At 50.9% G+C, this 119,263-nt stretch overlaps 5 protein-coding genes across 13 annotated transcripts; 2 read left to right on the top strand and 3 right to left on the bottom strand.

Annotated features, from left to right (window-relative positions):
* Positions 1 to 2,547: 2,547 nt before the first annotated feature.
* Positions 2,548 to 7,280, bottom strand: Fam219b (family with sequence similarity 219 member B). 3 transcript variants are annotated; one of them, XM_042668872.1, is made up of 5 exons: positions 7,124 to 7,280; positions 6,636 to 6,723; positions 5,579 to 5,656; positions 5,152 to 5,197; positions 2,548 to 3,959 (listed from the first exon to the last, which is right to left on the bottom strand). In XM_042668872.1, the coding sequence occupies exons 1-5, from the start codon at positions 7,278 to 7,280 to the stop codon at positions 3,804 to 3,806; spliced, it is 525 nt and encodes a 174-aa protein (XP_042524806.1). In that variant the 3' UTR covers positions 2,548 to 3,803. The 3 variants fall into 3 exon arrangements, with proteins under 3 accessions (XP_042524806.1, XP_042524805.1, XP_042524807.1); XM_042668871.1 differs by having other exon boundaries at positions 2,548 to 3,962; XM_042668873.1 differs by lacking the exons at positions 2,548 to 3,959; positions 5,152 to 5,197 and adding an exon at positions 5,214 to 5,326.
* A 3,229-nt stretch (positions 7,281 to 10,509) lies between these two features.
* On the bottom strand, positions 10,510 to 25,053 carry LOC122098449 (cytochrome c oxidase subunit 5A, mitochondrial). Of its 3 annotated transcripts, XM_042668877.1 has the most exons (6): positions 24,873 to 25,053; positions 18,984 to 19,100; positions 15,790 to 15,911; positions 12,692 to 12,815; positions 11,255 to 11,260; positions 10,510 to 10,670 (listed from the first exon to the last, which is right to left on the bottom strand). In XM_042668877.1, the coding sequence occupies exons 1-4, from the start codon at positions 24,970 to 24,972 to the stop codon at positions 12,702 to 12,704; spliced, it is 453 nt and encodes a 150-aa protein (XP_042524811.1). In that variant the 5' UTR covers positions 24,973 to 25,053; the 3' UTR covers positions 10,510 to 10,670; positions 11,255 to 11,260; positions 12,692 to 12,701. The 3 variants fall into 3 exon arrangements, with proteins under 3 accessions (XP_042524811.1, XP_042524810.1, XP_042524809.1); XM_042668876.1 differs by lacking the exon at positions 11,255 to 11,260 and having other exon boundaries at positions 10,510 to 10,672; XM_042668875.1 differs by lacking the exon at positions 11,255 to 11,260 and having other exon boundaries at positions 10,510 to 10,676; positions 24,873 to 25,050.
* A 5,096-nt stretch (positions 25,054 to 30,149) lies between these two features.
* Positions 30,150 to 31,491, bottom strand: Rpp25 (ribonuclease P and MRP subunit p25). The gene has a single exon (XM_042668870.1). The coding sequence runs from the start codon at positions 31,300 to 31,302 to the stop codon at positions 30,691 to 30,693; it is 612 nt and encodes a 203-aa protein (XP_042524804.1). The 5' UTR covers positions 31,303 to 31,491; the 3' UTR covers positions 30,150 to 30,690.
* A 17,467-nt stretch (positions 31,492 to 48,958) lies between these two features.
* Scamp5 (secretory carrier membrane protein 5) lies at positions 48,959 to 66,149 on the top strand. 2 transcript variants are annotated; one of them, XM_042668868.1, is made up of 7 exons: positions 48,959 to 48,980; positions 57,268 to 57,320; positions 58,043 to 58,171; positions 60,852 to 61,008; positions 62,247 to 62,348; positions 64,947 to 65,064; positions 65,556 to 66,149. In XM_042668868.1, exons 2-7 carry the CDS (start codon positions 57,314 to 57,316, stop codon positions 65,748 to 65,750), a joined length of 708 nt encoding a protein of 235 aa, XP_042524802.1. In that variant the 5' UTR covers positions 48,959 to 48,980; positions 57,268 to 57,313; the 3' UTR covers positions 65,751 to 66,149. The 2 variants fall into 2 exon arrangements, with proteins under 2 accessions (XP_042524802.1, XP_042524803.1); XM_042668869.1 differs by lacking the exons at positions 48,959 to 48,980; positions 57,268 to 57,320 and adding an exon at positions 57,739 to 57,829.
* Positions 66,150 to 69,261: 3,112 nt separating this feature from the next.
* On the top strand, positions 69,262 to 101,806 carry Ppcdc (phosphopantothenoylcysteine decarboxylase). 4 transcript variants are annotated; one of them, XM_042668848.1, is made up of 7 exons: positions 71,023 to 71,153; positions 72,816 to 73,006; positions 80,749 to 80,844; positions 81,648 to 81,776; positions 84,733 to 84,901; positions 87,286 to 87,364; positions 101,795 to 101,806. In XM_042668848.1, the coding sequence occupies exons 2-6, from the start codon at positions 72,821 to 72,823 to the stop codon at positions 87,354 to 87,356; spliced, it is 651 nt and encodes a 216-aa protein (XP_042524782.1). In that variant the 5' UTR covers positions 71,023 to 71,153; positions 72,816 to 72,820; the 3' UTR covers positions 87,357 to 87,364; positions 101,795 to 101,806. The 4 variants fall into 4 exon arrangements, with proteins under 4 accessions (XP_042524780.1, XP_042524781.1, XP_042524782.1 ...); XM_042668846.1 differs by lacking the exons at positions 71,023 to 71,153; positions 101,795 to 101,806 and adding an exon at positions 69,262 to 69,310 and having other exon boundaries at positions 87,286 to 87,677; XM_042668847.1 differs by lacking the exons at positions 71,023 to 71,153; positions 101,795 to 101,806 and adding an exon at positions 69,530 to 69,548 and having other exon boundaries at positions 87,286 to 87,677.
* The last annotated feature ends 17,457 nt before the right edge of the window (positions 101,807 to 119,263 follow it).

A 119,263-nucleotide genomic window follows, 5' to 3' on the forward strand; every position in this document is an offset into this window, starting at 1 on the left:
ACCACTAAGCCACCTTCGCAGCCTAGCTTCTCAACTTCTTAGGGTTGTTTTGGAGTTTGAACTCAGGGCCCTGCTAGGCAAGGCTCTGTCACTTGAACCATGCCTCCAGCTCCTTTTTAGATTATTTTTCACAAAGGGCCTCAATGTTGACCACACACATAGCATGCTGCATAGTTGTGGTTACATGTGTACCTCCCAATGGGGTTCCACTAACATTGTTGCCTGGGCCGGCCTCAAACACATCTCCTCAATTTCCATGTACTGAGGAGGGGATTATGGGTGTAAGCTGCTGAACCCAGATGCTTTGGTTTGTTTTAAACAGGGTGTGGCCAGGGGCTTGAGTTTGTAATCTTAGCTATTCAGGAGGCCAGGATCTGGAGGATTGTGGCGTGAGATCAATGCAGGAAGCCCATGAGACTCCAAGTCCAGAATAGCCAGCAAAAAGCCAGGTTGGAGGTGCGGCTCAAATGGTAGAGCACCTCGGTGGAGGGGGTAGGTGGTGTCAGGCTGTGTGGCTCTGGCTAGCCTGGAACTCATGCCTCAGTAGGGGTTAGCACCTCGGCCAGCAGGCAAGTTCTGGCTCTGCTTACACACTGAGGCTACCCCACCAATTGGCCCGCAAAGCTGAAACATTTTTGGCAGGGCTGGGATCAAACCCGGGACCTGGTGCTTTCGAGGTGTGTGCTCATGGAGCTGCACCTCCAGCCCTAGCCCAGTGGATTTCATGTGGCCCAGAGAACTGACAGGTCTCTTCCCCAATGTAGCGCCGTGAGCCCAAGCTAGCGCCTCTTCCAAGCTGGCAAGGAGTAGAGGCCCAGTGCCTCTCCTAAGCTGGTTGGGAATACTGAGGCCCAGCACCTCTCCGAAGGAGGCAGGGAGTCCTGAGGGCCAGCACCTCTCCCAAGGAGGTAGGGAGTACTGAGGGCCAAAGCCTCTTCCAAGCTGGCAGGAAGTACTGAGGCTCAGCCCCTCCTCCAAGGAGGCAGGGAATACTGAAGCCTAGCACCTCTCCCAAGCTGGCAGGGAGAAGACCGCAGGTCCCCTTCATGCCTGTGCAGTGATGGTCAGAAATGCTGTCACTCCACAGTAAGCAGAGACAGGTCCACTGGTTTCCTCCAGTGGGCTATGGCTCAGAGAAATTATCTCAGGGGCTGGCATGGGAAGGCTGGGACAGGAGGACCCCAAGTTCCATGCCAGCTTGGGCTACACAGACCCTGTCTCCAGAACAAACCAAAAAGACAAAAAGGCTGGGCTGGGCTGGGAAGGTGGCTCAGTGGTAGAGTGCTTGCCTTGCATGCCTGAGGCCGTGAGTTCGATTCCTCAGCACCACATAAGCAAAAAGAAAAAAGCCGGAAGTGGTGCTGTGGCTCAAGTGGTAGAGCGCTAGCCTTGAGCTGAAGAGCTGAGGGACAGTGCCCAGGCCCAGAGTTCAGGCCCCACGACCGGACCCCAAAAAAAAAAAAAAAAAAGCTAGGCTTCTGCTCACACCGAAGTTTCATCAGGAAACCACCTTCAAAATGGTTTGCAGCTGGTATGGTGGCACCACTGCAAGCTAGAACAGACTGAGGCAGGAGGGTTGTAAGTTCAAGATCAGCCTGGGCTATACAAACATGGTCCTGAAAGAACATGCAAAATTGGGTTTTGAGCTTCAAACTTAGTAAAAAGTTTGAAGGGGCAGCCCACTATAAAGAAAGTTGATTTGTAAGAACCCATTTCACTGGGCACTGGTGGCTCACGCCTGTAATCCTAGCTACTACTCGGGACGCTGAGATCTGAGGATCACGGTTCAAAGCAAGCCCAGGCAGGAAAAGTCCATGAGACTCATCTGCAATAAACAACCAGAAAACCGGAAGGCACTGTGGCTCAAGTGGAGGGCACTAGCCTTATGCTGAAGAGCTGAGGGACAGCGCCCAGACCCTGAGTTCAAGACACGACTACCAAAAAAACCTAACTCATTTCACTCATGGCCTATAATGAGACAAACCCCTAAAACCAGCCTTGCACCAGTGGCTCACAATCCTAGCTATTTGGGAGGCTGAGATCAGAGGATGGTGGTTTGAAGCCAGCCTGGGCAGGAGGACTCACCTCCAATTAGCCACCAAAAAGCTGGAAGTAGAGGTTTGGCTCAACAGGTAGCATGTTAGCCTTGAGCAAAAGAAGCTCAAGGGATCACGGTTCAAAGCCAGCCCAGGCAGGAAAGTCCATAAGACTTATAAAACCACTAGAAAACCGGAAGTGGCCCCTGTGGCTCAAGCGGTAGAGCGCTCGCCTTGAGCTGAAGAGCGCAGGGACAGTGCCCAGGCCGAGTTCAAACCGCACGACCGACACCCCCCCGCCCAAAAAAAAAAAAAAAAAAAAAAAAGCTTAAGCACAGTGCCAAGGCTCTGAGTTCAGATCCCACAACCAGAAAAGGAAAAGGCCCAGGGGGAAGCGCAGAGGGGGAGGGACACCGGGGAGGCCTGGCCACAGACACAGAGCACGCTCCGCTGTCCTCACCTCAGGACACCCAGGCCTTTCTTAAACCTGCTTCAACAGACACAGCACAGCTGGAATGACTGCATTTATTTTTACAAAGGTCAAGTGCAAGACCTCTGGAAAGCATCCAGACCCAGGTGGGCGCTCCACCATCACCTTCTCAGAATTAAGGCAGGTTGGCTCTTGGCACCCTTTATGGGTTGTATTTGGGTCTGTGGTAAACACCCAGCCATCTCCACCTTGCTTGGTCCTGCAGCCTCCCCCATGGGTCACTGGCTCTGAGGCCCCCAGATGGCCATGTTTCTCTGTGCATTACAGCAATGGCCACAATGAGGATGTGGTTTGAGGGTTCTCCTGCCACTTTCTCCAGTAGCCCAGGTCCCTCACGGAAATGTGGCTTCCCACCGAGTGCCCACCCCAGCTGTCCTCTTCAGGCCTGGCTCTGCACACAGGGCCTGAGCACAGCACTTCCGCATGCCAAGCAAGTGCTCTGGCAGAGGCACACTTCCAGCTTCTGAGGCAGAGGGAGCTGGGCAGAGGAAAAAGCCCAGGATGGCCCTTGCCCATGCTTCTGAGCTGGCAGACTGACCTCAGACAGGGCCTGGGAGTTCTCAGGGCTTTCCTCCCTGTCCCGTGGCCAAAGCCACACCGTCACACCCTCTCATCCACTGCTACTCAAGTTGGACAAGGCCAACCAGGAAGGCACTGACTGGCCTTGCGCTGCCCCCTGCTGGTAGCTATGAGAACAGCAGCAGTAACTTTTAACCTTTGAAGAAACATCCCAGGCAAGGAAATACAAATAAATACACAAGTATGAGACATTTTACCCTACCCGGGAAGGGCTGGCCAGTCACAAGCCCCACCCAGATGGCTAGAACAGCAGAACACACCCCAGGTCACAGCCCAGCTGCACACAAGACCAGCTTCAAGACTTCCTGCCCTAGCACTGTGCATCCCTACAAGTGAAGCTGCTAGTCCACCTGACAGCTAGAACGAGGAGCACGCGTGGACTCAGTCATTAGACTCCAGCTGCAAGCTGGAGTGCTGTTTTCTACTCTGATACGATGCTGCCTGGTGCAGATTGGGTGCAGTTCTTCCCCTTCCCTTAAACACCCTACTATCAAGCTCCAGTCAAGATGTCTGCAGGGTTCTGAGCCACCTCTGCCAGCTGCCATCACAGACAGCGCCCTGACTCCAACGAACCGCACAATTCCACCTAACTCCTGAATCATGGCGGGGGCAGCAGCCTGCAAGTCCCCGATTGGACCAGAGGTCGGTGCCTCCAGCAGTTGCGGGCTGACAGCAGGGCCTGTGCTGGGAGGCTGTGCCTACTGAAGAGTGCAGGACGAGTCCCCAAGACAGCAGGAGCAGGAGCATGAGGACGCCATGGGCTTGGGAGGGATGAGGTCAAGGGCCTCATCGTCTGGGATCTCATCCAGGTGGTAGCCATCTTCTAGCAGCTGCCGGCTCACATCCTGGTTCACCTGCTAAGAGGTGGAGTCAGGGAACTATGAGCAAAGATGCAAAGAGGAGAGCACAGTGCAAAAGGCAGGCGGGGCTTCCACACCAGTGCTTCCTGGCCACACCCTGCCCCCGAGACCCAATCCCGTGACTAGAGGAGCAGGCGACATCTGTGTCATGGTGCAGCAGGGTAGATGGGCACCCTTTAGGCTTGGCCAGTACTGTCCAGGCTTATTGGACTCCACCCCTGGGGGAGCTGATCTCATGAGAAGTCCTGAGACATTGGATACAAATGTCAAATTTTTGACTGTTTCTAAGTTATTCCGTGGCCCCTTCCCACTGGGAAGCAAGGCTGAATACAGGCGTGACAGCAGGGCGGGATGGAGGGAGTGGTCCAGGAGGATGGGTCTGGGTGGGAGGGGGTAGTCTTGTCTGCACTTGTCAGATCAGCCACCCTCAGGCCCGCCACCCTCCCACCGGCAGAACTCTGGGGCTCGGGGAAGTGGGGCAGTCAACAGGCTTTCACCATTCAACTGTGTAGATGAAATATGCAAAGCTGGGGAAAGTTTTCTGGGCGAACTCCTTTTTCCTAGGTTTTGTGTGTGCTGGTCCTAGGGCCTTGAACTCAGGACCTATGCAATGACCCTTACCTTTTTCACTCCAGGCTGGCGCTCTACCAATTGAGCCATAGCTCTATTTCCGGCTTTTTGGTGGATAGCTGGAGAAGAGAGTCTCTCAGATTGTCTGTTCTGGCTGGCTTCTAACCATACTCCCCAGATCTCAGCCTCCTCAGTAGCTATGATTACAGGCTTGAGCTACCAGTGCCCAGTAATCCTTCTGTTTATGCTTCTTGTATGGCTGGGATGGCCAGAGTGCACCACCACACCCAGCTTCTTCTATTGAGCAGGGGTCCTATGAACTGTTTTGCCCAGGCTGACATGGAACCACAATCCTGATTTCAGTCCTCTGAACAGGATTACAGATGTGTGCCACCAGCATTTATCTAGCTAAAACTTAAAGATGATTGAGGTCATTTACAGCCCTGGATTTTCCTAAGATACCTATACCTCTGCTAGAGGAAGAGGGTAGAATGGAAAGTCGGAGAGCAGCCCAGAAGTCCGATAAAGTGCCCTGCATACAACAGACACCGAACACCACTGCCAGTGGTGGAGGTGCAGCCTGCAGCCTGGCCCTGCGCAGACGCTCTGGACTTGCCTCTGCAGAGGAGTAGCCGGAGGATCTGGATCCCAGCTCCCCGTCGCTGGAAGAGGAACATGGTCAGTTGCAGGAGGCCTGCTGGGCACAGTGGCTGACAGAGAGCAGAGCATGCAGCAGGGTCTGCAGGACTTGTGAAGCAAAGACCACACACCACAGGATGCAAGCCCAGCACCTGCGGGGAGTACAAACGGCTCCCTCAACTGGCTCCAGCAGGACTAGGATCACTACACTAACAGCGCAGATACTAGAGGTCAGGACAATCTCCCAATCACCAATGAATCTTATAACCCAGCCATGCCAGGGAAAGAACAGCCCTGAAATGCACACGGAGGGCTTGCAGGAGTCAGGAAACAAGCAGAGGCACTAAGCGTTGCGGTGTTTCCCAGCCACTCCCCCAAGGGGTACTTGCAGAAGGAGCACTCACCTGTCAGAGTCGAGGGACACCAGGTTCTCATCTGGACTCTGGCTAAGAGGAGTGTAGCCCTTGTTAAACTTCACTGACCTGAGGGGAGAGGGGATGAGACACCAGGAAGTTCAGAGAAAGCCAGAGGTCTCACCCTTGTTGAGGGAGAGCTGCCATCCTCTGGACTTGCCTTCTACTTGGTTGCTCAGCTCTCATGACTGTAGCTCCAAATACCTTTCCCCCTTTCATAAACCAAGGAAAGCAACCACCCTGCTCCCTTATTTAAATGGAGGATTAGAAAAAAACAACAATGTTTGGAGTAGTGGCTCACGCCCATAATCCTAACTACTCAGGAGGCTGAGATCTAAGGATCATAGTTCAAAGCCAGCTCGGGCAGAAAAGTCCTTGAGATTCATCTCCAATAAACCACCAGAAAACCGGAAGTGGCACTGTGGCTCCAAGTGTAGAGTGCTTGCTCTGAGCTGAAAAGTTCAGGGACAGCGCTCAAGCCGAGTTCAAGCTCCATGACTGACAAAAAAAAAAAAAGCACAGAGCCAGGGGTGGGTGGCTCATGCCTGTAATCCCAGCTACTCTGAAGGCAGAAATCAGAGGCTCTGCCAACCTGGGCAGAAAAGTCGATGAGACTCTTATCTGCAATTAATCAGCAAAAAGCCGGACGTGGGGGTCTGGTTCAAGTGGTAGACCCTCCAGCCTTGAACGGAAACTCTAAGGAACACTGCACAGGCCCCGAGTTCAAGCCCCAGTACAGGCACACAAAAACAAAACCCACAAAAGATTTAAAAACCACCACCACCACCACCCACCCAGCATGGCCGTCCCCGCAGACCCCTCCACCCCAACCCCGAGATCCTGGGATGGATCCTATCGGCTGACACAAATCCCTATTCTCATGCCCTTCGCTCCACACTGTCAAGGCCTTAGAGGGAGGAAGGAGGTGGTCCCTCCTCCCATGTTTGGCCGGGTCGCCGGCTGGGCATCACTAGCTCGGCCTCCCCCCAGGTGGAGACCCGGGCCCGCCTGGGGAAGCCGCCGGCGAGGAGGCGGCGCCCGCGGAGACCTTTTCCCTGAAGAGTCGGGGCGGCTCGGCAAGGCCCCCAGCATGCCTTTCCTCCGCAGAACGGCTTTGGCCAGGTCCCGGTGCTTCTCTGCAAGCCAAAGGGCCCGGGTCAGCCGGCCTGCCCCGCGCGGGCGTCCCCGGGCGCAGGCGGGAAGGGAGATCTCCCCTGCGGGGACCGCGCCGGGGGGCCCCGAGCCCGCCTCGGCCCCGGCCCGGCCCGGCCCCGGTCCTCCCGTCCGTCCTGCCCCGGCCCCGGCCCCGGCCCCGGCCCGGCCCGGCCCCGGTCCTCCCGTCCGTCCTGCCCCGGCTCCGGCCCCGGCCCCGGCCCGGCCCGGCCCCGGTCCTCCCGTCCGTCCTGCCCCGGCCCCGGCCCCGGCCCCGGCCCGGCCCGGCCCCGGTCCTCCCGTCCGTCCTGCCCCGGCTCCGGCCCCGGCCCCGGTCCTCCCGTCCGTCCTGCCCCGCACCCGGCCCCCTCCGGCCCCACTCACGCAGCTTGGCCTGAAGGGACGGCGCGCGCGTCACCATGTAGGGCCCCCGCTTCTCCACGGCCCCTGGGGCGCGCTCCGCCGGCCGCGGGGCCCCTCCGGGCCGCGGCCCCGGGGTGGAACCCCGCACGGCGTGCCCGCAGAGCTCCGCGGTCGCCATGGCCAGGCCCCGCCCCGCAGCCCCGCCTCGCGACGGCCGCGCCGCCGCCGCCGCCGGCTTCCCCTCAGCGTGCAGGCGGTGCGCAGGCGCAGACGCGGGCCGCCGTGCCTGCCCGCGCCTTCCGGCCCGCCGGCCGCGGGGGGTCGGCACAAAGGTTCCGGCCCGCCCCGCCTTTTTCAGTGGTTTTAACTGCACCTTGGGAAATCCGGTGGGGCGGAGGCTGGCTGGAGCTCCCAGGTCAGCCGCCACGCTCGGGGCGCGGACGCAGGAGGCCCTGGGTTGGCCTGAGGCGTGGCTAAGGCTGACCCTCAGCCAAGCCCGTTTCTTAAAATGGAACGTTGGAGCGGGGAGGGCTGCGCGGGGCCAGGGCGCTAGGCGGGCCGGGCCGGGCCGGGCCGGGCGCAGCACCGCCCGGGAAAGGCGGGGCCCGTCAGTACCTGTTCCCCAGCTTCAAGTGAACTGGGGCGAGGCGCACCCTTGAGTGTGTGTGTGGCAGGGCAGGGGCCGTGTCGAGGCTCTTGACTTCCCCAGCCCCTCAGGGATGTTTCTGCTCGTTTGTGGCTGGCTGGAAATAAGCTCCAGATGGTTGCTGGAACTGCTGAATCTCAGGAGACTAGTTCCGAGGCTAATAAATTGGCCTCCGAAGGGTAGGTCAATACTGCAGCCTCCAAGCCCCTAGAGCCAACCAAGTAAAAGTGCTGATTACAACTAGGTCCTAAGCAGATAGGAGAGAAGTTTTTGAAAAATCAGTAATATAAAACTTCATTATAGCCGGGCGCTGGTGGCTCACGCCTGTAATCCTAGCTACTCAGGAGGCTGAGATCTGAGGATCGCGGTTCAAAGCCAGCCCGGGCAGGAAAGACCCTGAGACTCCTATCTCCAATAATCCACCAGAAAACCAGAAGTGGCACTGTAGCTCAAGTGGTAGAGTGCTTGCCTTGAGCTGAGGGACAGCGCCCAGGCCCAGAGTTCAAGCCCCACAACCGACCAAAAAAAAAAAAAAAAAACTTCATCATTTTGGTGGATCTCAGCACTGCACTGTTTCAAACCTTCAGAAACATCAATTTTATGATTGTTTAATCTGTGTGACCTGTGAAATGAGACTTAAAACTTGGTCAAAACCAAATTCAGTTAAGGGATAAACGAAATTTGCACTAAGGTCCCCGTGTAGTTTTGTTTTTTCCCCTGATTTTGCTGCCTTTCCTAGCTTGGAGGCTGAGAGAGGAGGTTCATCTGAGCTGAGTAGTTTTGATGTCTAAATGGGCCAAGAAAGTTCAGCATAATTATCACCAGATTACAATTTATTAATTTAGTTAAACTATTCTGTAAATCTTTCCGTCTTAAAAGTTTTATGGGTCTAAGTTAACTAAAAATGAAGATAAAAATGACATTTTCTTTCCTTTTTTTGCCAGTCCTGGGGTTTGAACTCAGGGCCTGGACACTGTCCCTGATGAGCTTCTTTTTGATCAAGGATAGCACATTACCACTTGAGCCACAGCACCACTTCTGGCTTTTTCTGTCTATTTGGTAACTGAGGAATCAAACCCAGGGCTTCATGCATGCTAGGCCAGCACTGTACCACCGAGCCACCTTCCCAACCCCAATAGCATACATTTCTTTTAGCTTGGCCTCTCAATTGGCCTTTTCACTTATGGCTGGAACTCTACGTGAGCCACAGCTCTGCTTAAGCTTTTTGCTGGTTAATTGCTAAAGGTAGCAGTCTCAGACTTAGCCAGCACGCTTATGCATGTAATTCTTCCTACTCAGGAGGCTGAGATCTGAGGATCTTGATTCAAAACCAGTCCAGATAAGAAAATCCATGACATTCATCTACAATGAACCACATGACAACTGGAAATGGAGCTGTGGCACAAAGTGGTAGAGCTCTAGCTTGGAGCAAAAGAGCTAAGGGACACAAGCAAGGCCCTGAATTCAAGCCTGACAACCGTAAAAAAGGAAAAGAAAAGAAAAGCTGGATAGTGGTGGTGCATGCCTGTAATCCTAGCTTGGGAGGCTGAGATCTGAGGGTCATGGTTTGAAGCCAGCCTAGGCAGGATAAGTCCTTGAGACTCTTATCTCCAATTAACCACCAGAAAACCAGAAGCAGAGCTGTGGCTCCAGTGATAGAGCACTAAGCTTAAGAGAAAAAGCTAAGGGACAGTGCCTAAATCCTGAGTTCAAGCCCAAGTAATGGCAGGCACATAATAAAAAAGCAGGGCTAGGGCTCGGAAGGTGGCTCAGTGGTAGAGCGCTTGCCTTGCATGCATGAGGCCCTGGGTTCGATTCCTCAGCACCACATAAGCAGGAAAAAAAAAGCCAGAAGTGGCGCTGTGGCTTAAGTGGTAGAGTGCTAGCCTTGAGCTGAAGAGCTGAGGGACAGAGCCCAGGTCCAGAGTTCAGGCCCCACAACCGGACCCCTCCCCCCCAAAAACAAAACAAAACAAAAGAGCAGGACTGGGAATATGGCTTAGTGACAGAGTGTTTGCCCAGCATGCATGAAGCCCTGGGTTCAATTCCTTAGTACCACATACACAGAAAAGGCCAGAAGTGGTGCTGTGGCTCAAGTGGTAGAGTGCTAGCAAAAGAAGCTCAGGGACAGTGCCTAGGCCCCAAGTTCAAGCCCCAGGAATGGCCAAGAAAAAAAAAAAAAAAAGCTGGCAGGGAAGGAACACAACACAGGTATGACAGGCGCTGACTACCACATTGAGCATTCTCCAGACTATTTCAGTGACCACTTGTCTTTCTTTTTTTTTGGGGGGAAGTGGGGGTGGTGAGAGGGAGAATAATATTAAATTCAAGACCTTATGCTTGTTAGACCTGTGCTCTACCACTTGAGCCACATCCCAACACAAAAGAGCATCATTTTTCTCTCCAATACTGACTGGGACTTAAATGCACGACTTCCCGTTTACTGAACAGGTGCTCTACTACTGGAACCATTTCTCAGTGACCACTTTGAAACTTATTTTGCCTGCTTAGGGAATTATATAATCTGTTCCTAACACAGGTGCTTGATGGCCCTGCCACTTAAAGCAATAGGAATGCTGAAGTGACATTTTAGCCGTCAGCTAGTTTATCAGGCAGAGCACTAACTATGCTGGGGCAGCAGCCTTCACATCCGAAGCTCTTCAGCGTTGCAGCCAGTGTGTTATAGGAAGACAACGAAACCGAAAGCAATGCCCCAGCACACTGCATCTTCTACTTCTCAATGCAGACAGCCGACAGCTTGTTTCAGTTCAAACTCATTTTCCTTTTATTAAAGTCCAAGTTACCATTACATGGTTTGATACTCAATAAAGGAAAATTTGTTCAAATAAGGTAATATGTCATCATCAGCATTTCCAGGTGACTGTTGATAATCAAGTAGCAGTTCCAATAAGTCTGTGGGAAGCCCATCTGTAAAACACAAAGAATCATTAAAGAAAGGATTAATAACAGGTAGCAATCCTATTTAAGAAATAAGCCAGGTGCCAGTGGCTCACCTGTAATCCTAGCTACTCAGGAGGTTGAGATCTGAGGATCATGGTTCAAAGCCAGCCCCAGCAGTAATGTCCACGAGACGCTGATAACCAGTTAATCACCAGAAATGGAGCTGTGTCTCTAAGTGGTAGAGTACTAGCTTTCAGTGAAAAAGCTCAGGGACAGTGGCCAAGCTCATGACCAGCACACACAAAAAAAGGTGTTTGGTAAAAAGTGTTTAAAAAAGTAAGCAGGAACCAGTGGTACACACCTGTAATCCTAGATATTCAGGATTGAGGCTGAAATCTGAGGATTGTCGTTCAAAGCCAGCCATGGCAGGAAAGTCAGGAGACTCTTAGCTCCAATTAACAAGCAAAAAGCCAAAAGTGGAGCTGTGGCTCATGTAACAGGCCACCAGCTTTGAGGAAAAAAGCCAAGTGAGAGCAAGAGAGCGTGAGGTGCAGCACAAAAAATTAATCCTAGCTACTCAGGAGGATTTGAGGACTAAATTTGAGGACTGTGGTTCAAACCCAGCCTGGGCAGGAAGTCTGTGATACTCATCTCTTATTAATCATGGAAAAGGCTGGAAGTGGCACTGTGGCTCAAGTGTAAAGCACTAGCCTTAAGTAAAAGGGAGCTAAGAGATAGTACCGAAGCCCAGAGTTCAAGCCCTAGGACTGGCAAAAAAAAAAAAAAAAAAAGAGCTGAGGGACAGCATCCAAAGCCCTGAATTCAAGCCCCGCAACTGACAAAACTAAAAAAATTTTAAAAAATATAAAAATAAAAGCTTTTAAAGTTGTTTTATTTGCATTATTTCTGATGGAAGGAACAGAACTCGGGGCCTCGTATACTGGAGATAATCTCAGATTTCTCTGCCCAGGCTGACTTTGAACAATATTTTTCAGATCTCAGCTTTTTTTCTTTCTTTTTCTTTGTTTGCAGTCCTGGGACTTGAACTCAGGACCTGGGCACTGCCCCTGAGCTTCTTTTGTTCAAGGTTAGCACTCTACCACTTGAGCCACAGTGCCACTTTTGACCTTTCCTGTTTATGTGGTACTAAGGAATCAAACCCAGGGATTCATGAATGCTAGGCAAGCATTCTCTACCACTAAGCCACACTCCCAGCAACCTTAGCTTTTCTGAAGAGCTAAAATTATGGATGTGAGCCAGTAGCACCTAGCCTAGTTTTTGGTTTTTTGTCAGTTGTGGGGTTTGAACTCTGGGCCTGGGCACTGTCCCTCAGCATTTCAGCTCAAGGCAAGCACTTGAGGCACAGCACCACTTCCGTTTTTCTAGTGGGTTACTGGAGATAAATCTCCTGCCCGGGCTGGCTTTGAACAGTGGTCCTCAGATCTCAGCCTCCTGAGTAGCTAGGATTACAGGCGTAAGCCACCGCCATCTGGTGGTTTTTTGTTTTGAGAAAGAATTGCTCTGTACCCTATCTAGTATCTAGACAATCCTGTGGTTGTATTGGTTTGTCTTTCCATAGAGAACAAGTTAACCACAAAGCTTTATCACTGAATGATGGGTATGGACCTATTATTTAGTTCTAATAAAACACACAGTGATATCAGACAAACTCTACTAAAAATAAGGGCACACAGAGGCTTCTAATGTAACTATGTAGAGTACTGTTTTCTTGGGGGAAAAAACAATCAACCCACAAATGAACTATGGCAAAATGACCTCATTTGGAAATGCAAATGCGGATACACGAACACACTGTGCTGTCTGTCATCTATGCTACTTTATGCCTGAAGGAGTTCACATGGACACTTTTCAGTTATGGTATCCTCATGGCATCTTTACATCATGGAAAGAGGTATAAATGCTAACAGCTAGAAACCATCATCTCACTTGTCACTGGGCCACCACCTCTGGCCAGACCAGCCTCTCTGGGTGCTGAGCATCAACCTCCAATCTCCTCTTGCAGGAAGTGGCACGCTCTTTACCTGTGGAGGTTTACACCTTGTCAAGGCCCAGTTCTTCAGGCGTGGAGATTCCCAGTTCATCTAAAGTTGGTCTAAGTTCCTGGATAACATAGGGGTAGATTTCCTTATGAGGTCCTGCTTTGTCCTGTTGACAAAGAGAATAGTCACAGTTAACTTTCTTGAAAACTGTCTCTGTTAACAAAAGGAATTTGAAAAAGCTTTTAATCATTTATAGAAGCTAGTAGCAGACTCAACACAGGTTCTGTGCTCGTAGTTTTAAAGATAATTTGAGCAGTGAAGTTAATGAGACCCTGTCTCAAAAACTCATATAAACATCTGGGCACCAGTGGCTCACGCCTATAATCCTAGCTACTCAGGAGACTGAGATCTGAGGATCACGGTTCAAAGGCAGCCCAGGGAAGGAAAGGCAGTGAGACTCTTATCTCCAATTCACCACCAGAAAATCGGAAGTGGCACAGTGGCTCAGGTGGTAGAGTGCTCGCCTTGAGCTGAAGAATGAAGGGACAGTGCCCAGGCCCAGTATTCAAGCCCCAAAACTGACCAAAAAGAAAACCCCAAACCAAAAAACAAATAGAACAACGAGTCGGGGTTCATGGCCCATGGGTGAGAACACTTGCCTAGTATGCTCTAGGCTTTGAGTTCAACCTCCAATACTACAAAAAATAAAAATAAATGAAAATAACAAAGACAGGTGGGAAGGTGGCTCTATGGTAGAGCGCTTGTCTTACATGCATGAGGCCCTGGACTCCATTTCTCAGCACCACATAAGCAAAAAAAGCTGGAAGTGGCACTGTAGCTCAAGTGGTAGAGTACTTGCCTTGAGCTGAAGAGCTGAGGGACAGCGCCCAGGTCCAGAGTTCAGGCCCCATGACCAACAAAAAAAATAAAAAAATAAATGACAAATCTGGAATGACTGGAAAAGAAGATGGTGATGACAGAATTTTGTAAAGATAATTAAATATGCCTAGCAGGCAACAAGAAAGATTAAATTAACACAGGGAAAGTTTTTTAATTTGCTTCCAATTTGAGACCCTAACTGAATTAACTACCAGTGCTGAATGGACTGATCGCCTACAGAGCCATTTAATTATCTTACTCGTTATAACGAATGTCACTTCCATTTCAAAAAAAAAAAAAAAATGTCACTTCTCCCTTGAACTTCTCTGTTACAGACAGAGAACATGAATGTCCAGGGCAGGAGACTTCTCACAAATACTCAGTTTAACACTCATTTCTACAGTACTGAGTTGGATATTATCTGTTCTGAAACCACTAACATTCATTTCATATCACAAAGACCAACAAGATAAAAACCCTTTGCAGGGCTGGGAAGGTGGCTCAGTGGCAGAGGGCTTGCCTTGCATGCATGAGGCCCTGGGTTCGATTCCTCAGCACCACATAAGCAGAAAAAAAAAAGCCAGAAGTGGCGCTGTGGCTCAAGTGGTAGAGTGCTAGCCTTGAACTGAAGAGCTGAGGGAAAGCGCCCAGGCCCAGAGTTCAGGCCCACGAATGGACCCCCCCCCCAAAAAAAAAGAAAAAAAAAAACCCTTTGCAGTTAAGCTTTCTCACGTCCGTTATCTCCTTCAGATAAATTCTCAAATAGAATTGCAAACAACTGAATAAAAAGATATCTTGTACATTTTTTTCTTTTTTTTTGTTGGTTGTGGGGCTTGAACTCTGGGCCTGAGCGCTGTCCCTCAGATCTTCAGCTCAAGGCTAGCACTCTACCGCCTGAGCTACAGCGCCACTTCCGGTTTTCTGGCGGTTCACTGGAGATAAGAGTTTCAAGGACTTTCTTGCCCAGGCTGGCTTTGAACCACGATCCTCAGATCTCAGCCCCCTGAGTAGCTAGCATTACAGGCGTGAGCCTCCAGTGCCCAGCTTTGTGCATTTTTTTAAAAGTCAATACTGGAGCTTGAACACCCAAACCTCTACCACTTGAGCTATGCCTCCTTTTCCAGCTTTTTGCTGGAGGTAAGAGTCATGAGGGCGGTGGCTCACACCTGTAATCCTAGCTAGTCAGGAGGTTGAGACTGAGGATTGAGGTTCAAAGCCAGCCCAGGCAGGAAAGTCCGTGAGACTCTTATCTCCAATAAACCAGTAGAAAACCGGAAGTGGCACTGTGGCTCAAGTGGCAGAGCGCTCGACTTGAGCTGAAGAGTGCAGGGACAGTGCCTAAGTCCAGAGTTCAAGCTGGGGGGGGGGGGGGGGGGGGAGTCATGAGGATTTGTCTGGGCAGGCTCTGAAATAGGCTCATGTGATTTCAGCTTCTTTCAGCTTCTTGATTAGTTTGAATTATATACTCAAGCACATCTTTTTTGTGTGTATACCAGTTCTTTTTGGTTTTTTTTGGGTCAGGTCATAGGGCCTGAACTCTGGGCCCGGGCACTGTCCCTCAGCTCTTCAGCTCAAGGCTAGCACTCTACCATGCTCTACCACTTGAGCCACAGCACCACTTCCGGCTTTTTTCTTTTTGCTTATGTGGTGCTGAGGAATCGAACCCAGGGCCTCAGGCATGCAAGGCAAGCACTCTACCACTGAGCCACCTTCCCAGCCCCGTGTATACCAGTTCTGAGACTTGAACACAGGTACACAGGTGCTGTCTCTGAGCTTTTGCTTTACCACTTGAGCCATAACTCCACTTTCAGCCTTTTGGTGGTTAAAAATGAATCTCATGGACTTTCCTGCCTGGGCTGGTTTTGAACTGTGATCCTCAGATCTCCGTCCCGAGCAGTTTGTACAATTAATGTTCATTATTTTAAACCCCAAATTTTAGCAGGGCGCTAGTGGCTCATGAGGCTGAGATCTGAGGATCACAGTTCAAAGCCAGCCCAGACAGGAAAAGCTGTGAGACTCTTATTTCCAATTAACTACCAGAAAACTGGAAGTGGTAGAGTGCTTGCCTTGAGCTGAAGAGCTGAGGGTCAGCACAAAGGCCCAGAGTTCAAGCCCCACGACCACCTCCCCCAACAACAACAACAACAACAAACCCAAATTTTAGATTATTTTAACAAATTCAAATATACAACACACTGATACCTTATCAACAGGGTTCCCAGTTCTAGAACAACCTTTCCATTCACTGTCATTTCACTGACCTTAACCACCTCTAGGATGCGAACAGCACTAGCAAAATCATTTAACCGTCTGCATGCCCGCAAAGCAGCATCAATGATTTTGGGTTCTGGAACCAGATCATAGCCAACAAGTGTGTTCATCCCTGTCAATTTAAAAGAAGACAAGCAACTTTATCTGTTTGAGCCTCTATTTTCTATGAAACCCATGAGAAACTAGTGTTAACACATTCTAGATGGTTAAGATCATAGGGGATCTTCCACAGTATATTAGTTGAATTATATAATAAATAACTCAACACAGGGGAAAACATACAACAGCAGGACCCCTTAGCTGCACTGGACATTGATCAAAATGAACTAAGCAACTCAATGGCAGCGATGGGAGGGAGGGAATGAGCAGGAAAGAGGGAACGGCTGACACAAAGCGAAAGGATAGAAACGTCCATATCACCCGATGTGGAAGAAATAACTGCATCGTCAAAGCTCACAGAATTCATAAACTTTATAGACCATGATAAAAAAACAACTTGCCCCAGGAAGGTTAGAATGTGTTTGTGACTTTAAATATCACTATCTCATAATACTGTGAATTTTGTGAAATTTATGTAATCACTTAATTACAATTAAAAAAAAATAATAGTAAGCTGGGTACTGGTGGCTCATGCCTATAATCCCAGCTACTCAGGAGGCTGAGATCTGAGAGTTGCAGTCCAAAGCCAGCCCATGCAGGAAAGACTGAGACTTATCTCCAACTAACCAAAAGGCTGAAAGTGAAGCTGTGGCTCAAATGGTAGAGCACTAGCCTTGAGTACAAAAGCTCAGGGATAGGCCCTGAGTTTAAGCCTCAAGACTGGAACCAAAAAGCAAACAAAAAAACCCCAGCTAATAATAAAATTGATGATTGAATTTTCGGATTCAAAAATAAATAAATAAATAAATAAATAGCTCACAGGCTAAAGGAAAAACTCTTCATCAACTAAAGTTCTATTTTATTTTGTTTTTCAGTTGGTGATGGGGTCTGAACTCTGGGTCTGGGCGCTGTCCTTCAGCTCTTCAGCTCAAGGCTAGTGCTCTACCACTTGAGCCACAGCACTACTTCCCGCTTTTTCTGCTTATATGGTGCTGAGGAATCAAAGCCAGGGCCTCATGCGTGTGAGGCAAGCACTCTACCACTGAACCACCTTCCCAGACCAATTAAAGTTCTATTTTCATAATAATATCTTTTCAAATAAGAAAATAAGCTGAGCGCTGGTAGCCCACGCCTGTAATCCTAGCTACTCAGGAGGCTGAGATCTGAGGATCGAGATTCAAAGCCAGCGGGGCAGAAAAGTCCACGAGACTCTGATCTCTAATAAACCACTAGAAAATCGGAAGTGGCGCTGTAGCTCAAGAGGAAGAACACTCGCCTTGAGCTGAAGAGCGCAGGGACAGTGCCCAGGCCCAGAGTTCAAGCACCATGACTGACAAAAACAAAAAGAAAAGAAAAAAAAAGCATTTTACCTCTTCAACTCTTAACATGTACATATTTTGAATGCTTTAAAATAGATCCCCTGGGAAAGCAATTGAAAGCAGAGAAATGCTTAAGGAGAGAGAGCTAATGAAGCCCAAATGAGTGTATTAAGAAGACATTATAGAGAAATGCTAGTGGGTAGACTCATAAACATTCAACCATAAAATGATTGGGCATGATTACTTTCGTGTCTGCACAAAATGACATATCCACTAGACTCTCTTAATGGGAATGCAGAATTGCTGTTATTTCATTACTTCTTCTAAAGATTATTCATTAACAAGTTCCCTGGCTACAGCACAATGAAGTCATTACATTCCAGCAGAGAAGCCTTAAAGCACTTAGGTTTATTGCTGTCATTATTGTAAGATATTTAAACAAAGGATACAAGTGAACATAGTCATGTGTAAGCCATACAACCACATATGGAATTTTTGGTTTGAGATAATAATTAATGCCACTTGTTCATGTTAAAAGAAACATGCGAGTCCAGAACAAAGCAACTCATGATTAAGAATAAAAATTAAAACCCTCAGCCCATTACCCAGACTGGAAGAGAATCAAATGACAGCTTGTATAAAGTATGTGAAAGGAATAAAACTCTCACCTCTCTCTACTCAGCTAGCCCTATTTCTATTGCAATGGTTTTCTTTTTTTTTTTAGATTGAATCACCTTCTGACTTTATTTTTCTTTTTTTTTTGGATTGAAATTTATTTTATTTTTTTTATTGTGAACATACTGTACAGAGGGGTTACAATTACATGGGCAAGATAATAAGTACATTTCTTATCAAGCATTGCAGCCTCCTCCTTTGTTTACCCTTCACATCCCTTCCCGGTCTCCCCCCTGCAATGGTTTTCAATTAGGATTTTCTCACCCAAGGAACACTGAGCAACTATTTCTACAACTATAGTTTTTGTGTGTGCATGTATATGTGTGCATTTATGTGTGTATCTAGTGGCCGAGGATACTGCTTAAGTACTCTACAGTGCAAAGGACACCCTCCTCCTCCAATGACAAAGAACTGTCTGGCTCAAAATGTTAAGTAGTTTAAAAATCCTGGTTTAAAACCCCAGGCCTAGCTGGGTGCTGGTGGCTCACGCCTATAATCCTAGCTACCCAGGAGGCTGAAATCTAAGGATCCCAGTTCAAAGCCAGCCTGGGCAGGAAAGTCCAGGAAAGTCCGTGAAACTCTTATCTCCAATAAACCACCAGAAAACCAGAAGTGGCACTGTGGCTCAAGTGGTAGAGCTCTAGCCTTGAGCTGAAGAGCTGAGGGACAGAACTCAGGCCGAGTTCAAGCCCCAGGACCGACAAAAAACAAACAAACAAAAAAACCCCAGGCTTGGGGTTGGGAAGGTGGCTCAGTGGTAGAGTGCTTGCCTTACATGCATAAGGCCCTGGATTCCTCAGCACCACATAACTAGAAAAAGCCAGAAGTGGGTGCTGTGGCTCAAGTGGTAGTGCGCTAGCCTTGAGCTGAAGAGCTGAGGGACAGCGCTCAGGCCCAGAGTTCAGGCCCCATGACCAACAAAAAAATAAAAAATAAAAAAAAATTCCAGGCTTAAAAATTCTACTCTACGGAAACACTTTAGAAACTTGTTTACACTATGTATGTTTTCAAAATAACTGCTTTCAACCAAGTAGTGAATTCAGTTCATTCTTACATACCAGAACAGACAAGTGTGCCCATGTTCCACTTACCTTTACGCAGTTCCCAGGCATCTATGTCTGGCTTGTTGAAGTATGTCACCCAGCGAGCATCGAACTCCTCATCTGTCTCATGTGACCCATGGGAATAGCAGCGAGCTGACTGGATAGCTACAAGGAAAGTGAATAATGATTTCAATGCGTGAAACAGTCCTTGGGGGCTGGTGGAGTGGCTCAAGTGCTAAGAACACCTATGAAGGAGCCCAAGGCTGGCTTCAAACCTCAGCAACGAGAAGAAAAGTAATAAGGCCAGCCCTTGACATATATTGCCTAGTGTATTTAGTTATTTTTTTTGACACAAGGTTTGTGTAGCACAAGCTGGCCCCAAATGTACAATCCTCCAGCCATAACCAGTAGAGTACTGACTGGGATTACAGCAGCTCTGTTTTCTTTTCTTTTTTTTTTTGGTCAGTTGTGGGGCTTGAACTCAGGGCCCTTTTACTCAAGGCTAGCACTCTACCAATGTGAAACAGCCCCACTTTTGGTTTTTGAGTGGTTCATTGGAGATGAGTCTCACAGGAACTTCTCTGCCTGGCCTGGCTTCAAACTGAGATTCTCAGATCTTAGCCTCCAGAATAGTTAGGATTACAGGCATGAGCCAAGAGTGCCTGGCACACTCGCACGCATGCGCGCACGCACACACACACACACACACCCCTACCTTACCAAAAACCTCTCAATAAATACTATAGTTCTAAGGACACACAGAAAGCTAAATGCTAAGAGGATCTTCTGTATCTCTAATGTAAGAGTGGGCAGGAGGAAGAATAGAGGAAAAGCAGAGAAGAGGAGCCAATTCAGGAGATGGATGTCACTATTAGATTGTAATCCTCACCTAAATTGTTGTTTGAGCTTACAGCAAAATATCTGCCTCAATTTTCCCAGAGATATAACTTATCTTCACAACAGAGGCCAAGAATGAAGTAAAATGTGTGCAGAAACATGCTGAAGTGGCTCACACTTGTAATCTGCTCAGGAGGCTGAGATCTGAGGATCAAGGTTGGAAACCATCTTGGGCAGGAAAGTCGATGAAACTCTCATCCCCAAACCACTGAGAAAAAGCTATAAGTAGCACTGTGGCTCAAGTGGTAGAGAGCTAGCCTTGAGCAAAAGAAGCTCAGGGATAGTGCTGAGGCCCTGAGTTCAAGCCCCAGGACTAGCCAAAATTTAAAAAAGGGAGGAGGGAGGCATGTTTCCACTTCAATATACCCAAATAATTGAGACTATGTAGACATTTAATGAGCTTACAAGACTAATACATTGATGTATCAGAAAACATAGGTTGTCATAACCCTCTACTTCACTGATAATCTGTTGCCAGGCTGTTAGCTCCACGCCTGTAATCCTAGCTACTCAGGAGGCTAAGATCTGAGGATCACAGTTCAAAGCCAGTCCAGGCAGGAAAGTACATGAGACTCTTTAGTCTCCAATGAATCACCTGTGGCTCAAGTGAGCTGAAGAGCTCAAGGTTAGTCCCCAGGCCCAGAGTTCAAGCCCCAGAACCGACCAAAAAAAAAAAAAAGCTTCATCTCCAATCTTTATCCTAGCCCTAGTAAGTTTACCCTCTTCTACTCAGTTTGCTCACTGCTGGGCCCATACGGGATTTCATGCATTGGGAATACACATACATCTCTTCCATGAATAAAATTATATTCCTAAACCAGGCAACAGTGACACACCTATAAACCTAGCTACTCAGGAGGCTGAGATCTAAGGATCACTTTGAAGCCAGCCAGGGCAAAAAAGTCCATGAGACTCTTTTTTTTGGTAGGTTGTGGGACCTGAACTCTGGGCCTGGGCACTGTCTCTCAGCTCTTCAGCTCAGGGCTAGTGCTCTACCACTTGAGCCACAGCACCACTTCTGGTTTTCTGAGTGGTTTATTGGAAATAAGAGTCTCACAGACTTTTCCTGCCCAGGCTTTGAATCGTGTTCCCCAGATCTCAGCCTCCGGAGTAACTAGGATTACAGGCATGAGCCACTGGCGCCCAGCTTCCATGAGACTCTTATCGCCACTAAATTACAAAAAAAAGCCAAAAGTAGAATTGTTGCTCAAGTGGTAGAGCACTAACCTTGAGCAAAAGAAGCTCAAAGACACTGTCAAGGCCTTTTAGTTCAAACCCCAGGACTGGCAAACACACACAAAAAAGTCCTTAACTGCAGTGCTACAGCAGATGTATTCTTAATCCTTTTCTCCCATATACTTAAAGTTTTTATTAGTACACATTAACACTATAAGGGATAGATAATTCCACATGTGTACTGTGTACTTCATACAAATTCATGCCCTCATCATTGTTTTTTAGAGGAAATGATACAGGCATCTCCACCACCACCTAGTAGTTACACTCAAAAGGCAAATTATGGTGAATTCCTTTGCTTTGATACAACCTGAAGATACCAGAGGAGAAAAAGAGAGAGGTTGATAAGCTGGCTGTGTTGCTCAGAGGGAGAGACGCCCTACCCTCTCCCAGGTGAGGCTGCCGGCCTGGACTTCACAGGTTCTAAAGGCCCGACTAGAGAACTTAACCATTAGTTTGCATAATCTATCAACTCAGCATGTAACTGGGAAACTATTATATCATTATGTTTCAAACTGGAGACTTAACTTTTTTATTGCTACTTTAGACTCCTCTCTAAATCCTCTAGATACATTCACTTGACCTTATCCTCATTCAAGAAATGAAATTTGGGCTGGGAATGTGGCTTACTGGTAGGGTGCTTGTCTAAGCATGCATGAAACTCTGGGTTCGATTCCTCAGTACCACATAAAAAGAGAAGAGAAAAGGTTGGAAAGTGAGGCTGTGGCTCAATGGTAGAGCACTAGCCTTGAGCACGAAGAGTCTCCGGGACAGCACCCAACCCCTAAGTTCAAGCCCCACAACAGAGAGGAAAAAAAAAAGAAAAAGAAATTCATGCTGAATGCCAAGTGGCTCACACCTATACTCCTAACTACTCATGAGGCTGAGATTTGAGGACCTCTGTTAAAGTCCATGAGACTCTTCTGATTAACCACCAGAAAACTGAAAGTGGAGCCTGTGGCTCAAGATGATGAGTGCCATCCTTGAGAGAAAAAGCTCAGGGACAGTGCGCAGACCCCAGGCCGAGTTCAAGCTCCTGGACAAAAAAAAAGAAAAGAAATAAAATTCATTTTCATGTTTGTTTTTTGAGACAGGGTCTAAGTAACAGCCTCCCTAGTGCTGAGATGATATATATGCAGGCTACCACGCCTAGCTTTTCTGGCTTTTGTGGTGCTGAGAACCAAACCCAGGGCCTCCAAGAAAACAAAGCACTCATACTAGAGACACACGCCCAGCCTTTGGTTCTCTACTCTGTTTTTGAGATAGGGTTGCGGCTTACTTTCCCTATCTTGGCTGCCTCCACCTCGCCTCGCAATAGCTGGTATTACAGATGCGTAGCACCATATTGGCTCTCTTCTCTGACTTTCAATAGAGTAAAACCTCTAGTCTCATACTGGTCCTTATGAGGCACAAATCTCCACTAGTGTTATCCAAAAATGAATGGGCTAGGGACATGGTTCAGTGGTACAGTGCTTGCCTATAGGGCCCTAAATTCCATCCATAGCATTGAAAAATCCAAAACTGAAATGCATAGTAATACAGCAAATACATGCAGTTTAGACCCCACGCTACATAGAGGATGGAATATGTTATGTAGCCTTGAAGCTATGTGCAAGTAGGCTTTGTTATGTTCTGGCCACAAAATCCCCTAACCCTTAGGGGGCACTAATCAGACTCAATTTCATCCTTTACCAAGGCACAGTTGTATTAAGTACTTCTGCTAGACAAGATGATAAGAGTTACACTATCTCATTTAGCTTCACAACTACCCCAAATTACTTTGACTTTACACAAAAGGCAGCTGAGACTTAAGGTAAAGTAACATGCCAAGAATCACACATATAAAAAGCAGCTGACATTGCTTATGACCAACACTGCCTCCTAGTGGCAATTACATGGGACAAACATCTAAAATAAAGCCATTAGTTTAATGGCTTGGGAGGGTGAACAGAATAACTGAGAGATAAATCAACAAGGAAATAATTTACTTAGTGTATGGTTTGCCAAAAATTTCTGCCATTTCCCAAACCTGCTTTAAAAATGTAGAAGAGGGGCTGGGAAGGTGGCTCAGTGGTAGAGCGCTTGCCTTGCATGCATGAGCTCCTGGGTTCGATTCCTCAGCACCACATAAGCAAAAAGAAAAAAAAGCCAGAAGTGGAGCTGTGGCTCAAGTGGTAGAGTGCTAGCCTTGAGCTAAAGAGCTAAGGGACAGCGCTCAGGCCCAGAGTTCAAGGCCCATAACCGACAAAAAAAAAAAATCCAAAATGTCATCTGAAAAAAAGTTTAAGTATTTGCTACTTTTGCAATAAGGAAAAAAAAATGACTCCACAAAATCCGAACAGCAGAGTCAAGGCTAACAACCAAAGCTAAGAAACAGAAAACATTTCCACTGCTAATTGAAGAGCTAGTTCTCAAGGTGGGCCTCATTTTCTTCTAAAACAAGAATTTCTATGGTGTCTAAGCTTACTCCAGCCCTATTGTTCTAGGACGCTTAAGCCCAAACTGAATGAGGTGAAAAGTATCCTTTAGGTTCAAAGAGTCAAACAGATAATGTCAGTTTTTCAATGTGTGAGTTAATGTTTCAATGGGCCTAAATGTAGGCCTTAAAACCTACGTTTCATATTTTACACCATAATCATGGACTAGCATTCAAGGGCAACTCCTGTTAACTAAAAAGCAAGGTGCTAGGTAGGTGCCTGTGGCTCAAGACTGTAATCCTAGCTACAGAGGAGGTTGAGATCTGAGATCGTGGTTCTAAGGCAGCGTGGGCAGGACAAGTTCGGAGACTCTAATCTCCAATTAACCCCGGAAAGGACGAAAGTGGAGGTGTGGCTCAAGTGGTAAAGCTGGTAAAGCACTACCCTTGAGGCGAGGAAAAAACAAAGCGACAGCGCCCGGACTGAGTTAAAGTCTAAGACCAGAAAAAGGGAAGGCGGGGGAAGGAGGAAGCTGCAAGCTCAAGTGGTAGAGCAGCAGCAGCGAGGGGGGGGGGGGGGGGAATCTACCAACGCCCAGAAGCTGAGTTCACACAGAAAGAAAAAAGGAAAGAAGGAAGAAAGGAAGAGTACAGCACTAACGGGTTCCTAGGCGAGACCCTCTCTCCTGGCGTCAGACAAATAAAATATATGGCTGGGACGTAAATAAACCGTGGCTGCGATGTAGGTAGTTTGGTGGCAAGGCTTTGCAGGTGCAGCGTCCTGGGTACCAGGCCCAGTACCAGAAGAAACATCAACGACTTCGTGTGGGACACGCAATCTCCCAGCACACATGCAGGGAGGCAGCGACAGAGGAGCCAGGGTTCGCACTCCGGCGACCCAGTGTCCTCCTCCGAGCTGGGGGGGGCGACGACCTTCGGAGCGAAGGAAACCCGGCAAGCCGCCCGGGTTCCGAGCGCCCAGAGGTCGGAACGCGGCACAACCGTCCCCCGGCGCCCGCATCCGGCCGCTCACCGGACGTCGGGGTCTCGGGGCGGGGAGGGCGCGCCGCGCCCCGGGCTCAATGTCACCTTCGCCGGGCGCCGCGGGCCAGCCGGCGGCGGGGTCGGCCCAGGTCACGGCCGGGGCCCCCGGGGACGCCAAGGGGGCCGCCGCACCCCGCTTCCTGCGCCCCCCTCCCCGGCAGAGACCCGCCGCGGGGGCCGGCCGGGCCGCGGGCCGACCCCCGGGAAGCAGCCGGGGCGGCCGCGGGGGCCGGGCGCGCGGGGCCCGGCCTAGGCCGCGGGGGGAGCCCGCCCTCGAGTGGCGGCGGGGGCCCAGGTCACCGCAAGGACACGCGGACGCGGGCGGCGGCAGCCGTTGGGCTTACCGGCGGCGGGGCTGAGGGCCGGGGCTGAGTGCTGCAGGCCTCGGGGACCCGCCCGGACGGCGGCGGCGACGATGCAACGGCGGAGAGCGGCGCCCAGCATCGCGGCGATGGCGGCGCGGCGGCGGAGGCTGCGGAGAAGCCGGTGCGAGCTCGCGGGCCGCTCCGGATCCGGCGCGCGGGGGGCCGGACTCACGCACGGACGTCAGGGGCGGAGCCTCCGGAAGGACGAAACACGCGCTTGTGGGCGGAGCCTGGGGGAAGGACGCGCCCGACGCCGGTGGGCGGAGCCTCCGGGAGGACGCACCTTGCGCCCCTGGGCGGACGAAGGCGGCGCGCGGAGGACAAACTTAGTTAGCTCCGCGTACGGTTTTTTTTCTCCCGCTAGTCCCGCGACCTGGAGGGTCGGAGTGAGTGGAGGGTGGGAGGAAAGCGAGGGACGGACAATAGACAGTATCAAGGTTCGAGTCCCGTAGTGGAGCAGACCTTCCCACTTCTTTATGGGAAGGATGACAATAACAAGGACAGAACTATAATAGCAAGTACTGTGAGCCAGGCGCCCCAGGCGCACCCTGGTCATCCAGCGGCTCTGGAGGCTGAGATCTCAGAATCCCGTGCGTAAAGTCCATGAGTCTTACTTCTCTTTTGTCTTTTTCTTTATTTGGTGGCAGTCCTGAGGCTTGAACTCGGGGCCTGGGCACTGTCCCAGAGCTGCTTTTTGCGCAAAGCTAGCGCCTTACCACTTGAGCCACAGCCCCGCTTCTGGCTTTTTGCTGGCTCACTGGAGAGAGGAGTCTCACAGACTTTCCTGCCTGCGCTGGCTTTACACCTCGATCCTCAGATCTCAGCCTCCTGAGTAGCTGGGATTACAGGCGTGAGCCACCAGCATCGGACTATGAGCCCATTTCTTTTTGGACCGGACCGTGTCTCCCCTTCCTTGACTCTCTCCCAGTTTTTCCCTCCTGTCTCCACCCACAAGCTGTATAGTTCATTTTCAACATAGTATCTAGAGAGTTCCACTACTACAGTTGTTCATGCTTTGTCCTTCCATTTCTGTATAACTAAGGTATATTATATTTTAAAATAAAAGCGGAAGCTAGGCACTAGTGGCTCAGTCCTAGCTACTCAGCAGGCCAAGATCTGAGGATCATGGTTCCAAACCAGTCCAGGCAGAAAAAAAAAGTATGTAAGAGGCTGGGAAGGTGGCTCAGTGGTAGAGTGCTTGCCTTGCATGCATGAGGCCCTGGGTTCGATTCCTCAGCACCACATAAGCAAAAAGAAAAAAGCCGGAAGTGGTGCTGTGGCTCAAGTGGTAGAGCACTAGCCTTGAGCTGAAGAGCTGAGGGACAGTGCTCAGGCCCAGAGTTCAGGCCCCACGACCAGATCCAAAAAAAAAGTCTGTAAGACTCTAATCTCCAATTAAGTGGCAAAAAGCTCCCATGGCTCAAGTAGGTAGAGCATCAGCTTTGAGCAAAAAAAAGCCAAGGGAGAGTAAAGTTCCTTAGTTTGAGCCCTAAAACCAACACAAAGAATAAAAGAAAAGAAAAAGCTAAGGGACAGAGTCCAAGTTCTGAGTTCAAACCCCAGAATGAACAAAGGAGAAAGAAACACTGGAGTCCTCTGGCTGGGTATAAACACCCAATCACCATGGTAAGCCTGGCATCTTCACAGGGCAGGAGACTCCAAGAGTGCAGATGAATGAGATTGCAGTGAGGACAGACAACTTTGGACATTGTCTCTGGGGCTGGACAGTTGCAGACTTTCATGTGGCATCAGAAGGTCTTTCTTTTCTTTTTTTTTTTTTTTGGGGGGGGGGTCCGGTTGTGGGGCCTGAACTCTGGGCCTGGGCGCTGTCCTTCAGCTCTTCAGCTCAAGGCTAGCGCTCTACCACTGGAGCCACAGCACCACTTCCAGCTTTTTTCTTATGTGGTGCTGAGGAATCGAACCCAGGGCCTCATGCATGCAAAGCAAGCGCTCTACCTCTAAGCCACCTTCCCAACCCCGGTCTTTCTTTTCTTTTTCCTTTTTTTTTTTTGTCTAATACTGAGAGTTGGACTCAATACCTGATACGTTCACTCATCGGCTAGTGCTCTACCAATTGAGTCACCTCCAATCCCACCAGCATCATCATAGTTGAGAAATGTGGTTCTGTGAGTCCATTCAGGAACTCTCCAATGGCTTCTCATGTGTCAGGAGCTGGGCAGGGAGTAGGGCAGGCTGGCAAGATTCATTCAGTTATGGGCTTAAGCTTCAGCAGGTGCCCATAAGGCTTGCCAAAGGATTATACTGGTGAGGGCACAATTTCACACGAGTATATGTTAGAATCCTGAGGCGAATTTTTCTTTCTTTCTTCTCTACCTCTTCCTTCAGCCATCTAGGAGTCTACACCATCTGTGTGCTCTTATAGACAGGATGATGACAAAAACTGCCCACCTAAGCTGGGCTCTGGCTGCTCAAACCTGTAATCCTAGCTGCTCAGGAGGCTGAGATCTGAGAATCACAGTTCCAAGCCAGCCTGGGCAGGAAAGCTCATGAGACTTTGTCTCTACTGAACTATCAAAAAAGCCAAAAGTGTGCCAGGTGCTGGTGGCTCACGCTTGTAATCCTAGTTACTCAGGAGGCTGAGATCTGAGGATCATGGTTCAAAGCCAGCCCAGGCAGGAAAGTCCATGAGACTCTTATCTCCAATAAACCACTCAGAAAACTGGAAGTGGCCCAGTGGCTCAAGTGGTAGAGCGCTAGCCTTGAGCTGAAGAACTGAGGGACAGCGTTCGAGCCCAGAGTTCAAGCCCCATGACTGACAAAAAAAAAAAAAAGTCAAAAGTGGAGCTGTGGCTCAATTGGTCAAGTGCTAGCACTGAGGGGAGGGGAGGAAACTCAGAGACAACACTCAGACTCTGAGTTCAAATCCCAGGACTGGGATCAAAAAGAAAAAAAAAAAAGCAACAACATAAACTACTCAATTAATGGGGTTGGAAGGTGAAGGGCCAGGGTTGAGAGGACAATGTGTATGTCACTCCACAAAGGACTCATCTCCCTCCACAACTGGGCAGTGTATGCAGTTGATTGGAAGTTGGAATGATTGCCATGGCAGATTCATGGCTAACTGAGGACAGGCAGCTTCTGAAGCTTTTGTGTGTGTGTGTCGGTCTTGGGGCCTGAACTCTGGGCCTGGGCGCTGTCCCTCAGCTCTTCAGCTCCAGGCAAGTGCTCTACCACTTGAGCCGCAGCACCACTTCCAGTTTTCTGGTGGTTCATTAGAGATAAGAGTCTCTGGGACTTTCCTGCCCAAGCTGGCTTTGAACCTTGATCCTCAGATCTCAGCCTCCTAAGTAGCTAGGATTACAAGCGTGAGTCACTGGCGCTGGGCTTCTGAAGCTTTTACTGTGCTGAATCTGGAAGCCTCCCCTTTCCTCCTCTACAAACCCCTAATTCACTGGTCCTCACACAGGCGGTCTCCTGGAATGCCAGAAGACCTAATGCTGTAAGAGAAGCCCTATGGTTCCAGGCTGCCTGGCTTTGCTAGCTTTCTAGTCTGCCCCATTTCCATCCCCATGATTACAGTGTGTGTGTGTGTGTGTGTGTGTGTGTGTGTTGCAACTGAGCTTGAACTAGGGCCTCATGCTCTTGGTTGCCTTTTTCAATCAAGGCACTCTACCACTTGAGCCACACCTTCACTTGCAGCTTGTTGGTGGTTAATCAGAAATAAGACCCTCATGTACTTTTCCTGACCAAGCTAGCTTCAAACTTAGATCCTCAGATTTCAGCCTCCTAAATGGACTAGAATTACAGGCATGAACCACTTGTGCCTGGCCTTTTCCATGCTTCTTGGGTTGTCTATGAGAGGGTCAGCCAAGAACAGCTAAACCTATTGACTCTCCTTAGGGACTCATCAAGAAGAGCAAATCAAGCTAGAGAAGGCTAATGGCAGTAATCCCAGCACGGAGGCTGAGGCAAGAGGAGCTAGAGTTCAAGGGCAGATCAGGCTGCACTACCTCTTGTCTCAAAAAAAAAGAAAGAAAGAAAGAAAGGAAGGAAGGAAAGAAAGACACACAAGAGCCCCTGGCTCAGGCCTATAATCTTGGCTACTCAGGAGGTTGAGATCTGAGAATCACAGTTGGATGCCAGCCCAGGCAGAAAGTCTGTGAGACTCATCTCCAATTATCCACCAAAAAGCCAGATGTTGAGTTTGTGGCTCAACTGGTAGAACACTAGCCTTGAACACAAAAGCTCAGGAACTGCATCTAGGCCCTGAGTTCAAGCACCAGGGATGATACAAGGGGGAAAAAAACAACAACAAAGGAAATCAGAAGAGGCAATCAGGGAGTCTGGACAAGGCTCAAAGTACAAGCAGAGATTTTTTTTTGGGGGGGGGAATGTCCACCCTCCCTGGAGACCTCCCCACAATTACAGAAACCTACCTCTTGTCATTAGCACAGGATTTCTTTTAGGGGGTCTGCCAGCAAAATAACTCACACAGGCTTTGTTTCCCATCTCTCCCTTTTCAGGGGTTCTGCTGAGTTGCAGTGGGGGGAGTCTGCTCCTGAGACCATGGGGTTACACTCACCCCTCCCACTCTTTGCACACAGTGACACCCCCCCCCCCACCTCAGCCTACTTAAGAGCTGGGCGAGGAGACAGGCAGGGCTCCAAGGCTGTTATCTCTCAGCACAGCTGTTCGGTAGCTGGAAGCGGCAGCTTATCAGGGAGCCTGCAGTGATTCAGAGCCCAAGTCCCAGCTTCTGTGCTGAATAGTAATTTCTGGCCATGAATCTGTGCTCAGCCTCTCTCCTCCCCCCTCTTCCCAAGGGTGTGCTGTCCTTTTGCAGAGAAAGGGCAGTCAAGGGGAGATCCTGCTTGGGGCACTTCGTGCCAGGCTTCTGGGCAAGGCTGTGGATGGCAAAGAAGACTGCAAGCTTAGGAACCTTCGTGCCCTTCACGGTGACCCTCACAAGAGCTCCACCATGTTCTTCTCCCTCCCCTACCCCCAAAGGAGGAGCTGCCCCTTTCCCCCTCTGTAGGGACATAAAAGGGGGAGGGGGCACAGATTCCCTTCCAGCCATACAGTTGCTGATTCCCAGAGCCCAACCAAGCAGGGCAGGAGAGCCGGGGCTTGGGCAGTGTGTCCCCTTGCAACCATTTTGAAGTTCTGCTTAACCCTGAAGATGCCAAGGCTAAGATGGAGACAGAAGGGGGAGGGGGAGTAGGCAGGTGAGTAGGAAAAGACCTGGGGACAGAGCTATTATTGTATTTGTTTTATTGGGAGCAAAACTCCTCCAGCTGTAGGGCTCAAGGGGGGAAAGCTTGGGAAATTCTGTCCAGGCTTCTCGCTCTGGGCCAAGCCACCAGGTTGTTACAGGGGGGCGAGGGACACTATGATGACACAGACTAGGACTCCCCCACATCTCAGACTCCCCTATAGTTCCTTAGCTTGTGCCCTCCAGTCAATTGTGGGGCTGATTCCAAGGGCTCTCCCTAGCTACCAGAGTCCCCGCTCCCCACTCATCCATACTGAGGGGCCTGTCCCACCGCCCACCCCTGCCTTCCTGAAGCATGTCCCAGTTAGTTACAGCCCCAGAAAAAAAGTGAAGTTTTTGCCTCTTCGGCCAACGCATCCCTCGAAGCTACTCCGGGTTCTCCTCCTGCCACTCCTGGGCCCCCTCTCTTGTGGCCTTGCGGGGGAGAGGGGGTCCATGTCACCAGTCTGAGAAGTTTGTGTCCAGGCTGTGGGCACCCGGGGGGAACCCAGATACAGAAGACTGAAGGTGTTGGGGGGAAAAGATCCAGTGGCTCTAAGTGGCCCAGGACAGGGAGTTGTCACCTCAGGCAGTCCGGCCCGCGCCCCCCTCCCCGGGTCCAGGATGAGACCGCTTCGCGGCGCCTTCTCCAGCCGCGGGGTCGCCCAGGCTCCTTTTAGACGTGGGCGCGGTGGACGCCGCAGAAGGACCGGGATCGGGGTTCGGGGGCTGGTAGCCGGGTTGTCGCGGGTCCAGCGCGTCCTTGGAAAGTAGGATGGCGAGGCTGGGCACGTTCTTCAGCACGCTGAGGCTGGCGGCGGGCTCTCCGGGAGCGGGGGCCGGGGCCGGGGAGGGCGCGGGCCCGGGCGGGAGGCTCTGCCACACCTCGCGCACGCTCCGGTAGCGCAGCCGCGTGACCTGGTGTAAGCCGGCCTGGCGGCGCTTGAGGATCTCGGCGCACGTGACGGTCTTGGTGGTCGCCCGGCCGCAGCCGCTGAAGACGATGGCGCGCGTGGCCGGCTGCGCCATGCTGGCGGTGGCGAAGGCCAGCAGGTTGCGGATCTTGCTCCCCTCTTTGACCCGCATGTGCACGGCGCCCGGCGCCAGATCGGCGAAGGGCCCCGGGGCTGCGCCGCCCCCCTCCGCCCCGCTCCCCGCCGGCGCCTCCTCCGAGCGCACCTTACGGAAGTTCTCCATGCGCCCTGGTCGTCGCGACCGCTGGCTCGACCATGGGGACGCCTCAACCCCACCGGGGCTGCATGGCCGCGGCGGTGTTGGGAGGGGCGCCCGGAAAGGGGACCAAGGATGCAGGAAAAGCGTGGACGCTGGCGGGACCCCGCGATCGCCGGCTTCCCACGCCTCTCGCTCCGGTGGGCGCAGCTCTAACCCGCGCGCGCTCCGAGCCTTGTGCTCCGCGCCTTTGGCCGAGGCCACGCCCGGAGCGCGAGGCCACGCCCATTTCTATAAACCACGCCCCAACTCGGCCTCCCTGGAACCTAAGAGGCTACGCCCCCGCTCTCCAAGCCCCGCCCCTCCTCGACCGTCAAACACCATAAGAAGCCACGCCCCTTGTCCGGCCACGCCCCGTCCCGCCTCTGGGGTCAGGTCCGCGTCCTTAGTTGCCCGGCGCCGGGGTGGCTCAGTCCGCGGCGCGCGGTAGCAGCGCCCTGGGGTAACTTGGGAGGCGAAGTCTCCCCGGTAATCGACATCAAGTCCCTTCCGAATCCTCCTCGACCTCCCTAAAGGAACGACCTGAATTAAAACGGCTCTCCGTACCCCAGGTTCCGAGCCCTGCCCGGTTCATTCCCTGGTCCCCCGCTCCCCGGCTTCCCGGCGGCTTACGGGGGACCTCGGCCCGGGACCCTCGGGGACCCTTCCCTCCAGCCCCAAGGGCCGCCCTGCGATCGGCGGGATGACTTCCCCGAGGGCGGGGGGCGGAGCCGAGGTTCGGGTCCGGACTGGCCCGCCGGGGTGTGGGGTGCGCCCCGCACTGCTCCCCGAGTGGGTGGGACCCCTGGTCGGCCTGGGCCTCTCAGGCCCTTTGAGTTCCTCTATTTTTTTTTTTGTCGGTCGTGGGGCTTGAACTCTGGGCCTGGGCGCCGTCCCTCAGCTCCTCAGCTCAAGGCGGGCGCTCTACCACTTGAGCCACCGCGCCACTTCCGGTTTTTGGGGTATGGGAGATAAGAGTCTCATGGGCTTTCCTGCTCAGGCTGGCTTTGAACCGTGGCCCTCAGATCTCAGCCTCCAACGCCCCGCCGAGGCTCAAAGTGGTGAAGCGCTGGCCTGGAGCAAAAGAGCTCAAGCCCCACTACCGACCAGCCCTCCCACCCCCAAAGCTAGAAGTAGACGTGTGGCCCAAGGGAGTGCGCGAGGCCTTGAGCTCAGACCCCAGAAACGGCCCAAAAGAAACGGGGTGTGGGGTGGGGGATGGACTCGGAGCCGCCCGGGACCCCCTCCCCTGCTCCCCGACAGAACCGAGGAGGGAGCAGGGCAGATCTGATCGGGCGGGCGCTGGTAACTACCAGGCGTGGTGAGGGTCGCACCCAGGGTGGGGCTTGTGTAGGTGACCCCGAAAGATGCGGGGGCGCTAAGTGCCTGGGGTCGCGCGCCTTCCTTCCCGCTCGCCATTATTGTCTTCCCGCCAGTGACAGCTGTCCGCCCCTGCGGTCGGGGCGCGCCCTTCTCCACACCCTCCCCGCCCCCCGGGGTGCTGGAGCCCCGGGCCCTCCTCCCCCCCCCCTCCGATCTCCTGCGCATGCACCGAGCCCTGGGGTGCTGGGGGGTGCTGTCACCCTCGCGCCCCAGGTCCTGCGGGCTCGCGGAGCCGCGGCCTGGGAAGAGGAAAGGACGCGCTGCGCGCGGCGGTGCGCGCGGGCTGCGGACGCGGGACGGGGAAAGGAGGCCGTCTATCCGATCACAGAAAGTAATGCTCATGGAAATGAACTCCAGGAAACGCGAACGAGAGGGTTGTCCCGAGCTGGGAACGTGGCTCAGTGGTAGAGGGCTCGCCTAGCCTGCAAGGAGCCCCGGGTTCGATTCCTCAGTACCACCTACACAGAAAAAGCTGGCCGTGGAGCTGTGGCTCAAGCTGTGGCACGCACACGCACACACACACGCACACGCATGCACGCCGGGGTCGGTCTGCCATTTGGAGACAGAGGCCTGGAGCGGCGGTTTCCCCGGAGTGGAGCCGGGGCCCCGGCTGGCCGCCCAGGGCCCAGCGGCGGACGACCCTCCTCTCCTCCCCCCGTGCGCCCCCGCTCCTGACTCGGGGAGAGATCGGCGAGGAGCCCCCCGCCCCCCCTTACCGCAGCACTTAAAATGGAAATGCGCGTCCTGATTAGCCGCGGGGTCGCTAATTACCGCCGAAGCCATTCATTAGGCTGTCAGCGCGGGCGCTGCGGGGTGCGCAGCCTCGGCGGGGTGGGGGGGACTGGGGGGGGACAGGGGAAGGGAAGGGGGGGAGGCCGCAGAGACGAGTGAGCTGGGGAGGCCAGAAAGAGCCCAGAGTACCTGGGACAAGGGAGAAATTCACCAGGCTGGGAAGGGAGGGTGGAGAGGAAAGGATGGCGGGAAAGCGGGGTGGGGACCCCCGCCAAAACGCGGGAGCCTTGGGGAAGGAGACAAACGCCTAAGGATGGAGAAAGCGGGTCATCCCAGCTACGCCGGAGGCTGAGGTGTGAGGATCAAGGTTTGAGGCCAGACAGGAAAGTCCGTGAGTACAGGTATGGCTCAAGTGGTGGAGCGTCAGCCTGGAGTGAAACCTTAGGGACAGCAGCGAGGTCATGAGTTCAAGCCACAGGACCGGCAAAAAGAAAAGGAAAAGGAAAGAAAAAAAAAGGAACAAAAGGACATTATTCTGAAAGATTAAGGTGACAGTCAAAGACTGTTCCCCCCCCCCCCCTTTGTATGTTTAAGTGTAAATGTATTTTGTCAGCTTGATCTCTGGTCCTGGTGCTATCCCTGAACTTTGTTGCTTTAGGCTAGGGCTCTACCATTTGAGCCACAGCTCCATTTCTGGCTTTTTTAGTGGTTAACTGGAGTTGACAGTCCCCCAGATTTTCCTGCCTGGACTGGCTTCAAACCTTAATCTTCAGATCTCAGGCTCTTGAGTAGCTAGGATTACAGATGTGAGCCACCAGTACCTGGCTCTGTAAGTTTTTTTTTTTTTTTTTAATAACCTGTAAGAAGTCAGTACACTGGTTTCTGTCACATCTCAGCCACACCTATTTTTTGTTGCTCTTCTTGCAAAAGAAAGAACTACTAAGATGCTAGTGGCTCATGCCTGCAATCCTAGCTATTCAGGAGGCAGACAAATCCAAGAAATTCTCGTCTGCAGTTAAGCAGCAAAAAGCCAGAAGTGGAGACATGGTTCAAGTGGTACAGTGCCAGCCAGAGAAGAAGAAGAGTAAGAATAAGAATAAGAAGATGAAGAAGAAGAAGAAGAAGAAGAAGAAGAAGAAGAAGAAGAAGAAGAAGAAGGAGAAGGAGAAGGAGAAGGAGAAGGAGAAAAGGAAGAAGAGGAGGAGGAGGAGCACAAAGCAAGAGCAATGAGCCATTCAGTTCAAGCCTTAGTACCAGCACCAAAAACAAAGAGTTTGGATAAATGAGATATAGACCCTGGAGTTAAGGCCTCATTAGCTTCTTCCTGCCCCTTTGTGACCTTGCAAGATTTTCTTCCTCTCTGGGCCCGGGCTTCGCTTGTCATCTGCAAAAGGGGGCCCAGTGTAGTAAACTGCTACAAAGAATGGCTGGAGAAAGGCGACACTCTTTGAGCATTGGGTACCAAGGCTGTTGGCTGTTTATCATTTTTCACAAGTATTCATGCTTAATATAAATTTTAAAAATTGTACAAGGGAGATGAAGAGAGCTGGGGGTAAAGGAGCAAAAATAGAGAAAGACTTGGAAAAAAGCACTACTTTCCATATAGATATATATATATAATATTATTTTTTGCTGGCCCTGGGGCTTGAACTCAGGGCCTGGGTGCTGTCCCTCTTTGTGCTCAAGGCTAGCACTGTACCATTTGAGCCACAGTGCCACTTCCAGCTTTTTCTGAGTAGTTTATTGGAATTGAGTCTCTCAGACTTTTCTGCCTGGTTGGCTTCAAACTGTGATCCTCAGATCTCAGCCTCCTGAGATTATAGACACTGTAGGCATTATAGGATTGTAAACCTGAGCCTCTGGCACCTGGCTGATGCTCTACCACTTGAGCCTTTTTGGGAGTTAATTGGAGATAAGCATCTTAATGGACTTTCCAGCCTGACCTGGCTTCAAACTTCCATCCTCAGATCTCAACCTCCTAAGTAGCTAGGATTACAGGTGTGAGCCACTGCTGGGGGGCCTGGCTTACTTTCCCTAATGTGTTTCAAACTCATAGTGGCCAATGAAATTCTTCTCACTGTGGGTGGAGGGGCGTGGCCTGGCCTGCCAGAATCCTTGCCTCTGGGGTTCTTTCTGTGGCTCACTCATCTTGGTGGCCAAATCTCTCAGCGCAGACTGGAGGGGAGGGGGTCCCCCATGCTGAGCTCAGCCTCCTCTTCCTCCTCTGTTCCCAATTGCAGGAAAGTAAGAAGGGAGACTCCTTGTGAGTCACCTGCCCCCCCCCTTCTCCCCTTCCCCCAGTTCTGGCTGGGTTTATTCAGACTGTTGATCAGAGGTTTCTGGTTCCTTCACTGCTCAACCCATGACAGAGCAGCTGGCTCCCCGCCCCAACTCCTCCCCCACAGTGAGCGATGATGAGAGAGTGTGCAGGCAGGCCAGCGGCTCCGTGCCTTTGGCAGCCCAGCCCCCTCTGAATTTGCCCACCCTCATTTCCACATCATTTCTGCTTCATTTTATCTGTTGGAAGAGAGCCCAGCTCACATTCAGAGCAGAGAAATTAGCTTCCAGTTTTTTTGTTTTAAAGACAACGTCTCCCACAGAAGTGGAGGGATAAAGGGTGAACAGATGCAGCAGTGGTACTAGACACTATGTGGAAAATTATACAAGTTGTGGGTGGGGATGAGAGGGAAAAGTGAAGGGAGAGACATTGTCCAAAAAGAATGCAGTCATTACTTATGTAACTGTAATCCCTCTGTATATCACTGTTATAATAACAATAAAAAAATTAAAGCCAGGCACTGGTAGCTCACACCTGTAATCCTAGCTACCCAAGAGGCTGAGATCTGAGGATCATGGTTCAAAGCCAGCCCAGGCAGGAAAGTCTCCATGAGACTCTTTTTTTTTTTTTTTTTGGTCGGTCGTGGGGCTTGAATTCTGGGCCTGGGCGCTGTCCCTCAACTCTTCAGCTCAAGGCGAGCGCTCTACCACTTGAGCTACAGCGCCACTTCCAGTTTTGTGGTGGTTTATTGGAGATAGGAGTCTCACGGTCTCTCCTGCCCGGGCTGGCTTTGAACCGCGATCCTCAGATCTCAGCCTCCTGTAGCTAGGATTACAGGCGTGAGCCACCAGTGCCCTGCTTCCATGAGACTCTTATCTTTAACTAACCATTCAAAAAACCAGAAGTAGCACTATGGCTGAAAGTGGCAGAGTTTAAGCCTTGAGCAAAACAGCTCAGGGACAGCAGGCCCCAAATTCAAGCCCCACAACCGACAAAAAAAAAAAAAATTAAATAAAAAAAATAACAAGGTCTCTGGCTGGGTGCTGGTGGCTCACGACTATAATCCTAGCTACTCAGAAGGCTGAACTCTAAGGATCACGGTTTGAGACCGGCTGGGGTAGACACATCTGTGAGACTTATCTCCAATTAACCAGCAAAAAAGCTGGACATGGAGCTGTGCCACCCCTGAGTGAAAAAGCTAAGGGACAGTACTCAAGCCCTGAGTTCAAGTCCTGGTACACACGCACACACATACACACAGATGTAGAGAGGATACTTGGCCGTCAAATGTGAGGCCCTGAGTTCAAACCCTAGCATTGCCAAAAGACCAAACTCAGAATAACCAGAAGAGCCACTCAGTTGTGCAAAGTTCATGTCTCCTGAGAGACTTATCAAAAGCCAGCTATTATCCCTGAAGTCCCTTGTTACTGTTGAAATCCTGTTACTTGGTTAATTATTTTATTGGTTGTGCTTGGGTTTGAACTCAGGGCCTTGTGCTAACTGGACCTGCTTGCTTAGCTGGCAGTCTACCATATATTTAGTGGAGGGGAGAGATTTAAATCCCAACTCTGACCCTGGCAAACTCTGCCCTTGGTCAAGGTAAGTATGAACTTCTCTGTGCCTCAGTTTCCTTCTCTGCAAAATGGAAATGAAAGCCATGTGCCAATGACTCGAACCTGAACTCCTAGCTACTCAGGAAGCTGAGATCTGAGGATTGAAGTTCAAAGCTAGCCCCAGCAGGAAACGCTATGAGATTCTTACCTCCAACTAACCAGCAAAAAGATAGAAATGGACTGGGAATGTGGCTTAGTGGTAGAGTGTTGGCCTAGCGTACATGAAGCCCTGGGTTTGATTCTCAGTACCACATACACAGAAAAAAACAGAAGTGTTAGAGTGCTTTGAGCAAAAGATGCTCAGGGACAGTGCCCAGGTCCTGAGTTCAAGCCCAGGACTGGAAATAAAATATATATATGTATACACACACACACACACGAAGCTGTGGTTCCAGTGATCAATGCTAGCTAAAGGGTAGCCCTCCGGCCCTGGGTTCAAGCCCTAATACTGGCACCAAAATAAAATAAAATGGAAATGATGGCAGCAGAACTTACTACTTGGAGTTGTGTCTTGCTGTCCTTCACGGCACCTACAGGACATCGTCACCCCAATTTTCACAGATAGACTGGACCCTGGCCCGGTTCACTCAGCTACAGAGCAGTAAAGCTTAGAAGCCAGCCTGGAGGGAAAGGCAGAGTGGATGTTAGCTTCCAGCTTCCGGAGCAGCCAAGGCCGCCTGCCCACCCGGCCCCAGCTGCTTGTGTTGACAGGCAAGAATTCAGGCCCAGTGGTTTTATTGTGATTGTGTGTGATTGAACATTTTCTGCTTCATTTCAGTGGAGGAGTGGCTGAATCAGCTTGTCTGAAAGCTCTCTACATAGAGCCTGCAGCCTTCACTTCACATGATGCAGACTCAGCTCTTTGAGAAACACAGTCATTTTGTTGCTGTTCCCAACACTTTGGATCTGGAGTACTAGAAATGCCACTGGAGATGGGACCCTCTTTCCTGGGTCACCTCTCTTCCTGCCCATTTCCCCTTCCCCCTCTCTCCACATTGATAAGAATAAGCCAGGCACTGGTAGCCTATACCTGTACTATCATCCTAGCAACCCAGGAGGCTGAGATTTGAGGATGGTAGTGTGAAGTTAGCCTGGGGAGGAATGTCTATGCAAATCTTATTACCAATTAGCCAGCAAAAAGCTGGAAATAGAGCTATGGCTCAAGTGGTAGAGCACTAGCATTGAATGAAAAGGCTCAGGGACAGTGACCAGGCCCTGAGTTCAAGCCGCACAACAGAAAATAAAAAAGAGCTGTTTCTGTTGTCACCATTGTGTGTGTGTGTGTGTGTGTTCATGCACACGTGCAGGCATGCCACTACTGGGGCTTGAACTCAAGCCCTGAGTGCTGTCCCTGAACTCTTTTGGTCAAGGCTAATAATGATTTACCACTTTAAGTCACAGCACCATTTCCAGTTTTCTGGTGGTTAATTGGAGATAAGAGTCTCACAAACTTTCCTGCCCAGGCTGGCTTTGAACTGCGATTCTCAGATCTCAGCCTCCTGAGCAGCTGGGATGACAGGTGTGTCTGGCCACCTCCTCCTCTTCCTCCTCCTCCTCCTTCTTCTTTTGGGGGGGTCTGGTCGTGGGGCCTGAACTCTGGGCCTGGGCACTGTCCCTCAGCTCTTCAGCTCAAGGCTAGCACTCTACCACTTGAGCCACAGTGCCACTTCCGGCTTTTTTCTTTTTTGCTTATGTGGTGAGGAATCGAACCCAGGGCCTCATGCATGCAAGGCAAGTGCTCTACCACTGAGCCACCTTCCCAGCCCCCATGGCCTTTTTTTTGTTGTTGTTGGTTGTGGGGCTTGAACTCTGGGCCTAGGCACTGGCCCTCAGCTCTTCAGCTCGAGGCTAGTGCTCTACCACTTGAACCACAGCACTACTTAGGGCTTTTTCTGCTTATGTGGTGCTGAGGAATTGAACCAGGGCCTCATGCATGCAAGGCAAGCACTCTACCACTGAGCCATCTTCCCAGCCCTTCCTAGGCTTCTCCTATGAGAAAAAGTTTTACCCAGGTGTCAGTGGCTCATGCCTATAATCCCAGCTATTCAGGAAGCTGAGATCTGAAGATCAAAATTCAATGCCAACCTGGGCAGTGAAGTCTCTTTCCAATTAGCTACCCCAAAACCAGAAGTAAAGCTGTGGCCCAAGTGGTAGAGCCACAGATAGCTTTGAGCAAAAAACGCTCAGGGACAGTGCCCAGCCTGAGTTCACCCCCAGGATGGCATACCCACCCCCCCACCCCCACCACATATCTATCTTGTGCAAGCCACCTTTAGCTGGGTTTTGTGTTCTAGGCAGCCAGGCTAAATGTACATCACATATACTATGGATGTGTTTGCTGCCTGTGGTGCACAGGAGAATGGCTCTTTCAAATTTGTCTGCAGGGAGTGTAATTAACCAGGGGCGACCCAGATTCATCTCTGCCTTTGTGCCAAGGCTGAATTTCCTAGGACTGTTCCAGATAATGACAGCATAGCAGGTCACTCCTGAGAAGGAGCAAAGATGGTGGACTTTAGCTAGCAGACGTCCCAAGGGACTTGTAAACTTCCCTCACAACTGCATGGCAGCCAGGCTCTGGTGGCTACTCAGGAGGCTGAGATCTGAGGATCAAGGTTTGAAGCCAACCCAGACAGGAAAGTCCTTGAGACTACGATCTCCAATTAATCACAGAAAAAGCCACTAATAGCTCTGTGGCTCAAATATTAGAGTGTTAGCCTTGAGTAAAAGGAGCACAGGGTCAATGCCCAGGCTCTGAGTTCAAGCCCCAGTACAGGCACACACACAAAAAGCAAGAACCTGTCTCAAAATAGCCAGCATAAAAGGTGCTGGAGGATCCTGCCCATGTAACGGTAACTCCTCTGTACAGTATGTTCACAAATAAAATTAAATTAAATTAAAAAAAAAAAAAAAAGGTGCTGGAGGTAGCCGCGCACCAGTGGCTCATGCCTGTAATCCTAGCTACTCAAGAGGCTGAGATCTGAGGATTGCAGTTTGAAGCCAACCAGGCAGAAAAGTCCTTGAGACTGTTATCTCCAATAAACTACCAGAAAACTAGAAGTGGCACTGTGGCTCAAGTGGTAGAGTGCTAGCCTTGAGTTGAAGAGCTCAGGGATAGTGCCCAGGCCCAGAGTTCAAATCTCTGAATCTAGAGAAAAAAAGAAAGTGCTGGAGGAAGCTGGGAATGTGGCTTAGTGGTAGAGTGCTTGCCTAGCATGCATGAAGCCCTGGGGTCCATTCCTCAGTACCACATACACAGAAAAAACCAGAAGTGGTGCTGTGGCTCAAGTGGTAGAGTGCCAGCCTTGAGCACAGACTAAAAGACAGTGCCCAGGCCCTGAGTTCAAGCCCAGGACGGGGAAAAAAAAATCAGTGTCTAAAATTGAAACTTTAACAATTGGCAGAGATAGGTTCCAGCTTTTTCTTTCTTTCTTTTTTTTCCCCTGTAGTCACAGGGCTTGAACTCTGGGCCTGGACGCTGCCCTCAGCTTTTCAGCTGTTTAATTGGAGATAAGATTCTCATGGACTTTCCTGCCCAGGCTGGCTTTGAACTGCAATCCTCCTGAGTAGCTAGGATTGCAAGCCTGAGCCCATCCACACCTGGCTACTGTCCCTGTTGTACACGAACAAGTGAGCAGTGCAGAGTTCTTCATTCCACGTTCAGAGCTGCTGGCGAGGCTGGCAGAGGTGATCATGAGGCTGGGTTGTACCTAGGCCTGTGTGCTACTCAGCATCCTGCACTACTTGGAGCTGTGGGGGAAGCTGGCCAGAGAGTGGAGAATTGGCTAGCACGTGTTGGTCCATGCAGGCAAGGGTGCCCCCATGTGGTCTTTTGGAGTCACTGCGCCATTGAAAGGCAAGACAGGAGGTCAGGCTGTGTTTTTGCCCTGGAGACTCAAGCTGCCTCCTCAGAAGTATCTTCTTTTTATGATAACACACTGAAACATGGTTTATGTATCAGAAGATGCATATTTTTGAGTGTTTGTGCCAGTCCTGGGCTTCAACTCAGGACCTGGGTGCTGTCCCTGAACTCTTCTGCTCAAGGCTAGAGCTCTACCACTTGATCCATAGCTCTACTTCTGTTTTTCTGGTGGTTAACTTGATGAGAGTCTCAAGGACTTCCCTGCTCTGGCTGGCTTTGAACTGCCATCTTCAGATCTAACTGTCTGAGAAGCTAGGATTACAGGTGTGAGCCACCTGCCCCTGGCATAGCCACTATCAATGACATTACAATAAATATTCTTGATCTTTTTATGAACATCTTTCATTTCTCTTCGAGTAGAATTTCTAGGCCCAGTGAAACTGTATTTACATTTCTGAACTGGGCTGGGGAGGATGACTCAGAGGTTCATGAATTCTGGATTTGATTCCCAGCATTGCAAAAAAAGAAAAGAAAAAAATTCTGAGCTCCAGTGGCTCATTCCCATAACCCTAGCTGCTCAGGAGGTTGAGATCTAAGGATCACGCTTTGAAGCCAGCCAGGACAGAAAAGTTCCTGTGTGTTAGCAAAATGAGCTCCCTTCCCATAGCCTAGCACACTCCTTCGCTCTCCACAGCTTAGCATGGTCCCTTCCTAGGCAACACTAGGCTCACTTAGTAAAGGCAGTAAATAATCAACCTCCAACCCCCTTTACCTTGGGATGGCACTTCTCTGGAGCAGCTACCACCATATAAGGCAACAAGAGTCCCTTAGAGTGACCTTTAGCTCTGGGCAGCTGGAGGACCCTTCTCTACTACTTGGGCAGCAGCCATCAATCCTAGTCCGCCATGATGAAGTCCCTGGCCCATACTTCCACACCAAGGTCTCCGCCTCCTAGCCCCTTCTAGCCCCTCCTAGACCTCCTAGGTTATACAGGTCGCTTCAGACAATAGACAGTGCTTCTTCTCACTTCTCCCTTGTGAGAAGGGGTCTTGTCGGCAATCAACCTTTCTTTGTTCTCTGTACCTGTATGTCTGCGTGGTTCTCTGGCAAAGTCTAATTTAATCTATCACTGTGAGACTCTTACCTCCGATTAACTACTCAAAAACCAGAAGTGGTACTGTGGCTCAAGTGGTAGAGTGCTAGCCTTGAACACAAAGAGGCTCATGGATAGTGCCCAGGCCCGAGTTCAAGCACCACATCTGACAACAGAAGATAAATAAATAACTAAATAGAGGGGCTGAGAAAGTGGTTTAGTGGTAGAGTGCTTGCCTAGCATGCATGAAGCCCTGGGTTCAATTCCTCAGTAATACGTAACAGAAAAAACCTGAAGTGGTGCTGTGGCTCAAGTGGCAAAGTGTTATTCTTGAGCAAAAGAAGTTCAGGGACAGGGGCTAGGAAGGAAGGTTCAGTGGTAGAGTGCTTGTCTAGCATGCATGAGGCCCTGGGTTCAATTCCTCAGCACCACATAAACAGAAAAATCCGGAAGTGGCGCTGTGGCTCAAGTGGTAGAGTGCTAGCCTTGAGCTGAAGAGCTGAGGGACAGCGCCAAGGCCCAGAGTTCAAGCCCCACCACTGACAAAAAAAAAAAAAAAAAGAAAAAATAGAAATCATAGAAACTGGAAACTGTTTGTTTTCTTTTCCTTTTGTATGCCTGTCCTGGGGTTTGAACTGGGGGAGAAGGAAGGAGGGCTAGACACCTTTCCTAAGGTGCTTTTGCTCAGGGCTATGGCTCTGCCATTTGCATTATAGCTCTATTCTTTCTTTCTTTCTTTCTTTCTTTCTTCCTTCCTTTCTTTCTTTCTTTCTTTCCTTCTTTCTTTCTTTCTTTCTATCTTTATCTTTCTTCCTCCCTTTCTTCCCTCCTCCTCCTCCTTCTCCTTCTCCTTCTCCTTCTCCTCCTTCTCCTTCTCTTCCTTCTCCTTCTCCTTCTTTTTTTGGTGGTTCATTGGAGATAAGAATCTTACACGGCCTTTCTTGTGCTTGCTGGCTTTGAACTGGGATCCTCAGATTTCAGCCTCCTGAGGAGCTGGGATTACAGGTGTGAGTCACCAGTACCTGGCTGCAAACTGTTTCTGCAAGTAGCTCTTTACATTTTTAATTCCCCTATGGGTGGATGGTTTGAGAGGCCCCATTTCCCTGCTCAGTGCTTCTGCTTGTCTGTCTCCTTGATTATAGCCATTCCAGGGGATGTGAAGTGGTTTCTCATTGCGGTTTAGATTTGCATTTTGCTGATAGCTAGTTATGTTAAGCCTGTATTCATGTGATTATTGGCTATTTGTGAGTATTCTTTGAAGACTTTTTTCCCCCCTTTCTTTCCAGTAGTTGGGCTTGAACTTGGGGCCTTTTACATACACATTTGACTTGTTCACTCAAAGCCAATGCTCTACTACTTGAGCCACAGCTCCACTTCCTGCTTTTTGGTGGTTCACTGGAGATAAGAGTTTCACAGACTTTCCTGCCAGGGCTGGTTTCAGCCTCCTTTGGATTACAGGCATGGGCCACCTGTACCCAGCTTATGGTCCATATTCATTCATGCATTTAGTCAGTCAGTCAGTCCTGGGGCTTGAATTCAGGGCCTGGGCGTTGTCCCTTGGAAGCTTATTCACCCTTATTTTGGATTGACAGCTTTCACCCTGGGTCATGCACAAGCCAGGCCCGGGCACAGTTGTCTATTCCCACCAGCCCCAGCTGTGTCAGTAACATAGTCTGGATACCCATGTGGGTTCTAGTATATAGTCACAAGATGCCAGCTACAGAATGTATTGTCTCTACTATAGGATGTTTCCCCTGGCTACATGACAGTTATAAGATGTATTGTCTCTGCTCCATGCCAGATATAGGATATTTTCCCTAGCTACAAGCAAGCTATAGGATGTTCTGCTCTGGCTCTCTGATATCTCCAGTGTCCAGCTGTGACTACAAAGATTTCCTGCCCCAAACCAGGCTCATGCCTGTAATCCTAGCTACTCAGGAGGCTGAGATCTGAGGATCATGGTTCAAAGCGGTCTTAGGCAGGAAAGTTCGTGAGACTCTTATCTCCAGTAAACCACTAGAAAACTGGAAGTGGTGCTCATGTGGCTTAAATGGTAGGGAGCTCACTGTGAGCTGAAGAACTGAGGGACAGTGCCTGGGCCCAGACCAACAAACCAACAAACAAAAAACCCCCAGAGATTTCCTGCTCCAGGCCCTTCTGCCTTCAGACTCCTGACACTATATCTACCTCTATGGCTTCAAGAACAATTTGCTATTCTCTGTCCCATGAGAGATAGCCTGTCAGCTTCCAGCTGACATTAAATGCTTCTTTCTTCCAAATGGTTTTCTAGGTCGGCACTTAACATCCCTGAGCTCTTTTGTTCAAGGCTAGTGCTCTACCACTTTGAGCCACAGTGCTACTTCCAGTTTTCTTGTAGTTAATAGGAGATAAGTGTCTCAAGGACTTTGCTGCCTGGGCTGGCTTCAAATCTCAATGCTCATATCTTAGCTTCCTGAGTAGCAAGGATTACAGGCATGAGCCACTGGCACCTGGCTTTCTTTTTTTTGGTCGGTCATGGGGCTTGAACTCTGGGCTTGAGCATTGTCCCTCAGCTCTTCAGCTCAGGGCAAGCGCTCTACCACTTGAGCCACATCTCCACTTCTGGTTTTCTGGTGGTTTATTGGAGATAAAAGTCTCATGGACTTTCCTGCTCAGGCCGGCTTTGAACCATGATCCTCAGATCTCAGCCTCCTGAGTAGCTAGAATTACAGGTGGGAGCCACTAGTGCCTGTCTTAAGAGTACATTGCTTTTTGGACAGTGTCCCCCCACCTTCCCTCTCCATCTCCCATGGTCCATATTCCTAACCACTGCTGTATACTGTTCTCATAGTAGTCCTCCACACATACCTGTGAAATAAAAGTTGTTTAATGGTTGTTAAATGGTTGTCACTAGGGGCTGGGAAGGTGGCTCAGTGGTAGAGCGCTTGCCTTGCATGCCTGAGGCCCTGGGTTCGATTCCTCAGCACCACATAAGCAAAAAGAAAAAAGCCGGATGTGGCGCTGTGGCTCAAGTGGTAGAGCGCTAGCCTTGAGCTGAAGAGCTGAGGGACAGCGCCCAGGCCCAGAGTTCAGGCCCCACGATCAGACCCCCCCCAAAAAAATGGTTGTTACTACATTGCTCCTTCTATTATTTATTATTACTTTATAATCATTTTATTATAATTATTTTCTGATTTTGGACCTGGTCACTTTTTTTTTTCTTCCCCCTGCCCTCTCTCTCCCTCTCTCCCTGCCAGAACCATGGTTTGAGCTCAGAGCCTTGTGCTCATTCTGCTTGCTTGATGCTCTACCGTGTAAGCTCCGCTTCCAGATCAGCTTTGTGCTTGTAATTTTAGGGATAGTGTCTTCCAAACTTTCCTGCCTGGGCTAACTTCAAATTTTGATCCTCCAAGTCTCAGCCTCCTGAGTAGCTGGGATTCTAGATGTGAGCCACTGGAGCCTGGCTTGGATCCTCACATCTCAGCCTCCTGAGTAGCTAGGATGACAGATGTGAGCCATGGTGCCTGGCTAAGACCCTGCCATTCTTCCAATCTTCTTTCTACCTCAATCCTTCTCCTCCTCCTCCTTCTCCTCCTCCTCCTCCTCCTCCTCCTCCTCCTCCTCCTCCTCCTCCGTCTTTGTCCTCTGTCCTCTCTCCCTCTCCTTTTCTTTCTCCCTATCAGACGGGAACCCCAGCATTTCTCCTGTAAGAACCACATAACCCACATTATACCTTGTGTCAAATTCCATATGGATTCTTCTCCCTTTGGACTTTATGAGGAACCCAGACCCCTCTCCTTCAGACCCATGCAAAGTCCTCCATTTTCTTCAACATCTCTCCTATAGGAGCCGTGCCTTATGATCTCTGCTAGTTCCGCTTTGTGCTCTCATTGGCTCCTCCCTACAGCTCTGCTCTGAACACCAGCCTGTACTTGCCATTGCTACAGGGGCAGAGAACAGTGACCAGGCCAATGAGTCTGGGACAAGAATCACTAAGGGACAGCCCTAGTTGTCCTGCCTATAATCCAGGATTCTTTTTTCTTTTTCTTTCTTTGAGGAACTCAGGGCTTGGGTGGCTTTTCCATATATATATCTATATATCTATATATATATAATTATATGTATATAGATATATATATATAATTATTTTTGTTGGTCATGGGGCCTGAACTCTGGGCCTGGGCGCTGTCCCTTCATGATTCAGCTCAAGGATAGCACTCTACCACTTGAGCCACAGCACCACTTCCAGCTTTTTCTGCTTATGTGGTGCTGAGGAATTGAACCCAGGGCCTCATGCATGCAAGGCAACCACTTTATCACTGAGCCACCTTCCCAGCCCCCATATATATATATATATATATATATATATATATATATATATATATATATATATTCATTTATTTATTATAAAGATACTGTACAGAGGGGTTACAGTTAAATGAGTAAGGCAATGAGTACATTTCCTATCGAGCATTGTTAACCCCTCCTTTGTTTTTCCCTTTCCTGAGTTTTTTTTTCCCAAGGCTGGTACTCTACCACTTAAGTCACAACTCCACTCTTCCCCCTTCCCCCCCCCCCCCTTTTTTTTTCAGTCTTGGGGCTTGAACTCTGGGCCTGTGCACTGTTCTGCACTCTTCAGCTCAAGGTTAGAGCTCTACCACTTGAGCCACAGCTCTACTTCCGGTTTCCTGGTGGTTCACTGGAGATAAGAGTCTCACAGACTTTCCTACCCTGGCTGGCTTTGGACCTCGATCCTCAGATCTCAGCCTCTTGAGTAGCTAGGATGACAGGTGTGAGCCACTGGTGCCCAGCTATAACCCAGGATTCTTTACCTCCTGGTGAGTCAGTTGGTGAATGTTCCTTCCTGCTCAGCCCTGCCAGCCTGGACTCCTTTTTCTTTCCTGCATTAGTTCTTGCTAGCCTGTTCTTCGCCTCTCCCCTTCTCACCCCAGCTGTGGGAGTGAGGCCTTACTCCTGGCAGGCTGGAGTCAAGACAATGGGCCTTTATTCTACCCATGAATCTCTACAGTGTCTCTCGGCCAGAGGCACCCTTCCAGGCCTGGGATGGTGGGGGTGTGGGGTGGGACGTGGCAGGGCACTGTCGGGAAAGGACAGAGAATGGTGCTGGCTATGTATGGAGATCCCACAGGAGGCTCACTGTGTAAACAGCACTCACAATAAAAGCTTGTTTCCCATCCCAGCCCTGTATCTCTAAATGGTCACTTCTCACCAACTCTCCAAGGTGATAAGTTGGAGAAGATTTATCCGGGTTTCTTTTCTGAATATCATCCCCTCTCCTGCCTTCCCTCCCCTCCCCTCTCCTTTCCTTTCTGACAGGCTCAATGTCATGCTATACAGTACTGGATGGCCTCGAACTCATGATGCTTCTGCCTCAGCCTCCTGTCTGCTGGAACTACAGGTGTGCACTACCATACCTGGCTCCTTCAATCTTTTTCCTCCTGTATTTTTTTCTAATCCTGTCCCTCTCTATGTATTGCTTTAGATAGCTTTCTGTCCCTTTTTCTTGTCACTTCTTTTCATCATTTTCCTCTTGGCTTTTTTTTTTTTTTTGTCAGTTGTGGGGCCTGAACTCTGTGCCTGGGCGCTGTCCCTCAGCTCTTCAGCTCAAGGCTAGCGCTCTACCACTTGAGCCACAGCACCACTTCCAGCTTTTTTCTGCTTATGTGGTGCTGAGGAATCGAACCCAGGGCATCAGGCATGCAAGGCAAGCGCTCTACCACTGAGCCACCTTCCCAGCTCTGCTCTTTTTCTTTTCATGTCTTTATTTTTCCTGAGACAAGATTTCATCACCTAGTCCAGACTGGTTTTGAACTCTTCATCCTCACCCTGTTTCAGGAGGAAGAATTACAGAGGAGCATAACCACACCCTGGCCTAAGTCTTGATCTTTCCATAGGTCAGCAGTATCTCTTTTTCTGGGTTTCTCTGTGTGTGTGTGTGTGTGTGTGCTAGAATTCGAACTCAGGGCCTGGGCACTGTCTCCTAGCTTTTGTGCTCAAGGCTGGTTGGTGCTCTACCACTTGACTCACGGCTCCACTTCCGGCTTTTCGTTGGCTCACTGGGGATAAGAGGCTCACAGACTTTCCTGCCAGGGCTGGCTTCGAACCTCGGTCCTCAGATCTCAGCCTCCAGAGTAGCTGGGACGACAGGCGGGACACCTGCGCCTGGCCCTCGGGTCCACGTCTTTCCGATGTCTGTCTGTCTCACCTCTGTCACTTGGGTCTGAGGGCCTTGGCGCTCGCCCCAGATGCTCTGGAAGGTTCTTTCTCCCCAGCGTGGGTGGCGGGTGACAGGCTTCCCTTCTCACTCGCGCTGCTCGGGCCTGCCAGGTGCCTTCTGACCCCTAGGTGCCCTCTAACCTCCTGACCCGGGCAGGTCCGAGAGCTAGCACCGCGGACAGCTCCCGCAAGGTGAGGCGCGGTGGGCGAAGCCCGAGGCGTGGGGCGGAAGTCTCGCGAGAGCGGGGGCAGCAGGCGGCGGCGGCGGCGGCGGCTGGGGGCGCGGGCGCGCGCGTGCGTGCGTGCGTGCACGCGCCGAGCTCTGGGTCGGCCGGGCCCCGGCGCGCGCGCTCCCGCTCCCTGTGCCCGGCGCGCGCGCGCTCCCGCTCCCAGCCCCGGGGCGGCTCGCGGCGGGCTCCGCGCCGCAGCGCTCGGTGCGTCTCCGCGCAGCATCGCCGCGCGCGGCCCTTCCGCAGCCCGGCGGCCCCGACGGTGAGTGCTGGGGCCCCGGGGCCGGGCCGGGGCGCGCGGAGGCGGGGCCGCTCACCTCTGCATTCCCGGGGGCGGCCGGGGAGGGACGGGGACGGCGTGGGGGGGTGACCTTCGCGGCCCCGGGCCCCCGCCCGCGCCGCACGCCCGCACTGCGAGCCCGAGATTTGGTGACGTCAGGCCCCGGGCCGCCACCGGCCTCTCCCGGGCCCCGCGGCGGAGCGGCCCGCGCCGGGGAGGGCGCCGGGGGCCGCGATCGCCTGGGGCCGGCGGCGGGCCGCGATCCTCCCCGCCCCGGCCTCCCTCCCCCGGGCCCCTTCCCCCCTCCCCCGCCCCGTCCCTCCCCCTCCCCCCCCCCGCTTCCCCTTCCCTTCCAGCGGCCTCCCCCTCCTCCCTCCCCTTCCTCCCTCCCTCCCCCTCCTTCCCCTCCCTCCCTCCCTCTCCCCCCTTCCCGGGGCGATCGACCTTTGCCCCGGGGATCGGGAGCGGGAGGGCGGGGTGCCCCGGCTGTGGCCTGCCTCCCCCAGGGCTGGGTGTTTTGGGGTGTGTGTGTGTCTGTGATTTGGAGGCGCCAGATGCCGCTCATCCCAGCCGGAGTCACGAGGACGGGGGGGGGGGGGGCCGCGTCGGGGACCCGCACATCCCCTCCCTGCACGGGGGGTCGAGGTGCACGGAGCCGGGCTAGAGAAGCGGCTGCCCGCAGGCCGGGAAAGCCCGGCGCTCCGCACCCGCTGCCCGGGGACGGCGGGCCCGGGGAGGCCCGGGATCGGGGATCGGAGGCTCCCCGCGCCAGGGACCCCGCGGAGGCCCGGGTCCCGGGGGTCGGAGGCTCCCTCCCCGCGCCGTGGACCCCGGGGAGGCCGCGGGGGTCGGAGGCTCCCTCCCCGCGCCGTGGACCCCGGGGAGGCCGCGGGGGTCGGAGGCTCCCTCCCCGCGCCGTGGACCCCGGGGAGGCCCGGGATCGGGGGTCGGAGGCTCCCTCCCCGCGCCGTGGACCCCGGGGAGGCCCGGGATCGGGGATCGGAGGCTCCCCGCGCCGTGGACCCCGGGGAGGCCCGGGATCGGGGGTCGGAGGCTCCCCGCGCCGGGGACCCCGCGGAGGCCCGGGTCCCGGGGGTCGGAGGCTCCCTCCCCGCGCCGTGGACCCCGGGGAGGCCGCGGGGGTCGGAGGCTCCCTCCCCGCGCCGTGGACCCCGGGGAGGCCCGGGATCGGGGGTCGGAGGCTCCCTCCCCGCGCCGTGGACCCCGGGGAGGCCCGGGATCGGGGATCGGAGGCTCCCCGCGCCGTGGACCCCGGGGAGGCCCGGGATCGGGGATCGGAGGCTCCCTCCCCGCGCCGTGGACCCCGGGGAGGTCGCGGGATCCGGGTGTCGGAGGCTCCCTCCCTGCGCCGGGGACCCCGGGGAGGCCAAGGCCGCCTGGCCGGCACTGCCCTGCGTGAATGGGCTGCGGAAAGGGGGGGGGGGGTGTTTCAGGTCCAGCAAGACCAGTATCGGGGTTTGAACTCAGGGCCTGGATTCTGCCTCTTAGGGTGATTTTATTTATTTATTTTTTTTGGGGGGGTGGATAATTAGAGATGAGTCTCACAGACTTTTCTTTCCCCTCCCAGGCTGGCTTTGAACCTCCCACCTTCAGCTCTCAGCCTGCAGAGTTAGAGGCAAGAGCCACTGGTGCCCAGCTCGGGGCTGGTGTGTGTGTGGGGGGGGGGGGCTGGTGTGCGTGCGTGCGTGTGTGTGTGTGTGTGTGTGTGTGTGTGTGTGTGTGTGTGTTCGTCCTTCCTCTGGCTGGTGACCTCTGAGCAAGTTGCTTTCCTTCTCTGGCATCTTTCTACTAGTCCAGCACCTTTCTCTGTGGGTGAAATAATAGGACTCCCGAGACCTCCCTGGGAGAAAGGGGGCAGAGGCTTGTTCTCCTTTCTAGCTGCCTTCGGGATCTTCGTCCTCTTCCTTTCCCTTGCCCTCCCCACTCGTTTCCTCCGCAGGCTTCACTTCCTGTCTTCCTGCCAGCTTGGGGTTTTTGAAGGTTTTCTGGAGGAAGTGTGAATTATCAGTGGATAGAAGCTATTTTTATTTGTTTTTTTTTGTTTTATTTTGTGTTTGTGCCGGGACTGGGGTTTGAACTCAGGGCTTGGGCGCTGTTCCTGAGCTTTTACAAGGCTAGAGCTTTATCACTTGAGTCACAGTTCCATTTCTGGCTTTTTGATGGTCAATCAGAGATGAAGAGTCTCACAGATTTTCCTATACAGATTGACTTTGAACCAAGATCCTCAGATCTCAGCCTCCTGAGTAGCTAGGATGACAGATGTGAGCGGCTAGAGCCCAGCTGTGGCCTCAGTTTTTTGGTTTTTTTTTTTTTTTTTTTTTGGAGGGGGGGAGGAGGATTGGTGTCACTTTCTACCCCTTTAGGGTGATATTTAAATGATAAGCCAGTAGTGGATGTGAACCGACTATCCTCTGGATATATGCAAACTCCATCTAAGAAGGACCAAGGGGCTGGGCCTGGCTGACATTGGTAGCTCACATCTGTAATCCTGGCTACTCAGGAAGCTGAGATCTGAAGACTGAAGTTCAAAACCAATCTGGGCAGAAAAGTTTGGGAGACTTTGTGTGTGTGTGCTGGTTCTGGGACTTGAATTCAGGACTTGGGTGCTGTCCCTGAGCTTTTGTGCTCAAGGCTAGCGCTCTACCACTTGAGCCACACCTCCACTTTCAGCTTTTTGGTCATTAATGGGAGTCTCACAAACTGGGCTGGGAAGGTAGCTCAGTGGTAGAGTGCTTGCCTTGCATGCATGAGGCCCTGGGTTCGATTCTTCAGCACCACATAAGCGGAAAAAGCTGGAAGTGGTGCTGTGGCTCAAGTAGTAGAGCCCTACCTAGGGACAGCGCCCAGGCCCAGAGTTCAAATTCCATGACCAAAAACAACAACAACAAAAGTCTTACAAACTTTCCTGCCCCAGTCTGGCTTTGAATGGAGATACTTAGATCTCAGCCTCCTAAGTAACTGGGATTACAGGCATGAGTTACCACTGCCCAGCTAGTACTGTCATTTTATTTTATTTTTGTCTGTTGTGGAGCTTGAACTTGGGACCTGGTCATTGTCCCTGAGCTCTTTTTTTTTTTTTTTGTCTGTCATGGGGCTTGAACTCTGGGCTTGGGCACTATCCCTCAGCTCTTCAGCTTAAGGCCAGTGCTCTATCACTTAAGCCACAGCACCACTTCCGGTTTTCTAGTGGTTTATTGGAGATAAGAGTTTCACAGACTTTCATGCCCAGGCTGGCTTTGAACTGTGATTCTCAGATCTCAGCCTCCTCAGTAGCTAGGATTACAGGCGTGAGCCACTGGTGCCAGGCTTTTTTTTTTTTTTTTCCAGTTAAAAATTAAAAAATGACATCCCTTAGTTATAGAACTGTGTTAAGTGCTGAAGTACATCCACCATCATCTCAGGTTCTCTATCAGTGTCCCATTATTTTTTCTTTAAAATGAAGGGTTCTTTCATAGTGATCATTGGTTTTTATGATCCTAATGTCCAGACCAGTCTAGGTGTCCTCTTTTTCTCTTACACGTCAAGTGGATATTAATAATAAGAGATTTCATCAGCCTATTTTCAAGATGACACCAAAAGTTAAACCCTAGGAAAGCATTTCAAGGAAATGACATGCCATTACATTTTTGGAGAATTTAAATATTACTGTTGGTACTAAGAACCAGTACTCAACTTCAGAGGTATATTCTTACATTGGACATTATTTGTAACGAATGATCTAGGTCATTGTAACAGTGCTGATTTCAGATGTGCAGTGTTCTGTTTTTCCCATAGTCCCATGAGACTGCTTCCTGTTGAATTCTTCTTCTTTTTTTTTTTGTCAGTCATGGATCTGGAACTCTGGGCCTGAGCGCTGTCCCTCAGCTTGTCAGCTGAAGGCTTGTGCTCTACCTCTTGAGCCACAGCACCACTTCCGGCCTTTTCTGTTTATGTGGTGCTGAGGAATCGAACCCAGGGCCTCATTCATGCGAGGCAAGCACTCTACCACTCTACCCAGCCCCCTGTTGAATTCTTCAATGGCAATGCCATAATGATAACATTGATCAAAAATGAAGGGTAGATTTGAAAATAGATTTGCAGCAGGAGAGGAAGTCCTTGACCTACCTACCTTCCTTCCTTCCTTCCTTTCTGTTTCTCTTTCTCTTTCTCTCTTTCTCTCTCTCTCTTTTTCTTTCTTTCTTGCCAGTCCTGAGGCTGAACTCAGGCCCTGGGCACTCTACCTGAGCTCTTTTTACTCGAGGATAGCACTCTACCACTTGACCCATAGTGCCACTTACAGCTTTTTCTGTGTATGTGGTACTGAGGAGTCGAACTTAGGACTTCATGCATGCTAGGCAAGCTCTCTACCACTAAGCCACATCCTCAGCCCAGTCCTTGACTTTCTAAAGGAGATACATATATACAGTACAGAACACAAGTAAGTCAAAGTATACAACTCTGTACATATTAGAAACATCCACTATACCACCAAGACAAGAATTGCCCTAAGCAAGTCTTAGGGTTCAGTCTTATCAACCACACATTTCTTTCAGTACCTGCTACTGCTAGGGGAATTCTGACCGTAGTTTTTTGGGAATATGCTTTGCTCCCAATAAAACAAATGCTAGAAAAGTATTATCCTTAATGTCTGACAGTTGAATTGGGCCAAGTCTTTCTGAAACATGTAATCTTAAAAATTTTTCCTTCATGAACCATCAGTGCTTTGTTCTCAAATAAATCACAGTCAGGTCTTTTTTTTGTTGTTGTTGGTCGTGGGACTTGAACTCTGGGCTTGGGTGCTGTCCCTCAGCTATTCAGCTCAAGGCGAGCGCTGTACCGTTTGAGCCACAGCACTACCACCGGAAGTGGTTTATTGGAGATAAGAGTCTCACAGACTTTCCTGCCCGGGCTGGCTTTGAACTGTGATCCTCAGATCTCAGCCTCTTAAGTAGGTAGGATCATACAAAGTTTTTGTAAGTGAGGTTTAAGTTTTCCAAAGGCAGCCAGGAAAAAAAATCACTGAAAAATGATCAAAAACGTGATTAGCTCATCCATGTGACTTGGCGGTTGAGGTGGTTGAACGATGTGGTGTAGCAGCTCCTGGCATTCATCCAAGAGCTGGGACTACACCTTGCGGTCAAAGGTGTCGTCTACCTGGTGGAAACTGACCATGCATGGTCACGGCAAGCTGATGAAACTTTCTTCTTAAATTTCTCCATCAGTGCCAGCTTTCTGCCTCCTTCTAGTTCTGGTTGTGTTCCTTGGTCACTCTGTAGAACTCTTCCAACACCTCACTGCTTGTATCATTGATCAAGATAGTAGCAAAAGACTTGGATACTATTCCCCCCCCCCCCCCCCCCAGTTCGAGGGCTTAAACTCAGAGCCTGGGCACTGTCCTTGAGCTGTTTTTGCTCAAGGCTAGTACTCTGCCACTTGAGCCACATCTCCACTTCCAGTTTTTGGTGGTTCATTGAAGATAAGGGTCTCATAGATTTTTCTGCCCAGGCTGGCTTTGAACTGTGATCCTTAGATCTCAGCCTCCTGAGTAGCTAGGATGACAGGCGTGAGCCTTCAGAGATGGATTCTTACGTTGATTGCCAGGGAAGGGTTTTCCTACAGCATCTGTTTTTAGCAGACTTGTCAAACCACAGTTGCCAGGCTATCCCTTACAGCCTTGGAGTGTGTTTGAGTTGGAGGCTCAGGGCAGGGAGATAATTCAGCGGGGTCTGCAGCCTGGGTAGTCCTAAGGCCAGTGTTTGTAGTTTTTGTATTTTTTTTTTGTCAGTTGTGGGGCTTGAACTCTGGGTCTAAGCGCTGTCCCTCAGCTCTTCAGCTCAAGGCTAGTGCTCTACCACTTGAGCCACAGTGCCACTTCTGGTTTTCTGGTAGTTTGAGATGTTTCATGGACTTTCTTTGCCCGGGCTGGCTTTGAACCATGATCCTCAGATCTTAGCCTCCTGAGTAGCTAAGATTAATTCATTTTTCCATCCACTGTCATGTTTTGGTGCCGGTTGTTTCAGTGTCATTTCTGATGGTGTGTGAGGGTTCAAGTTTTAGCGAAGTTAGAAAGCTAGGTAGGACCTGTGTCTTATTTCTCCTTGTCTACCACTTCTCTGAAGTCATTCTGTTCTGACCACAGCTCTAGCCACACCTGCCCTCTCCCTGGCCTCTACCATTGTTGACCTAGCTGAGCAGTCATTGAAAAGATTGAGAGAGATCTGTATTCATTGACAGGAAAATTTCCATAAGATCTGGAGTGGAGGGTTAGAGGTGTGACTCAAATGGCTGAGGTCCTGCCTAGCAAGCCCTGAATTCAAACCCAGTGCCACCCCTCCCACCCCCCTTCCCTGCAAAAAAAAAAAAAGATGTGTGGAGTGGAAAAAAAGCAGATCATGAGTGGGCATGGTGATGCATGCTATAATCCCAGCCCTTGGGAGATGAAGGAAGAGTATCAAAAGTTCCAGGCCATAACTGAACACCAGTGGCTCACACCTATAATCCTGGCTACTCAGGAGGCTGAGATCTGAGGATCCTGTTTCAAAGCCAGTCCAAGTAGGAAAATCTGTAAGACTCTGGGCTCCAGTGAACCTGCAAAAAGCTGCACGTGGAGGTATGGCTCAAGTGGTAGAGCATCAACCTTGAGAAAACAATGTGAGAGACAAAGGCCAGGCCCTGAGTTCAAGCCTCAGTACTGGTGCGCGTGCGCGTGCGCGCGCGCACACACACACACACACACACACACACACACACAGGTACACACACACACACACACACACACACGGAAACACTTTAATGTCTATCTTAATATTTCTGGAAACAAGTTGGCAGTGATTTTTTTTCTTTTAATTCATAGAATAAAATCAGTGGTATCTTAGATTGAATAAATATGCTATAAAGTACATTAAAAGTTGTTTTTCAGCTGGGCACTGGTGGCTCACGCCTGTAATCCTAGCTACTCAGGAGGCTGAGATCTGAGAATCGTGGTTCAAAGCCAGCCCGGGCAGGAGAGACCGTGAGACTCCTATCTCCAATAAACCACCACAAAACCAGAAGTGGCGCTGTAGCTCAAGTGGTAGAGCGCTCTCCTTGAGCTGAAGAGCTGAGGGACAGCGCCCAGGCTCAGAGTTCAAGCCCCATGACCGACCAAAAAAAAAAAAAAAAAGTTGTTTTTGTTTTTCTCCCTTATTCCACATCCATTCAGTTCTTGTACACACACACACACACACACATTTTGTGTCTTTTGGATAAAGTCTCCTGATTTCTGCCTAGGCTGGACTCAGATTGTTATCTTCCTCCCAGGTAGCTGGGATTCCAGGTTCATCTCACCACACATAGCTTGTTGGTTAAGATCGGATCTCACTAACTTTTTGCCCAAGCTGTGATCTTTTAAAAAAAAAAAAACTGCATTTTTTAAAATCCCAAACTGAGCACTGCCGGGCCAGCGCATGTAGAAAATGCCACCCCTGATCTTGTGGGATGAGCCCTAGTCAGAGTGTAGGTAACACTAGAAATGGGTAAAATTTTCCTCGGGCTCTGGGTGTAAGATGTGAGCCAGATGAATTTTATGTTTCACTTGGGTTCTACCCGCAAGACAGCTGAGGAGGTAATGTATTTAAGAATTCCAAAACCGGAAAAAAAGAATCTGAAGCCTGTAACCATTTCTACTCCCAAGCATTTTAAATAGTGGGTACTCAACTTGTCTGTATATGTGTGTGTGTATGTGTACACAGCAGTACTGGGACTTGAACTCAGGGCCTGGGCACTGTCTGGGCACTGTCCCTAAGTTGTCTTCCTTTCTTTTCCTTTTTTATTTTTTGTCAGTCATGTAGCTTGAACTCAGGGCCTGGGCGCTGTCCCTTAGCTCTTCAGCTCAAGGCTCTACCACTTGAGCCACAGCGCCACTTCCGGCTTTTTCTGTTTATGTGGTACTGAGGAATCGAACCCAGGGCCTCATGCATGCAAGACAAGCGCTCTACCACTGAGCTACCTTCTCAGCCCCTTCCTTCCTTTCTCCTGGGGCTTGAGCTCAGGGCCTGGACACTGTCCCTGACCTTCTTTTGCTCAAGGTTAGCACTCTATCACTTGAGCCACAGCGCTACTTCTGGCTTTTTCTAAGAAATTTATTGTAGATAAGAGTTTCAGAGACTTTGCCCAGGCTGGTGGAACCATGATCCTCCTATCTCAGCCTCCTGAGCAGCTAGGATTATAGGTGAGAGCCACCAGTGCTGACCTCTGATGCTCATCTTAATCGGCTTTTCTTCCTTCCCAGTTTAAGACAAAGAGGCCTGGGCAGCCTGTAGGCCGCTGGAATCATCATGGCAGGTAAGGAAAGGGGCAGGCTAGGTGTTCTACCACTTGAGCCACACTCCAGTTCTTTGTGCTTTCTGTTTTTGTTGTTATTGGTCATGGGGCTTGAACTCAGAGCCTGAATTTGTTTGCTCAATGCTAATGCCTACCACTTTGAGCCACAGTTCCACTTCCAGTTTTCTGGTGGTTGACTGGAGATGAGAGTCTCACAGACTTTCCTGCCCTGGCTGGCTTTGAACCCCAATCAATCCTCAGATTTCAGCCTCCTGATTAACTAGGATTCCAGGCATGAGCCAACAGTGCCTGGCTATTTTTTTTTTTTCATACAGTCTTATATTTATGACAGTGATGCTCCTATTTATGTTTCCTGTGTAGCTAGGATGACAGGTGCATGCCTCAGTGCTGGCTTTTTGTCAGTTGAAATGAAGGGAGGTGAGGTGGTGGAATCTCATGAACTTTTTGCCGGGGCTGTCTTCGAACCATGAACCTCCTGATCACAACCTCTTAAGTAGCCAAGATTACAGGTGTGAGCCACTGTGCCTGGCTTTTTGTTCTATTGAGGGATACCACTTCAGGATTTCTTGTTACTTGGAGATTATTATTTTGGAGGACCTAGGGGAGGAGGAAGAGAGGGAGGGATGGACTGGTGAGGATCAGCCAGAGAGGGGAGGGGTGTATTGGGCCACGGGGAAGAGGAACATTCTAGATGATGCAGTGTTCATTGCTTTGCTTCCCAGAGAAAGCAAACAACTTCCCACCATTGCCCAAGTTCATTCCGCTGAAGCCATGTTTCTACCAAGACTTCGAGGCAGACATTCCACCTCAGCATCTCAACATGACCAAACGCCTGTACTACCTCTGGATGCGTGAGTGCTGGGGGCGGGGCCGGGGAGGGGCGGGGCCGGGGAGGGGGAAGGGCGGGGCCGGGGAGGGGGCAAGGGGGCGCAGGGCCTGTGGGCCCAGCCTAGTGTTGCATCTGAATAAACTGAGATGTCTTTCCTCTAAGTCGATCCCAGCAGGCTCCTCTCATAGGTCAGCTTCTCTGCTGGGCCTCAGCCTCAGTAACCCCATCAAGCTTCCTCCCTTCCAGTAGTTTCTTCCATCTCTCAGAGATTTCATTTTTTTTTTTTGGGGGGGGGTGCCAGTACAGAGGCTTGAAGTCAGAGCCTTACACTTTTTGCTTGGCTTTTTTATCCCACTCAAGGCTGGCGCTCTACCAGTTGAGCCACAGCTCCACTTCCAACATTTTTTTGCTGGCTCTTTGGAGATAAGAATCTCACTGACTTTCCTTACCCGTGCATGCTTTGAACCAGGATCCTTCGATTTCAGCCTCCTGAGTAGCTGGGATTACAGGCATGAGCCACAGCGCCCCTTCATGAAGGGAGTTTGTAGGCCTTGACCAGGGTGTTTTTGAGGTTGTGGTCAAGAGTTGATAGTTCTGCTGGACTTCCTTCCGGTCTGTTTTTGCGTAGGGACATTTGGTTTAGGTATGGATGGGCATTGCACTCATTGGAGGTTGTAACCAGAACACAGAGCAGCAGAGGGAATAAGAAGATGCGTGTAACGAAAATTGTGAATCTAGACTGGACAAGGAAGATGGCCAAGTCAATGGCCGCCCTTCCCAGTGAAGCAGAGGATGGCTGTCAGAGCAAGTGAACTGGCGGAGGGTAGGGCTGGGAGGAGAGATGTTCAGAAATATGGTAATGAGTTAGTGTCTCTTCTATGTAAAGAGCAAGTAAAATCAACAAGAATACCAGGGCTCCAAGAAACTTTGGAGGGAATTGTTTTGTTTTTTTTTGTCGGTCATGGGGACTGAACTCTGGGTCTGGGCGCTGTCCTTCAGCTCTTCAGCTCATGGCTAGAGCTCTACCACTTCAGCCACAGTGTCACTTCCGGTTTTTTCTGTTTAAGTGGTGCTGAGGGATCGAACCCAGGGCCTCATGCATGCAAGGCAAGCACTCTACCACTGAGCCACCTTCCCAGCCCCTTTGGAGGGAATTGAACAGGGATAGAAAAATACCACTGAAACACACAGGAAGGAGTGTCCATGATATGTCTGTACAGGTGTACAGGTGCCAGAGCTCTCTGACCTCAGTCCCCAGGGAGATCGCATCTAGAAGCTGGATTTAAAGTCTATAAATATTTACCTAAGCCCTTACTAGGCGCCAGCCAAGTGCTTTGGTCTCTAGGAAACAGGTCTAAGCCTGGAGAGAGGACCGCAGATGCCTGGACCACACAGCTCAAGGTGGAGGTTGACTGCCTTTGATTAGTCAGCGGGTCTCAGGGCCTGGGTGCTTATCCCTGACATTTTATGCTCATGCCTGGTGCTCTACCAGCTGAGCCACAGCACCACTTCTAGTTTTCTGGTGGTTTATTGGAGATAAGACTCTCATGGAGGGCTGGGAAGGTGGCTCAGTGGTTAGAGCGCTTGCCTTGCATGCCTGAGGCCCTGGGTTCGATTCCTCAGCACCACATAAGCAAAAAGAAAAAAGCTGGAAGTGGCGCTATGGCTCAAGTGGTAGAGCGCTAGCCTTGAGCTGAAGAGCTGAGGGACAGCGCCCAGGCCCAGAGTTCAGGCCTCGCGACCGGACCCAAAAAAAAAAAAAAAAAAAAGACTCATGGACTTTCCTGCCCCGGCTGGCTTTGAACCACTATCCTTAGATCTCAGCCTCCTGAGTAGCTAAGATTATAGGTGTGAGTTACCGATGCCCTGCCAAGAAGAATATTTCTCTACTTGGAGGCTTTGGACCTTTTTTTGGTCGGTCATGGGGCCTGAACTCTGGACCTGGGCGCTGTCCCTCAGCCCTTCAGCTCAAGGTTAGTAGTGCTCTACTACCTGAGCCACAGCGCCACTTCCAGCCTTTTCTGCTTATGTGGTGCTAAGGAATTGAACCTAGGGCCTCATGCATGCAAGGCAAGCATCTACCACTGAGCCACCTTCCCAGCCACCCCCTCCTTTTTTTTGTTTCTTGTGCCAGTACTAGGACTTGAACTCTGGGCCTTGTGCTCTTTGCATGCTTGTTTTTGTTTTGTTTCAGGCTTTTTGCTCAAGGCTAGTGCTCTACCACTTAAGCCACACCTCCACTTCCAGCTTCTTTTTTCTTGGTTCATGGCAGATTAGAGTCTTACAGACTTTCCTGCCCAGGTTGGCTTTGTACCCCATCCTCAGATCTCAGCCTCCTGGGCAGCTGGGATGACAGGCGTGAGCCACCAGGTGCCTGGCTGTTTGGGACCCTAGAGAGGAGCTTGCTGGGTTCCCGCTGCAGAGACTCTTTTGTCCTCCAGCTTTCTCAGATCCCCAGGAGCGGGCGGGGAGTTGGTATGAGCTGCCAGGTTGCATTCTTACAGTATGTACTCCCTCTGTGTGTGTTTGTGTGTCTGTGCATGTAAATGTGGCTTGCATTTGTATCCGTGCGTGTGCATCTCTGCTTGTGCGTGTGGTTGGATTGTATGTGGATCGTGATGTGTGTGTGCTGGTGCATCGCTGCCTCTGTGTGTGTGTGTGTGTGTGTGTCTCTCTGTGTACATGTGCTCCTGGGCCTGCAGTGAACAGCGTCACGCTGGCCGTGAACCTGGTGGGCTGTCTGGCGTGGCTGATTGGAGGAGGAGGAGCCACCAACTTTGGCCTCGCCTTTCTCTGGCTCATTCTCTTCACGCCTTGCTCCTACGTCTGCTGGTTTCGGCCCATTTACAAGGCCTTCAAGTAAGTGACGGCCTGGAGCCCAGCTCCTAGCCCTTTCCTTTCTCCTCTCTCCCTCCCTCTCCCCCTCTCTGTCTCTCTCTCTGTCTCTGTCTCTCAATGCTGGTGCTGGGGCTTGAACTCAGCCTGGGTGAGGTCATGAGCTGTTTTGTTCAAGGCTGGTGCTCTACCACTTGATCAACAGCTCCACTTCTGGCTTTTTGCTGATTCATGGGTGATAAGGGCCTCATGGATGTTCCTGCCTGAGCTGGCTTCAAGTTGTGATCTTCAGATCTCAACCTCCTGAGTAGCTGGGATTACAAGCATGGCCCCTGGTGCCCGGCTTCTGTATCTCCTTTCCTCTTTCTCTCATCTTCACACTCCTAGTCCCTTGTTTACTTTTGGCTCAGACTACCAGGTGGGGTTTGGGTATCCTGAAAAGAGGGGGTGTAGCTAGGCCAAGGGCTCCTCCCCCTTTTCTCTTGGGGGTACAACAGAGAAACCTTGTTGTTCCCCCCCCCCCCTTTTTTTTTTTTTTTTGCTAGTTCTGGGGCTTGAACTCAGGGCCTGGGCACCGTCCCAAGGCTAGCAGTCTACCACTTGAGCAACAGGGCCACCTCCAGCTTTTTCTTTTCCTTTCTTTTCTTTTTTGTCGGTCATGGGGCTTGGACACTAGGCCTGGGCGCTGTCCCTGAGCTCTTCAGCTCAAAGCTAACGTTCTACCACTTGAGCTACAGTGCCATTACTGGCCTTTTCTGTTTATGTGGTGCTGAGGAATCAAACCCAGGACCTCATGCATGTGAGGCAAGCACTCTACCACTGAGCCACCTTCCCAACCCTCCGGCTTTTTCTGTAGGTACTGAGGAATGGAACCCAGGGCTTCATGCATGCTAGGCAAACACTCTACCACTAAGCCACCTTCCCAGCCCATGCTTGGGATTCTTTTTTTGTTGTTGTTGTCGGTCGTGGGGCTTGAACTCTGGGCCTGGGCACTGTCCCTCAGTTCTTCAGCTCAAGGTGAGTGCTCTACCACTTGAGCCACAGCACCACTTCTGGTTTTCTGGTGGTTTATTGGAGATGAGAGTCTCACAGACTTTTTTCAGGCTGGCTTCGAATGGCAATCCTCAGATCTCAGCCTCCTGAGTGACTAGGATGACAGGCGTGAGCCACCAGTGCCCGGCTATGCTTGGGATTCTTGAGGGCAGTAAAAGCTCGGTCCTGTAGGGGTGACTTCTGGGTAACAGGCATCTTCTCCACTGCAGGACCGACAGCTCTTTCAGCTTCATGGCGTTCTTCTTCACTTTCATGGCTCAGCTGGTCATAAGCATCATCCAGGCCGTGGGCATCCCAGGCTGGGGTGTTTGGTAAGAGGGCAGGGAGGGGACCAGGGCTGGGGGGTGCTAGGGGTGGCCCTTGGGTGTACCCTTTGCATGCATCCCCAGTGCAGATACCAAGAGGCTGGCTGGTGGGGAAGATTGGGTTCAGTATAGTATAGTAGCATCTGCCTGTAGCACCGTGGAGGAAGGGGGCTCTGGGCAGTGTTTTGTTTTGTTAAATTTTTTTTATTGAGATTAAGTGATTACACATTTCACAAATTTCACAGAATTGTGGGATAGTGATACTTAGTTAAAGTCACCAATACATTTTAACTTTTTTTTTTGTCAGTCGTGGGGCTTGAACTCTAGGTTGGGCGCTATCCCTGCACTCTTCAGCTCAAGGCGAGCACTCTACTGCTTGAGCCACAGCGCCACTTCCGGTTTTCTAGTGGTTACTTGGAGATAAGAGTCTCACGGACTTTTCTGCCCGGGCTGGCTTTGAACCGTGATCCTCAGATCTCAGCTTTCTGAGTAGCTAGGATTACAGGTGTGAGCCACCAGTGCCCAGCCACATTTTAATCTTCACAAGGCAAACGGTCATTATCATGGTCTATAATGTTTGTGAATTCTGTGAGCTTTGACAATACAACTATTTCTTCCACATCAGGTGATATGTATATTTCTTTCCTTTTGCTTAATATAAGCTGTTCCCTCTTTCCCTCTCCTTCCCTCCCTCCCATCGCTGCCTTTGAGTTGATTTGTTCGTTTTCGTCAATGTCCAGTGCAGCTGATGGGCCCCTCTGTTACATGTTTCCCCTGTTTTCCTCTGATTCTGTGTCCTCCTCCTAGCTTCCCTCAGATGTGCATATATATATATACCATATGTGTGGTCAAGAACTTGGAGTCATTTAGCAATGATACCACAAAATAAGTGGAAGTCCTTTGTTTCTCGAGTCCTGCTTATTTTGTCATAGCTCCTTGCATTTTGGGCTTAGCATCCACATATCAGGGAGACCATGTGCCATTTGTCTCTTGGCTCTTGGCTTACCGCATTCAAAATTATTTACCTAGTTCCATCCATTTCCCTGCACATGCCATTATTTTGTCCTTCCTAATGGCTGCATAATATCCCATTGTATATAGGTACCACAACTTTTGGGTCCATTCAGCTGTAGGGGGGCATCTGGGTTGTTTCCATATCTTCCCACCAGCAACGCAGTAGGGTTCCTCTTTCTCTGCATCCCCTCCAGCATTTGTTGCTGGCTGAATTTAGGATGTGGGCCATTCTGATGGGGTAAGGCGGTCTATCAGGGTTATTTTTATTTGCATTTCCTGTACAGCCAGGGATGATGAACATTTCCTCATGTGTTTCTTTGCCATTTTTATCTCTTCTGAGAAGTCTCTCTTTAGCTCCCTTGCCCATTTCATGATTGGTTCGTTAGATTTGTGAGGGGTTAGTTTCTTGAGTTCTCTATATATAATGGATATCAGGCTCTTTTCTGATATTTTGCTGGTAAAGATTTTTTCCCAATTAGTTGGCTGTCTTTCTAGTTTGGTAGCTATGTCTTTAGCTGTGCAGAAACTTTTTCTTTTAAGGTAGTCTCATTTCTCAAGTCTCTCTCCAATTTGTTGTGACCTTGGGACTCTGTTCAGGAAGTTCTCACCTAGGCCTATAAGTTCAAATGTCTCTCCTAATCTGTCCTGCAGTAGTTTCAGAGTATCAGGTTTGATGGTAAGGTCTTTGATCCATTTTGAGTTGATGTTAGTGCATGGTGACAGGCTGGAGTCCACCTTTAGTTTTTTGCATGTGGCTGCCCAGTTTTTCCAGCACCAATAGTTGAAGAGGCTGTGCTTCTTCCATTGTATGTCTCTGGCTCCTTTGTCAAATATCAGCTGATGATAGGTTTGTGATTTTATTTCTGGATCTTCTAATCTGTTCCTTTGGTCTTCGGGTCTGTTTTTGTTGGGCAATGTTTTCTGGGAGGCCCAGGGTGTCAAGCTTGGTAGGCAAATGAAGGGCAAGGCCTTGTGTCTGGAAGTATTCCCACTTCTGAGCCCTGAGGAAGAGATCTTCTTCTTCTTCTTTGTTTTTTGTCAGCCCTGGGGCTTGAACTCAGGGCCTTGGCGCTATCCCTGAGCTCTTTTGCTCAAGGCTAACATTCTACTACTTTGAGCCACAACACCACTTCCGGTTTTCTGGTGGCTCATTGGCCATAAAAGTCTCATGGACTTTCCTGACCAGGCTGGCTTCCAGCCACAATCCTCAGATCTCAGCCTCCCGAGTAGCTAGGATGGCAGGCGTGAGCCACTGGTGCCTGGCGAAGTCTTTAAGATTTTTGTGCCAATGTTGGGATTTGAACTCAGGCCTTGAGGCTGAGTTCAAATTTGAGGCTGGTGCTCTACTACTTTGAGCCACACTTCCAGCTTTTTGCTGGAGCTAAGAGTCTTACAGATTTGTTGGCCCGGGCTGGCTTTGAAGTTCGATCCTCAGATGTCAGATGGGATTACAGGCATGAGCCACCATACCTGGCCAGGGGATGGTCCCTTTGCATCTCTTCATCGGGCTCCTCTCTCTGTGTCATGGGGGGCTCCTGGCACCCCGCTCTCTCCAGTGTGCACAGCTCCACATATGTCTTGTTTCTACAGCGGCTGGATTGCAACCATCTCCTTCTTCGGGACGAACGTGGGCTCTGCGGTGGTGATGCTTATCCCAACCATCATGTTCACGGTCGTAGCAGTGTTCTCCTTCATTGCGCTCAGCATGGTACGTGGCCTATGAAGGCACCAGAGGGGCCTTGGGGAAGACACTGCCATATTACATATGGGGCTTAAACTCACAGCCTGGACTGACTTTGAACTGCAATCCTCAGTTCTCACCCTCCTGAGTAGCTAGGATTACAGATATGAGCCACCAGTGCCTGGTGATCTTAGATTTTTCACTCAAAGGCTAACACTCTACCACTTGAGTCACAACTCTCCTTCTGGCTTTTTTCTGCTTGATTGGAGATAAAAGTCTCCCGGACTTTCCTGCCCAGGTTGGCTTTGAACCATGACCCTCAGATCTCAGCCTCCTGAGTAGATAGGATTAAAAGCCTGAGCTTCTTGCACCTGGTGCTTTTTATTTTTTTGAGATAGAGTCTAGGCTGGCCCTGAGCTTACAGTTTCCCTGCCCTGCGGACATTACAGGCAGGTACCACTGTATCCACTCTGCCTTTTCCCTTTGATTAACGCTTCCTTTTGCTTCTCTTCCCACAGGTTCATAAATTCTACCGGGGGAGCGGAGGGAGTTTCAGTAAAGCCCAGGAAGAGTGGACCACGGGGGCCTGGAAGAACCCACACGTGCAGCAGGCCGCCCAGAACGCTGCCATGGGGGCGGCTCAGGGCGCCATGAACCAGCCACAGACTCAGTATTCCGCCACCCCTAATTACACATACTCCAACGACATGTAAACCAGCCCCGCCCGCTGGGAGGCAGTGTGGAGGGTGGGGGTGGGGGGGTGCGGGTGGCCAGTGGGGACAGAGGGGCTCGAGCCACATCGCCGATCGTGGCCACCATGCAGGGTTCCCCCTTTCCCCTTTTTCTCCTTCTCTTCCACTTTGTACAAAGAACGAGAGCTCTCTTGATCTATCTATCTGTGTGTGCATATGTACATGTTTAGCCCCCCCCCCCACCTTTTGGTCTCACCCCGTAGCACCCCTGAGGGCTTGTGGGCCGCACATGGCATTGTCTGTGCGCTGTGTCTGTGTCCCCTTGTGAAGCTGTGTGCAGTGGAGGTCTCTCGTCCTGGTGCTAAATGTATGTTTAGAACTCAACCAGCCTCCCTGTCCCCCCGCCCTTCCCCCCTTGCTCCCCCCCCCCCCCCGCACCCCGCCCCAATCAGGCTGCCCCCTCTAACTCGTACAGGGCAGGGGGAGGCACAGCAGAGGGCCTGGTGCTCTCTGCAAGGTTACTGAAGCTGTTTCTGCCCTTGGGCCCATGGGAGGGGACTTGTGTCACCCAGGTCTCCTCCCTGCTGTCAGATGCCCTGAGCTCTCTTCCCTGGGCCAGGATCTCTTTCTCCCCCCCCCCCCCCCCCCCCATGTGGTTTTCCTTGGTCTTCCCCGAAGCGTGAGGGTCCTGCTTATCTCTGCTTCCCAAATCTGATCTGATCCTCAATTCAAGGAAGCCAGTGAAGAGACCCGAGCCAGCCTCCCTGTGGGAAGGATGCACTGTGGGAGAGGCAGAGCCCCCCCCCCCCCCACCCCAAACTCCCCGAGATTGGGAAGGCAGGGCTGGTCTTCTTGGCTCTGAGAATTTGGCCTACAGAGATTTGTTTTTCTTTTCTGTGTGTGTGTGTGTGTACGTGTGTGTATGTGTGTGCACAAGTGTGCTGATCCTGGGGCTTGAACTTAGGGCCTAGACACTGCCCCTGAGCTTTTATGCTCCAGACTAGCATTCTACCATTCTAAGCCACCACTCCATTTCTGGCTTTTTTTATGGTTAATTGGAGCTAAGAGTCTCACGGGACTTTTCCCTGCATGGGCTGGCTTTCAACCACGATCCTCAGATCTCAGCCTCCCGATTAGCTAGGATGACAGGTGTGAGCCACCCAGCACCCAGCAAGACAAGTTTCTCTTTTCCTTTCCCCTTCCTCTTCTCCCCAAACCTGCTTGGACCCCTCTAGCTCTTTCTATGACCTAGCTATGGCTTCATCCTGCTATTTCCACCCCACTGACTTCCCTGGCAAGCTGGGCAGTGCTAGGCAGTTGCCAAGGGCATGGAAATACTCATCTCTGGTGGTTTGGTCAGCCCCAGCCCACTGGGGCTTCTGGGCATCTCTGAGTGACACTGGACTCCTGCAGCAGGTATTCTGTATGAGTCTGGCAGAAGGGAAGAGACTCAGAGGACCAGGCCTGCAGAAGTGATTGGAGAAGGCAAATGGCATAGTTCGGAGGGGGAGGGGGTGCCCGGAGGGAGCTTCACCTCCTTAGCCCTCTTGCCCTTGGCTACATTAGAACATTTCTGGAGAGAAGCACCCAGGCCTACTCTGAGCTTGGAGCACAAAGGCTTGAAAGGAATTTCTGGTTAGACAGGAAGAGAAGGACTCTGCTTTTAGTTTTCAGTGCTTTTGTGGTTGCTGTTGTTGATCCGCTTCAGATAACTTGCTCCTATTTGACTCTAGGACTTCATTCTTACCCTGTTGGTTCAGGAAGCCGACAGCTCCCTGCTCAAGAAAACCATCTCAGGTCTGGCAGGGAGCTATTCTGTTCTAAGCAGGGAGTTAAACTTACTGACTGGTAGGGCCGGGCACCCAGTGACTCATGCCTGTCATCCTAACTACTCAGGAGGCTGAGATCTAAGGATCATGGTTCAGAGCCAGCCCCAGGGGGAAAGCCCATGAGACTTTTCATCTCCAATTAACCAGCAAAAAATAAATAAACAAAACTAGAACTGGAAAAAAAAAAGCTGGAAGTGGACCTGTGTCTCATGTGGTAGAGCACCAGCCTTGATCAAATAAGCTAAGGACAGCACCCAGGCCTTGAGTGCAAGTCCCAGTACGGCCCCCAAAATAAAAATTTACTGGTAGCGGCTCCATCTTTGGGTGAGGCTTGGAGAGGGTGTGTTTGCCTGTTTTCTACCCTCCTTCCAACAGAAGTCTACCTGCTTAGGTGGGCTGCTAAACCAAACCTGAGTCGGCTACTTCAGGCTGGCAAAAATCTTAGAAACTTAACACCAGGGTTTTTAGGCCACCGTGAGCATCCAACCTCTCCCCTCTCCCCCAGCCCAGACCTCTGCTTTCTTTTCCCTCAGTCCCTCTGATAGTTCCAACAGGGCTGTGACCTAGCTGCCAGCCTAGCATCAGTGACTTACTTTTGACCACCTTGAATCAACTTCCTGTCCAGCCTGCCTTTTCTCCTTGATCCTCACCTGTAACGGCTGTGTCTGGCCCAGCTTGTTCAGGCACCTATGCATTTACCTGGGAAGCAGGATGGGTGGTTGGGGGATAGGGGAAGGGGCTGGACACAGATTCATCTCTGCTGGATGGTTTGGCTTGGGATTGGGCAAGAAGACCCTGTCTGTTTGGGGGAAATCTTGGGGACTGTGGCCAGTCAGTGACCTGCTTTTGCATTCTCTTGGTGCCCACTGCCCTTCCTTATTTCTGGGAGACACAAACCATCCCCTAGCTGGCAGTTGACCTGCCTGAGCCAATGTGTCTGTCTGTGGTAATTAAGTGAACTGTAATAAAGGGGGAAATTTCACCCTGTCCCGTGTTACGTGTCTTCGTGGAGCCTCCCTGGGGCCGTGGGGCAGAGCGGGTGGGCCTGTGACCTGACACTCATCATCTGGCATTAGTAACCATGCACTTCTTGCTGGGTCGCTGGTAGCTCATACCCATCATCTTGGCGACTCAGGAGACTTGAGCTCTGAGGATCAAGGTTTGAAGCCAGTCCAGATAGCAAAGTCTGTGAGGCTTGTTGTCTTCAGTGAGCCACCAAAAAGTGCCAAAAGTGGAGGTGTAGCTCAAGAGGTAGAGTGCCAGCCTTGAGTGAAAAGGACAGTACCCAGGCCCCGAGTTCAAGCCCCAGCATGGATACAAACAAGATTCATCTTCAATGAGAAGAGTTTTCCTGCCCAGACGGCCTAAGCCCCCGGCTTGCTCATGGAGGCCTACCTCTGACATAGCTCCATCCTGCGGTGAATTCTTGGCATGCAGTGCCTGAGTTCTGATCAGTTGAGGGTGGGAGAAAGGAGGCCATAGGGGTGGGGTAGGGTAGGAGAAAGGAGGCCATAGGGGTGGGGTAGGGTAGGAGAAAGGAGGTCAGAGGAGCTTAGGCCCTTGAGAAAACCTGGGCTTTGGGTGGCAAGGTTTCCGCGCCAATGACTACAACTCCCAGAAGGCTGCGCGACCGCATGGCGCGAGAGCCTCTACACTGATTGGGCGGGCGGGGGGGGGGGGTGTGTGTGTGTGGAGAAAAGCGGCCGAGCTGTCGCGATATTTGAGGGTTGTCCCGAGATGCGCCTGGCGCGGGTGAGCGGCGGACGGACCGGGGACGCCGGGTTCCGTCTGTGGGGTGGGGGTGGGGGTGTGGGTGGGGGGACGGGAGGGCCCGGGGCGCGCGCGTGCAGCCCGGGAGGCCTCAGTTTCCCTGCCTGCACCGGCCGGGCCATCGGGCAGGCAGGAGAGGGGCGTGTGCCTGTGCCGCCCTCGGCTGCCCCGTGCTGTCGGGTCTAGCCGATAGATCTTTACATCCCGTGCTTATTTTAAGGTATTTGTGTGTGCGTGCGTGTGCACGCGTGTGTGTGTTTTTGCGTGCGTGCGCGCTGGCCCCGGGCCCGCACTCAGTGCTTACACTGTCCCTGGTCTGGTGCTCTACCACTTGAGCCACAGCTCCACTTTTGGCTTTTGGGTGGTTCATTGAAAGGAAGAATCTCACGAACTTTCCTGCCCGGGCTGGCTTCAAACCTTGATCCTCAGATCTCAGCCTCCTGAGTAGCCAGGATGACAGGCGTGAGCCACCAGCACTTTACTATTATGTAGAAGTTGTGGCTCATGGGGCTGGGAAGGTGGCTCAGTGGTAGAGCGCTTGCCTTGCATGCATGAGGCCCTGGGTTCGATTCCTCAGCACCACATGAGCAAAAAGAAAGCCAGAAGTGGCGCTGTGGCTCAAGTGGTAGAGCGCTTGCCTTGAGCTGAAGAGCTGAGGGACAGCGCCCAGGCCCAGAGTTCAGGCCTCACGACTGGACCCCAAAAAAAAAAAAAAAGTTGTGGCTCAGTGGTAGAGCGCTTGCCTAGCATGCATGAAGCCCTGGGTTCCATTCCTCAGTACCACATACACAGACAAAGCCATTAGTAGCACTGTGGCTCAAGTGGTAGAGCCATAGAGTGATAGAGCAAAAGAAGCTCAGGGGTTCAAGCCCCAGGACTGCAAAAAAAAAAAAAATTGTGTTTATTATGTAAACAAAGAATCTGGCCCTAGCTGTGGCTTAACTACCTGGCTAGTGACCTGGAACACTGAGGCTCAGTCATCTCAGCCCTCATTCTTACAGCCCGCCCACCTGCCAGTTCTTTTTGCTGTGAACAAGTTCCTAGATGTCAAGTGCCACTGAAGCCACTCTGTAATTAATCCCAGCTACTTGGGAGAGTGAGATCAGAAGATCACAGTTCCAGGTCACAAAAATGTTCATGAGACTCCATCTCGGTGGTAGAGACTGGATGTGGTGTGTACCTTCCCTATTATGACAGGAAACAAAATAGGAGGATCACTGTCAGGCCAGAAAAATGAGACCCTCTCAAAAAATAACCAGTCCAAGAAAAGGGTTGGAGATGCGACTGGGCGGTAGATCACTTGACTAACAAGTTCAAGACCCTGAATTCAAATCCCAGCACTGCCAAAAAGACAAAAAAGTTCTCACAAGTATATCAGAGGCCAGCAACATGAGGAACTGCCTACAGATAAACTCAATGTGCAATAAAAAATGGCTTCATTGGTTCATTGGTTTGGAGTTTGATCTTCCAGGGCAAACAAAACTCGTGCCTCACAGTCACACTTCTTTGGACTCAGGTTCAACTGATTTGACCCTGGCTCAGATGCTGGTTAAATGACCTGATTTCTGGTCTCCAAGCTTTCCTCCTCCCCCCCCCCCCCCCCAATTTTTATTAGAAAGGTAGGTGGGCTTGAGTTTTACTGCTCAGTACTAAGGAGTGCGTTTTTGTTGTTGTACTTTCCTTTAGCTTTTTTCCACTAAGGCTGTGCTCTACCACTTGAGCCCTAGCTCCACTTCCAAGCTTGTGGTGACTAATTGAAGAATCTTGACATTCCTACCTAGGCTGTCTTGGAACCATGATCCTCAGATCTCAGCCTCCTGAGTAGGTAGGATGACCGACGTGAGCCTGTGGCGCCTGGTGCATTTTGAGTCTTATTCTCTGCTGTGGTGGACCACATCAAGGCAGCCACGTTGGCCCCCACCCCAAGTCTAAGTGATTGTGCTTAGTAATATGAACCCTGGGAATTGAATCAGCTTGACATGGAGAAACTTCAGGGACTAAACAGAGATGCAATTGAGCCTCTGGTTTTGGCAACAATCTCCCTGTCCTAGCACCAGATGGCTGAGGTGTGGCAGGGTGTTGGCAGAGGGGACTCTGTGGGACCAAGGATGTGTCTTGATGTCATACTCTCATGCTCTGGGGAGAAGATGGCTGATAGGGTCTAGCAGAATGTGTGTGTGTGTGTGTGTGTGTGTGTGTGTGTGTGTAGGTACTGGAGTTTGAACTCAGGCCCTCCCACTTTTGTTTGACTTTTTCACTCAAGTTGGTGATCTACCACTTGCACACTTATGGCTTTTTTTTTTGTTGGTCGTGGGACTTGAACTCTGGGCCTGGGCACTGTCCCTGCGCTCTTTAGTTCAAGGCAAGCGCTACTTGAGCCACAGTGCCACTTCCAGTTTTCTAGTGGTTTTTATTGGAGATCAGAGTCTCACAGACTTTTCTGCCTAGGCTGGCTTTGAACCATGATCCTCAGATCTTAGCCTCCCCAGTAGCTAGGATTACAGGTGTGAGCCACTGGCACCCAGCCACTTCTGGCTTTTTGCTAGATAGTTGGAGATGAGAATCATGGACTTTTCCCCACCCATGTGGGCTTCAAAATGCCATCCTCAGATCTCAGGCTCCTGAGTAGCTAGGATGACAGGCATGAGCCACTGGCCTCTGAGCACATTCCTTTCAAACTCTCACCCTTCTCTCTCTCTCTCTCTCTCTCTCTCTCTCTTTCTCTCTCTCTCTCTCTCTCTCTCTCTCTCTCGTGTGTGTTTGTGTGTGTGTGTGTGTGTGTGTGTGTGTGTGTGTGTGTGGTGGGGCTTGAACTCTAGACCTGGGTGCTGTTCCTGAGCTCTTCAGTTCAAGGTGAGCATTCTACCACTTGAGCCACAGCACCACTTCTGGTTTTCTGGTGGTTAATTGGAGATAAGAGTCTCATGGACTTTCCTGCCTAGGCTGGATCCTCAGATCTCAGCCTCCTGAGTAGCTAGGATTGTAGGCATGAGCCACTAGTGCCTGGTCCCTCCTCTTTGTTTGTTTTTGTTTTTTTTTGGTCCAGTTGTGGAGCCTGAACTCTGGGCCTGGGCGCTGTCCCTCAGCTCTTCAGCTCAAGGCTAGTGCCCTACCACTTGAGCCACAGCGCCACTTCCGGCTTTTTTCTTTTTGCTTATGTGGTGCTGAGGAATTGAACCCAGGGCCTCATGCATGCAAGGCAAGCAAGCGCTCTACCACTGAGCCACCTTCCCAGCCCCTGGTCCCTCCTCTTGACTGGAGAAAGTGCTCCAGATCCAGCCTGAATGTCTTCCTGCCCATGAGGTGATCTGGGGGCAGTCACAGTACTTGGCTGTCATTGCTCTGTAACCTGCTGTGGGGTGGCGGAGCAGGGAGGGGACCCCAGCACAGGGGCGCCTAGCATCACCCCCCACTGCCACCCCTGGGATGCTCTCTCTCTGTTGGATGTCTGAATGATGTGTTACCTCTTTATTCTGCTTTTGACTAGGTCTAATGGATCCCCCACTTTGCAAACTCCCCGAACTTGAAGCTGCCAAACCCCAACTGCAACCACAGGCCTCCTGTCTGGCCGCCACACCCGGAGCAGAAAGAAAGTTCCATGTTCTTGTGGGTGTCACCGGGAGCGTGGCTGCCCTGAAGTTGCCTCTTCTGGTGTCAAAGCTTTTGGAAATCCCCGGGGTGAGTGTTGTCGCCTGTCACAAGCACGTGCATGCATGTGCGGTGGCCTCTAAGCAAAGACTCTGCCCCTCCGGTCTGTCCATTTCTGTAATGTGTCTGGCAGCCTTATATGTGGGTGTGTTCACGTTGGGATGGGGAGGAGACAGGCCAAACACAGTGTAAGCAGAATCTAGGTTAGGTTACAAGGGGGAAAGCAAAGCCAGGCGCTATGAATCAATGCCTGACATCCTAGCTCCTTAGGAGGCTGAGATGTGAGAATTGAGGTTCAAAGCCAGCCAGGGCAAGAAAGTCCCTGAGACTCTTTGTTTTTTTTTGGGGGGGGGGGCAGTTGTGGGGCCTGAACTCTAGGCCTGGGCGCTGTCCCTCAGCTCTTCAGCTTAAGACTAGCGCTCTACCACTTGAGCCACAGCGCCACTTCTGGCTTTTTTTTTCTTTTTGCTTATGTGATGCTGAGGAATCGAACCCAGGGCCTCATGCATGCAAGGCAAGCACTCTACCACTGAGCCACCTTCCCAGCCCACCCCTGAGACTCTTAAGCTCCAGTGAATCACTGAAAAGTCAGAAGTGGAGGTGTGGATGAAGTGGTAGAGTGCCAGCCTTGAATGAGAAAACTAAGGTTCAGTGCCCAAGCAGAGTTCAAACCCCAGCACCAACACACACACACACACACACACACACACACACACACACACACACACACACACACACACACACACACACACACACACACACATCTTGACACTGGATTCTGAGCTTCTGTTGCTCATGGCTCCCTTTGCTAACATCCCCGCCCTTTTCCCCCCTTCCTTCCCCAGTTCAAAACCAGCCTGGCCAGGAAAGTCTGTGAGACTCTTTTATCTCCAGTTAACCAGCAAAAAAGCGGGAAGTGGAGGTGTGGCCCAAATGATATAGAGCACCAACAGCCTTGAGTGGAAAAGCTAAGGGACAGTGTCCAGGCACTGAGTTCAAGCTTTATTATCAACACACACATATATATACAATTCACTTGACAAAGAACCATAGTGTTCCCTGGGTACTGCTTGTGTTATCCAGCACTAGCTTGGATGAGAGTTGGAGTACGTTGTTCAACTGTTGCAGTCCAGGCCTGGCGTGGCCACGAGGCTGTACCTGCCATGACCAGCAGGGGTCAGTATTCTCTCACAGAGGACCTGTGGGGGAGCTCTCACAGGGGCTGGAAAAGGTTTATTTAATTTTTCACTTTCTACCAACTTCAGGTTGGGAAAAGCAATAAAGCCGCCAGCTGGGGATGCCAGCCAGGCCAGAGGGGGAAGGGAAGAGGGTCCTTTGGCTTCTCGGAGACGAGGCGCTGTTTTTGGTGAAGGGCCTAACTGCTTGGGCCCAGAACCATTAGTCACAGCTGGCCAGCTAGAGCCTGGTGTCTGGGAGGCCTGGGAGGGGGGGGCTGGGGTGTAGCTTTGATACCCCCCCCCCTCCCGCCCCACACCCCGCCATGCATTTCCTTTTCCCATAGCCCCCGAGTTTCCGGATGAGTGGATGGGGGCGGGGAGTCCCATCTCAGGAAACAGATGGGCAGCCTCAGAGCTCAGGAGAATGGTGACCCTGCCATTTCCTCCCGGCCCACGCAGTCTGTGTGTGTGTGTGTGCATGTGTGTGCATGTATGTGTATACGTGTGCATACGTGCATGCCTGTGAGGGTCAGGCTGCCGGGACCTGGAGATTCTCCATCTCTTCCCCCCTACCCCCAACACACACACCCAGGCTTTGGGCTGGGCCCCTGGGAGGATGTCTGTGTATCTGGCCATCTCCCCACTTTCTCCCTCTCCCCTTGAGAGGCCTCCTCTGACTTTGCCTGCCTTTCTCATTTATTATTTACTTATTACTTATTATTATTATTATTGCCAATCCTGGGGCTTGAACTCAGGGCCTGGGTACTGTCCCCGAGCCTCTTTGTGCTCCAGGCTAGCACTGTACCACTTGAGCCACAGCGCCACTTGAGAATTTTTCTGAGTAGTTTATTGGAGATAAGAGTCTCCCAGACTTTTCTGCCCAGGCTAACTTCAAAGAACTATGATTGATAGATCTCAGCCTTCTGAGTAGCTAGGATTACAGGTATGAGGGTATGAGCCTCTGATGCCTAGCTTTCATTTATTTATTTGGTAGTTGTGCTTTTGTTTGTTTTCGTACTGGAGTTTGAGGGGCCTGGGGCTGCCCCTTAGCTTTTTGGTTGTTGTTGGTCTTGAGACTTGAACTCTGGGCCTGGGCCCTGTCTTTGAGCTCTTCAGCTCCAGGCTACTCTACCACTTGAGCCACAGCGCCACTTCCGGTTTTCTGGAGGTTCATTGGAGATAGAGTCTCATGGACTTTCCTCCCAGGCTGGCTTTGAATGGCAATCCTCAGAGCTCAGCCTCCTGAGTAGCTAGGATGACAGATGCCCCTTAGCTTTTAAATTTTTTTTTCTTTCTCAAGTCTAGGACTCTCCACTTGAGCCATAGCTCTACTTCCAGATCTTTTCAAAATACTTTATAAAATTGTTATTATAAAGGTGATGTACAGAAGGGTTACAGTTACATGAGCCAGGTAAAGATTACTTCTAGGAGCTGAGAAGGTCGCTCAGCGGTAGAGCGCTTGCCTTGCATGCATGAGGCCCTGGGTTCGATTCCTCAGCACCACATAAGCAAAAAGAAAAAAGCCGGAAGTGGCACTGTGGCTCAAGTGGTAGAGCGCTCGTCTTGAGCTGAAGAGCTGAGGGACAGCGCCCAGGCCCAGAGGTCAAGCCCATGACCACCACCAACACTAACAACAAAATCTGTTTAGCGAAGGGAAGCAAACACTCAAATGACCCATTTCTTCTCACATTGGTCTTTGAAGATTCTAGATCCCAAAGGTAACCCTAGAGAAGGCCCTGCGGCTTAGGAGCTGCAGAGGTCTTATGATTGCATGCTAGTCAGGCACGTGGGGAGTGGTAGCTTGTGGGATAGCTCAGTTTCTGCTTTTTGGCTGGCAGCCTGGCCTTACCGGCAGGTGGGAAAGAAGACTGACACTGTCACCTTTTGGGCAGGTGTCAGCAGGGCCCAGAGCCAGGAGATTTCAAAATGTAAGGAAATCTTTCACTACAGGTGTTGCTGGCTTTGGGCTTAGAGAAGGGTAAATTTCTAGACTATTCTTCCAAGCCCACTAAGAGTGAGAAAGGACCTCAGTCATACACAGTGTGTGAGGTAGATATTGCTTTTCTGAGGACTGTTTATTTATTTAGTGTCAGGAATGGGGCTTGAACTCGGGGCCTAGGCCTTGTACCTTAGCTTTTTCCCTCAAAGTGGCTAGTGTGCTCTACTGCGTGAACCACAGCTCTACTTCTAGCTTTTTGCTGGTTTTAATTGGAGGTAAGCGTCTCAGAGAGTTTTCTGGCTGGGTTGGCTTTGAACCGTGATCCTCAGATCTCAGCCCCCTGAGTAGGCTTTCAAGCGTGATTCACTATGCCTGATCTCTATTTTATCAGTGTATAGAGAAATTATCAGTGTCCATAATCCCTAATTCACTCATGAAACTCAACCCTGTGGTTACAGGAGGTTACCACTGCCAGTGTGTGTGTATGACCATGTACGCATGCACGCACGCACGCATGCAGGTTAGTATTCGCGTCCTGGCTGGCCAACAGGCTCCGTTCCCAGATCCGGTGCATGGCAGTGTCAGCACTGTCATTCACTGCAGGGCCTGACGTCAGAGCTGGGTGCCCTGCATCACTGGGGCGTGAGCGTAGCAGGCACTTCCGCTCCAGAGCCTTCACCAGCCTATGGAGGCCTGGTCCTAGGCCTTGTGCCTAGAAACGCCCCGTGCCCTGTGGCCAGCCAGCGTGGGGCCTCCCAAGGGAGTTTTTCCTTGACTGGTGCCCGCCAGGGCTCTGTGCCCAGCATCTGTGCCCAGTGTGGTAACCACCAACCACAGACAAATGTAAGGTTGGTCTGTTCTTTCTTGTGTCCGTCCTGAGGCTTGAACTTAGGGCGTAGGTGCTGTCCCTGAGCTTTTTCACTCAAGGTTGGCATTATGCCACTTGAGCCACATCTCCACTTCCAGCTTTTTGGTGGCTCATTGGAGATAAGAGTCTCGAGGACTTTCCTGTCCGGGCTGGCTTCAAACCATGATCCTCACCACCTACAGAGTCCATAGGATTATAGGCATGAGCCATAGCACTCGGCCACATCAGGTGTTGGTTTTTTATCGGTGGTGGGGCTTGAACTCTGGGCCTGGACACTGTCCCTCAACTCTTCAGCTCAGGGCTAGTGCTCTACCACTTGAGCCACAGCGCCACTTCTGACCTTTTCTGTTTATGTGGAGCTGAGGAATTGAACCCAGGGCCTCATGCATACGAGGCAAGCACTCCACCACTGAGCCACCTTCCCACCCAGGTTTGGTTTTTGTTTTGTGTGTTTGTTTGTTTTTTGCCAGTCCTGGGGCTTGAACTCAGACCTGGGTGCAGTCCCTGATCCTTTCTGTGCTCAAAGCTAGTGCTCTACCACTTGAACCACAGCTCCACTCCTGGCTTTTTCTGTTTATGTGGTACTGAGGAATCGAACCCATAGCTTCATGCATGCTAGGCAAGCAACACTATACCATTAAGCCACATTCTAAGCCCCTGACATCATGCTTTTTTAATGTGGCAGACCCAAGACCCAGCCCATGGCTCCTCTGAGCTTTTGGCTAAGTGAATGGAGAGAGGACAAAGCCACAGGGCTGATGACTCACACCTAGTGACTTCCCAGGAACTCCAGAAGAACTGAAGGCTGGGCCTGCCTGCCGCCTTGCCCTGGGTCTGTGGGGGTGGGGGGACTGTCAGGGAGGGGCATGGCGAGGATCCAACCATTCCCTGAACTGCAGGTGAGCCGTGTAATTACTGTACAGCCTGTGGGTTAGCCACAGGGTGGTCCGGCTGAACAGCTGGTCTGAGAACCTGAGAGGAAAGCCCTAGAGCAATGGTAACACTCCGGAGAGGAGGCCAGACAGAGCCTGGTGGGCGGGAGACCCTGCTGGGTGGCAGGAGAGTCAGGGTAGTGCTAAGAGTCCCCCCCCCCCCCCCCCCCCCCGCCTTGTACAAAGGCAATATCAGTTTGCTGGTATTTCTGAGCTGGCAGTTTTGGAGATGAGAAAGCTGGGAGTAGAGGGCTGGGAACATTGCTTAGTGGTAGAGTGCTTGGAACCCTGGGTTCCATTCCCCAGTACCATATACACAGAAGAAGCCACAAGTGGCCCTGTGGTTCAAGTGGTAGAGTGCTAGCCTTGAGCAAAAGAAGCCCAGTAATAGTGCCCAGGTCCTAAGTTCAAGCCCCAAGAATGGCCAAAAAAAAAAGGAGTAGATAAAGATGAACTCAGCCAGGTGCTGGTGGCTCACACCTGTAATCCCAGCTACTCAGGAGGCTGAGATCTGAGGATTTCAGTTCAAAGCCAGCTCAGGCAGGAAAGTCCTTGAGACTCTTTATCTCCAAGAAACCACCAGAAAACCAGAAATGGCACTGTGGCTCAAGTGGTAGAGCACTTGCCTTGAGCTGAAGAGCTGAGGGACAGTACCCAGGCCCAGAGTTCAAGCCCCATGACTGACAGAAAAAAGAAAAGAAAAAGATAAACCCACAGTGAGTGTTCTTTTCTGTTTGTTTAATTGTGTTTTTGGCAGGGAAGTCAAATCATAGTGTTGGAGGATTAGAGGTGAGGAGGGACCAAAAAAAGCACCGGAGTGAAATTGGCCATGAGTAAGCAAGCTACGATCTCCTGCCTTCCTCATTGTTGCTGGGAAAAAAAGCACAGAATGTACCAAGTGCTTGCCATCTGAGCTACTCAGGAAAGTTGAGATGTGGAGGATCCAAGTTGAAAGCCGGCAGGAAAAATCCCTAAGAGTCTCACCTTTTGATTAGCCAGCAAAAAGCCAAAAATGGAGCCATGGCTCAACTGGTAGAGCACCAGCCTTGAATAACAGCAACAACAAAATGCTATGAGACAATGCACAGACCTCAAGTTCAAGCCCCAGTACTGACACAGAAGGAAGAAAAGTAGGATGAAGGATGTGATCTGTGCTGAGGTCACAGATTTGTAGTTGGTGGCCTTGGGGATGTACAGGAAACATCCAAGGGCCAGGGCCTGGGGGCGGGGGGGTCACTGCTGTCTGTTTATCAAAGAGGTGAGGGAGGGCAGGGCCATTTCTACAGACAGGCTTTCGGGTACAGGGAACAGCGTTTAGGCGAGAACCGTTGTCACACAGGCGGAAGTGGGTGCCAGAAAAAGACCTATCAAAGCAAGTTTAGGTCTTGGAGCTAAGACAAAACTTTGTTTTTTGTTTTTTTTTCAGTTGCTTGTAGAGCTTTAACTCAGGGCCTGGGTCCTGTCCCTGAGCTTTTTTGTTGTTGTTGTTGTTCAAAACTAGCGCTCTACCATTTTGAGCCACAGCTCTACTTCCAGGTTTTTGGTGGTTCAGTGGAGATCAGAGTCTCCCAGACTTTCCCCGCCTGGGCTGGCTTTGAACCTTGATCCTCAGATCTCAGTCTCCTGAGTGTCTGGGATTACAGGGGTGAGCCACGTGGTGCTGGTGCTAGGCTCTTATTTATTTATTTTTTTGTAAGCTAGCATTAGCATTGTTTTTTCCTGGGAATCTTCAGTCACCTCTAAGTGTCTATTTGTTTATTTAATCTTGTTCTTTTGCTTACAAATATCTGCTACTCTGGCTGTGCCTACTTGGGTGTGAAAGCTTCTTGGAAACACTTATCTTCCTTGCTGGGAATGAGATGTTTGGTTGGGAGCCCTGGGAATTAGATTTCCTTCCCAGCTCACCATACTCCCAGAGTCATTTGGGCTTTCCAGAAAAGACTTCACCCAACTCCCACTGAGAAGACCCAATGTTGTTAGGGCCAAGGAAAGGGAAGAGAACTTGGATCTCTCTAGATCTGGGCAGCTATTCTAGAACTGGTGTCCGCCACAACTTGCAAAGTTGAACAACTCAGCCTCGTGCAGAGTGGAAGATGCAGGTGCCCTCTGGCTGTTAGGCTGGAGGCTGCGGCCGCACTGCAGAGTCCAGCCTGCCCTTGGCCTTCAGCTCTGTTCCCACCTGCACTCCTAGGCCCTCAGACACACACCCTGAGCCTTTCCTGCCTCTTTGACCCCCATGAGTTCCTTTCTTCTCTCTCTCTCTTTTTTTTTTTTTTGCCACTTGTGGGTCCTGAACTCTGGGCCTGGGCGCTGTCCCTCAGCTCTTCAGTTCAAGGCTAGCGCTCTACCACTTGAGCCACAGCACCACTTCCGGCTTTTTTCTTTTTGCTTATGTGGTGCTGAGGAATCGAACCCAGGGCCTCAGGCATGCAAGGTAAGCGCTCTACCACTGAGCCACCTTCCCAGCCCCATGGGTTCCTTTCTTAGTCTATAATCATCTAATCTGACCTCATCTCCCCTCACTGGCTAATGCTTTTTTATTTTCTTATTTTGTGCCAGTCCTGGGGCTTGAACTCAGGGCCCAGGCACTGTCCCTGAGCTTTTTCACTCAAGGCTAGTGCTCTCCCACATTGAGCCACAGCTCCACTTAGGGTTTTCTGGTGGTTCATTAGAGATAAGAATCTATGGACTTTCCTACCTGGGCTGGCTTTGAACCCTGATCCTCAGATCTCAGCCTCCTGAGTAGCTGGGATGACAGGCGGGAGCTGCCAGCGCCTGCCTTGTGGTTCTCTTAGCTCATAGCGCATCCCTCTCTCCCTCCCTTTTATTTACTTATTTTTTTCTCTTGGTGACAGCTGGAAGTCACAGTGGTGACAACAGAGAGAGCCAAACATTTCTACAGCCCCCAGGATGTCCCGGTCACTCTCTTCAGTGACGCTGATGAATGGGAGGTCAGTGTGGGCCACCCCCTGTCCCCCAGAGTGGCCGAGTCCCATCGTATTCCTCGTCCGCCCTTCCCCAGCCCAATAGGACACAATGTCTGCAGCCCAGGGGCCTGGTGGCTGGAGCAAGCAGACACGCTGGCCTGGACTCCGTGGTCAGGGGCCATCTGGGCCGTGGAGATGAGGAAACATCTGTCTCACTTCTGGCCCGAGGGAGCGCCCCACCCCCCATCCCTCGGTCCACACCCCCACTGCACAGCTCGGCTCTGGCCCCGTGCCCTGAGGCTCAGTGTCCTTGGCTTTATCTAGGCTGGTGAGACCATGCCTGGCCCACGTGGGGCCCAAGAAGCTCCCTTCCCACGGCTGGCTGTCGGGCTCGGCCAGGCCTGCAGCAGCAGCAGCAGCAGCCGCCACAGCCTGCGAGGCCTTTTCTATAAAAAATAAACCAGTCTCAGCCTTGAACACTGCTGGCCTGGCCTCCCGTCCCCACCCCCTCCGTTTCTCACTGTCCCAGAGTCCTTCCCCCCCCCCCCCCCCCCCCCCAAGCCTGGACGACACCAGCATCCGCCCCAAGCAGACAGGCCAGGAACTCCCTGCCAGATGGCAGTTCTCAAGAAAAAAAAAAACCCAACCCTAAAGGGAGAGAGACAAGAGGTGCTTGTTCCCCTCCGGCCTGGCTTATGTCAGGCTGCTGGCTCAAGCGCTACGGCTCGCTGGCGTAAGCCACAAAGAGGAGGTGGGCATGGCAGAGGGCGGGGGACGGGGGGGATGCTCCCACGGGTCCCCCACCCCCCCTTCCCTTTCTCTGCCAGATGTGGAAAGGCCGCTCCGACCCCGTGCTCCACATCGACCTGCGCAGGTGGGCAGACCTCATGCTGGTGGCCCCCCTGGATGCCAACACTCTGGGCAAGGTGGCCGGTGGCCTCTGTGACAACCTGCTGGTGAGCCACGCTGGGGCCCTCTCCCTCCCCCGGGCTCCCACAGGGACAGCTGACCCCCCCACCCCCCCACCAGCACACCTGTCCTTGTGTTACCTGTGCCAGCAAGGGGCAGGAGTAGAACCCGCGTCCCATGCCCTGCTTGGTGCCCACCCTTTGCCCCTGCCTGCCTTCCTCCCTAGTCCTTTCAGCCACTCTGTTTCCCTCCTGCCCTTCCCTTCGGCTTGCCCTTTTCCCAGCAGGATGGATCTCACACACACATCTGTCTCCAGTAGCTTTAGCCCCAGGGCCCAGCCTCAGGGTCTCTATGTTAGGAAGGAATGAGGGTTGGCTGCTGGCCCCTGGGTGGCAGAAGAGTCCAGTTGCACTAACTAGGGATTTGGTGTAGGCCTGAGAGGCTGCCTTAAAGAGGTTCCTTTTTGGAGGCTGGGAAGGTGGCTTAGTGGTAGAGGGCTTGCCTAGCATGCATGAAGACTCTGGGTTCGATTCCTCAGTACCACAAGTGGCGCTGTGGCTCCAGTGGTCGAGTGCCAACCTTGAGCAAAAGAAGCTCAGTGCCCAGGCCCTGAGTTCCAGCCCCAGGACTGGCAAAAAAAAAAAAGAAAAAAAGGTCCTTTTTAAAAAATTTTATAATTTGCTGTCAGTACTAGGGCTTGAACTCCTTTCTTAGCTTTTTCTACTCAAGGGTGGTGCTCTACCCCTTGAGCCACATCTCTACTTCTTTTTGCTGGTTCATTGGAGATAAGCATCTGAGAAGACTTCCCTGCCTGGTCTGGTTTTGTTGAATAGCGATCCTCAGAACTCAGCCTCGTGAGCCACCGCACCAAGCCTGGAGGGATGGCTAGAAGCTGGGCCTGCTTCCTCCCATCCGGTTGGCTCTCTTTCCTCCGTGTTAGGGATCGTCCTGGTCTCCTGACTTGTGGGCTCTTGCTCGGGCCTCTGCCCCTGGCCCGCCCAGGCCCTGGCCCCTTGTGTTTGTGCTACACAAGCAATCAAATCCATAAGAAAAGGCCAATTCCTGGGGTGGCTGGCCTGACTTAAAGCCCTGACTCCCTCCAGACTGAGATCGGCTATCTGCACCACAGTGCAGGAACCCCCCCACCCCAGGTGTCGGACACAGTGGCCCCATAGTACCTGTGGGTCGAGGGAAGCGATTTCCTCCCCCCTCCCCCCCCCCCACTGCCAGCCAGTCTTCAGTCTGTGCAGGAAGTGGGGAGCTCTTGAGACAGAGAAGTGGGGGTGGGGGAGGGGAATATGTGGGGAGGCAGACACCCCAGGAGGCAGAGGTCTAGGGCTCTGCTGTGGGCCATTTGCTGTGTTTTGAGAATCCCCAACCCATGCCAGGTGCCAGTGGCGCACACCTGTCATCCCAGCTATTCAGGAAGCTGAGATCTGAGGATCCTGGTTCAAAGCCAGCCCGGGCAGGAAAGTCCATGAGGCTCTTATTTCCAATAAACCACCAAAAAGTTGGAAGTGGAACTGTGGCTCAAGGGGTAGAGCGCTAGCCTTGAGCAAAACAGTTCAGGAACAATGCTTAGCTCTGAGTTCAAGCCCCAAGACAGCACACACACACACACACCCCATATTAAAAAAATCCCTAGCTCACCCCTGGACTCTGTCTCTGTCTCTGTCTCTCTGTCTCTCTCTCTCTCACACACACACACACACACTCTCTCTCTCTCTCTCTCTTTCTCTCTCTCTCTCCCCGGGCTCTTCTAAATACGTTCCTGGCTTCTGCAAAAGGGGCAGGTGGCCCCGAGCCAAGAGGAAGTGTGACTAAAACCGGCCCGCTCACAGCCCGGTTGCTACATTGAGAGGCCTTGGTGGGAAACCAGCACTGGTGTCTGGGACGACGCAGGCAGCCAGGTCCCGGGGCTGTGCGCTGTGCACACGCAGGCAACCAGGTCCCGGGGCTGTGCGCTGTGCACACGCAGGCAGGGTGCCGAGGGACGGACGCGGCCCAGGCCTGAACATGGCATGGTTGTTCGCCCTGCCCTTTCCTTTTCCCAGCTGGTCTCCATTCCGAGGAAGTGGGGGTTCCGGCTCTCTTCTTTCCAGGGGCTCCTGCCTGGAAGAATGTGCCAGATGCCATTAGACCACAAGGGAGCTAATCCCTTCCTTCCTTCTTTCCTTCCTTCCTTCCTTCCTTCCTTCCTTCCTTCCTTCCTTCCTTCCTTCTCTCCTTCCCTCCTTCCCTCCCTCCCTCCCTCCCTCCCTCTCTGCTTCCCTGAAGCTGTGGCCCTGGCATTAAAAAATTCATCAGAGGAGTTGGAGGCGTGGCCCAGGTGGTAGAGCACCAGGCAGTGAGTGAACGCATCAGATGTTGAGTGTGAGCCCGGGCTTCGTGGGACTGTCCCGTGGAGAATGGGGCCGGGGTGGGCTCTGAGCCTGCAGGAGCGGCTGGGCACTTGCGCTGCTGGTGCCATCTGTGAGGACAGGGACACCAGCTGCCTTATAGGCTCCCCCTGAGGGTAGGAGAGAACGCATTTGTCCTGTATCTGAGCTTTGTGCCACTCCTGGGGCTTGATTGAACTCGGGGTCTGGACGTTGTCTCTTGAGTTTTTGCACTCAAGGCTGGCGCTCTACATACTTGAGCCACAGCTCCACTTCCAGCTTTTGCTGGCTCCTTGGAGATAAAGAGTCTCACGGACTCTTCCCTGCATGGGCTGCCTTTGAACCGTGATCCTCCGATCTCAGCCTCCTGAGTAGCTAGGATGACAGGCCTGAGCCTCGCTGTTCACGTTGAGCATTTGTGCTCTAACTTGCCTGCCAACTACACAGCCTGCCAGATGCGCCTCAGCCAGGCTGCTCCTACCCGGAAATGTCAGGTGGAGAAGGTTCAGGCTGTGCGGGAGGATGGATGGCCAGGTGGGGGGGGGGGGGACTTGGAGGGCCAGGGAGGGGTTGCAGGCAGGCCAACAGTGCCCGTCAGCACCCACTGGCCCCCCCTTCTTTGCAGACCTGTGTCATCCGTGCCTGGGACCGCAGCAAGCCGCTCCTCTTCTGCCCCGCCATGAACACGGCCATGTGGGAACACCCCGTCACCGCCCAGCAGATCGGCCAGCTCAAGGCCTTTGGCTACCAGGAGATTGCCTGTATAGCCAAGAAGCTGGTGTGTGGAGATCAAGGTGGGCATCGCGCCAGGCTCCTGGTGCCAGGCCTGGAAAGGGCTGTGCTTTGTGGTCGCCTCTGACATTTATTTTGTTTTAGTGCCAGTACTGGGACTTGAACTCAGGGCCTCATGTGCTCCCTTAGCTTTTTTTTTTTTTTGCCAGACCTGGGACTTGAACTCTGAGCTTGGACGCTGTCCCTGAGCTCCTTTCACTCAAGGCTAGTGAGCCTTGACACGGCACCACTTGAGCCACGGCACCACTTCCAGCTTTTTCTGTGATTAATTGAAGATGAGAGTCTCACAGACTTTCTTGCCCTGGCTGGACCCTGATCCTCAGATCTCAGCCTCCTGAGTAGCTAGGATTACAGGTGTGAGTCACCAGTGCTCAGCCTCTGTGTGTGTGTGTGTGTGTGTGTGAATGTGAATTCTAGGGCTTGAACTCAGGGCATAGGTGCTATCCCTGCACTTTTGTGCTCAAGGCTAGCATTCTACCACTTTGGGCCACAGCTCTACTTCTGATTTTCTGGTGGATCATTGAAGATAAAAATTTCATGTATGGGCTGGGAAGGTGGCTCAGTGGTAGAGCGCTTGCCTTGCATGCATGAGGCCCTGGGTTCGATTCCTCAGCACCACATAAGCAAAGAGAAAAAAGCCGGAAGTGGCACTGTGGCTCAACTGGTAGAGTGCTAGCCTTGAGCTGAAGAGCTGAGGGACAGCGCCCACGCCCAGAGTTCAGGCCCCACGACCAGACCCAAAAAAAAAAAATAATAATAATTTCATGTACTTTCCTGCCCAACCTGGCTTTGAACCGCAATCCTTAGATTTCAGCCTCCTGAGTAGCCAGGATTATAGGTGTTAATCACCAGTGCCCAGCATAGTGTGTGTATGTGTGTGTGTGTGTACCCATATTGGGGCTTAAACTCTGGGTCTTGCATTTTTAGCTTTTTTGCTGAAAGCTCATGCATAGTTTACTGCACAGCTCTACTTCCAGTTTTCTTTTTTCTTTTTCTTTTTCTTTTTTTTTGTCAGTTGTTGGACTTGAACTCAGGGCCTAGGCACTGTCCTTGAGCCTCTTTATGCTCAAGGTTAATGCTGAGGTACAGCGCCACTTTCATTTGTGTGTGTGTGTGTGTGTGTGTGTGTGTGTGTGTGTGTGTTTTGTGACTGGTTAATTGGAGATAAGAGTCTCATGGAGACTCTTCTACCTGGGCTGGCTTCCAACCGAGATCCTCAGATTTCATCCTCCTGAGTAGCTAGGATTACAGGCATGAGCCACCTGTACCTAGCTGGGTTTGTGTGTGTGTGTGTGTGTGTGTGTGTGTGTGTGCGTGTGCGTGTGCGCACGCACACGTGTGCACATGCATGTGTGTACTGAATTTGAACACTGGGCCTGTGTTCTTGCTTAGCTTTCTTTGCTCAAGGCTAATGCTTTACCACTCAAAACTCTCACAGGGGGCTGGGAAGGTGGCTCAGTGGTAGAGCGCTTGCCTTGCATGCATGAAGCCCTGGGTTCAATTCCTCAGGACCACGTAAGAAAAAAGCCAGAAGTGGTGCTGTGGCTCAAGTGGTAGAGCACTAGCCTTGAGCTAAAGAGCTGAGGGACAGCGCCCAGGCCCAGAGTTCAAGCCCCATGACCGACAAAAAAAAAAAAAAGAAAAAAGACTCAGAGCCTTTCCTGCCCTGGCTGGCTTCAAACCACAATCCTCAGCTCTTAGCCTCCTGAGTAGCTGGGTTTACAGGTGTGCGCCACTGGCACCTGACACATTGTGGTATTTTGTAATATTGGCCAAAGCAATTCTTTTTTTTTTTTGGTCGGTCGTGGGGCTTGAACTCTGGGCCTGGGCGCTGTCCCTCAGCTCTTCAACTCAAAGTGAGTGCTCTACCACCTGAGCTACAGCACCACTTCCAGTTTTCTGGTGGTTTATTGGAGATAAGAATCTCACAGACTTTCCTGCCCAGGCTGGCTTTGAACCGTGATCATCAGATCTCAGCCTCCTGAGTAGCTAGGATGACAAGTGTGAGCCACCGGTGCCCGGCTTGGCCAAAGCAATTCTGTGAGCTCCACTCTGCTGCCTGGATCATGGGAATTGGTTCCTGCCTCTCAGGTGGTTAGGGTAAAAGGAGACCCGTGTGGTATGCTGCGCGGAGCCGGGTGGAGCCTGGCAGGCATCATCACTGGTGCTGAGACTCGACTTCCCAGGCCTGTCCTGGGGTGTCTTGGGAGGGGTGTCGTGGGTCTGGCTGGGGCAGGGCTGGACCTCACCTCCCTCGTCCTTGGGCCCTGACTCGGGGCCTGGGGGGTGACTTGGAGAGCTCTGGGAGGGGGGTGCGGGCGGCGGCGGGTGGTGTTGGTCCCCCCTGGTCGGCTAGTCCTTAGCCACAGCGGAATTTCCCCTCCAGGTCTGGGGGCCATGGCTGAGGTGGACACCATCGTGGCTCAGGTGAAGGAGGTCCTCTCGCAGCAGGGTTGACTTGGGGCGTCCGTCTGAGCACAGCAACGGATGTCAAGACAAACGTGCCTTGGGTCTTGGGTTCGCCGCAGAGCAAGTGTCTGGAGCCTGGGCTGGAGCTTCTCCAGAGCCTGACCTCTCCCTGCTTGGCTAGACCCCAGGCCCAGGCCCCGGCTAAGCTTTTCACCAGGCCATGCCCACTTCCAGATGCTCCCCCCCCCCATCTCTTACCGGGTCAGCCCTAGGGCTTAGCACAGGGGAACAGGCTGCCGGTGCTCCTGGGAATTGCTTTCAGAAATACCCTCACTAACCAGGCACTAGTAGCTCACACCTGTAATCCCAGCTACTCAGGAAATTGAGATCCGAGGATCACAGTTCAAAGCCAGCCTGAACAGGAAAGTCGGTGAGACTCTTATCTCCAATGCACGACTAAAAAGGATGGGAGTGGCGCTGTGGCTCAAGTGGTAGAGCACTGACTTTGCACAAAGGAAGCTAAGGGACAGTGCTCAGGCCCTGGGTTCAAGCCCCAAGACTGGCACAAAAACAAAATGAAGGGACAATGCCCAGGCCCTGAGTTCAATCCCCAAGACTGGGCCCCCCAAAACACCATTCTTGGAGACCCCTTGTGAGGCAGAGCCTGACCGGATCTTGGAGCCTCTGCATGCAGGTGCGCATGCAGGCAGGAAGTCTGAGATACTGCAGGATTCTCACCTCTCCTAAACACGCTGTGAAATGGAGTGTCCAGAAATAAAGAAAAGTGACATTTCAGAGGAGTCTGACCCTCCTGACCGTGCGTGATCTCCCTTCAGAGAGCACTGCCAGGCGAGGCTGGGGACGGGTCTGAGCTGACATATGAACACACATAACGTGGATCTTAAGGACAAAGAGCTCCCGGTTCAAATCCCAGCTCTGCTACATCCCAGCAGTGGGCCTTGGCTAAAACTCCTGCCCTTTCTGACCTTCACGGTCCACAGCTTAACCCCACCCCACCCCCGACACACACACACAGCTGTTGAGATGTCTGAGTGAAGAAATGTGTGCAAAATGCAGTTCCCTCCCGGGGAACACTGTGGATCCATTCCAGTGGGGAAAGCTGCTCTTCCTCATGGCAGCCAGGAAGCAGAGGACTGGAAGGGGCAGGGCCAAGACACCACCAAAGGCCCGCCTCTCAAGGATCACTTCCTGCCCAGCTCTACCTTCCACTGTGTGTGTCTGTGTGTGTGTACGCGCGCGCATGTGCATATACGCACCTGCCCGCATACATGCACACACACACATGCCAGTAGTAGGACTTGAACTCAGGGCCTTGCAATATCACTTTGCTCTTTCCTTCAAGGCTGACTACCATTTGAGCCAAACCTCCACTTTCTGGCTTGTTGCTGGTTCATTGGAGATAAGTTTCACAGACTTTCCTGCCCAGACTGGCTTCAAACCCCAATCCTCTGATCTCAGCCTCCAGAGTAGCTCGGATTATGGACATAAGCCACCGGTGCCTGGCTTACTAGTGATGATTTTCAAAAATACATGGGGATGGGAAGGTGGCTCAGTAGTAGAGTGCTTGCCCTGCGTGCATGAAGACCTGGGTTCGATTCCTCAGCACCACCTAAGCAGAAAAAGCCAGAAGTGGCACTGTGGCTCAAGTGGTAGAGCACTAGCCTTGAGTTGAAGAGCTGAGGGACAGCGCCCAGGCCCTGAGTATAGATCCCACAACCGACCAAAAAAAAAACAAAGCAAAAGAAACCAGAAGTGACACTGTGGCTCAAGAGGTAGAGCACTCACCTTCAGCTGAAGAGCTGAGGGACAGCGCCCAGGCCCAGAGTTCAGGCCCCATGACTGGAAAAAAAAAAAAATCAAAAAAGTTTTCTTCCATCTTCATAAAATTTCTATATGACTGGGACATAAAATATACAGGACTCTAGGTGTTCACACACAGACACTTTTAGGAATATAAATGCGCCGTGTCTATGTGTCTCTCACCATATAAAATAATATGGAAATGGAAGCTTTTTCTGTTTTGCTGTTTTTGCTTTCTGTCTTGTCCATTTATCTGTTGTTGGGAGGGTAATGGGGGGCACAGAAATGGAGGGGCAAAGGGTGAACAAATATAGCAGGGGTGCTTACTGGACACTGGAAAATGAACCACTCAACTTGTGGGTGGGGACTAAAGGGAAAAATGGAGAGAGAGAGGGAAGGGGGGGGACACTGTCCAAAAATAAACACACTTTTGTCGGTCTTGGGGCTTGAACTCTGGGTCTGGACACTGTCCCTCAGCTCTTCAGCTCAAGGCAAGTGCTCTACCACTTGAGCCACAGTGCCACTTCTGCTTTTCTGGTGGTTCATTGGACATAAGAGTCTCATGGACTTTCCTGCCTGGGTTGGAATTGAACTGCAATCCTCAGATCTTAGCCTCCTAAGTAGCTAGGATTACAGGCATGAGCCACCAGCGCCTGGCAAGAAATGTGCTGTTTACCTGACATACCTAACTGTAACCCTTGTGTACATCTCCTTTATAAGAAGAATTTTTAAAAATGTTTTTAAATTCTATGTGAACAGTACCAAGAACCAACCAGCACTGGTGGCTCACACCTATAATCCTAACCACCCCAGAGGCTCATAGCTGACAATTGAGGTTCAAAGCCAGCATTGGCAGGAAAGAAGGCCATGAGAATCATCTCCAGTGAGCCACCAGAAAACCAGAAGTGGTGCTATGGCTCAGTTGTAGCATGCTAGCTTTGAGCAAAAGAGCTCAGGGACAGCATCTGGGCCCCCAGTTCAAGCCCCACGACCAGCAAAAATAAATAAAAAGCATTTGTGTCTGAAATGCACACTCGTACTGCTTTTCAGCCTGGAGCTCTTCAAGTCTGCTGTAGCTACCCCTGGGAGAGAGGCCTAGGCCTCCAAGCCCGGCCCCAGCCTCCTCCCTGGGCAGACTCCAGATCGCCCTTCCTCATGGCTCCCTGCCGGCTTCAGTGAGGCTGGGTTCCAGGGCGGCCTTCATGCTGCCGGCCTTGCCTGTGCTTTAGCTGCCTTGACCACACACATGGTAGGCTTGCAGGGGGCCTGGCTGCTTGTCCTGCCTTTGTGCAGCCTATGTGTGCGCGCATGCGCACACACACACCCCTGTACTGGGACTTGAACCCAGGACCTCTTGTTTGCCTTTTGCTGCTCACGATGGATATTCAGAGTCACTTGCCACCAGACCTATACCCTCAGCTCTCTGCTGGTTCTCTGCTGGTGAGAAGATGTCTCATAGACTTCTTGCCTGGGATGGCTTCACACCTTGATCCTCAGGCCTCAGCCTCTTGAGCAGCTGGGATTCCAGGCGTGAGGCACCAGTGTCTGGCTCACTGTTGCTTCTACTGGAAGGGCCTGCCTCACCTGGCTGAGTCCTTGGGGTACCTTTAGAGGTCCCCGGTGTCATCTCTGGAAAGCCTTCCTTGGCCAACTCAGGCTGGATGAGGACATCCTCACCCCATCTTCCTGTCCTGGCTTATTTGGTGTTCTTTCTTTGAGATCTCTTGGCGAGCAGCTGCTGTCAGTCAGTACAGGACCCAACAAGCCTTTCCACTCGACTTTTATTGCACTGACCAAAAGAGAAAGGGAGGGAGGGATCCGAGGGATTGGGGGATGGGAGGGTTACCGTCCAGTCCTTTCTGAGCAAGCAAAACACCTGGGGATTGTAAAAGCAAAGACGGACTAAGTTTGAATGCGGAATAGCCCCAAGGCAAGGCTAAAAGGCTGGTTGTAAAGTGGCTCATGTGGTGTAATGCCTGTCCAGCAACTGCTAAGGCCGTGAGTTCAAGCCCCAGTGCCACCACAAAAACCAACAACAAAAAGTCACATTTTCCCAACAACTAGGATAATTAACTGTAGTTCTTTTTTTTTTCCCCCTCCAGTCCTAGGGCTTAAATTCCAGCCCTGAGCTCTGTCTCTGAGCTGCTTTTTTTGCTGAAGGCTACTCTACCACTTGAGCCACAGCGCCACTTCCAGCTTTTTCTGTGCATGTGGTACTGAGGAATTGAACCCCGGGGTCTCATGCATGCTAGGCAAGCACGCTACCACTGAGCCACCTTCCCAGCCCCCCCCCCCTTTTTTTTTTCTTTCAGTTGTGAGGCTTGAACTCTGGGCCTGGGCAGTGTCCCTCAGCTCTTCAGCTCAAGGCGAGCGCTGTACCACTTGGGCCACAACACCACTTCCGATTTTCTGGTGATTAATTGGAGGTAAGAGTCTCCTGGATTTTCCTGCCCGGGCTGGCTTTGAACTGTGATCCTCAGACCTCAGCCTCTACAGTTAGAGTAGCTCTAACTGTAGTTCTTAAAGGGCTGATTCCCTTAATGCTTTCGGATCTTTTATCTATTGGAGTGTTTGAGACCAAGTTTTGGTGTGTGGCCCAGGCTGCCTATGAGCCCACACTCCCCTGCCTCAGCCTTCCATATGCTGGGACTCCAAGTGCATGCAAGTGCATCCCTAGAAGACTAGGGAAAACGAGGCAGAGTAAGTGGCTGCCAGGAATTGAAAAATGTTCCCGTAAGCTTAAAGCTTGTCCATCTACTTCCCTTAAGATTAAGGGAACATTTTAGGGGAAATGAAGCAGGATAGACTAAGAGAAAATGAGGTATGGTCAGCTGATAGCCAATACAGGAGATACGCATTCGTGTCCTTCCCTGAAGATTAAGGGAACAGGGCTGGGAATGTGGCTTAGTGGCAGAGTGCATGCCTAGCATGCATGAAGCCCTGGGTTCGATTCCTCAGTACCACATACACAGAAATAACCCTGAAGTGGTGCTGTGGCTCTAGTGGTAGAGTGCTAGCCTTGAGCAAAAGAAGCCCAGGGACAGTGCCCAGGCCCCAAGTTCAAGCTCTAAGCCTGGCTAAGAATAAAAGAAAAAAGATTAAGGGAACAAATCATTTAGGGGAGAATGATGCAGGATAAATGGAGGAAAATAAGGCCTGCGGAAGGTAACTCAGAACCATAGTATTTAGAAACATAGAAGGGCCAGCTATGTTCCAAAGGAAAACAATAGAAGGCATTCCTCAGCCCCCACAAAGTGAACATTTGTGTGGCAGGATGTGTGCCTTTCTGAGAGAAATGCTTCCCCCAAACAGTAAGCAACCTCCGACCCAAAATGCAAACATGAGCCTTCCTTATCTCAATGGTAAGTGTCTAGTTCTGTGGCAGGATGCATTCTTACCAGGAGAGAATGCCAAGGCGTCCCGAAACTCAGAAAGTAATGCCAGGAGTGATCTGAGCAAAGACAAAGCACCTGTCTGCACAACTTAAAGCCAGACCCCCTGCCTTTACCATTTAAACACCCCTGACAGCCAAGGGGCTGTGTGTGTGTCTCTCCTGGAGAGCACCCACACTTTGTTAGAGTGCACCCCAGCCTTTCTGCTTGTCTGCTTGCTTGCTCAGTTGATAAAGTTCCGCCAAGTTTTCTTTTCTTTTTGTCAGTAATGGGGCTTGAACTCTGGGCCTGGGTGCTGTCCCTCAGCTCTTCAGCTCAAGGTGAGCGCTCTACCACTTGAACCACAGCGCCACTTTCAGTTTTTTGGTGGTTTATTGGAGATAAGAGTCTCATGGCCTTTCCTGCCCCGGCTGACTTTGAACCACAATCCTTAGATCTCAGCCTCCTGAGTAGCTCGGATTACAGGTGTGAGCTATCGGCGCCCAGCTTCACCAAGTTTTCTTACCATCGCGACTTGTTCAGAAATTCTTATTCCATGATTGAAGTCAAGTGAAGAGTTGCTACATTTAAAGGGAACCTTCACTAACCTTCACCTGTGTCTGGTGAATCTACTACACTTGGTTCCCCCCCCCTCCCCCTACCCTTTTGATGGTGCTGGGGATCAACCCAAGACCTCTTTTTTTTGGTCAGTCCTGGGGCTTGAACTCAGGGCCTGAGCACTGTCCCTGAGCTGCTTTTGCTCAAGGATAGCACTCTACCACTTGAGCCACAGTGCCACTTCCAGCTTTTTCTGTTTTATGTGGTACTGAGGAATTGAACCCAGAGCTTCATGCATGCTAAGCAAGCGCTCTACCACTAAGCCACCTTCCCAGCCCCCAGGACCATTTTTGTGCCTGACAAGTGCTCTGTCACTGAGCTACATCCCCAGCCCAGTCCCTAACACGGGGTGAGCTGCATTGATTAGAAAAAGGCCAGGAGTACAAAAGGGGAGTAAAAAGAGTTCACATTAAAAACAAAAGCTGGCTGGGAAGGAGGCTCAGTGGTAGAGTGCTGGCCTAGCATGCATGAAGCCCTGGGTTCGATTCCTCAATACCACATACACAGGAAAAGCTGGAAGTGGAGCTGTGGCTCAAGTGGTAGAGTGCTATCCTTGAGTAAAAGAAGCTCAAGGACAGTGCCCAGGCCCTGAGTTCAAGCCCCAGGACTGGAAAAAAAAAAACTAATAAAAATAAAACAAAGCAAAATCAAATAAAAAACAAGCCAGGCTCTGCTGGCTCACACCTGTTATCCTAGCTACTCCGGAGGTTGAGATCTGAGGATCAAAGTCTAGCGCCAGCCCCAGCAGGAAAACCCAGGTAGACTCTGTGTCCAACGAACCAGGAATAAAAAGCCGGAAGTGGAAGTGCGGCTCAAGTGGTAGAGCACCAGCCTTGAGGGGGGAAAAAAATGCTAAGGGAAAGCATCCAGGCTCTGAGTTCAAGTCTCAGTTCTGCGCGCACGCGCACACACACACACACACACACACACACACACACACACACACACACACACACACACTCAGGCTATTTTGTAGAGATGGGAAACTGAGAAGTGCAAAGCCAAAGCCAGGTGCAGGGGTTTCTCTTCCGGCCTTCAGTCGCCCCTACACCGGTTCTTTTTCAGGGGTGCAGAGCCCCACCCTTATGAGCAGTCACCCCCCACCCCCACCCCGGAGCTCTGCACACCTTGAGATGAATGCCCGTGGCGTCAAGTCCCTGTTTAATAGCTGCTTCATTACCTGGCCTGCCATGGCTTCCTTTATTAATAGCTCCTGGTTTCCATGGCGACGCAAACATCCACTGTGTCACACACTTGGGTCCAAACAATGAGCCATGGAGCCAGACCCCGGTGACTGACGGGCTGTTTACACTGAGGGCTTCCTGGTGGAACCAAATAGTCTCGAATATTCCAGCTAGGTTTGTGTACCACCTGCGGGGGGGGGGGGGGGGGTCGGGGGAAGGATCCAGCTAGAGGAACCGCCAAGTGTCTCATGAGGAAAAGAATTGTGGAAGTTGGTGCAGTGTGCGGGTGGCTGGCAGCCCTGGGCCTTGGCGGGGGAGATGAGCAGAGGATACAGGTGTGCTTGGAGAGACATGTCACCCTTTGTTGAAATGAGGTAGTTCCTTGCGGCTCTATCTGTGGAGATTAGGAGATGACCCTTCACCTGGCAGTCCCAGATAAAAGGTCTTGAGGCTGAGGGGGGCTCAACAGGCTTCCTTTTAGGTCTCAGGATTCCTGAGAGGAGGGAGACCTCAAAGGTCTTTCCTGGGGGCCAAATAAATACATGAGCCCTAGCAAGTTTCCATTGGAGGGGTGGCTCAAGTGATACAGTGCCAGCCTTAAATGAGCTGGGTGCGGTGGCTCACGCCTATAATCCCAGCTCCTCAGGGGTGGGGGGGGGCTGAGATCTGAGGATCGTGGTTCAAAGCCAGGAAAGATTGTGGGACTCTTATCTCCAATTAGCCACCAAGGAGCTGGAAGTCGAGGTGTAATGGGGCTCCTGTCTTCTCTGTCTCCTGTCCAATTTTGGGACCCAGTGAGTATGAATAGCAGCGTTCAAGGCTGAGTCAGGCCCTTTCCTTTGATTCTGAACCTTCCCCCCCTCCCCTCCTCTCAGGGGTAAGCATTGTCTCAGGTTTCATTTGCTTATTTTCTTTGACCCATCTGTGGTTAAGTCTTCCTATCTTCTGAAAACCCAGTACCAAGCACTCTCAGTACTGGTTCCAGTTCCTTTTGAAACTTGCTGGGGATGCTTTCTGAGAGCAGTGGACTTTCTCAGCCCCTCCCTGGTGAGCTCAGGACTTCTCTCTCTCTCTCCTTCCTTCTTTCTCTCTCTTTCTTTATTCTTCCTTCCATCCTTCCTTCCTTCCTCCCTCCCTCCCTTCCTTTCTTTCTTCCTTCCTTTGTTGGTGGTGGGACTTGAACTCAGGGCCTGGGCACTGTCCCTGAGCATTTTCCCTCAAGGCTAGCACTCTTACCACTTGAGCCACAGCTCTACTTCTGGGTTTTGTGTGGTTAAGTGCAGATAAGAGTCTCATAGGACTTTCCTGCCTGGGCTGGCTTTGAACTGTGATCCTCAGATCTCAGCCTTCTGAGTAGTTAGGATGATAGGTGTGAGCCACCGGCGCCCAGCTGAATGTAGAACTCTTAAGTTAACATAATTTCCCCTCAGTATCTGTAAAGTTGTGTCATGAACTCCCAGCTTCTAATGTTGAGAGGCTTGGTCCTGTCAGCTCTCTCTCCTGATCCTTTTTAATGAGATCTGATGTCTCTTTGGCATCTTCTAGAATCTTCTTTCCATTTCTTTTTTCTTCTTGCCATGTTGCAGATCAACAATAGGCCCTTTTATGCATGCTAGGCAAAGTCTTCCTCACTGAGATGATCTTTTCCCAACTCCTTTCCAACTTTCATTGTATGTTTGTTTGTTTGTTTGTTTGTTTTGCCAATTCACCAGCAGGTGGCCTCTATTTTTTTTTCCCTTTGGTGTAGGTCCTGGGGCTTGAACTCAGGGCTTGGAGCTGTCTCTGAGCGTTTTCACCCCAAACTAATGCTATATCACCTAAGCCACGGCTCCACTTCTGGCTTTTTCCTGGATAACTGGAGATAAGAGTCTTACGGGCTTTTCTCCCCTGCTGGCTTTGAACCGCAATGCACAGACAGATCTGAGCCTCCCGAGTGAGTGTCAGGGGAGCCAGCGGTGTGACACTGGTGCCCGGCCAATTATTGACATCATATTTTCCATTAATTCTTAACAGATGCACATTAGCAGCTTTAGTCTGTCAGCTAAGTCGCCAGCTCGGGTGTGAACAATGTCTTTCTGCCTCAGTGCGGGTCGCTTTCTTGTTTCTCTTCATGCTTCATAGTTCCTTATGGATTATGTTTTATAAAAAATCTGCCGGGGGAGCAGGGCTGGGAAGGTGGCTCAGTGGTAGAGTGCTTGCCTAGCATGCATGAAGCTCTGGGTTCCATTCCTCAGTACCACAGACACAGACAAAGCTGGAAGTGACCCTGTGGCTCAAGTGGTAGAGCGCTAGCCTTGAGCAAAAGCAGCTCAGGGACAGTGCCCAGGCCCTGAGTTCAAGCCCCAGGACTGGCAAAATAAATAAATAAACAAAAAATCTGGGTTATGTTTTGCTTTATTTTCATTCTTGGTGTTCTTGTTTGTTTTTTGGTCAGTCCTGGGGCTTGAATTCAGGGCCTGGGCGCTGTCCCTGAGCTGCTTTTACTCAAGGTTAGCACTCTACCACTTGAGCCACAGCACAACTTGTGGCATTTTCTGTTTGTGTGGTACTGAGGAATCAAACCCAGAGCTTCATGCATGCTAGGTAAGCGCTCTACCACTGAGCCACATTCCCAGCACCCCTTCCTTTTTTTTTTTTGTCAGTCGTGGGGCTTGAACTCTGGGCCTGGGCACTGACCCTCAGCTCTTCAGCTCAAGGCTAGCTCTCTACCACTTGAGCCACAGCGCCACTTCCGGTTTTCTAGTTTATTGGAGATAAGAGTTTCACTGACTTTCCTGCCAGGGCTGGCTTTGAATCGTGATCCTCAGATCTCAGCCTCCTGAGTAGCTAGGATGACAGGCGTGAGCCACCGGTGCCCGGCAAGAGCTGAAGTTTTGACCTTCTGTTTCAATGTGTCTCCTCTTTTGTGGACAAGACTTCTGGTGTTTCTTGCCAGCTCACTCTGGTAATGCTGCCATCGATGATTGAGTCCAGAGGTAGTGGGGAGCCAACGGGATACAAGAGGGCGGCTGCAAAACCCCAGTCTTCTTTGACAGATGACTCAACGTTCTAGAAGCTTTCCCCCAGCATCGTTTGCTTCTCATTTCATTGTTTGCCTTTGGTTTGTTCCTAGAACTCTGAAAACATTGGGGTGCCTTTGAACTTGGTCTTGAGGTACCTGTCCAGAGCCAAGCTAGGAAACAGTCAGGTGGGACAAGGAAGGTGGGGGGATGGGAAGCAGCACTTACCGATTCCTGAGGGCCTACGGGAAGTCTGAGGCAGCAGCTGCTCAACCAGCAGGAGGGGAGCAAGAAAGCAGTCCCAGATTTTATCCCCGTTCGACTCTTATTGCTTTGTGCGCATGTGTGAATGTGCCCAGACTGTGATTTGAACTCAGGGCTTGAGTGCCATCCCTTAGCAATTTTTCTTTTCACTCAGTGCTGGTGCTCTACCACTTGAGACACACCTCCATTTCTGGCATTTGGGTGGTTTGTTGGAGATAAGAATCTCCCAAACTGGCAGGGAAGGTGGCTCAGTGGTAGAGCGCTTGCCTTGCATGCATGAGGCCCTGGGTTCGATTCCTCAGCACCACATAAGAAAAAATAAAAAAAAAAGGTTGCAGAGCTTCTGCAGGGCAAATGACATAGCTAGCAAGATCAATAGAAAGCCCACGGATTGGGAGAAGATCTTTACTAGCCATACAACGGACAAGGGTCTCATATCTAAAATATACTTGGAACTCAAAAAATTAAACCACCCAACAACAAATCCTCAAAGAAACAACTGCCCAATAAGTAAGTGGGCGAAAGACTTAAAGAGAAGCTTCTCTGAAGAAGCAAGAAGGATGGCCAATAGACACATGAAGAAATGTTCAACATCCCTAGCCATAAAAGAAATGCAAATCAAAACAACATTGAGATATCACCTCACTCCAGTTAGAACAGCAAAAATCAAGAACTCTAACAACAACAGATGCTGGAGGGGATGTGGGCAGAAGGGAACCTTACTTCATTGTTGGTGGGAATGTAAACTTGTTCAACCACTTTGGAAAGCAGTATGGAGGTTCCTCAAAAGACTTCACATAAAACTCCCCTATGACCCAGCAATCCCACTTTTGGGCATTTACCCTAATCTTTACAAAAAAGACCACACTAAAGCTACCAGCACAACTATGTTTATTGCAGCATTATTTACCATAGCTAAGATATGGAACCAACCCAGATGCCCCTCAGTAGATGAATGGATCAAGAAAATGTGGTATATATACACAATGGAATTCTATGCCTCCATCAGAAAGAATGACATTGCCCCATTTGTTAGGAAATGGAAAGGCTTGGAAAAAATTATATTAAGTGAAGTAAGCCAGGCCCAAAGAAACATAGGTCCCATGGTTTCCCTTATTTGCAATATCTAGTATAGGTATGAGTCAAGCGGAAAAAGTCAGATAATGTGATGTTAGGAAAACGAACCCTCAAATATGTATTTTAATGTTTTTGTTTCTTTCATGCATGTGTTTCTAACGAATTTATAAGATTATTTCTTTGTTGCTTTGTATGTCCCTCCCCCACAGTGTAACCCCCGCTTTCACTATATTTGATGTCAGTATAACATGTGGAGGAGATGGGGACAAACAAGTCGTTTAAGGATTCAGGTGGACCTGTTGCAACAATGAGAAGTACAAAATGTCATGTCAAAACCAGCTTTACAATGTCGGTGGGGGGGGGAGGGGGGTATGATTGGGTGGGGGGGGGAGGGGGGAGGCTGGGAAGGGAGGTGAAGGGTAAACAAAGGAGGAGGCTGCAATGCTTGGTAAGAAATGTATGCATTATCCTGCCCATGTAATTGTAACCCCTCTGTACAGTATGTTCTCAAATAAAATTAAATTAAATTAAAAAAAAGAAAAAAGCCAGAAGTGGCGCTGTGGCTCAAGTGGTAGAGCGCTCGCCTTGAGCTGAAGAGCTGAGGGACAGCGCCCAGGCCCAGAGTTCAGGCCCCAAGACTGACAAGAAAACCCTTTTTGTTTTGGTGGGGAAGAGTGTGGGGTTTTTCTGCTCACATGGGCATGTGATTCTGGCCTTTCCAGTGCATTAGTGTTGCTTCCTGTTGGAGATTTTTCTGGATTTCTTCAGGTTCCCTGTGCTCTACGCCAGCTAGACATAAGTGGACATAGCTCAGTCTCTGCGTTGGGGTCTTTCCCCTGTGTTTCCCCCTGGGACACTGCCCTTTGCAAAGTCCCCACTTTTGGAGGAAGACTGGAGTCTTTACTAACCGCCCACCCTTGCTCTGCTCTTCCCTTCTCTGCTCCTGAGAAGCAGCGCTTTCAGACAAGGCTACTCACGAATAAGTTTGGGAAATGAGGGAGGGAGGAGGGAGAGGAAAAGCCAGGATGAATTACCCCATCAAAGGGCACTCTGGGGATGCTTCTAGAGTCTTCTAGAAATGGGGAGAGGTGTGTGTAGGGAAGGGAGACAACAGTTTTTTTTGGTATTACCCTTTGCACAACAGTGATCCACTAGGAGCTGGGAAGGTGGCTCAGTGGTAGAGTGCTTGCCTAGCATGCATGAAGTCCTGGGTTCGATTCCTCAGTACCACATAAGCAGAAATAGCCAGAAGTGACGCTGTGGCTCAAGTGGTAGAGCGCTAGCCTTGTGCAAAAGCAGCTCAGGGACAGTGCCCAGGCCCTGAGTTCAAGCCCCAGGAGTGGCAAAAAAATTAAAGAGTGAGCCGGGCGCTGGTGGCTCACGCCTGTAATCCTAGCTACTCAGGAGGCTGAGATCTGAGGATCGCGGTTCAAAGCCAGCCCGGGCAGGAGAGACCATGAGACTCTTATCTCCAATAAACCACCAGAAAACCGGAAGTGGCGCTGTAGCTCAAATGGTAGAATGCTCGCCTTGAGCTGAAGAGCTGAGGGACAGCGCCCAGGCCCAGAGTTCAAGCCCCACGACCGACAAAAAAAAAAAAAAAAAATTAAAGAGTGGTTCACCCATTGGGTGTGGGAGTTCACACCTGTAAGTCACGGCTATCTAGGAGGCTGAGATCTGAGCATCAGGGTTCAAAGTTTGTTGGGGCCAGCAAGTCCCTGAAACTCTTATCTCTAATTAACCAGCAAAAAGCCAGAAATGGAGCTGTGGTTCAAGTGGCAGAGCACCAGCTTTGAGTGAAAAAGCTAAGGGACAGCATCCAGGTCTTGGATCCAAGACCTAGTACTGGGCACAATATAGGCATATACATATATCTACATATACATACATATTATATACATCTATCTATATTTATGCATATGTATACATATATAACACATCTAATGAATATATTCCTCAAGAGGCTGAGGCAACCAGATCCTGTCTCAAAAAGATCCTTTCAAGCAGGGCGCCAGCAGCTCACGCCTGTAATCCTAGCTACTCAGGAGGCTGAGATCTGAGGATTATGGTTCAAAGCCAGCCCAGGCAAGAAGGTCCGTGAAACTCTTATCTCTAATAAACCACCGGAAAACCGGAAGTGGTGCTATGGCTCAAGCGGTAGAGCACTAGTCTTGAGCTGAAGAGCTGAGGGACAGCGCCCAGGCCCAGAGTTCAAGCCCCAAGACCGGAAAAAAAAAAAAAATCCTTTCAGAGGACACATAAGATAGATTATCTACATCCCCGGGCACGAGTAGCTCACGCCTGTCATCCTGACTACTCAGAAGGCTGAGATTTGAGGATCACCATTTGAAGCTAGCCTAAGCAGGAAAGTCGGTGAAACCTTACACCCAATGAACTACCAGAAAACTGGAAGTGGTGCTGTGGCTTAAGTGGTAGAGCGCTTGCCTTGAACTGAAGAGCTCAGGGACAATGTCCAGACTCAGAGTTCAAGCCCCACAATGAGAAAGAAATGAAGAAAGAAGGAAAGAAAGAGAAAAAGAAAGAGAGAGAAAAGGAAGGAAGGAAGGAAGGAAAGAAAGAAAGAAAGAAGAAAAGGATAGAGGTACGCTTATACACTTATACCATGTGCTCCATTTATTTATTCATTTGTTGCTTGATAGGCACTTGGTTGGCTTTCCTGCTCCTGCTCCTCCTGACAGGGTTGCTGTGAGCATTGCTTCTGTTTTCAGCTCTGCTTCTAGATCCCTGGAAGTGAGGTAACTAAATCGCAAATACCTGCTCCATCGCTGCCATTGAACACCCACCATCCTGATGAGTATTCATTTCTCTTTTTAATTAATTGTTTTCTTTTCAGAACCTTATGATTTCAGCACATTTGGCTGTAAGAAGGAACACAGAGAAGCTGGACATGGTAGCACATGCCTACAATCCCAGCTCTGGGATTACAGGAGGGAGGAAGATCAAGAGTACAAGACCACAGCTGGGTGCTGGTGGCTCACGCCTGTCATCCTAGCTACTCAGGAGGCTGAGATCTGAGGATCACGTTTCAAAGCCAGCCAGCGCAGGAAAGTCCGTGAGACTCTTATCTCCAGTAAACCACCAGAAAACCGGAAGTGGTGCTGTGGCTCAAGCAGTAGAGCGCTCGCCTTGAGCAGAAGAGCTGAGGGACAGCACCCAGGCCCAGAGTTCAAGCCCCACAACCGACCCCCTCCCCCCACCCCAAAAAAAGAGTACAAGACCAGCCTGGGCTACCTTAAACACAGAACCTAGAAAACAAGGAAATTGTGGAGAATCCTGTGTCCCTTTCACCTGCTTTCTCCCTTGTTTTGTTATTTTTTTTCCTGTAGTGCCATCTTGCAATAACACAAATCTTCCCAATCTCTCTCAGGAAACTGACATTGAGAATTCCCCCCGGGGGACTTGCTCCGATTTTGGCAGTGCACATGTGCAGGGTGACCCTTTGCACAAACAGATTTGCTCTGAGCATACTTGCTTAAAAAGGTTTCCAAGAATATCCATTGCATCATTGTTTGAATTAGCTTTAAAAAAAAAATAGAGCTAGGTGCAGGTGGCTCACGCCTGTCATCCTAGCTACTCAGGAGGCTGAGGTCTGAGGATCATGGTTTGAAGAGGCCTGGGAAGAAAAGTCTTCAAGAGACTCATCTCCAATTAACCACTCCAAAGCCGGAAGTGGCTTTGTGGCTCAAACTGGTAGAGTGCTACCTGAAGCACAAAGAACTCAAGAACAAAAAAGCTGGGCACCAGTAGCTCACGCCTGTCATTCTAGCTACTTAGGAGGCTGAGATCTGAGGATTGTAGTTCAAAGCCAGCCAGGGCAGGGAAAATCCATGACTCTTATCTCCAATTAACCACCAGAAAAATGAAAGTTGCTCTGTGGCTCAAGTGGTAGAGCGCTTACCTTGAGCTGAAGAGCTGAGGGACTCTGGGTCCAGGCCCAGACTTCAAGCTCCATGAGTTCAAGCCCCATCACCAACAAAACAAAATTAGTAACTGGTAGCTCCTGCCTGTAATCCTGGCTATGTGGGTGACAGAGTGTGGGAAGATGATGGTGGTTTGAGCCAGGATGGTCAAGGCAGAAAAGGCTGAACAACCCTATCTCAAGCCATTGCTAAGCCGGGCGCTGGTGGCTTACGCCTGTAATCCTAGCTACTCAGGAGGCTGAGATCTGAGGATTGCGGTTCAAAGCCAGCCCGCTTTGGAGACTCCTAGCTCCAATAAACCACCAGAAAACCGGAAGTGGCGCTGTAGCTCAAGTGGTAGAGCACTCGCCTTGAGCTGAAGAGCTGAGGGACAGCGCCCAGGCCCAGAGTTCAAGCCCCACGACCAACAACAACAACAAAAAAATCAGCCATTGCTAGATGCAGCAGCGCATACTTGTCATCCTGAGCTAACTGGCCAGATGGAGATTTCAGGCCAGTCAGAGCAGAGTCCAGAGGACATCATCTCAATAGGAGAAGCTGAACCCAAATGGTGACAGCCTGGCCCTCATTCATCACCAGAGACCTAGAGTAGGCAGATTCAGGCTCAGGCACAAGCCTAGGCAGGAAGTGAGACTCAGTCTCAACAATACCTATGCTTGATCTTCAGTTTGGAGCTTTTAGAAAGGGATAGGAAGAGAGAGAGGCTTCATGGGGGAAATTCAGGTCACAAGGTTATGTGTGGGCCTACTTGGAGGTAATGGGGTTCGAACTCAGGGCCTGACACTCTTCTATGGCTTTTCTGCTCAAGGAGGGTGTTCTACCACTTGAGCCACAGCGCCACTTCTGGTTTTCTGGTGGTTCATTGGAGATAAGAGTCTCACAGACTTCCCTTCCTGGGCTGGCTCTGAACCGCGATCCTCAGATCTCAACCTCCTGAGTAGGGAGGATGACAGGCGTGAGCCACCAGCGCCCGAATGGTCCTCCGGTTCTTACAGAGTGGGGCTCAGAACGCAGGTCCACGCTGGGCTTCCCCAGCATGGGAAGCCCTTCCTCTCACACAAGCACCTCCCTGCTGTTCATACTCAGACTTACGAATGCACTTCCCACTACCAAGGTGAAGCAGGGACCCACTGCCACTGGTCAGGGTACTGTTCAGCCACTGTCTCTGATCTTCACTCAGCCTGCCTTGCTGGACTTAGCCCTGGTGTGAAGGCTGAGGCTCAGGCCCAGCGTCCAGGTGCACCATCTTTAGCCAACGCCGGGCTGGGCCTCCCAAGGCACTACTCTGCCTTGGCTTAAAAGTGCTTGATTGAACTCTTTCCTTCCTTCCTTCCTTCCTTCCTTCCTTCCTTCCTCCCTCCCTCCCTCCCTCCCTCCCTCTCTCTCTCTCTCTCTCTCTCTCTCTCTCTCTTTTTCCTTTTCTTTGCCAGTCCTGGGGCTTAAACTCAGCCTGTTCTGAGCTTCCTTTGCTCAAGGCCAGCACTCTACCACTTGAGCCACAGCTCCACTTCCAGCTTTTTAAGGCAGTTTATCAGATATGAGTCTCCTGGATGCCACTGCCCGGGCTGGCTTAGAACCACAGTCCTCACATCTCAGCCTCCACAGTAGCCGGGACAGGTATGAGCCACCAGTGCCCAGCTTAGTGAACATTCTTAGAACCATCGCCTCCCTGCCTTTGTGTAAAAACATCAATAGAGCCAGGCGCTGGCTTTGAACCCACGATCCTTAGATCTCAGTCTCCTGAGTAGCTAGGATTACAGGTGTGAGCCACCAGCGCCTGAATATCACCACCCCTCATGGAGATGAGTGGTGGGACCTTTCTTGGAACCCCTGGACTTTGGGGGCTGGGGGGGAGTCTAAAAAACCCAGGTTTCACACAGGTGATGCCCACCTGTAATTCCAGCATTCCGAAGGAGGCTGAGGCTGGAGGACCAAGAAGTTAAGGCCAATCGAGGCTACCAAGCCAGTCAGTCCCTATCTGGTGAAAAGGACAATAAATGGTGAATTCCTTTCAGCTCCGGGGGTGAGGGGGGGGACAGTATGGCTCTGGACGCCCTGGGGGTGAGGTCTGAACTTGGAGGGCTGGAGCCTTGGACTGTCACCCAGCCAAGAGTGCTGTCTGTTAAGGTCAGGAAACCCGAGCTGGTGGAGATTCCTGCATCAACTCAGCTGGCACAGAGGAATCTCCTTATCAATGGCCAGTGTTTAAACCCAAGGCCAGATCACAGATCCAGGCTTAGAGATAGCATGGGATGACTCATCTCTCTGCTTGCTTCTGTGTTGTTGACTTCCTTACGATCCAGGGGCTTTTGGTGACAGGAGACAGAGAAATCTCTGTCTTCTATCACCTCTCTGCTGGCCTTCAAAGCGTCCACTCAGGCTGGACACACACAGTAGCTCATACATGCCATCCCAGCTACTCAGGAGGCTGAGATCTGAGGATCTGAGGATCCAAGCCAGCTCAGGAAGGCAAATCTATGAGACTCTTGTTTATTATTTTTTTTTGTCCATCGTGGGGCTTGAACTCTGGGTCTGAGCACTGTCCCTGAGCAATTCAGCACAAGTCCAGCACTCTACAACTTGAGCCACAGCGCCACTTCCAGTTTTCTGGTGGTTAACTAGAGATAAGAGTCTCATGGATTTTCCTGCCCAGGTGGACTTTGAACCATGGTCCTCAGATCTCAGCCTCCAGAGTCGCTAAGATTATAGGCGTGAGCCACCAGTGCCTGGCAACATTCTTATCTTCACTGACGAGTGGTAGATCGCTAGCCTAGAGGGAAAAAAAAGAGCTCAGGACAGTGCCGAGGCTCTGAGTTCAAACACCAGGACTGGCATAAAAACAAAAAGAGCAAAGCTGTTTATCTGGAGGATGCTCAGAGCAGCCACGTTTCCCTCCCCTCCCTTCTCTTCCCTTTCTTTTTCCTCTCTCCACTCTTTTCCTCGTCTCTTCTTTTCTTTTCTTGTGCCAGCACTAGGGCTTGAACTGAGGAACTTGGTGCTATCCCTTAGTTTTTTTTTTTCCACTCCGGGCTGGTGCTCTACCACCTGATCCACATCTTGGCTTCTGGCTTTTTGGTGATTCATGGGAGGTGAGTCTCAGGGGCTTTCTAGCCTGAACTGCTTTCATACGCAGAGATCTTCAGCTCTGAGCCTCCTGAGTAACGGGGCATGAGCCACGGGGCACGCCCGGCTCTGACTTTGCCTTTGTCCGTTCGTTCATTTGCCAATTACATCACCAGATGCAATGTCTAACTATTTAATCAACAGAGAAACCATTTGCTGAGTGGGAAGGGGATGATGTCACATGACTCATCGTGTTTCCCCCCACACCCGGCCCCCTCCTGCCAAGGAAGGGCAGCCGACAGCCTCAAATGATCCCCAAGCCCTGGGAAAACAGACAGGAAGAATCAAGAATCCCGGAACACCCAAAAGGGCCAGGTCCCTGCACCCATTGGTCCTGGTTCTCTTTTTCTGGCTACATACTCAGCCCTGGCATCCCTTCCTCCTGGTGCTCCATGGGACCCCACACTGGGTTTAGTGCTTATTCAAGCTGGGCACCAACAGCTCCTGGCTGTAACCCTAATCCTAGCTACTCAGGAGGCTGAGACCTGAGGATCATGGGTCAAAGTCAGTGTAGGTAGAAAAGTCTACGAGAATCTTATCTCCAATGAACCAGCAAAAAGCTGGATGTGGAGCTGTGGTTCAAGTGGTAAACTGCCAGTCTTATTTCTAAAAAGGAAAAGGACAGCACCTAGCCTCTGACTTCAAGCCACAGTACTGGCACAATGATAATAATAAAAATAATGGAAGCCGGGTACTGGTGGCTCACACCTGTAATCCTAGCTGCTCAGGAGGCTGAGATCTGAGGATCACGGTTCAAAGCCAGCCAGGGCAGGAAAGTCTGGGAAACTCTTATCTCCAATTAACTACCAGAAAACCGGAAGTGGTGCTGTGGCTCAAGTGGTAGAGCACTAGCCTTGAGCTGAAGAGTTCAGGGGCAGTGCCCAAGCCCAGAGTTTAAGCCCCATGACCACCACCACCACCAGTAATAATAATGATGGTGCTTGTTAGTAGTGTCATTTTGAAATTGAATTTGTGTGTGTGTGTGTGTGTGTGTGGTATGTACACACTAGTAAGGGGACTTGAACTCTCTGGGCCTTGGCACTGTCCCTGAACTCTTAGTTGCTGTTAGTTAGTTTGTTTGTTTTCCTCAAGGCTGGCTGTTGGTCATTGGGCTTGAACTCAGGGCCTGGGCACTCTTTTGCTTAAGGCAGGTGCTCTACCACTTGGAGCCACAGCTCCACTTCTGGTTTTCTGGTGGTTCATTGGAAATGGGTCTCACAGATTTTCATGCCCTGGCTGGCTTCAAATCATGATCCTCAGATCTCAGCCTCCTGAGTAACTGGGATGAGAGGCGTGACCCACTGGCACCTGGCAAGACATGCATTTGGGTGTTGTTGTTGTTAGCCATGAAGATTAAACTTAGGTCCTGGGAGTTGTCCCTGAGCTTTTTTTTCCCCTCAGTCCTGGGGCTTGAACTCAGAGCCTGGGCACTGTCCCTGAGTCCCTCTGTGCAAAAGGCTAGGGCTCGACCACTTGAGCCATAATACCACATCCAGCCTTTTCTGTGTATGTGGTACTGAGGAAAGCACTGTACCTCTAAGCCACATCCAGTCCAGAGACATGCTTTTTTTTTTGTCAGTCCTGGGGCCTGAACTCTGGGCCTGGGCGCTGTCCCTCAGCGCTTCAGCTCAAGGCTAGCACTCTACCACTTGAGCCACAGCGCCACTTCCACCTTTTTTTGCTTATGTGGTGCTGAGGAATCGAACCCAGGGCCTCATGCATGCAAGGCAAGTGCTCTACCACTGAGCCACCTTCCCAGCCTGAGACGTGCATTTGTATTTTGCACCAGCATCATGGAGGCAGGATGATGACATCTTTCTGATGTCACTGTCAACCTAGGCTGATCCTGGGATTTCCCCTAATATCTCTGATCATTCCAGAATATGCTTCTCCTGGCCCGTGTCTTCCCATGAAACACTGAGCCCCTTAAGAGCTGGAGGAGGGTTTACTGCGCCCTACAAACATAGCTTCTAGCAGGTTCCTCATTAATTGGGAGCTGGAATGGAACAATCCAGATGGGGAAAGGCCTGGCCCGATTTCCTACAGGATTCTGTCCTGAGCGAGGCCTCAACCCATTTTTCTTGCTTTCCTGCCAACACAGCCCTCCTCGCTCTCTCGTTCTCTGAGCCCGTGGCTAAAGGCCAAAACTAACCCAGACCAAAGCCAAATATAAATTTGTTTTGCTGACCTGGAACTCACATGAGTGTATTTTGTTTTTCTCAAAGGTATTCTACTATTTTTTTTTAAAAAAAGAATAGTTAACGCCAACTGATCTAGAAACTCTCTCATCCCAAGAGCAATGGAGCCCTGGGGAAAGACAAGGAGCTCAGCCTGGTCCAGAAATGAGGACCCGGATAGCCGTGGGCGCAGCGTGATGTGTGTGTGTGTGTGTGTGTGTGTGTGTCTGTCTGTCTGTCTGTCTGTCTGTCTGACTGTGTGCCTATGTGTCTGTGTGTTTGTATTTACAGGGGCCAAGAGGAAGAGCAGTTCTGACATCTACTCATCTATACCCTCAGTCAGCCATTTATCCATCCATCCATCCATCCATCCATCCATCCATCCAACTGACCAGCCATCCATCCATTCACTCAGCTATCCATTTACCAACCATTCATTTGCTTAGCCATCTACCCTTCCATTCATCCATTTGCTTGGTTATCCACCTATCCAGCCATCCATTCACTCAGCTATCCAAAACAGAGTGTAATGGAGTAGAAGAAAGTCAAGTTTTTTCTTTTTTGGTTTTTGTCAGTCATGGGGCTTGAACTCTGGGCCTAGGCGCTGTCCCTCAGCTCTTTAACTCAAGGCGAGCGCTCTACCACTTGAGCTACAGCGCCACTTCCTGTTTTCTGGTGGTTTATTCACGGTCTTTCCTGCCCAGGCTGGCTTTGAACCGTGATCTTCAGATCTCAGCCTCCTGAGTAGCTAGGATGACAGGCGTGAGCCACAGTAGCCCAGTGAAAGTCCAGTTTTTAGTCTTATTATTCATTTATTTATTTGGCTAGTACTAGGGTTTGAACTCAGGGCCTCATTTCTTGCTCTGCCAGTGCTCTACCATTGAAGTCACATCTCCAGCCCATTTTTTGCTGGGTTTTTTTTTTTTTTTTTAGGTCCGGTCGTGGGGCCTGAACTCTGGGCCTGGGCGCAGTCCCTCAGCTCTTCAGCTCAAGGCTAGCGCTCTACCACTTGAGCCACAGCACCATTTCCGGCTTTTTTCTTTTCACTTATGTGGTGCTTAGGAATTGAACCCAGGGCCTCATGCATGCAAGGCAAGCACTCTACCACTGAGCCACCTTCCAAGCCCTTTGCTGGTTATTTTTGAGACTGGGAGTCTTGTGGACTTTTCTACCCAGGTTGGCTTTAACCCATGTTCGTCTGGATCTCAGCCTCCTGAGAAGTTAGTATTATAGGCATGAGCCACTGACACCCAGCTTGAAGTTTCTAGACTTTTTTTCTTCACAGCCTAGACTTACTATTGCTGATGTTCTGGTCTTCTAAAGTAAAGTACTAAAGTAAAATCTACCAAAAATAAGGGAGAAACAAACCAAAAATGTCCACTTCATTCTCTCTGCTGGAAAGAGACACCAAAAGATCACTCTCTATTTTTATTTTTATTTATTTATTTTTGTCAGTTGTGGGGCTTGAACTCTGGGCCTGGGCGCTGTCCCTCAGCTCTTCAACTCAAGGCTAGCACTCTACCACTTGAGCCACAGAGCCACTTTTGGTTTTCTGAGTGGTTTATTGGAAATGAGTCTCACAGACTTTCCTGCCCAGGCTGGCTTTGATGTGATCCTCAGATCTCAGCCTCCTGAATAGCTAAGATTATAGGCGTGAGCCACGGGCGCCCAGCACCCTGAGCACTTTTGCTCAACTCTATGAGGGCTGGAGAACAGTGCCTGTCATCCTAGCTACTCAGGAGGCTGAGATCTGAGGATCTCAGTTCAAAGCCAGCTTGGGCAGAAAAGTCCATTTGGAACTGTTATCTCCACTTAAACCACTCAAGTGGAGATGTGACTTAGCGTGGTAGAAAGAAGGGGGGAAGGGAAGGAGGAGGGAGGAAGGAAGAAAGGAAGGAAGGAAGGAAGCCTGGCACCAATGGCTCACACCTGTAATCTAGCTACTCAGGAGGCTAAGTATCATGCTTCAAAGCCAGCCTGGGCAAGAAAGTCTATGAGACTCTTATCCCCAATTAACCACCAAAAAAACCAGAAATGGCACTGTGGCTCAAGTGGTATAGTGCTAGCCTTGAGTTGAAGAGCTGAGGGACAACGCCAAAGCCAAGAGTTCAAGCCCCACCACCACCAAAAAAGAAAAAAGAAAGGAAAAGAAAAAAGAAAGAAAAGCAAGCAAGCAAGCACATACACACTTCCAGACTCTCTCTCCGGTGTCTGGCTATTGACTCCACACACCAGAGATGTCCAGACTGAAGGAATGGGCCCTGTCCTTCTAGAAGGCTCATCCCGGGAAGAGCTGTTCAGGAATGAATGGAGTGTGGACTTTGGGTGCAGATGGTGAATGCTGGCTGCTCAGAGCGGCTGGAAGTCCACTGTGGGGGAGGAGAGGCGTGAAGAGCAGACTTTTCTATTCTCAGAATCCAAAAACAGACTGCCTTGGGAACTGGTCCCAAACCACAAACAGCCCAGATAGAGGGATTTTTTAAACCTGCCCCAACCAATCATAGACAGCTTCGCTCCAGTGACCATGCTTCTCCGAGCCAGCCATTCAGCGATGGCCTTACTCCAGCGATTCTGGGAATGCCAGCCAATCCTGAATCAGAAGGCTGAATATCTGCCAATCCCTCATCACCAAGGTTGAACATGGTTGGTCAATCCCTAAACCCCACTTCTGAATATGGACCAATCCCCCCACACCAAGACTGAACATGAGCCAATCCCCAAACACCATTTCTGAATGTCAGCCAATCCCTAAACACCAAGGCTAAACGTCAGCCGATCTGCAAACACTCAGGCTCGTGGAACTTGGCCAATGCAGCACCCATGCTTTCCGTACTGAAGATCAGGGTTGCTCGGATCCTGGGCCACTTGTTCTAAGTTTGCTTTTTGTGTTATTGTTCAGTTTCATTGTCCTGTCACGTGATCTATGCCCTGAGAAGGGGTCCCCAGTCCTTACCCCCCACCCCACAGGCTGTTATAGACTCTCTGGGTCCCTTCTCAAAGAGTGACTCTTTTTGTTGTTGTTGTTGTTTGTTGCCAGACCCAGAGCTTGAACTCTGAGCCTGCTGTCCCTGAGCTTCTTTTGCTCAAGGCGAGCACTCTACCACTTGAACCACAGCGTCACTTCCAGCTTCCTTGAGTAGTTTGTTGGAGATAAGATAGGATTACAGGCGTGAGCCACCGACGCTCTAAGGAAGAGCCACGCTAATCTCCAACTAACCAGCAGAAAGCCAGAAGTGGAGACGTGGCTCCGGTGGTAACACCAGCCTTGAGTGGAAAAAGCTAAGTGACCACTCCTAGGTCCTGAGTTCAAGTCCCAGCAGGCAGGGTGGGCGACTCAGTGGTGGAGTCAGCCTGCTGTGCAACATCTGCTTGATATGATCTGTCTGGGTCTGTCTGTCTGTCCCCCCCCCCCCCCCCCGTCACAGCCACGCACACAGCCTTGCTGGCCCTTTCCTTGAAGTCTGGCTGCAGATTCTCCCTCCTCCTCGCCTCTCCCTCCTCTTCAGCCCATGCAAACCTCAAAGCCTTTAATTTCCATAGCATTTTGCCTGTGTTTACCTTTGCCTCCTCACCCTTTTGAAGCCAACCAGCAAACCCTGGGTTCTACCTCTGGTGAGCCCAAACCCTCCCTCCACAGGTGAGGAGGACCCCTTCCCCCCAGAACAGGCTGGTGTCTGCAGTGAGGTCTATAGGACACTAGTGGCTCACGCCTGTAATCTTAGCCATTCAGGAGCCTGAGATCTGAGGATCCTGGTTTGAAGCCAAGCCTGCACAGGAAAACTTGTGAGACTCTTTCCTCCAATGAACCAGCAAAAAGCCAGGAATGGAGCTGTGGCTCAAGTGGTAAGAGTCTTGAGTGGACGAAGCTAAGGGACAGCACCCAGAGCCTGAAATCCCCAAGCCCTTGCGTGCCCATCTCCCCTGGGGTGGAAGACTCAGGAGAGCCAACACACACACACACACACACACACACACACACGGGGAGTAAGAGAGGACCAGTGAACCCAAGGTATAACCCAGTGAGGTCTCAGCAGAGAGCTCCTATTGGTGGGTACATAGCTGGCATCTGTGCACCCTGGCTTATCTGAGCAGCCCAGGAAGGGCAGGGAGGGGTGTGGCGACCCCCAAGGGTTTTATCTGGGTGTCCCCCCACAGGGAGAAAGGTATATAAGGCAGATATCTCAATGGTGCACACTCAGGAAGTACCAAGTGGAACTGGGTGGCATGGTGAGGGTAATTAAGTGCTGCTCTGACACAGCACTGGGTGATATTCAAAATGGATGGAGGGGAAAGGCCAGGAATTCACTGCCTTCCTTCTGTCCCTGGGCCTCTGTGGTCCCCAGGATTTCCATGGAGAGCTGAAGGAGACCTGCCCTTTCCTGTGGCTGGGGTAGAGCTGGTGTGTGTGTGTGTGTGTGTGTGTGTGTGTGTGTGTGTGTGTGTGCACGCGCGTGTGTGCATACGTATGAGAGATTGCGTGAATGTGTGTGGTGTCCCTTGATTATTCCAGGCCGGGCCTGTGGCACGCCATTCTCCCTGTGTCTGGTTGACCTGGGCTCACCGACAGGCCCCTCCACCTCCTTGGCCTGGACAAGCAGGGCCTTGTTTCAGGAAAGCTTCCTTCATTACTGTTAGAGAAGGAAAAATGGCAGACAACACAGCTGGCTGATGGCTGTGGGCCTCCACATTCAGGGCAGCAGGGGATTCCCAAGCTCTTGCTTTCCCGTCTCCCCTGGGGTAGAAGGCTGGGGAGAGAGAGCTTCTACCAGGCCCTCAGGAGAGCTCCACCAGGCAAGTCTACATCCTCCCTAGGACAGGTGCTAGAAATAGCTTGAGATGTTGGGGTGTCACGTAGGAGTGGGGACACCAACTTGAACTCAGTGAGGCAGAGTTTACTTCTGCAGAAGGACACAGCCATCAGCCAAAATTGGCAGATGAACGCACAGAGCAGGCAGGCTGCTCCCTTTTTGTCCCTAACCCAGCAGGCCCCGCCCTCTGCTCCAATTGGCTGAGCTCAGGTTCCCATATTTGCAAAAGAACGTGGCCTCATTAAAAAGGCAACTAAAGGGGCTAGGAAGGTGGCTCAATGGTAGAGCGCTTGCCTTGCATGCATGAGGCCCTAGGTTCGATTCCTCAGCACCACATAAGCAGAAAAAGCTGGAAGTGGCGCTGTGGCTCAAGTGGTAGAGCGCTCGCCTTGAGCTGAAGAGCTGAGGGACAGCGCCCAGGCCCAGAGTTCAGGCCCCACGACCGGCAAAAAAAAAACACAAAAACATAAAAATGCAACTAAAATTCAATGACATTGTAACAGGATGTCTTTTTTTTTTTTTTGTCGGTCGTGGGGCTTGAACTCTGGGCCTGGGCGCTGTCCCTCAGCTCTTCAGCTCAAGGCGAGCGCTCTACCACTTGAGCTACAGCGCCACTTCCGGTTTTCTGGTGGTTTATTGGAGATAGGAGTCTCACGGTCTTTCCTGCCTGGGCTGGCTTTGAACCACAATCCTCAGATCTCAGCCTCCTGAGTAGCTAGGATTACAGGCGTGAGCCACCAGCGCCCGGCGTAACAGGTTGTCTTTAAAAAAAAAAAAAAAAAAAAGGCCGCAGGAAAAAGATGTAATTAAAACAATTCACTCAGGAACCTGAGGTCTGAGGATGAAGTTCAAAGCTATCCCTGGCAGGAAAGTCAATGAGACTCTTATCTCGAATAAACCACTCAGAAAACTGGAAGTGGCGCATGGCTCAACTGGTATAGCGCTCACCTTGAGCTGAAGAGCTGGAGGACAGCTCCTACACCCAGAGTTCAAGCCCCATAACCAACCTAAATAAATAAATAAAAATAATTCACAAGGGCCAAGCCACCACCTCAGAAAAACAATTCTCACAAGATTGGCAGAAAGGAAAAAGACACTTGGATAAAAAAGTAAAGAAGGCTTTTTCCAGCCAGGGACCGGTGATTCATGCCTAGATTACAGGAGCTACTCAGGAGGCTGAGATCTGAGGATCACAGTTCAAAGGCAGGTGTGTGGGGGGGGGGGGGGGAATTAGAGAGATTTATCTCCAATGAACCACCAGAAAACTGGAAGTTGTGCTGTGGCTCAAGTGGTAGAGCGCTCGCCTTGAGCTGAAGAGCTCAAGGACAGCGCCCAGGCCCAGAGTTCAAGCCCCACAACTGACAAGAAGGAGGAGGAAGAAGAGGAGGGAGGAAGAGGAGGAAGAGCAGGAGAGGAAGGAGGAGGAGGAAGAGGAGGAGGAGGAGGAGGAAGAAGAGGGGGAGGAGGAAGAAGAGGAGGGGAGGAGAGGAGGAGGAGGAAGAAGAAGAGGAGGAAGGCTTTTCCCACACTGGGAGCTCACTGGCCCTCAGAAACTATGGGATGATTAAGGTCAACAGAAGCAGGTGGATGCTGGTGGCTCATGCCTGTAATCCTGGATAGTTGAGAGGCTGAGAATGGGAAAATCACTGATCCAGGTCAGTCCAGACAGAAAAATTTGTGAGATTATTTTCTACAATTAACCACCACCAACAACAAAAAAAGCAGGAAGCAGAGGTGTGGCTCAAGTGGTAGAGGGCTAGCTTTGAGCAGAAAAAGCTAAAGGACAGTGGCCAGGTCCTGGTTTCATGTTCCAGTACTGTGTGTGCGTGTACACACACACACACACACACACACACACACACACAAACGCACACGCACACACAAATAATTATAATAGGCTGGGAAGGTGGCTTAGTGGTAGAGTGCTTGCCTTGCATGCATGAAGCCCTGGGTTTGATTCCTCAGTACCACATACACAGAAAAAGCCAGAAGTGGCGCTGTGGCTCAAGCGGTAGAGTGCTAGCCTTGAGCACAGAGAGGCGCAGGGACAATGTCCAGGCCCTGGGTTAAAGCTCAAGGACTGGCAAAATAATAATGATAATAACAATAACAACAATAACAATAATAATAACAGATCCCCCCTTCCTAGGGGACCTTGTTCACAGCCAGGCTCAGGAAGCGCAGGGCCGCTTGGAGCTCAGTGACACAGCCCACACACAGCCACAAGGTGTCCCGAGTCCTGGGATCTTGTCCACTTTGGGTAGGAGGTGGTAAAGGCCTATGCAAATAGGATGCAAATCAACCCTGCCGAGCCCCAGCTGGGCCTCCCCTCCTGCCTCCTGCCAGCATAAATCCCAAACTACTGGGCTTCTGCTGACCAGGTCTCCACACCCTCCCTTATAGCCAAGTAAATAGAAATGAAAGCCGGGTAGCAGTGACTCATGCCTATCATCCTAGCTACTCAGGAGACTGAGATCTGAGGATCATGGTTCAAAGCCAGCCTAGGAAAGAAAGTCCATGATACTTTTTTTTTTTTAACTGTATTTGTTTTTTGTCTTTTCTCTTTTGGTACTGGGGATCGAATCCAGTGGCAAGCACTTTGCCACTGAGTTACATCCCAGCCCCATGAGACCCCCCTCCTTTTCTTTTCCCTGTCCTGGGGCTTGAACTCAGGGCCTGGGCACTGTCCCTGAGCTTCTTTTGCTCAAAGATAGTGCTGTACCACTTGGGCCACTTCTGGCTTTTTCTGTTTATATGGTACTGAGGAACTGAACCCAGGGCTTCATGCATGCTAGGTAAGCACTTTACCACTAAGCCACATTCCCAGCACCCCCCCAGAGACTCTTATCTCCAATTAACCACCAAGAAAAAAAAAAGCTCAAATATTAGAGCACCAGCCTTGAATGGAAATGCTCAGGGACGGCTCACAGGCCTTGAGTTCAAGTCCCAGGACCAACACACACACACACACACACACACACACACAGATAAAAAGATGAAGGGCAAAGATTTGTCATGTGGCAGGAACAGCCAGAAGAAGAGGCAGGTAGACGGTTCAGCTCCTGGTCAGCCATCTTTTCCCCTCTAGACGTGAGCTCTAGGTTTAAATAGACAAAGAATTAGGGCAGAGGTGTGGGATGGATCCCTCAGTCTTGGCCTCCGGAGGGGCCTGGGGAATTTGTTATCTCTGTCTCGGAGGCTCAGCATTTCGCTTGCTAGCAGGGTATTTTCCTGCATCTTTTCTAGTAAACATGTTGTTGACCAAACCTGTCTTCCTGGATCTCAAAGTGACTTTAAGGCCAATGGCTTCAAACAAAAACAGTTACAAAACGGAGTCTGAGATGCCTAATTTTTCCTGTTTTTTAATTTGTTCCTACTCATAACTAAGGAATCAATACTTTGGAAACATTATATTAGCTTTTTTTATTATTGTTGTTGTTGTTGTTTTGGGTCTGGTCGTGGGGCCTGAACTCTGGGTCTGGGTGCTGTCCCTCAGCCCTTCAGCTCAAGGCTAGCACTCTACCACTTGAGCCACAGCGCCACTTCCGGCTTTTTTCTTTTTGCTTATGTGGTGCTGAGGAATCGAACCCAGGGCCTCATGCATGCAAGGCAAGCGCTCTACCACTGAGCCACCTTCCCAGACCCTGTATTAGCGTATTTTTTGTGTTTTGTGTTTTTTGGTTGGTTGTCATGGGGCTTGAACTCAGGGACTGGGCACTGTCCCTGTGCTCTTTTGGCTCAAGGCTAGCACTCTATCACTTTGAGCCATAGCACCACTTCCTGTTCTGTTGGTTAATTGGAGATAAAAGTCTCATGGACTTTCGTCTACGGGCTAACTTTGAACCACCATCCTCAGATCTCAGCCTCCGGAGTAGCTAGGATTACAGGCAAGAGCCACTGGCACACAGCTCTAGCCTCCTTTTATAAAGGCTTTAATCTCATTCAGGAGAGCAATGCCCTTACGACCTAGATCATCCTCCCATAACCCTATCTCTTAATACAGCCATCCAACCATCTTATGTTTTGGGGTGTACACCAACATTTAGCCCATTAACAATTCTGAAATATACTTGTGGAGATGCCCCCACATGGAAGACCCAGATATACCAAGATTCAGGTAGATGGAGGAATGAGCCAAGACCAAGACCTGGGCCAGGGGGAATGCAGATTTGAAAAACAGGTTCAAGCTTGAAATTTATATCCCAGTACAAGAAAAAGCCAATCAATGAGCTCTACAAATAGCCAATTAGAACTAGCCAATCAGAAGGGAATAGCCAATAAGAAGTAGCCAATCAGTAGGGACTAGGCAATCAGAAGTAGCTCAACCAGAGCCATAAGCCCTCCTCCCAATCTTGTCTGTTCACTGTTCTGAACCCCGGGCTGGCTAGCTGACTCCTTGTGTCTCTCTTAACCAGCGTCTTAATACACTTTTATTCCTCCTATCCTCCTGTCTTAGGAAATTCTTTTTCTTTCTTCTTTTGTCCATCGCGGGGCTTGAACTCTGGGCCTAGGTGCTGCCCCTCAGCTCTTCAGCTCAAGGCAAGCACTCTACCACTTGAGCCACAGTGTCACTTCGCGTTTTCTGGTGGCTAATTGGAGATAAGAGTCTCACAGACTTCCCTTGCCTGGGCTGGCTTTGAACCACGATCCTCACATCTTCACCTCCTGAGCAGCTAGGATGACAGGCGTGAGCCACCGGTGCCCCGCTAGGAAATTATTTTATCTAGATGATCTTTTATTGTGTCATCCACCTAGAGGAGAGAAACATTAAGGAATATTCCAGGGAGACTCAAGTATGCTAGGTATGCTACAGGTTTGTGCAAGTCTGCTCAAAGGGCTCTGCCAGTTCTTCTCCACCCCGGGGGTGGGGGGTGGGGACCCTGACCCAATCAGGAGGGAGGACCTGGAAAGTGGTCAGCCTCTCTGACCTGGAACCTCCAATCCGTAGCTTTTCAGAGCAGGTGTCCCGCCCACCTCAACTCCAGCCACATCTCAAGGCAGTGGAGAGGACAGGGGAATGGCTGGAAGGCTCTAGCTTAGCTCTGATAAGGAGCTCCTCCTAGCCCTCCATTTCAGCCGGGGAGGGTGAACAACTTGGGGACAGGCATCCTCTGGGCTTACCTGGATCTTTTCTATCTTCACCTTCTCCCTGTAGTGATGAAGCGTTTTTGTTGGTTTGTTTGTTTTAATAATCCTTCCTTCCTCCCAACTCTTGTACTCTGACTCAAATTCTGGGCTTTATGTTCTCACTTGACTTTTTTGCTTAAGACAGGTGCTCTACCACTTGACCCATAGCTCCACTCCTGGCTTTCTGTTGGTTCATTGGAGATAAGAGCCGTACAGACAGCTGGACACGAATGGCTCAGGCCTGTCATCCTAGCCATTCAGGAGGCTGAGATCTGAGGATCACAGTTTGAAGCCAGCCTGGGCAGGAAAAGTGAGCTGATCTCCAACAAAGGACTCAGAAAAAGCTGGAAGCGTACTGTGACTCAAGTGGTAGAGCATAATTGAGCAAAAAGAATTTCAAGGACAGGCCCTGAGTTCAAGCCCCAGGATGGGGGGGGAGGGAGGAAGGGAGGGAGAGAGGGAAGGAAGAGGGAGACGGGGGAGAGGAGAGAGTCTTACAGACATTTCTGCCTGGGCTGGCTTTGTATCTCCATCCTCAGATCTGAGTCTCCTAAGTAGCAGGGATGTCAGAGATAAGCCACCAGCACCTGGCAGAATTCTTTTTTTTTTTTTTTGTCCGTCTTGGGTCTTGAACTCTGGGCTTGGGCGCTGTCCCTCAGCTCTTCAGCTCAAGGCAGAGCGCTCTACTGCTTGAGCCACAGCACCACTTTGGTTTTCTAGTGGTTTATTGGAGATAAGAGTCTCACAGACTTTCTTGCTCGGCCTGGCTTTGATCCTCAGATCTCAGCCTCCGGAGTAGCTAGGATTATAGGTGTGAGCCACCGGAATTCTTTTAAACTAAAGACTCTGAAGAATGAATTAATGCCAGCAGAGGCTTTTCTCAGAGCTACCCTTATCTTTCTGAAAATGGACCTTCCCCAAGGAATTCAGATCTTAAATCTGTTCCCTAAAGCCAGAGTATTTCTCAACCAGAGAAGATGGACTCAGGTTACCAGACTGGAGGCAAAATCCCACCAGGATAAGTAATTGTCTGAATAGGCAAAAGTACCTTATCTTCTATCTGCTCTCCTTCGGGCCCTTGTGATTTCCTTCAAATGCCCTTTCTCCTCTTTGCAGGATGGGATGTAAACTCTAAATAAATTCCAGCCTCTACCTGGAGCCACATTTTCAGTGAGCTCCAGCTTTTCTGTGTTAAGAGCAGAAGTGTGTGTGTGTGTGTGTGTGTGTGTGTTTGTGTGTTTGTGTGTGTGTGTGTCTGTCTGTCTGTCTGTCCTGGGGGCTTGAACTGAATTCAGAGCCTGTGTGCTGTCCCAGACAACTCTGCCACTGTCTTTGGGTCAGTGGCTTGCCTTTTCTCAGTCAATGTCTTGCTCTCTTCTTCTGATCCCCATTCTAGAAGAGAGGTGTAAACTACATAGATTCTACTCTCCCTGGAGAGCCTGAGA

The sequence above is a fragment of the Dipodomys spectabilis genome, unplaced genomic scaffold (genome assembly GCF_019054845.1).
Source record: "Dipodomys spectabilis isolate Male_0828 unplaced genomic scaffold, ASM1905484v1 ptg000478l, whole genome shotgun sequence".
NCBI lineage: Eukaryota > Metazoa > Chordata > Mammalia > Rodentia > Heteromyidae > Dipodomys > Dipodomys spectabilis.

Excerpts from the sequence above, each read along its gene's own strand:
- Fam219b (XM_042668871.1), bottom strand. The coding sequence starts at position 7,280 with ATGGCGACCGCGGAGCTCTGCGGGCACGCCGTGCGGGGTTCCACCCCG. Across the intron at positions 6,724-7,123 it reads GTCCCTTCAGGCCAAGCTGC|AGAAGCACCGGGACCTGGCC; the intron begins GTGAGTGGGGCC and ends TTTGGCTTGCAG. Across the intron at positions 5,198-5,578 it reads GTGTCCCTCGACTCTGACAG|CGACGGGGAGCTGGGATCCA; the intron begins GTGAGTGCTCCT and ends TTCCTCTTCCAG.
- LOC122098449 (XM_042668876.1), bottom strand. The coding sequence starts at position 24,972 with ATGCTGGGCGCCGCTCTCCGCCGTTGCATCGTCGCCGCCGCCGTCCGG. Across the intron at positions 15,912-18,983 it reads TGCCTGGGAACTGCGTAAAG|GGATGAACACACTTGTTGGC; the intron begins GTAAGTGGAACA and ends TTAAATTGACAG. Across the intron at positions 12,816-15,789 it reads GCATCCTAGAGGTGGTTAAG|GACAAAGCAGGACCTCATAA; the intron begins GTCAGTGAAATG and ends CTTTGTCAACAG.
- Rpp25 (XM_042668870.1), bottom strand. The coding sequence starts at position 31,302 with ATGGAGAACTTCCGTAAGGTGCGCTCGGAGGAGGCGCCGGCGGGGAGC.
- Scamp5 (XM_042668868.1), top strand. Across the intron at positions 58,172-60,851 it reads CCTGTACTACCTCTGGATGC|TGAACAGCGTCACGCTGGCC; the intron begins GTGAGTGCTGGG and ends CTGGGCCTGCAG. Across the intron at positions 62,349-64,946 it reads ATCCCAGGCTGGGGTGTTTG|CGGCTGGATTGCAACCATCT; the intron begins GTAAGAGGGCAG and ends TTGTTTCTACAG.
- Ppcdc (XM_042668846.1), top strand. The coding sequence starts at position 72,821 with ATGGATCCCCCACTTTGCAAACTCCCCGAACTTGAAGCTGCCAAACCC. Across the intron at positions 73,007-80,748 it reads AGCTTTTGGAAATCCCCGGG|CTGGAAGTCACAGTGGTGAC; the intron begins GTGAGTGTTGTC and ends TCTTGGTGACAG. Across the intron at positions 84,902-87,285 it reads GCTGGTGTGTGGAGATCAAG|GTCTGGGGGCCATGGCTGAG; the intron begins GTGGGCATCGCG and ends TTTCCCCTCCAG.